General features: G+C 43.3%; 2 protein-coding genes, 2 long non-coding RNA genes and 1 pseudogene across 11 annotated transcripts in view; 4 read left to right on the top strand and 1 right to left on the bottom strand.

Annotated features, from left to right (window-relative positions):
• Positions 1-693, top strand: part of LOC133493625 (gastrula zinc finger protein XlCGF57.1-like) — a 20,802-nt gene extending 20,109 nt beyond the window's left edge. For both annotated transcript variants that reach the window (XM_061807211.1, XM_061807209.1), the window contains exon 5: positions 1-693. This exon is cut by the window's left edge and continues 510 nt beyond it. The gene's annotated coding sequence lies outside the window, so the exon portion shown is untranslated.
• Positions 694-14,328: 13,635 nt separating this feature from the next.
• Positions 14,329-18,951, top strand: LOC133493628 (uncharacterized). The gene is made up of 3 exons (XR_009793065.1): positions 14,329-16,614; positions 17,033-17,141; positions 17,218-18,951. It is a non-coding gene; the product is annotated as an uncharacterized LOC133493628 (long non-coding RNA).
• A 31,248-nt stretch (positions 18,952-50,199) lies between these two features.
• On the top strand, positions 50,200-50,318 carry LOC133494044 (5S ribosomal RNA; annotated as a pseudogene).
• A 28,689-nt stretch (positions 50,319-79,007) lies between these two features.
• LOC133493658 (uncharacterized) lies at positions 79,008-117,010 on the bottom strand. Its single transcript, XR_009793089.1, has 6 exons — positions 116,923-117,010; positions 82,980-83,080; positions 80,302-80,385; positions 79,739-80,001; positions 79,538-79,666; positions 79,008-79,424 (listed from the first exon to the last, which is right to left on the bottom strand). It is a non-coding gene; the product is annotated as an uncharacterized LOC133493658 (long non-coding RNA).
• On the top strand, positions 115,912-140,871 carry LOC133493631 (zinc finger protein 239-like). 7 transcript variants are annotated; one of them, XM_061807225.1, is made up of 4 exons: positions 116,340-116,415; positions 117,354-117,516; positions 127,426-127,652; positions 139,141-140,871. In XM_061807225.1, exons 1-4 carry the CDS (start codon positions 116,412-116,414, stop codon positions 140,172-140,174), a joined length of 1,428 nt encoding a protein of 475 aa, XP_061663209.1. In that variant the 5' UTR covers positions 116,340-116,411; the 3' UTR covers positions 140,175-140,871. The 7 variants fall into 7 exon arrangements, 6 of the variants coding, with proteins under 6 accessions (XP_061663212.1, XP_061663209.1, XP_061663214.1 ...); XM_061807226.1 differs by lacking the exon at positions 116,340-116,415 and adding an exon at positions 121,432-121,618 and having other exon boundaries at positions 117,384-117,516; XM_061807228.1 differs by lacking the exons at positions 116,340-116,415; positions 127,426-127,652 and adding an exon at positions 115,912-116,294 and having other exon boundaries at positions 139,141-140,866.
• Positions 140,872-144,179: the final 3,308 nt, after the last annotated feature.

The following is a 144,179-nucleotide window of genomic DNA, read 5'->3' as shown; positions in this document are numbered from 1 at the left end:
AAAATATTGGGTGAGTCATTAATTTTTTTCCCCAGAGTATTAAGATACCTTGAGTAAAAATATCTGCAAATGTTTTGGTGAAGACTGACACTTTTGGGACATGAAGCTACATTTCTTGGGCAAGCCTTGCAAAGAAGTGCTACCCTGACGTGTTTGTCATTTTTAGGATGATCCCTTTTTCCATCCATAATTTTTTTTTTTTTTTATGCACAATAAATTTGTGAGGGAACATAATTTTGGGGGTACTTGCTATTTTTCAAGCGATGTAACAGTATATGACAATGTAAGATAGACTACCAACTTGAACAAAGCTGTGTTTAAAAACTCAAGCAAGCTGTATATATTTTTTTTAATTTCTCAAAGTTTTAATTTTGAAGGTCAGGATTCCACCTGACAGCTACAATGTAAAAAATATGATGAATTACTACCACTTCGGAGATTATTCCTTTTCCCACACCAGCATTACCAAGGCTTTTTAATGTTGGATTTTGTTGATGAAAAAGGGGCGCTTGAAAGGGAAATAGTTATTTTCCAATAGTTTCAAAATGTTTTTTTTTTTTCATTTTCCTGAGCATACATGCATTTGGCCCATTGTTTTAGTGATGTCAATGTCAAATAAGTGAATCATTGATTGAAGCACTGGAAAGAACGACTTGGTGGTAAAATGTTTTTGTGATCCATAATAAAATACAGTAAGGCTGACTCCCTCTGCTTGTACATTGATTCCATTTTCCGATTAAAGGTCTAATCCAGATGAAATGTATTTTATTTTTCTATCATACAAATGTAGCTAAAATGTCATGAAAAAAAAAATATTTTTTAAATTCTCAACACAACAGAAATAAATTAGCATCAAATTCAGTCTCAATATTTTGTTCGAAATGTCACTTAGATTCAGCCTCCCTGGAATCTGACATCACGTCAAGGCAACATTTAGCCAGAGAGTGAAAAAGCTAGCAAAGATGGTGAGGAAGTGTGTTACATATGGCTGTTCTGCATCAAACGCTGACGGAGTCAGCTTACATGAATGGTCGAAACATGAACAGATAGGCAGGTTATAGACCAGGTTTGTGAAGACAAAGCGGACGCCTTACACTTACAAATCAAAGAGGACAGTAATTTGTTTCAATCATTTCACGGAGGACTGCTTTGAAAACCCGGTACAGCGTTCACTTGGCTTCGGTAGCAAGTAAGTACATACGTGTTCAATGGACCTTTCCGATGGCGATCTTACGCTCCGCCCCCTTAGCCACGTCCAATAAGCTTCCAAAATGGCAATTGAACAGAACATGTTTGAAGTCGATTCTCTCTCGCGTATTCCAGATAATATTAGGGTAAATTTTATGCCAAATGCGTCAGACTTGTCCAAGAGAGTTCTACAAAGAGGTCTCAACCATTTCACCCAAGGATATGTATACGGAATTAAGATTTTGGACGGAGCAGGACGCAATGTTAGCGTTACAACGAAAGGTTGACACCTCACAAAGTTCATATTGAAATCCAACAGGATAGAATTGTAGAATCGTACTGCGTGTGTAACTTAGGGTTAGGACTTTTTACTTGGAAAGATCACAAGGAATATCATTGTAGTCTTTATAAGTATAAGGGTGTATTCATTTGACTTGGCTCGTATTGGAACCCAGTGCTCTGTTTTAAAAGTCTGATCTGATACAAATGGGCAAATAAACATTTCTTTTGCATGACATTGCATGATTTACGTATCCCTAACCCGACTCTTCGGCATAAAACATTACACACTTCATTCACCAGGTCAGTGATACACTAACAAAGTGAAAGTTGTTCTCCTGCTATGTATAAAGCATTGACAATAATTCAATCATACTCAGAGAAGGTACTTGTCCCTCACTTACCTTCGAGCATACAGCCTTGTGGTCAACCGTGTTTTAGGCTTTGGAAAATGAATCAACCGGGCCCCTTGTACCCTAGCCGGATACCTTTCATCAGAATTGCACGTTCCCCAAGCGCATCTGAGGATCATTTTCTTCGTAACATTAACTTTTCCATGCGCACGCTACTAACAACCAGCATTATTTGTGGGACAATAAGGTGAGAGGGTCCTAACCTCTGACAGCGCCATACATCTGGATCAACAGTCAAAGGCCCGTTAAATGGACAAAATCAAGTCAATGGACATTTTCGACCTGTCAATCACTCGTACAATAATGGCCAATCAGATAGCCCCATTGTCTTAACCCCTGGCTCAACACGCCTCTGTCACTATGTTGTCTGACAAGCAATACTGGTTTTCTAAAGCCTAAAACACAGTTGACGAAGTGTCTACGATGGATTAAGACTTGCGGAAGACCGCACCAACTAAATATGGACAAAGGAGAGGAATGACGATTAGCCGAAGTAAAACAGAATATATGTGTGTGAATGAGAGGGGTGGAGGGGGAAGAGTGGGGCTACAAGGAGAAGAGATAGCGCGGGTGGAGGACTACAAATACTTGGGGTCAACAATCCAGAGCAATGGTGAGTGTGGTAAGGAAGTGAAGAAACGGGTCCAAGCAGGTTGGAACAGCTGGCGGAAGGTGTCTGGTGTCTTATGTGACAGAAGAGTCTCTGCTAGGATGAAGGGCAAAGTTTATAAAACAGTGGTGAGGCCGGCCATGATGTACGGATTAGAGACAGTGGCACTGAAGAAACAACAGGAAGCAGAACTGGAGGTAGCAGAAATGAAGATGTTGAGGTTCTCGCCAGAAGTGATAGTATTTTAAATGAGCTCATTAAAGGGACAGCCAAAGATGGATGTTTTGGAGACAAGGTTCGAGAGAGCAGACTTCGTTTGGTTTGGACATGTTTAGAGGCAAAAGAGTGAGTATATTGGTAGAAGGGTGCTGAGGATGGAGCTGCCAGGCAAATGAGCGAGAGAAAGACCAAAGAAAAGGTTGATGGATGTTGTGAGGGAGGACATGAAGACAGTGGGTGTTAGAGAGGAAGAAGCACAAGATAGGCTTAGATGGAAAAAGATGACACGCTGTGGCCACCCCTAACGGGGCAAGCCGAAAGGAAAAGAAGATCAATAAACAAGTGTGTATGTTCGAAGGTAAGTGAGAGAGAAACATCTTCTCTGAGTTTGATTGAATTATTATCAGTGCTGTATACGTTGCAGAATAACAATTTTCACTTTGTTAGTGTTTCACTGACCTGCTGAATGAAATGTGTAATGTTTTATGCCAAAGAGTCGGGTTAGTGATATGTAAATTTTCATGCAAGAGAAATATGTATTTGCTTATTTGTATCACATCAGACTTTTAAGACAGAGTACTTGGTTCCTTTGTGAGCCAAGTCAAATGAATACACCCAGTTATTTCCATAATTTACATGTCTAAAATTATATCGATCATGATCTTTCCAAGAAAAAAGTACTCACCCTCCTTTACATGTGCAGTACGATTCCCATATTTTATCTTGTTGGATTTCAATATGAGGTTTGTTAGGCATTAAACTTTTTTGCGCCGATCGCCGATATTTTGCTGTAAATCTGACATTGCGTCCTGTTCTGTCCAAAATCTTAATTCCATGTACTTATCCTTGTGTGGAATAGATGAGACCTCTCTGTAGAACTCTCTAGAACAAGTCTGATGCATTTGGCAAAACATACTACAATATTATCTGGAATACGCAATAGAGCATAGACTTCAAACCTGTTCTGTTCAGTCGCCATTTTGGAAGCTTGTGGCATCTGTAGCTAAGGGGGCAGAGCTTAAAATCGGCAATGGGAAAGGTCCATAGGGAGCGATCCATACAGACTAACAATAGAGAAGTTTTCTTCTGTTATGAGTGCTGTCAATTTTCCATTGTTCTCATTGCCAATGCAAATATTTTTGCAGTTATGTATCCACTGTCTTGATTTCAGAATGAAGATAGATCCACATGTAATAGTTACAATTTATTTTCAAGCCGCAAACATGTATTGTAATAATGACTTTATTTATGTGCATGCATCAATTGCATCGAAGTGTAATTTTGAAAATGCTAATAAAATCAGAAAAATATTTTTCGTTTGATTTTCAGGTAGGTCATTCTCAAGCAATGAATGAGGTGCCTCTGAAAGTTCGAGTTGTACCAAAACCGTCCATCCATCCATTATCTACCGCTTTTCCAATACCTAATCTAACCCTAACCTGGGAAGGAGCTTCAGAAGGGTTATCTAGACTTCCCTTTCCCCAGCCACTTCTTCCAGCTCTTATGGAGGGGATCCCAAGGCGTTTCCAAGCCAGGCGAGAGACGTAGTCTCTCCAGCGTGTCCTGGCTTGTCCTCGGGCTCTCTTTCCCATGGAACGTGCCTGGAACACCTCACCAGGGAGGTGTCCGGTAGGCATCCAAGTCAGATAACCCCAGCCACCTCATCTGGCTCCTCTCAATGCAGAGGAGCAGCAGCTTGACACTGAGCCCCTCCGGGATGACCAAGTTTCTCACCCTATCTCTAAGGGAGAGCCCTGACACCCTACGGAGGAAACTCATTTCAGCCGCTTGTATCCTGGATCTTATTCTTTCAGTCATGACCCACAGCTCATGCCCATAGGTGAGGGTAGGAATAGGGATCGACTAGTAAATTGAGAGCTTCAATAAGCAAAACTGGATGGTATTATTGTGTCGTCTCACTGTACTTGTAGGGAGGCCTCAGAGAAGTTTGTTCACATGACACAGCAGTTTTGTTTGCCTTTGAAGCTTGTGGCAAACTCAAAAATCGTACCACATGTACACAAACAAGTAGCTTGCTCATGGCGGGATCCACCATCAACCCGAGCAAATATCCAGTAGGAAAATCTTGGAGCAATTGATTTTACCAGACCACATTGGATGATAAAGTCAATGAAAACAAACATTAAGAAAACCTCTTCCTCCAGCACCAACTGAGCAGGAGAGAAAAACATTTTAGGAAGGCCTTAAAGAAAGCAAAAGTGCCTTTATTTCCATAACAGCACCATTCTCTGACACCTACGTGTCAAAATGTGTGTCCCTCTCTGACCCAGTGACCAAGTACTCTTCTTCTGAAAACCTAGAAAAGGACCACAGGGAGCTTTTGAAACTGAGTCTGGAGTTGTCCCGCTCCTGGTGGTTATTTCCTTTCATCAATAATATTGCATCATGTAAATTGTTTCGACTAATGTGGGCCACACATCATGATCATGTGATAAGTATACAGTCACTTATAGATACACCAATGCAATACCGTACAGGTTGTAGATTTTTTAAAATATGTTTATCACTGTCTGATCTTTCCTCTAGGATTACATAAAATGTAAACAAACTCTACTAGCTCAAGAATAGTTGTACTTACTTTCTTTAAAGGGATCACTGCAAACTGGTACTGGAAGGCTGCCAACCCTCCCGTCTTATGGCGGCAATCCACATCTGTTTTTTTTTTTTTGTAGATCCGCGGGAAATCGATGAAAAGACTTTATTGCTTTTTTATCCTGTCTTGCATGATAACCATTAGTGTATTACACAGAAAATTGATCATCTGCGTCTGCCTTCTGAAGCTTGTCTACCAGTTTGGCGTCGTAAACAAAAAGGTGGGTTTTTTTTTACGTCGGTGCGAAACCTCTATAGAGAAAGACCATAGGACACAACCAGTGGTGTAATTAGTGCCTGAAAACCGTAAAGTTGTGTAGTAAATTCCGAAACCAGGGACCTTTTAATCTTCAGTCTAATGTGCTCCCACGTGAGCCATTTTAGCTTAGCTCCTGTGAAAACATCATCTGGTTGCAACTGTTTTAACTAATGTAAAAATGTAAATCGGTTAAAATTTCCAACAATTTCTTCTGGTATTCCACATTGCGCTATTTTTTTCAATATCATTTCCACTTTTTTCAAGTTTTGCTGTAAGAGTGAAGTTGGACTCAAAAGAACATTCACTTAAATCAAAGAAACATCAAACATGGCATCGAGGAAACGCTCCAAAGTATGGGAGTACTTTACAAGAAGTAAAGAATCGAAAGATGAAAGTGAGTGCAATTTATGTAAAAAGCTTTTCAAATGTGCAGGGGGATCGACGTCCTCCATGGCTGCTCGTGTTGATAAGTTACACGGCTTGAAGTTGTGTGATGATAAAGACTCAAAAGTTGCAGGAGTTGAGGGTGCGTGTAATATTGATAAATATCTACTGAAAAAATCAATGACCAAATAAGTCTCAAAGTTAGCAGCTGTGGACGCCTTCTCCTTGAATGCAATTGCTAATTCTGAATTTATTCAGAGAAATCTTTGGGCTCAAAAAGATCATTACGACAAACCTCCCCCTTCATGTGGAAACACTGTTAAGGCGATGCTGTATTCATTCTTTCAAACCAAAAAAAATGAACTCACGAAATATTTCAATAACAAAACACAAAACGGTCATAGGTATTCCAACACGCTGGATGAGTACACCGCAATTCAAAACAAGCGTTTTATGAATATTAACGTTCATTCCAAGGACGAACATTGGTCCTTAGGATTAGTCCAGATAGACTGATCCCTTGACGCTAACAAAGCTGCCCAAACTGTTGGGAAACATTTGTCAGACTTTGGACTCGACGTCCAGAAGGACATCGTGGGCTGCACCACGGACGGTGCAGCTGTCATGGTCAAGTTTGGACGTGAGGTTACCCCCGACCATCAACAACGCATTGCCCATTGTATGCACCTTGCTGTTTGCGATGTTTTGTACAAAGTAAATGAACACGAACCCAGACTTCTACAACCCAATGACCCCGAGTCTGTTAGCCCTGATTCCGAATCTGAGGGGAATGCTGATGAGGAGTTTGAGGGGGAGGGGGATTCAGAAGTTGTAGAGATGTACATGCCGTTGGTATCTCAGTACAGAGCAACCATTGACAAGGTCAGAAAAATATGTCGCATCTTTCGAAAATCGCCATAGAAAAATGATAAGTTACAAGACTTCGTCAGAAAGAATTAAAGCTGTTACTTGACTGTAGAACCCGATAGAATAGCATGTTTTACATGGTGGAAAGATTTGTGCTGTTAAAATCCTACATACCAAATGCTTTGAGGGCTGTTCTCGTCCCAGAATCTGTGTCTCAAGGGGAGTGGGATATTCTGCAAACTATTGTAGACACTCTACGGCCAGTTGAAATGATTTTGAAAGCCATCAGTGCCGATGACATGGACGTTATGTGCTTTCTTAAAGACTACTTTAAGAAATCCAGCAAGCCTTAAATAGCTCATTTTGTTTAACTGTTCTGTGTAGAGTAATCTTTATGATAATTTTCAGAAATTAATGTACCATACATTACAATTTTTCAACTGACTTTGTTTTGTCAAACGTTTAAATTTTTCTACCGTGTATATTTTTCCTGTACGGCACTCCCCCCACCTCATGAGACATGCCGAGGAGAGCAATGGTGATCGGTGAGTGTGTGCTACTGTAACATGCAAAATATTTTGTATTCGCAGTATATAGAAATGTTGGTATACTTCCATGCCCTTTCTGAAAGTCCGAAAGAAGAATGTTAACATTAAAACATTTTTACAAAAAAAGAACAAAAATTTAACTTACATGAGTGCGTTGTTGAAAGCCACATTCAACAAGCTTGTTTGTCAATATTGTATACAAACTACCCCATTACCGCGGAGTAAATTAACGATTGATGGTACCGATTTTAAAACCGGTTAATCGTTTTTTTGCTACAGGTGTTCGGTTAAAACCAATTATGGAAGTAAGCATTTTTTTTCAGCTACTGTGGGTCGAAGACAAAGAAGAGGAGGAAACCGGATCCAGCGTCAGAAGAAAAAGAGGAATGCACAGAGCCTACAACTGAGTGTAGGGACTTTGAATGTTGGGACTATGACAGGAAAAGCACAGGAGTTGGTTGACATGATGATTAGGAGAAAGGTTGATATTCTGTGCATCCAAGAGAGCAGGTGGAAAGGTAGTAAGGCTAGAAGTTTGGGAGCAGGGTTTAAATTATTCTACCACGGAGTAGATGGGAAGAGAAATGGAGTAGGGGTTATTTTAAAGGAAGAGCTGGCTAAGAATGTCTTGGAGGTGAAAAGAGTATCAGATCGAGTGATGAGACTAAAATTTGAAATTGAGGGTGTTATGTATAATGTGGTTAGCGGCTATGCACCACAGGTAGGATGTGACCTAGAGTTGAAAGAGAAATTCTGGAAGGAACTAGATGAAGTAGTTCTGAGCATCCCAGACAGCGAGAGAGTTGTGATTGGTGCAGATTGTAATGGACATATTGGTAAAGGAAACAGGTGCGATGAAGAAGTGATGGGTAAGTACGGCATCCAGGAAAGGAACTTTGAAGGGCAGATGGTGGTGGACTTTGCAAAAAGGATGGAGATGGCTGTAGTGAACACTTATTTCCAGAAGAGGGAGGAACATATAGTGACCTACAAGAGCGGAGGTAGAACCACGCAGGTAGATTATATTTTGTGCAGACGATGTAATCTGAAGGAGGTTACTGACTGTAAAGTAGTGGTAGGGGAGAGTGTAGCTCGACAGCATAGGATGGTAGTATGTAGGATGATTCTGGTGGTGGGTAGGAAGATTAAGAAGACAAAGGTAGAGCAGAGAACCATGTGGTGGAAGCTGAAAAAGGAAGAATGTTGTGCAGCCTTCCGGAAAGAGGTGAGACAGGCTCTCGATGGACAACCGAAGCTCCCGGAAGACTGGACGACGACAGCCAAGGTGATCAGAGAGACAGGCAGGAGAGTACTTGGTGTGTCATCTGGTAGGAAAGGGGAGAAGGAGACTTGGTGGTGGAACCCCAAAATACAGGGAGTCATACAAGGAAAGAGATTAGCGAAGAAGAAGTGGGATACTGAGAGGACTGAGGAGAGGCGAAAGGAGTACATCGAGATGCGACGTAGGGCAAAGGTAGAGGTGGCAAAGGCTAAACAAGAGGCATATGAAGACATGTACACCAGGTTGGACACGAAAGAAGGAGAAAAGGATCTCTACAGGTTGGCCAGACAGAGGGATAGAGATGGGAAGGATGTGCAGCAGGTCAGGGTGATTAAGGATAGAGATGGAAATGTGTTGTCTGGTGCCGGTAGTGTACTAAATAGATGGAAAGAATACTTTGAGAAGTTGATGAATGAAGAAAATGAGAGAGAAGGAAGAGTTGAAGAGGCAAGAGTGAAGGACCAGGAAGTGGAAATGATTACTAAGGGGGAAGTCAGAAAGGCACTACAAAGGATGAAAACTGGAAAGGCAGTTGGTCCTGATGACATACCGGTAGAGGTATGGAAGCAATTTGGAGAGATGGCTGTGGAGTTTTTGACCAACTTATTCAACAGAATACTAGCGGGCGAAAAGATGCCTGAAGAATGGCGGAAAAGTTTTCTAGTTCCCATTTTTAAGAACAAAGGGGATGTTCAGAGCTGTGGGAACTATAGAGGAATAAAGTTGATGAGCCACACAATGAAGTTATGGGAAAGAGTAGTGGAGGCTAGACTCAGGACAGAAGTAAGTATCTGCGAGCAACAGTATGGTTTCATGCCTAGAAAGAGTACCACAGATGCATTATTTGCCTTGAGGATGCTCGTGGAAAAGTACAGAGAAGGTCAGAAGGAGCTACATTGCGTCTTTGTGGATCTAGAGAAAGCCTATGACAGAGTACCAAGAGAGGAACTGTGGTACTGCATGCGTAAGTCTGGTGTGGCAGAGAAGTATGTTAAAACAGTACAGGACATGTATGATGGCAGCAGAACAATGGTGAGGTGTGCCTTAGGTGTGACAGAGGAATTTAAGGTGGAGGTGGGACTGCATCAGGGATCAGCTCTGAGCCCCTTCCTGTTTGCAGTGGTAATGGATAGGCTGACAGATGAGGTTAGACTGGAATCCTTGGACCATGATGTTCGCAGATGATATTGTCATATGCAGTGAAAGCAGGGAGCATGCAGAGGAACAATTGGAAAGATGGAGACATGCACTGGAAAGGAGAGGAATGAAGATTAGCCGAAGTAAAACAGAATATATGTGCGTGAATGAGAAAAGTGGAGGGGGAAGAGTGAGGCTACAGGGAGAAGAGATAGCGAGGGTCGACGACTTCAAATACTTGGGGTCAACAATACAGAGCAATGGAGAGTGTGGTCAGGAAGTGAAGAAACGGGTCCAAGCAGGTTGGAACGGCTGGCGAAAGGTGTCTGGTGTGTTATGTGACAGAAGAGTGTCTGCTAGGATGAAGGGCAAAGTTTACAAAACAGTGGTGAGGCCGGCCATGATGTACGGATTAGAGACAGTGGCACTGAAGAAACAACAGGAAGCTGAACTGGAGGTGGCAGAAATGAAGATGTTGAGGTTCTCGCTCGGAGTGACCAGGTTGGATAGGATTAGAAATGAGCTCATTAGAGGGACAGCCAAAGCTGGATGTTTTGGAGACAAGATTCAAGAGAGCAGACTTCGATGGTTTGGACATGTTCAGAGGCGTGAGAGTGAGTATATTGGTAGAAGGATGCTGAGGATGGAGCTCCCAGGCAAAAGAGCGAGAGGAAGACCAAAGAGAAGGTTTATGGATGTGGTGAGGGAAGACATGAGGGCAGTTGGGGTTAGAGAGGAAGATGCAGGAGATAGGCTAAGATGGCAAAAGATGACACGCTGTGGCGACCCCTAACGGGACAAGCCGAAAGGAAAAGAAGAAGATTACGTGCCAACATTTGAACAATAGAGGATCCTACAAGCTGCGATTGGCTGGCAAACAGTTCAGTGTGTACCCTGCCTTCTGCCTGACGATAGTTGAGAGGCTCCAGCACTCATGTGCCCTTTGTGAGGAGAACAATCTCAGATAATGAATGGATGGATCCTCCGGCGTGGAGGGTGAATGTTTACATCATCTGCCCCACCGGTCTGAGGTATGGGGTTCAAATTCCAGCCCTGCCTGTGTGGCATTTGCATGTTTTCCCCATACCTCTGTGGGATTTCTTTGGGTGCTCCGCTCTCCTCCAACATCCCCAAAACGTGGATGGTTGGTTAATTGAAGACTCTCAATTGCCTGTAGGTGTGGATGTGAGCCTGAGCGATTGTATGTTTCTTTGCCCTGCAATTGGCTTGTCAACAGTTCAGGGTGCACCCCGCCTCCTGCCAGCCCTCCCACAACCTGACTGCGGTTAAGCAGAGCGGAAGATCAATGAATACATGAATTTCCAAACAGAACATAAGAGCATCAACTGCAATTATGCTGACAAAAAAGTCTTCAATATAGCCGGACCGCGATAAATGATCCATGATGTAGTTGACTGTACTTGGTTACTTTCCACGATTGGGATCAAATTTTCAGACTAATGTGATCATGTTTCCTTCACTAGCGAAAGGTCCTCCGTTTGAAACCAAGTGGAAACAGCACGAGTTGTGTCTCTTTCTTGTTAGCAAGCTGTCTGAGATTTGCTGGTCCCATTTCTGTCTCAAGTGATGCAACAGTATGATTTTTCTGAGAAGACGTCTCACTTGTTCCGAATGTCAGTCATTTGGACACGTAGCGGCAGTGCCGAATGGGAGATAGTTGTCCAAAATGTGGAGGAGAAGCGCTGCCATTGTGGAGGACAACACAGGGTGACTTGTGGGTGGGGATGCAAAGTAAGAAAGACGGCGGTGGAAATGAATCAGTCAGGTTCAGGTGGTCAGTAAAATTTGTAATGAATACTGAGAAGATTTTTTAGATTCAACAGCTCAAGTTTAATGGATTATGTACACCACCAAATGAAAAATATTACAAATACAATTGATGAGGCTAGATTAATGCAGTCAATTTTATTGCTGGTTCTAGCTGTGTAAACTTTGATTTTCATGTATTATCTTGTGCTTATTTGGAGTTGTATTTGTTCGCATTGAAGCTGCGGGGCCTAGTCTACCCTAGCTCGGGAACATCAAGTAACGTATGTAATCAAATATTGGCTGAGGTGGTAAACATCAATCATGAGTACTTACACAACCTCCTAAACCTATGGTTCGTCTACAACGAGGACCGTGAGTACTTAGTAGTAAGTTGGGCGAGTGGAAACGTGAATTTAAACTTGCTTATATGCCTAGACCACCTTAGCTTAGCTGGCTAACAACGAGTCGCGTTTGCGATCAAACCGTGCTGTTGAAGAAACATTGAACGTGAGTAACTTCATAACGTATATGACCTAAACGTGTACAACGAGGGACGTGAGGACTTACAGGAAATTTAAAAAGTCGTATGCTAATACCCAAATACGAGCCGCATCGTTCGCGTTGAAGCTGCTCAGCTCAAGTTAGCCTACCCTAGCGCGCTCACAACTTTACCTGGTCCCTTACATCCACATATCCTTGGAATCGTCATATCCATTATTTTTTCACACAGGTAGTATGTGATTTGTGTACCTTATGTGCTGACTGTGTTTATTTGATTGCTTGTTTTGACTATCTGCAGCCTGAAGGGGGGCACAATTCCTGTGCGCCCTGTAGGCCGGTCCCAAGCCCGGATAAATGCAGAGGGTTGCGCCAGGAAGGGCATCCGGCGTAAAATTGTGCCAAACATATATGAGCGTTCATCAAACGACTTCCAGACTTATTGGTCATGACACGAGTTAACTACGCCCGCCCCCGGCACTGTTAATCTGCAATTCGTGGGTAGAAATTCAGATAATGTGGGTAGAAAACAAAAAAGAGAAGGAAAGCGGCTTATTCAGCAGAAGAAGAAGAGCAATGCAAAGACCATACAGCTGTGTATTATGACAGGAAAAGCTCAGGAGTTAGTTGACATGATGATTAGGAGAAAGGTTCTTGTATTGTGCATCCAAGAGAGCAAGTAGAAAGTGAGTAAGGCTCGAATTATAGGTGCAGGTTTTAAATTATTTTATCATGGAGTATATTGGAAGAAAAATAGAGTAGGGGTTATTTTAAAAGAAGACCTGGCTAAGAACGTCTTGGAGGTGAAAAGAGTATCAGATCGAGTGATGAGGCTGAAATTTGAAATTGGGGGTATTGTGTATAATGTGATCAGTGGCTATGCCCCACAAGTGAAATTTTGGAAGGAACTAGACGAAGTAGTCCTGAGCATCCCAGAGAGAGAGTTGTGATTGGTGCAGGTTTCAATGGACATGTTGGCGAAGGAAATAGGGGCGATGAAGAAGTGATGGGTAAGTACAGCATTCAGCAAAGGAAATTTGAGGGTCAGGTGGTGGTGGACTTGGAAATGGCAGTGGTGAACACTTATTTCCAAAAGAGACAGGAACAGAGAGTGACCTAGAAGAGTGGAGGTAGAAGCATGCAAATGGATAATATTTTGTGCAGATGTTGTAATCTGAACGATTTTACTGATTGTAAGGTAGTGGTGCTGCAGTAATGGATAGGCTGATAGATGAGGTTAGACTGGAATCCTCTTGGACTATGATGTCCCTGTTTCCTTTCCCAATATGTCCATTACAATCTGCACCAATCACAACTCTCTCGCTGTCAGGGATGCTCAGAACTCCTTCATCTAGTTCCTTCCAGAATTTCGCTTTCAACTCTAGGTCACATCCTACCTGTGGGGGATAGCTGCTAACCACATTATACATAACACCCTCAATTTCAAATTTTAGTCTCATCACTCGATCTGATACTCTTTTCACCTCCGAGACATTCTTAGCTAGCTCTTCCTTTAAAATAACCCCTACTACATTTCTCTTCCCATCTTCTCCGTGATAGAATAATTTAAACCCTGCTCCTAAACTTCTCGCCTTACTACCTTTCCACCTGCTCTCTTGGATGCACAGAATATCAACCTCTCTCCTAATCGTTATGTCAACCAACTCCTGGCCTTGTCCTATCATAGTCCCAACATTCAAAGTCCCTACACTCAGTTGTAGGATCTGTGCATTCATCTTTTTCTTCTGATGACGCATCCGGTTTCCTCCTCTTCTTTGTCTTCGACCCACAGTAGCTGAATTTCCACCGACGCCCTGCAGGTTAGCAGTGCCGTGGACGGGCGTTGTTAACCCGGGCCACGACCGATCCGGTATGGGAATCTTTAGATGAACGCTCATATTTGTTTGGCACAGTTTTTACGCCGGATGCCCTTCCTGACGAAACCCTCTGGATTTATCCAGGCTTGAGACCGGTGCCTAGAGATTCCACTGGTTTGTGCCCCCATAAGGGCTGCATTAAACGTACATATATGTGCATATCTTTTTATCAACTTTTGTTTTAAAGTTAGGGTTAGGATATAACATATGTTAGCTCCCTCTATGTTGAAGAAGGGGAACTATGAGACTGGGGGATTTCCCAGTAAGCGTCTGCTACGTACCCAGAGTTCCCCTGTTAGTCATGCATGCGCATTAATCACAAGGAGACTTTTCACCACGTGGGAGTGCCCAGACTGTCACATCGACAATATGGTGCTGTGAAAATGGTGACATCATGTGTATGAGCTCTATGGGTTGTTTTCACTGACGTCACATTTTTTGATGAATAACCCACACACCACTGCAGGCCGCCATTTAACCTCTCTACCTAACGCGTACCAGTGTTGTAGCCTGCGGAATGCTCTGTTTGTGTTTTTGTGTTTCATGGGCGTCTTGGGACTCAACTACACAAAAGATGACTTGCTAAACATCAGAGAGCCGCCTTCTGACTTTTTTTTTTTGACAACTCTCACCAATTCGCTGAAGCTTTTTCCAGAGTTGCTAGTTGGTGCGCTCTTCAAAGCCTCACGATGAAGAGGCTCGCGATCCGGGTTACACGTCCGACTTCGACAGCGGGAACATCGGCGTTCAAGGCATCACAAAGGGTGACTTTACGTGAAAACAACCCATATATCCAGTAACAGTATATCCACTTCTCTAAAGAAAGATAGACAAATGGGTGTCGATTGTGCTCCATTATGCCAGCTCTCTCTCCGGATAAATGCAGAGGAGTTGCGTCAGGAAGGGCATCCGGCGTAAAAACTGCCATACAAATATGAGTCTTCATCCATTGGCTGGCAACGAGTTCAGGGTGTACCCTGCCCCCTGCCCGTTAACAGCTGGGATAGGCTCCAGCACTTCTCCGACCCTTGTGAGGAAAGGCAGTTAAGAAAATGGATGGATTTTTGTGACATGATGGTGTTATTAAGAAATGCATTCGATTATTGTAGCGCTAGATCCCAAATTCAAAGCTAGCCACTTGGATTTCGTCAAGAAACGGGACATGCCAAAAGGAAAAGAAGAAAAAGAACCACGACTTTGTGCCAACCACCACCTTGTCAGATTGAACGCTTGTGTCCCACTTCCAGGTTACCATTTGTCTCAAAGGGGGAATCACCTTCCTTTTTTAGATGGATTACATTAAGGAAAAACCTTTTATTAATCAGTGTCAAAAAATCCAAAGGTTGGTCTTAATAGTGAGTTTTTGGTTCAGTTCAGAGAAAGCCACGCTCCAACTGATGCTTTACTTGTTGTGATGTGATTCGATATTATATTGAAAAGGGACAGCAGGCTTGACTTGAGTCGACTGGAGTGGTTTCCAGGTCATTGGGGGTGCCGCTTTAAACATTACTGGTGCAGGGGATATTGGGCAAATCTCGTTGTTTTTCTTCATCTTCTTGGCCTGTGGTAGGAGATTCGTTCGGCTTGAGTAAATCTTGTACAGAATGCTGTGAAACCTCGAGTCCCCTGATCACTCTTTAATGTACTAAAACATAATTAGTGCAATCTTCGTGTCCGGTTGGCGTCGTCTCGTCCACGGTCTATTTTAGCTTATCTTATCTTGCTAAAAAAAGAGAGAGACGTTTGTAATCAAGAATTCGCTAAACAGAGGTTAAGATTGAGGTAGTCTTCTTTCCGCCACAGACTAGTAAGGAATGACAAAAGTGACACATAAGTGTGCTTAAAAACACACTATCAACTAAAATCTGTCGGCTTTTTCCGGGAGTAGATAATATTCTCCATTGTGACGTCACGCGCATGAGTTCAATGAAGAACTACTTATGTCTGGCATAAAACGGAGAGACATATGTTCTCCATATTGGAGGATGAATGCTCGTTACAAAAAAAAAAAAAATAAATAAAATCGATATCAATAATCCTAGGCGTCACTTCCACACCGGTAATTCCTGCCGTGACCCAGATTTGAACGACGGTTGCTGAGGAAACAACGCGGGGTTCAGACCACGATGCGACCACATTTTGGTGGAAACTGCCACGAAAGTTGGCTGTCGGAAACTTGTGACTGCAGCAAGAACAGATTGTGATCAGTCAGCATTAGTCCGTGGTGGTCTGGTTGTTAGGGTTCCTGTTCCGATCAGGCTGTGTACATTTTTGAGCCTGTTTGGTCTGTGCTGCTCAACATTGAAACGCTGTACATTGACTCAACGTTGTTCCGCTCTTAAAGCAGCCCGATTGAGGAGCCTGTCCCTTTAAATTGTTTTGCCGTAAAGGATCATGGGTAATACATCTCCTTCTACTCTCTTTGTGGAAAGAGAGACGATCACCCTTCTGCAAATCTTCCTGAATTTAGACCGAATGTGAATCGTCGACAACGGACACCGCCTTTAACGGCTTTAGTGGACTAAAACCTCATTCGTGCTGTATTCGTAACCGGTTTGAGTCGTCTCGTCCACGTTGAAGCTCCTCGGGGTGTCTTATCATAGCTGATCTTGCTAACAAAGAGCGAGCCCTTTGTGATCAACACTTCGCTACGCAAAGCTCAAGATTGAGGTAAAGGCTGCTTCTTTCCACCACAAAACTAGAAATAATGTCGAATAAAATCCAGCAACGTGCTTCGTCAAAAAAAAAAAGGAATAAAAATCGAAACACCAAGCACTACATTCTATCGGCGTAATTTGTCTGAAGTTCTTTTGCGTATGAACCCCTCAATTATTTTCTGAATCTTTATGTATGTAAGTGCGAATGCTTGGTTTCAATGTGCCTTCCCATTGGCTGGCATCGAGTTCGGGGTGTGCCCCTTGTGTGGATACACAGCTCATAAAATGGTTATGACTAATTTAGATTTTGTATCATTTTTTTTAATAAGATTGTGTATCATGTTTCAGTCTTCGTCTTTAATTGTTTAAAATGTTGGGTTTGCATTTGATTTTCTCATTCCTCCAAACTGAAAGTGTGAAAATGTGTGCAGGAAGAGTACGAGGAGGAATTTAGGGGCTCAAAAGAAGAGGAGGAGCCACTACGTAACCCCTTGGACGTTGTGTTCAATGTGCAGCCTCAAATTGTGCTACGAAGAGCAAGTTGGTTCACTTCTTTTTCACTCATTGCATGCAATATGAATGTAAGGATATTCCTGTGTTTATTTTTGTATTTCAGATTATTTGATGATACGTGGGTGGTGGCATGGTGTATTAGCTGGAACGTGTTGGCCTCACAGTTCTGAGGATCTGGGTTCAATCCCAGGCCTCCCTGTAACGGACTTTACATAGTCTCCCCTTACCTGTGTGGGTTTTCTCTAGGGCACTCCAATTTCCTCTCACATCCCAAAAACATGCAACGTTAATTAAAATGATTAATTAATTCATCTAAATTGCCCTGAGGTGCAATTGTGAGTGGGGCTGTTGGTCTCGATGTCCCATGCGATTGACTGGCAACCAGTCAGGGTGTAACTCCCCTTCTCCCTGTTGAAAGCTGGGATAGGCTCCAGCACTCTCGTGACCCTTGTGAGGATAAGCGGCGAAGAAAATAGATGGATGGATTATAAAATGCAATATATTGGATTACACTCATTTCCTCACCCAGTGAAATTTTATTGTACCTCACTTTCTTTTAACCTAATAAATACTTAAAATGCGGGTGACATCCCTATAAACATTCTAAAATAGATATTGTCATGAAAAATACATATAACAGTATTCACTTCAATGCCTATACGTAAAAAAAAAAAAGTGAGCGGAGAGCGCGTCATCCATGCACAAAGTTGCGCAGTTGAGTGTCCCACGACATCCAAGTGTTCGCCATATTAGTCGCGTCATCTGTCCTTGACGTCATCGTCACTTCCGCCGTTGAAAACGCGCAGTGCCTGCTACTATGGAAGCCGAACAACAGAGATATTCGGATTTTTCCAACGCCCCTTCTGACACGGAAGCTATTTTCGAAAAGGACAACACCACACAACCCAGTGAAGTTACCGGGGCAATAATACACTATTGTTTCGACCCCTCAGGGCAATATTGTTTCGAGCCATATTCAGATGATATGCCATTAAGGCCAAAGCGCATCCCGTCCGATCCACTTCCGCGGCGGAGATGAACCATCGCGGCTCATCGCAGGCCGGCCGGTGTGGCTTATGACGGAGCCGAGCGATGCCCCTTTGTGTTCAAGATCGAGCCTGTGCGGTTCATGGTCGCACGTAACTAAGTAACGCATTCTCGGCTGGGTTCTTCAGAGCCGCCCCCGTCGCAAAGCCCGACACGCAGCCTTCGCGGAAGATGTGACTACCGAACGCGGCGCCTCAGCCGGTGTGGCTGAGTTTCGGCCCGCCGTGCTATATAAGGAGGGGGTGGAGCCAAGCTATGTTGCAGGCTGAGTGAGACATTGTTGGCTGGGCGACGCGAACATCGACATATTTCATACGCGGATCTTTTGTTACGTTATGAGAGAGACCGATTACGTGGTCCGCTCCAAACTATAATTTTTTTTTAGGAGCTGTATGCGCACATCAACACATTTCATACGCGGATCTTTTGCTATGTTATGAGAGAGACCGATTACGTGGTCCGCCCCAAACAATTTTTTTTTTTTAGTAGCTGTATACACGCCTACCTGTTATTTGGAACCCACGAAGCTGTCGTCCTTTGCACCCGTGCAATCCATTTTTCACAACGAACAGGGTCTCTTTCAAACTTATGAAGGTTAATTCCATTCTCCCCAGTGTTCAAGCAATGTCCAGCAATGCAATGAGCCGGCATTTTGGCTTACATGAAGGAACAACGAGCTACCTTCGCAGAGGTCAAACTAATGGAAACAAACGAGTCTATGTGGGGCCGCCACTGTCCTTTACGTCACTTCCTGCTTTTTCTTGACAACAAATTCCTGAGAGGATTTTCATGGCGGGAGTTACAAAAAGCTGTATACGTCAAAATCATGTTTTGTGGTGAAAAAACACATGGGACCATATTGGCTGTGGGTTTTTCATTTATAATATACCAAAAATCATCCGTTTGACGACACTTGAACTTTAAAGGTCCACTGTCATGAAATGAATGAATTTTAGTATGTTATTAATGAAAAAAATAGCAGGTCGTATGGACCCATCCGTTTTTTCACCACAAAACATGATTTTGACGTATATGGCTTTTTGTAACTCCTGCCATGAAAATGCTCTCGAGGGATTTGAGAAGAAACAAGAAATGACATACAGGGCAGTAGCCCACTCAAGCTTTGTTCCTTAGTGTTAGCCAAAATGCCGGCTCGCTGTATTGGTGGATATAGCTTGAACACTCGGGAGGATCGAATCGCTTTTCATACTTTTCCCAAAAGACCCGGTTCATCGTGAAAAATTGATTTCACAGATACAAAGGACGAGAACTTTGTGGGTTCCAAATGACAGGTAGGTGTGTATACAGCAACTAAAAATAAGTAATAGTTGGTGGGGACTTAATCTGTATATCATGGGTGCTAAATGTGTCTGTGCCACCCTGGCCGAAGCCCTGATCGGTGGACGCGTGCTGCCGGGGTTGCTCGTCACGGTGCCGGGCTCCAGTGGCTCATCTCCGCCGCGGAAGTGGATCGGGCGGGGAGGCGGTTTGGCTGCAGCAATGTCGTCGTTGCCTGTGAGCGGCGTTGTTTATCACCGCCGCGGAAGTGGATCGGACGAGGAGGTGGTTTGGCCGCGGTGTCGTCGCTCGCGGGCGGCAGCATTTTCATCACCGCCATGGAGGTGGATCGGGCGGGGAGTTGGTTTGGCCGCGCACATTTATGCCCTAATCCGCATATCATCTAAATATGGCTCAAAACGATAGGGTTATATCGCCCCAGTCACTTCACTCGGTTGTGAGATGTTCTCTTCTTAGGAAAGAGCTTCCAATGCAGAAGGGGCATCGGAAAAATCCAAATATCTCTGTTGTTTGTCTCCCAGAGTAGGTGGCACAGTGTGTTTTCAATGGCGACTGTCTCAGTGTGACATCACTGACAGAAGATGTGGTGACCACTTGAATGTCAAATGAGACTTCCGCAACTTTGCGCATGGATGACACGCTCTCCGGCAATGTTCCTTCCAATTTTTTACGTGTCTGAGCAAACAGACTCAGTCCGTGAGCACTCCCTTTGACCACTGAGCATCATCAGACGTATGCACTGTGGTCAATCAGTGTCATCCATTGAAGTTACATGGCTCAGTCAAAGTTTCAGATGACATTCCTATCAGAACATTTTTCAGAACAATTTTGTGTTTTTGTAAACTTGCACTGAAAATGTCAACAAACAAAAAAATACATTGCAATACAAATACATACCAAGCCAACTATTAACTATAAATTTGAAAGGTTGCTTCCGACTTTGTTTCATTTTTTTTTTAACCCACAATGATATCCCCGTCTGTTTTTCTTGGTGTAAAACTGAATTATTACTTGCAGAATATCTTTCGCAATGCACGTTGAAAGCTGAATGATGCTCCCAAACAGTTTTAGGGTTAATGTTATGTTGCCTACTATATTTAAAATAAAGAATTTGCTTTTTGGGCAATGTATCATCTGTGCTTTCCTCCTGAATCAGGCTGTACCAAGGTAGAATTTTAACATTATACACTATCTCATCCTGTACTTTCTACTTTGGCTTCAGACCAGACCTTTTTTTACTCAAAAAAAGAAAATGTCCATTTTCAACACTTTTTTTTTTTTCAATTGTTCACATACGCGGATGATTGTAATTATGGGTGTACCCCTTTAAAGTCTATAGAGTTAGTCATTTAAACAGTGGTGAGGGCAGCCGTGATGTACGAATTAGAAACGGTGGTACTGAAGAGACAACAGGAAGCAGAACTGGAGGTGGCAGAAATGAAGATGTAGAGGTTCTCGCTCAGAGTGATGAAGTTGGATAGGATTAGAAAGGAGCTCATTAGCGGGACAGCCAAAGTTGGATGCTTTGGAGACAAGGTTAGAGAGAGCAGACTTTGATGGTTTGGACATGTTCAGAGGCGGGAGTGAGTATGTTGGTAGAAGAGTGCTGAGGATGGAGCTGCCAGGCAAAAGAGTGTGAGTAAGAAAAAAGAAAAGATTGATGAATGTGGTGAGGGAGGACATGAGGACAGTGGGTGTTAGAGAGGAAGATGCACCAGATAAGCTTAGGTGGAAAAAGATTACACGCTGTGGCGACCCCTAATTGGGATAAGCCGAAAGGAAAAGAAGAAGTGTAGATCTTTAAAATGGAGAGGGGGCGGTGTGGCCGAGCAGCAGCTCTTTATGAGAGGCAGTGTGCTGCCGTGTGTAAAAAAAAAAAAAAAAAAAAAAAGACGTCAATCTGTAGTTCTCTGCGCTGGATCAGTTTTCCGCAGTTGCGCAGCTTAGAGGGAACATTGCTCTCCGCTTGTATTTATTTTTTCGTATGTACATTGAAGTGAATAATGTTATGTATTTTTCATTATCTATTTTAGAATGGTTACAGGCACGACACTTGACCTTTAATATATTAATAAATGAGAAATTGTGGGAGAAACAGTTTTTTATCCACCCATCCTTTTTCTGACCTGCTTATCCTCACAAGGGTCGCAGGAGTGCTGGAGCCTATGCCAGCTATCTTTGGGTGAGAGCCGGGTTACACCCTGAAATGGTTGCCAGCCGATCACAGGGCACAAATAAACAACCATTCACACTCACATTGACATGACTGGCAATGTACAGTCTTGAATCAACCCACCATTTGTGTTTTTGGGATGTGGGAGGAATCTAGAGTGCCTGGAAAAACCCACCGAGGCACACACAGAACATGCAAACTCCACACAGGCTGGGCTGGGATTTGTCCTCAGAACTGCAAGGCAGATGTGCTCACCTTTTGCTGCCCACTGCAGGTCTACTCCATTCCAAATTGGGAAGGCTGCATTAAAGGCTCGGCAATTCATCACTACCATAATACAACATCATTCATCAAATTTTATCCGTTCCACACAATAAGAGACATTTGGTCAGAGAATTATTGCGTCCAATAACAGAAAATCGCAGCACGGCGTCTATATTTTATAACAACTGTTAGTACCCATTGTTTTTGGTTACCCGCATGACAAATGATGAGGTAAGAGAAACTTTTAATTGTTTTGGTGGGTGTTTGCAATTAAATGTTTGATTATATCATGTATGTTTTCAAATCTGTCTGATGTTATGATGAGTATATATTACACACACACACACACGTACTGAAAAAAATGCTGAAAAGATACGAGCTGTCCTCCTCAGTTGAGAAGGAGAGTGGGTTGGGCAACATGTTTTGTAAAATTTTAAGTCCTGTCCATGACAACTCAAGAAATGTTCTGATGCTCTGATGATGGAAGTGGGTTAACAGTCCTCTCCTCTGATTAGGAAGTGAAAGCATTTGCTCTTAAACTTTAACATGTATTTACCAAAAGCTCACTGATTCAAATTGCAGCTATGACTGTGCATGTCGAAGTTTCCTTGGGCAAGACGCTGAACCTCAATATGCTCAAATTGGGGCTGGTGTCTTGCATGGGAGGAGTCATTCATTGGTGTGTGCGTGTGCGTGGTTGTATTGCTATCCTTGTGTGGACCAACCCTTGACAAAACACCTTTGCTGTGAGGATATTTTTCTTTGTGAGGACATTTCTGCTGGTCCTCACAAAAATAATGCTTAGATAAGCTCCATTAGTCCTAATAAAAAAGTTTCAGAAAATGTCCTCAGAGAGCTAGAAACCTCAGAACGCATGAGTACACACATGTCCCATGTGGCACTTGTGGGTACTACAGGCGTAATTCAATCCAATTTTCTGATTGGTCAAGTCCAGAGAATTTTCTGATTGGCTGTTTCAGTCATGCGCCCTCAAAGCTGCATAGAATTGAGACTGCACAATGAGGAAATGAGGCAGAGACCACATTTCAGCTCAATAAAAGCTGCAAAATAAAGCATTTGTCAAGTAATAGTAAGTTTCTTTCAGCTTGTCCCTTTCGGGGTCACCACAGCGTGTCATCTCAGATGAACGCACATATGTTTGGCACAATTTTTATTAAAATTAAAATGAGTCATATTATTTATTATTACTTAATATCTTCTTTTTCTTTCAGCTTGTCCCGTTTGGGGGCGCCACAGCGTGTCATGTTTTTCCATTTAAGCCTATCTCGTGCATCCTCCTCTCTAACACCCACTGTCCTCATGTCCTCCCTTGCAAGTGTGAGTCATTGAATACTATTCCATCTATCCATCCATCCATCCATCCATCCATCCATCCATCCATCCATCCATCCATCCATCCATCCATCTAAATACTAACGCGAAGGAACAACAAGCTATCTTCCCGGAGGTAAAACTGGAAACAAACGAGTCTAATAGGAGGCGCCTCTGTCCCGTATGTCACTTCCTGCTTCTTCTGGAAAAAAAATACCTCGAGAGGATTTTCATGGCGGGAGTTACAAAAAGCTGTATATGTCAAATTCATGTTTTGTGGTGAAAAAACACATGGGACCATATTGGCTGTGGGTTTCTCATTAATAATATACCAAAAATCATCCGTTTGACGACACTTGACCTTTAATGTTATACTGTTTCCTCTTGTTGACAGTAATCACGTGTACCACTTCACTGCTTTGCCAATTTAACCATCGTACTGTTTCACAGACAACATTCAAATATTAATCTCAATCCAATGATTTCACATCTGACTTTCACTTTGTTTTGTCTTCTTTCCAAGCTAGCACGTGAAGTCTTGATCGTCGTGTGAAAATGTATACAAGAAGCACAGCAGAGTACGAGGAAGAACTTTGTGAACTTAAAGACGAGAAGGAGCTACCATTACCTGATGCTGTGTTCACTCTGCAGCCTCAAATTGTGCAATTCAAAGCAGGTTAGTTCACGTCTCACATGTTTAGGAAATGCATTCTAATTTTAATAGTGTTACCTCTACTTCTGAAAGTCCCTAGTATTGAAAAATTCAGGTGACGAAACACCTCCTCGGAAAAATATTGTCTGAAGTTACAAAGGATAATTCTGGATCTAAAAGGGAAAAAATAGGCGATGGATTTGCAGCCCCAAAATTCCACCCAATGTAAACATCCTGTATCTTAGTTTGAGTGGCGCGAGAGAGCAGCTCAACCATTGGCTACCGCCGTAGCATCTTTCTGGCATCCCATTGGCTAGGAGGGACGTCAGTCTTCATCCATGATGCTTTTCGTGTCCCTTGGCCATTGGACTGTCACCGAATCACACTATCGCTTTCTCACGCTAGCGGACAATTGGTAAAGTAAAACATTTTTACGAGTTTTCTGTTTGTGTTTTTTGCAAGTTCATTCATTATGAGCTAGCTCTGGAACATCAAGTAACGTATATAATCAAATATTTGCGGAGGAGGTAAACATCAATACCTCAGTATTGATGGTCAGTACTGACACGACCTGCAAAACCTACGTTTCGTATACGAGGACCGTGAGTACTTAGTTCTTACTTATACCAATTTTAAGTTGCTTATAGGCCCAGACCACCTTAGCTTAGCTGGCTAACAATGATTAGCGTTTGCGATCAAACTGTGTTGTTGAAGAAACATCGAACGTGTGTAACTTCATAACGTGTACGACCTAAACAACGGGTACAACGAGGGACGTGGTGAGTTACAGGACATTTAACAAGTCTTATGTTAGTATCCAAATACTAGCCGCTTAGAAGTGAGTTTACATGATGAAAGGTTGATGTATTGTGCATCCAAGAGAGCAAGTGGAAAGGGAAGTAAGGCTAGAACCTTAGGAGCAGGGTTTAAATTCTTTTACCATGGAGTAGATGCGAAGAGAAATGGATTAGGGGTTATTTTAAAGGAAGAGCTGGCGAAGAATGTCTTGGAGGTGCAAAGAGTATCAGAACGAGTGATGAGGCTGAAATTTGAAATTGAGGGTATTGTGTATAATGTGATGAGCGGCTATGCCCCACAAGTAGGATGTGACGTTAAGTTGAAAGAGAAATTTTGGAAGGAACTAGGTAAAGTAGTCCTGAGCATCCCGGAGAGAGAGAGCATTGTGATTGGTGCAGGTTTCAATGGATTTGTTGGCGAAGGAAACCAGGGCGATGAAGAAGTGATGGTTAAGTATGGCTTTTAGCAAAGGAACTTTGAGGGTCAGATGGTGGTGGACTTCGCAAAAAGGATGGAATTGGCGAGTGGTGAACACTTACTTACAGAAGAGAGCAACATAGACCTACAAGTGCAAAGGTAGGAGCACCCTGGTGGATTATATTTTGTCCAGACGATGTAATTTGAAGGAGGTTACTGATTGTAAGGTAGTGGTGGGGGAGAGTTTAGATCAACAGCATAGGATGTTGTTGTGTAGGATGACTCTGGTAGCGGGTAGGAAGATTAGGAAGACAAAGGTAGAGCAGAGAATTAGGTGGTGGAAGTTGAGGAAGGAAGAATGTTGTGTGGCCTTTCGGAAAGAGGTGAGACAGGCTCTAGATGGACATGAAGAGCTCCCGGAAGACTGGAATACTACTGCCAAGGTACTCAGAGAGGCAGGCAGGAGAGTACTTGGGGTGCCTTCTGGTAGGAAAGGGGAGAAGGAGACTGTGTGGTGGAACCCCAAAATACAGGAAGTCATCCAAGGAAAGAGATTAACGAAGAAGAAGTAGGACATGGAGAGGACAGAGGAGAGGGGGAAGTAATACGTTGAGATGTGACGTAGGGTAAGGTAGAGGTAGAGAAGGCTAAAAAAGAGGCATTTGATGACATGTACACCAGGTTGAATGCAAAAGAAGGAAAAGAGGATCTCTACAGGTTGGCCAGACAGAGGGACAGAGATGGGAAGGATATCCAGCAAGTAAAGGTGATTAAAGATAGCGATGGAAATCAATTGACTGGTGCCAGTAGTGTGCTAAGTAGATGGAAAAAGTACTTTGAGAAGTTAATGAATGAAGAAAATGGGAGAGAAGTTAGAGTAGAAGAGGCAAGAGTGAATGACCAAGAAGTGGCAATGATTAGTCAGGGGGAAGTTAGAAAGGCACTGAACAGAATGAAAAATGGAAAGACAGTTGTTCCTGATGACATACCAGTGCAAGTATGGAAGCAATTTGGAGAGGTGGCTGTGGAGTTTTTGATCAACTTATTCAACAGAATACTAGCAGGAGAGAAGATGCCAGAAGAATGGCAGAAAAGTATACTAGTCCCCATTTTTAAGATCACAGGCTATGTTCAGAGCTGTGAAGCACAATTATTGAAACACAATGAAGTTATGGGAAAGAGTAGTGGAGGTTAGACTCAGGACAGAAGTATGTATGTGCGAGCAACAGTATGGTTTCATGCCTAGAAAGGTTACCACAGATGCATTATTTGCGTTGAGGATGCTCATGGAAAAGTATAGAGAAGGTGAGAAGGAGCTACATTGTATCTTTGTAGACCTAGAGAAAGCCTATGACAGAGTACCAAGAGAGGAACTGTGGGACTGCATGGACAAGTCTGGTGTGGCGAAAAATATGTTAGAATAGTACAGGACATGTATGAGGGCAGCAGAACAGAGGTGTGGTGTGCCGTTGGTGTGTCAGAAGAATTTAAGGTGGAGGTGGGACTGCATCGGGGATTCGGCTTGAGCCCCTTCCTGTTTGCAGTCGTAATGGATAGGGTGACAGATGAGGTTGGACTGCAATCCACTTGGACTATGGTGTTCGCAAATGATATTGTGATCTGTAGTGAAAGAAGGGAGCAGGCAGAGGAACAATTAGAAAGATGGAAGCACGCACTAGATAGGAGAGGAATGAAGATTAGCTAAATTAAAACGGGATATATGTGCATGAATGTGAGATGCGGAGGAGGAGGAGTGAAGCTCCAGGGAGAAGAGAAAGCAAGGGTGGATGACTTCACATACTTGGGGTCAACAATACAGAGCAATGGAGAGTGTGGTAAAGAAGTGAGGAAACAGGTCTAAGCGGGGTGGAACAGTTGGCGAAAGGAGTCTGGTGTTCTATGTGACAGAAGAGTCTCTGGTAGGATGAAGGGCAAAGTTTATAAAACAGTGGTGAGGGCGGCCATGATGTATGGATTAGACATGGTGGCACTGAAGAAACAAACAGGAAGCAGAACTGGAGGTGGCAGAAATGAAGATGCTGAGGTTCTCGCTCGGAGTGAGCAGGTTGGATAGGATCAGAAATGAGCTCATTAGACGGACAGCCAAAGTTGGATGTTTTGGAGACAAGATTTGAGAGAGCAGACTTTGACGGTTTGGAAATGTTCAGAGGAGAGAGAGTGAGTATATTGGTAGAAGGGTCCTGAGGATGGAGCTCCCAGGCAAAAGAGCGAGAGGAAGACCAAAGAGAAGGTTTATGGATGTGGTGAGGGAAGACATGAGGGCAGTTGGGGTTAGAGAGGAAGATGCAGAAGATAGGCTAAGATGGCAAAAGATGACACGCTGTGGCGACCCCTAACGGGACAAGCCAAAAGGAAAAGAAGGAGAAGATATATGTACGTTTGCTGTGTTCCTCTTTCTGAGACATCCATAGCAAACATGAACAGTCGGCGACAATTTGTTGAATGGCACATGTTGAAGCGGGAGTGAACAGGTTTGTTTGGATTTGAAACGAACTCTTTAGAGGGACAGCCAAAGTTGGATGTTTTAGAGACAAGGTTCGAGAAAGCAGACTTCGATGGTTTGGACATTTTCAGAGATGTGAGAGTGAGTATATTGGTATAAGGATGCTGATGATGGAGCTTCCAGGCAAAAGAACAAGAGGAAGACCAAAGAAAAGGTTGATGGATGTTGTGAGGGAGGACATGAGGACAGTGGGTGTTAGAAAAGAAAATGCACAAGCTAGGCTTCGATGGAACAAGATGACACGCTGTGGCGACTCCTAACGGGACAAGCCGAAAGGAAAAGAAGAAGAAAAAGGTCTTGGAACGGATTAGGCTATTTACATGTGTAAAAATGCTTCTACTTAAATGATTTCCGGAACGGATAAATTTTGTAGGTAGAGGCACCACTATATCTGTTTATGGGCACTGTTTGATGCTACAAATAATTTGATGATCATCGTGTCATGTTGCTCTGATAGTGTCCCCTCATGATAATTGGGAGTCATGGACAGTGCCTTTGGATTAGCAGACTCTGGTGATGGTCCCCCTTTTTAATAAATTGGACCCAAGAGTATGTTCCAACTACAGGGAAATCACACTCCTCAGCCCCCCCGGTAAGTACTATTCAGGGGTGCTAGAGTGGAGGGTCCGTTGGGAAGTCTAATCTTAGATTCAAGAGGAGCAATATGGTTTTAGTCCTGGCTGTGAACTTAGACCAGCTCTACACCCTTAGCAGGGGTCTTGAGGGTCCCTGGGAGTTTGCCCAGCCAATCTACATGCGTTTTGAGGACTTGGAGAAGGCTTTTGACTGTGTCCCTCAGCCAGTCCTGTCCGGGGGGGTCCTTCGGGAGTATGGGGTCCTGAACCCTTCTGATATGTGCTGTTCGCTCCCTGTACGACCAGTGTCAGAGTTTGGTCTGCATTGCCGGTAGTTAGTCGAACTCATTTCCGGTGAGAGTTGGACTCCACCTTGACTGCCCTTTGTCACCAATTCTGCCCATAAATTTTATGGACAGAATTTCTAGGTGCAGCCAAGGCATTGGGTGTGTCCGGTTTTGGTGGCCTCAGCATTGCATCTCTGCTCTGTGCAGATTATGTGGTTCTGTTGGCTTCATCAAGCCATGATCTCCAACTCTCACTGGAGTAGTTTGCAGCCGAGTGTGAAGCAGCTGGGATGAGAATCAGCACCTCAAAATCTGAGACCATGGTCCTCAGTAGGAAAAGGGTGGTGAGCCCTCTCTGAGTCAGAGATGGGATCCTACCCCAAGTGGAGGAATTAAAGTATCTTGGGGTGTTTCAGCTATGTCCCATCATAAAGAGACCCTGGGGTGACCCAGGACATGCTGGAGAGTCTCTTGGCTGGCCTGGGAATGCCTCAGGATCCCTCCGGAAGACCTGGATGAAGTGGCTGGTGAAAGGGAAGTCTGGGTATCCCTGCTAAAGCTACTGCCTCCTTGATCTGACATGGAAAAGGGATAAAAGATGGACAGATGGATAGTTTCAGTTAGTCCTTACTTTTGCGCATTTGTACTGACTTCCAGATGGTAGGATCTCAAACAGTTGATTACTGTATGTAGCGTCATTAGTAATGTTCAGATCTCTGTTGAGGCACTGAGAGGTAAATGTCTGCCACAAAGGGGACAGTGCAGGCAACAATCTTGTGTGCTGCTTTGAAAATTATTTCGCCCAACCGTCCATATTTTCACTGTCTGCATAACCTTCGTTGTTTTTCCGGTTCATTACGTCAACACAACGTATCAACTCTGTAGCAAACCTCAAATTTACATTTTAAATACCACAGAATACAACATACTCATCATCCACAGCATAGATACAATAAATAATTTGTGAATAATGAATACGACATAATTAAAACCTTGCTGAAATTATTGCACTGCAACTAGACACTAAATTATTCAAACTGAAAATATTTGAAGGACAGAAATTATATTCAGGCTCTTACACGCAGGAACCCGAATGTGTGGACTCTCTCCACACACTCGCTATGGATAAAACGGGGACCACTTTCCACACACTCGCTGCGCATGAAGCGGGGAGCTGTTTTGTTCATCCTTAAGCCCATAATGATCTCCTTTGTGTCATAGTGTTCAGTTTCACATTGTTGTCTGTGCACCAGGTTTTGAGCATCTGGACCTCCTCTGTGTAGGATGCCTCATCTCCCTTTAATATTAGCCAGACCATTCTCATCATCAAATTTGACAGTATTTTGCGTAGACTAGAGACAGTACAGGAAGGTGCTCAGCACACAGCCCTGTGGTGAGCTGGTGCTCAGTGTGCATGTGGAGGAAAGGTGTGGGAGCTGAGTCACACAGGATGGGGTCTGTTTGACAAAAAGTATTTGATCCAAGTGCATGTAAAAGTTCAGTAATCAGAACGTGTGGCATGATTGTGTTGAAGGTCGAGCTATAATCTACAGGGCATCCTAGCGTAGCTCTGCGGTTGTTTGAGGTGGCTTAACGCAACATGCAGAGCTGTGCTGATGGCAACCTCTTAATCTATTTGCCCAGTATGTGAGTTGGTGGGAGTCAAAGTTGGGGGGAGACAGTCTTTGTTTTGCTCGAGGACCAGCCTCTCATTGCATTTAATGATGACAGTTGTGAAGCTAACAGAAAGGTAGACTTATTGAGGCTAGTCAAGGATCTATTTAAAACTGAAATCCATTTAATAAATTTTTATATTCTTTGAATTTGCCTCAATGAAAATACCACTAAATAATTTTCTGCCCTATGTGAATTTAAGAATGTAGTAAAAAATTTTTTCAAGTTTATCCATTTTTCATTTTTAAAATTTTTTTCCCCTGTGTATTCATAATTGGTATTGATGAACTTTGAACTAAGCAAAAATGTATCTGAATACCCGATTACTGAATTGCACACGATTAGGATTATGCCTATAAATGCTGGTGAAAATCGGCTGTCATCTTTTGACATAAAGTGACAACACGTCATTGTCAAAGGTGTGGTCATGCCACTGCCTCGCATGCGTCCCGATGTTAATGAACCTTTCCGACTAGCGATCTTCAGCTCCGCCCCCCTTAGGTACTCTTGCCATCTCCTGCAATCTTCCAAAATGGCGACTGAACAGAACAAGTTTGAAGTGGATTCTCTATCGCGTATTCCCGGTAACATTGCGGAATGTTTTTTTGCCAAATGCACCAGACTTGTCCAAGAGGGTTCCACAGAGAGGTCTTAACTATTTAACACAAGGATATGTACACGGAATTAAGATTTTGGACGGAGCAGGACGCAATGTCAGAGTTATAGCGAAACGTTGGTGATCGACTTCATCAACTGTGTTTTCGGCTTTGGAAAATGAATCACCTGCGCCCCTTGTCACCTAGCAGGATATCTTTCATCAGAATTGCACGTTCCCCAAGGGCATCTGAGGTCCATATTGTTCGTAACATTAACTTTTCAAAGTGCACGCGACTGATAACCAGCTTGCTTGTGGGATATGACGACAAGAGGAGCGTGTCAATTCAGGGATTAAGACAATGCGGCTATCTGATTGGCTATTATTGTACGAGTGATTGACAGGTCGGAAAGGTCCAATGTTTCATGCATTTTAGCCTTGTGTGTTCTCATGCTAGTTCGTTGCAAGAGTATACAGAGAGCATGGCATATTTTATTGTAATGATTTTATCATTTGGTACGAATGAACCAAACACTTGAATGATCAGACTTTTTTTTTTTAAACTGTTATTACTGTCATGAGAAACGGTGCCAGTGCTTCAGTCAGTTTTCTGAAAGTTCCTATGGCTTCAGTTGTCCAGCAGATTTCACCATCATTGAGGTCTTGAAGCTTTGAATCTTTTTTTGCACAATTGACCCCTCCGTGGATGTTGTGCAATCGCGGTATAGCTTCTGTTGGCGTTTTATCGCGTATTTGGGTTCTTTAACAATAGATATGGTTAAGAGGCGTAGTCACGGACTTTATAATAGTGACGACAGGTATCCTGAAAGGCTAGTTGGTGGAGTTCAATTTGAAAAATGTCTTTGATGGATCAAACTTTGTGTAAGACTGCATCATCAACTGAATCCATCTAAAATCAACCGGAACAGAAGACCGAGTACAAAAAATGTCTTTGATGGATAAAACTTTGAGGAAGACCGCATGATCAACTGAATCTATCAACCGGAACAGATATGTTTGCACGAAGGTAAACCCTAAATTTGATTTTCAATACATGTCTCATATAAATGAATTAGCAGTTCTTCGCTTGCATAACATAGCTAAGTGTGAATGATTGACACACTTGATCTGTGTTGAGCGATATTTTGCGATGATCTGACTGCACAAACGTGTCTCTGTTCGGCGCTCCCGAGCGAAGCTAAACCGGACTTTGTTTGTTAGCACGAAGGTATGCTCTTTATTTGATTTTCAATACATGTCTCATATAAATTAATTACCAGTTCTTCGCTTCCATAATATAGCTACGTGTGAATGTTTGTCACACTTGATCTGTGTTGAGCGATATTTTGCGATGATCTGACTGCACAAACGTGTCCCATTGTTCGCGGCTAATTAGCTAAGCTAAACCGGACTAGCAGTCCTAAAAGCTTTCGACGTGCACCGAGACACCAAGACTGAAGGAAGGATGTTTGAGGACACTAAAGTAGTGATTGTCGTACTCGGTCGGGACTTGCGTAGGTTCGGCACTAATTCAAGAATAATTATCGAGGGGGAGCGCGTGACGTTACATAAAGAAAACGAGAGAAACAACTCGTAAATCAAGCCTCGCCTTCTTTTCCTTCATACGGTGGTTCACAAACGGCTATACAGATACATATACAGATTCTGCACACACGTGTGATATGTAACACGAAAATGGGAAACTGTCAATGACGAATTCATCTTTGGGTTATAATATATTATATTATGTGGCTTCTCGGTCTTCCTCTGACTCCGGAAAGATCTCGCGCTAATATCAATGGTTTCTCCGTTGATATACATGTAAATACCATTGAAACACCCCTCGCTGAAATACTTGAACCCTGCTGTCTGCTTTTCAACGATATTTCACTGTTGGCTAAGAATGTGAGTGAGAAATCAGCCGGTAAATCGGACAGTTTCGCTGTATTCCTTTCTTGCTGCGCCGATATTTTTCCTAATTGTTTGTCTGACGTCAGCGCACGTGGCGTGACGTAACTTCAGGAGGCGTGGTTAAGTGCCCTATACGGAGGGGTCAATTGTTCAGGAAATCCTCAGTGCTGGTGTGCTTCACATGCACACCACGACAACAACCCTTCCAATATATTTCACAATCACTACACCATCACCAATACTACCACCATTATCACAGGCACGACAACTCCTATCACCATCATCGTGATGATGACTAGTACTTCAATTGTTACTCTCATTACTGCTGTTACTTGTAGTACTGGTACAACTACTGCCACAATTCCATTGAAGTTGGGACATTGTGTTAAACGAAAATGACAATTATTCGTTCAACCTATATTTAATTGGATATACTACAAAGACAAGATAATCACTGTTCTCATTTGTTAATGCTAATCATCACATTAACATTTTGTCTTCTGGTTAAAAAAAAAAGATGGGGCAGGTGGCAAAAAGTGTTTGACAATGTTATTAGTAGTTTTAGTAGACTATAGATTTCATCATCTACAGTCCGTAATATGATCAAAAGGTTCAGAGAATATGAAGAAATCCACTGCATGTAAGCAGCACAACTGTAAACCCAAAACTGGATGCTCGTGACCTTCAATCCACCAGGTGGCACTGCATCAAAAATTGATTTAGGAACACGTCAGAAAACCAAAGTCACTGAATACAGTTTGGCGCTAGAGCCGTAAATGCAACTTACAATGCTGCAATGTAAAGCATAAACCTGTTATAAACAACACACAGAAATGCCACTACCTTCGAAAAATGGTCTGACTAGTCCACATTTCAAATTATTTTTGGCAATTGTGGATGACGTGTTCGACAGGCTAAAGAGAAAAAGAACTGTCCAGACTGTCATGGACAGAAAGTCACCATCAGTAAAAGTTAGGGGCTGTGTGCGTGTCATTGGCATGGCTAACTTACACATCTGTGAAAGCACCATTTCAGTAATACCTAATTTTTCACAGTTAATGGAGACAAGACCCCCCTGCAAAATGTGAAAAACCACGAAGTAGGACCTCGGCCACACACACACAACCACTCCTCACCCCTGTATATCTGGGTACCCGAATGATTAAAATATGTAAATAGTATTTATACTTTACATATTTAAGACAAAGATTATAAATTCTTCTTTTCTTTCAGCTTGTCCCATTAGTGGTCGCCACAGCGCGTCATCTTTTTCCATCCAAGCCTATCACCTGCATCTTCCTGCCTAACACCAACTGGCCTCATGTCTTCCCTCACAACATCCATCCTCTCGCTCTTTTGTCTGGCAGCTCCATCCTCAACACCCTTATCCCAATGTGGTCACTCTCTCTTCTCTGGACATGTCCAAACCATCCAAGTCTGCTCTCTCAAACCTTGTCTCCAAAACATCCAACTACTGGCTGTCCCTCTAACGAGCTAATTTCTAATCCTATTGAACCCGCTCACTCCTAGCGATAACCTCAACATTTAATTTCTGCCACCTCCATCTCTGCTTCCTGTTGTCTTTTCAGTGCCACTGTCTCTAATCCGTACATCATGGCCAGCCTCACCACTTTTTTATAAACATTACATAAACTGTTTTATAAACTTTGCCCTTTATCCTAGCAGCAACTCTTCTGTCACATAACACACTAGATACCTTCAACCAACCTTCTTGGACCCGTTACTTCACTTCCCTACCACACTCACCTTTGCTCTAGATTGTTGACCCCATGTATTTGAAGTCATGTTAAAAAAAAAATGAATGAACGTCAGGGAGTAATCTCCAACTGACATGCAAGCATGTTACGGCCAACCTCTCACCAACAGACTTTTTTTTTTCTCTCAGTATGCATTGTTCTCAAATGAGTCTAATGCGTATTTAAAAAAAGAAAATAAACCGTCGGTCACACAGAAGTTTACGTAGGTTAACGTGTGGCGGCAACACGCTTCTTGTATTAAGGAGCCGACACCGTCTTGTTTTTTTTTTACGCATTATTCTCAAATGAGCCAACTTGGCATTATAAGTACTTCTTGGGAAACCCTATGGAGGAGCCAACTCGCTTGTCCTCTTTTTTTTTTTTTTTTTTTTTTAAATCATAGTTAATGAATGCGAGTTTGTGTAAAACCAGGGGTTATTGATTTAAATATTATTTGTATTGAATACTATCTGAAAAGATTGATGGCTTTCGGCAAAGGTTAACATGTAGCCGAACACACTTCCGCTTTCACGAGCTGTGTCTCCGTTGAGAACAGATCCAGCAATGAAGTATTTGTATGCATCCAGATTTTTTTTACACTTTCAAACTCTTCCGTGTAAATCTTGACGACTTACTCACCAGATACATCTGTAGATCCAGTTGTCCAAGACAAGCGCAAGCGTGGTAAAAGTCCAATTTCTTATCGCCGAAAACATCGACTTCGGCATTAAATATGGGTCCTCTATGCCAAGTGTTTCTCATTTTTCCACGTACTTTCATTTATTATCACCTTCTAACTGTTTAACAGTATCGGACAAAACTATGGCCGTCGTCCTATGGGACATATTTTCGTGCCGTCGCCAGTCGACTGAGCATTGTAGAATGCTTTACTTTACCGACACTTCCGGCCAGTGATGTGATTTGATGACGTAGGTGCACGAGCTCAATAAGCAGGACTATACACTCGCAATTCAGAGGCTTAAAGTAACCACACGCTTTCTTTGTTTGTGGGTAACAGATTGCGGCTGTGGACAGCATGGGTGGAGTTCAGAAAATGAGGCTCACCGATTGGTCAAAAGGGAGCTGTCAATCATTCTCACTAATCCATCCATTAAAAGTTCACTTTCATATCGGCGCAAGCCTCGACTTCTATATTAAATATGGGTCCTCTATGCCAAGTTTCTCTCAATTTTCCACATACCTTCGTTTATTATCACCTTCTAAATGTTGAATGGTATCGGACAAAACTCTGTCGTGTCGTGCTGTAAGACATTTTTTTTTTCATCTCAACGTAATTAACTTACAACAATGCTTTGACTGTCAATATGGCGAGTCACGTGATTTTATGACGTAGGTGCACGAACTCTATACATAATCCCCTGCATTTCAAGTTTCAGCCTCATCACTTGATCTGATACTCTTTTCACCTCCAAGACATTCTGAGCCAGCTCTTCCTAAAATAGATGTTTAAAATAACCCCTAATTTGTTTATCTTCCCATGTACTCCATGGTAAAATAATTTAAACCCTGCTGCTAAACTTCTAGCCTTACTACCCTTCCACCTGGTCTCTTGGATGCACAATATATCAACTGTTCTCCTAATTATCTTGTCAAACAACTCCTGAGCATTTCCCGTCATCATCTAAACATTCAAAGTCCGTACACTCAGTTGTAGGCTCTGTGCATTCTTCGTCTTCTTCAGGCGATGAATCTGCTTTCCTCCTCGTCTTTGTCTTCGGCCCACAGTAGCTGAATATCCACCGATGCCTTGCAGGTTAACGGTGCCGGGGGTGGGCGTTGTTAACCCAGGCCATGACCAATTCGGTATGGTATTCTTTAGATGAACCCTCATATTAGTTTGGCACGGTTTTGCGACAGATGCCCTTCTTGACACAACCCTCTGCATTTATCTGGGCTTTGGACCAGCCTACAGATTACACTGGCTTGTGCCCCCATCGGGCTGCTTTGAGACAAAGACTACAACAATACACGTATTTACTTAAATCTTTAATTATAAAACCTTTGGTAATCTTTCCCGCAACAGTCAGACCATGGTTGTGGGAACAATAATGGTATGAAGCACCGGTGTGCTGCTCCGAAGCCTTAATTAGATCCTTTAACCACTCAGCATCAATGTGTCCTCTCAAACACAACTCCTCGCCTGTCACCCTCACTAAACTTGTAAACTGTACACATTAGGAACTCTACAGAGTCCAATCTCTCTGTCTCGCTCTCGCTCTCGCTCTCTCTCATGCATGAGTTGGGAACACAACATTAAAGAGCTACTCACATGTAAAGCATGATTATTAGTATATTTTTAATTTAAAAAAAAAAAGGCAACAGGAATGGACCCATCCGTTTTTTTTCAGCCACACGTCATGATGTTGTCGTATATGGATTTTTGCATCTCCCGCCATGCAAATCCTCTTGAGGCAATTGACCCCTCCGTACAGGGCACTTAACCACGCCTCCTGAAGTGACGTCACGGCACGTGCGCTGACGTCAGACAAACAATTAGCAAAAATATCGGCGCAGCAAGAAAGGAATAGATCGAAACTGTCCGATTTACCGGCTGATTTCTCGGAGAAACCATTGATATTAGCGCGAGATCTTTCCAGAGTCAGAGGAAGACCGAGAAGCCACATAATATAATATATTATAACCCAAAGACGAATTCGTCATTGACAGTTTCCTATTTTCGTGTTACATATCACACTTGTGTGCAGAATCTGTACATGTATCTGTATAGCTGTTTGTGAACCACCGTATGAAGGAAAAGAAGGCGAGGCTTGATTTACGAGTTGTTTCTCTCGTTTTCTTTGTGTAACGTCACGCGCTCCCCTCAATAATTATTCTTGAATTAGTGCCGAACCTACGCAAGTCCCGACCGAGTACGACAATCACTACTTTAGTGTCCTTAAACATCCTTCCTTCAGTCTTGGTGTCTCGATGCACGTCGAAGGCTTTTAGGACTGCTAGTCCGGCTTAGCTTAGCTAATTAGCCGCGAACAATGGGACACGTTTGTGCAGTCAGATCATCGCAAAATATCGCTCAACACAGATCAAGTGTGACAATCATTCACACGTAGCTATATTATCCAAGCGAAGAACTGCTAATTCATTTATATGAGACATGTATTGAAAATCAAATATAGGACTTACCTTCGTGCAAACATATCTGTTCCGGTTGATGGATTCAGTTGATCATGCGGTCTTCCTCAAAGTTTTATCCATCAAAGACATTTTTCGTACTCGGTCTTCTGTTCCGGTTGATTTCAGATGGATTCAGTTGATGATGCGGTTTAACACAAAGTTTAATCCATCAAAGACATTTTTCGAATTGAACTCCACCAACTAGCCTTTCAGGATACCTGTCATCACTATTATAAAGTCCGTGACTACACCTCTTAACCCTATCTATTGTTAAAGAACCCAAATACGCGATAAAACGCCAACAGAAGCTATACTGGACCATCCAGCCAGCGTTGTCTGAGATTATGCAGATCTCTGGCCTCTGATTGGTCAGTGACGGGGATTGCGCAACATCCACGGAGGGGTCAATTGTATTGGAGAAGAACCAGTAAATGAGTTTTTTTTGAAAGTAGTGGGGAAGAGTGTTTATATTGATATATACCTATTGTACCTGGAAAATATTTTTTTTTTACTGTGTCAGCCAAAAGGCCAGGTCATCATATTGTTGGATTTTGCTCGAACACTTGGGAGGATGGATTCGCTCTTCACACCTTTCCAAAACACCCGGTTCATCATGAAAAATGGATTGCACAGGTGTAAAGGACGAGAGCTTTGTGTGTTCTAAATGACAGGTAGAAGTGTATAGAGCTATTCAAAAATAATAGTTGTAGGTGACTAATTTGTCTCACAGTTTATAGCATATGTTATGTGATAATTTAGAATAAATCACCTTAGTCAAACCAGGAAAATATAACAAAGCACTTATACTATACAACACAAAACAAAGACGGTTTAGTAGCGTGTAACACGAGCTAACTAGCTAACTAGACTTATAGTCACCAAACTCAAACAAGTTCTCCGAAAGCAGCAATAATAAAAAGGTCCTTCCGTGTCCGACGACGTAATCCTTCTCTCAGAATGTAACAAAAGATCCGCTTCATATCGGTAGTATCCGTGAACTTGTCTGATAGCAGCAGGATGAATAAAAAGATCCGTCCCCATCCGACGATGTAATCCTTCTCTCAGACGTGACAAAAGATTCGTGTTATATCGCCGGTCGCCACAGTTAGCCACCGTTTCACCCGATGAGGAGGTGGGTCAGGACGGGAGGCTGGCTGGCCCATGCTGTCACACCGTTGGCGGGGAGGAGAAAAGAGCTCTTCTCCCCCACCGGCCACCGGTGTCTGGGAACCCTTGAAGTAGTTACTCAGCCCGCCATGGGTCCTCCTGAGTACGCGACATACACAAGTCATTTTGAATATTTGATTGGGTTCCTCGTCATCCTCGTCCGTCTGTCGGGGAGTCTGTTGTCAGTTAGAAGTGATCCGCATATCATCTAATATGGCTCAAAACGATAAAGGTGATATGGTCCCAGTCACTTCACTTGCTTCTGAGGTGTTCTCTTCTTCAAAAAGAGCTTGGTCTCAGAAGGGGTGTCAGGAAAAATCTGAAAATCTCTCTTGTTCTTCTGCCATAGCAGGTAGCACAGCGTTTTCTCAATGGCGACTGTCCCAGTGTGGCATCTGCAAATGATGTTGCAGGCAATATGGCTGCCACTGGGATGTCGAGTGAGACTTCCGCAACTTTGCGCATGAATAACACGCTCTCTGCTCATTTTTTTTCGTATAGACATTGAAATGAATAATATATGTAATTTTCATAACAATATCAATTTTAAAATGTATATAGGGATGTCGGTAGACCTTTAAGTTACATTGTTGTGTCATAGAGCTCGTGCACATGATGTCACTATTTTCACGGCGCCATATTGCCGGTCAAACAGAGCTGCTCAACATTGTGGGAGACATTGAACTGGAAGAGAATATTTACAATGCCCGAGACCTGTTGTGCTGTTGGATGTTACAATAGACGAGACAGATATTCAAAGAGATTCTATAGTATACTAGCTGAAAAGACCAGAAAAGATCGATGGATTTCAGCAATTAAACGGGATGGATGGTGCCCAACCAAATACACACACGTGTAGCGATCACTTCATTTCAGTTAGGAATTATTCTTCTCAATCTCAAATTACCAAGAAGTATTTATAATGCCAAATTGACAACATTTGAGAACAATGCGTATCCAAAATAAGAAAATAAACAGTCTGTCGCAGAGAAGTTTACGGAGATGAACGTGTGGCCGCAATACGCTTCCATGTATGGAGACGACAACTCCCTGTCCTTTTTTTTTTCCCGAATCATAGTTAATGTATAGAAGTTTGCGTAAAACCAGTGGTCATTTATTTAAATATTGGTATATGTATTGAAAAAATATGAGTGGGTCGATCACTATGTGGGATTTATTCCTGATATAGAACAGATCCAGCAACGAAGTAGTTATATGCGTACAGAGTGTTCTACGCTTTCAAACTTTTCCTTGTAAATCTCGAAGACTTACTCACCAGATAAATGTGTATACCCAGTTGTCGAAGACAAGCGGAAGCGAATTAACAGTCCAATTTCTTATTGGAGAAAACATCGACTTTGGCATTAAATATGGGTCCTCTATGCCAAGTGTCTATTTTTTTCTACGTACCTTCATTTATTATCACTTTCTAAATATTTAACGGAATCAGACAAAACTGTGGATGTCATGGTATAAGACCTATTTTCATTTCGTCTCCATGTTATGGTCCTGTCGGTCCAGCCCTGGCTGTGCGGGTTCCCGGACGGCCGCGCTGATTGGGAGGTGCACACCTGCGCCTCATGCTGGCTGATTGGCCCCGGTGTATATCGGACCATGGGGACGACTGGTCTGGCGCCAGATCGTTACAACTCATGCCCTGCTCCAGCACTTCCGTATCTCTGATTGTATTCCCGTGTGTACCGATCTCCGCCTGTTCTCCGACCGACCCGGTGAGCCTGACTCCTTTGATACTCCTGCCTGCTTTGATCGATCTCCCGTGTACCGACTCCTGCCTGCCAGTTGACCTGCTCTCTACGCCTGATGTCCTGACTACCGCTGCTGCACCTGACTGCCTGTCCGAACCCCGACCTTGGAACAATAAATGTTTTTCCCGAATTACCGTTTCCCGACTCCTGCATTTGGGTCCAACCTCCGTATCGATGGGTTGTGACACTCCATAGAATTAACAGTCAACAGTGCTTTGTTTGACAGGCAATATGGCGAGCCAGAGTTTTGTCCAATACCGTTAAACATTTAGAAGGTGCTGTTTTCGCCGATAAGAAATTGGACTGTTAACCCGCTTCTGCTTGTATTGGACAACTGGATCTACACATGTATCTGATGAGTAACTCGTCGAGATTTACACAGAAAAGTGTGAAAGCATAGAAAAGTCTGCATACATACAAATACTTCGTTGCTGGATCTGTTCTCAATCAAGAATAAATCCCACATAGTGATGGAGCCACTCAGATTTTTTCAATACAAATACCAATATCTAAATAAAACCTCTGTTTTACACAAACTCGCATTCATTAACTATGATTGGGGGAAAAAAAGACAGTGCGTCCACTCCTCGTACATGGAAACGTGTTGCAGCCACACGTTGAACTTAGGTAAACCTCTCAGTGACAGACTTTTTTTTTTTTTTATATCTATTGTCCTCAAATGAGTCCAATGTGTATTTAAAAAAAAAAAAGAAAATAAACCGCTGGGATAGGCTTCAGTCCCTGTACACGGAAGCGTGTTGCGGCCAGACGTTAACCTACTAAAACCTCTGTGTAACCAACGGTTTATTTTCTTTTTTTTTTTTTTTTAAACGAGGCCCTGTAGCTCAGTGGTTTAGAGCACTGGTTTGGTAAACCAGGGGTTGTGGGTTCGTATCCCACGGGGGCCTCCACTCCCAGAGAAGGGTTGTGTCAGGAAGGGCATCCGGCGTAAAAATTGTGCCAAACATATATATATGCGTTCATCTGAGATGACACGCTGTGGCGACCCCGAAAGGGACAAGCCGAAAGAAACTTGCTTTATTTTCTTTTTTTAAATATGCATTTGACTCATTTGAGAACAATGCATATAAAAAAAAACAACACATCTGTCGGGGAGAGGTTTACCAAAGATTAACGTGTGGCCGCATCATGCTTCGTGTACGTTGGAGATGACTCCCTCTCATTTTTTTTGTTTTGTTTTTTTTGTTCTCACACAAGCCAACTTGGCATTAAAAATACTTCTTGGGAATTTGAGCTTAAGCAGAATAATTCCTACCTGAAATGAAGTGATCATTACACAGGTGTGTGTGTATTTTGGTTGATGACCTCTTTATATATCTGTCTTGTCTGTTGTAACAACTAACTCCATAACAAGTCTTTGGCATTGTGAATATCCCGCTCCGGTTCAATGTCCCCACACTGTCAAGCAGCTCTTTTTGACTGGCAATATGGCGCCGTGAAAATGGTGATGTCACATACACGAGCTCTATAAACGATCTTTATTGTGGTCTGGAGGTAAGGAATTGGAATATCAAGGGAACTGAGTTTCTTCCTTTGGTAATGTTGGAATCTGTCCATCCATCCATTTTATACCGCCTTTCCAGGTCGGGTCGTGGGTTGCTTCAGCAGTGATACCCAGACTTCTCTTTCCCAAGCCTCTTGTTCCAGCTCTTATGGAGGAATCCCGAGGCGTTCCCAAACCAGCTGAGAGACATAATCTCACCAGCGTGTCCTGGGTGGTCCCCGGGGTCTCTTTCCGGTGGCATGCCTGGAACAAATCACAAGGAAGAAGTCTGGGAGGCATCTGAATCAGATGCCCCAGCCACCTCATCTGGCTCCTCTCAATGCGGAGGAGCAGCGGCTTAACATTGAGCCCCCCCCAGAACCTGGGTTCAACGCTGTCCCCGCCTATATGGAGTTTGCATGTTCTCCCCATACCTGTGTGGGTTTTTTTTCTGGGGTCTCCGGTTTCCTCACGCATCCATAAAAACATGCAACATTAATTGTACATGCTAAATTACCCATAAGTGAGATTGTGAGTGTAACTGTTATCTGTCTCCATGTGCACTGCGATTGGTTGACAACCAGTTCAGAGAGTACATTGCCTTCTACCCGTTGACAGCTAGGATAGGCTCCAGCACTCCAGCGACCCTTGTGAGGATAACCAGCTAAGAAAATGGATGGATGGATCATATTTTCCTTGACTTGGAAAACTACTCAACTCACATGCTTAAAATATCACTGAACCTATTTCTTCTAATGTGTGGTCAGAAGTAACACTACATTATTGTTAGAACAGTGATTATATTGTCAGGACACGATCTTGATTAAGTCAGACATCAAGACTGAAATAAAAAGTAACAAGGTATCAATATCACTTGAAAAATTATTTCAAGAGGCTGAATAAAAGTAAATGCAAATAAAAACTAAACAAGGTGTTATAGACTGTTTTCGACTGATGTCACACACCTTCCCATTTAGAACATGGGCCCCATCTTGGTTTGGTGAATTCACGTAAACACCCATAATTAACCAGGAATCATTTCAGAAAGGCGTATGAATGGGGGTGCACTGCTATGTTACCAGTTGCTCAAACAGGTGTGAAGCGTCTTTCTTACAACTGCCATCTGTGATCAAGAACCAATGTGAGAAAACGGAGCAGTTATCAACCAAAGAGCGACAACTGTGTCTGTCTTGTATTAGCACAGCTGATCTAGCAGCCAAGCACAATACTCTTGTGTGAATGCAATGCATCTCTCCAAAATCTGAATTTTGTGTTTCATTATAATAAGTTTGCAAAAACGAGTTACCGCACTGGTAGCTGTTTTGTGAGTTGAGTTAAAAATGTAGCTGTGGAAGTGGAGAAAAAGGCGCGGGCTCCACTTGGTACTCGTCCCGGTCGAACAAAAATGAAAATAATAATCTACACCTCTTTTGTTGGTATAATCAACATAATTTAACACAACCCTGACTATAATGACGCGGTGGATATTTAAATTGCATTGTGCGGTAAACTAACCTTTGCAGTTTGGGGAGACAGGTTGCTTACAATGGATACCGCTGCATGACGAACCCAGCCATTGATAACTTGGTTGTAGGCCTCCAGACGTTTATAATTGTTTAGTTGGTCCATGGTATAAGCGCTTGTCGAAGAGATAGTGGACGATGTCTGGATAGGTTACAGACGCCCACAGTTGTGTGCTCCACTTGTGTTTCTCCAAGGCATATGCAGGGATGAGAATTTTCTGCCGATCGGCAGATTTACGACTTTTTCAGACCAAAATGACCATTCTCGAGATAAGCGCAAATCCGTTGAGAAAATTTAAGGGGGGCGGGGGGGGGGGGGGTATCGTGCGCCTGCCTCTTGGTGGTGGGCTACGAGCTGCAAGTTCAGCTTAGTGCTAGCACAAGCACGACTATCATTTGCCGTTCTAACTGGCACGGTCGTGTAAATATTTGCATTTTGCGACATAAACATTAAAACTTGTTTGCGGCAGATTACTCGATTGGACAACAGAGTTATACAGTATAACAATCCATTGTTAGTGGCTAATCGAGTTTCACCATTGCCATGTACATGTGTTCTCGGTTCTCAGAAATCGCCAGTGTAACTTGTTAGTTAGCCAACTAATGGCGCGTGGGACTTAGCGCGAACTGAGCGACGGTGTGTTCAAAGTTTTACGATGGCGAAAGTGTTAGAAAAAAAGGATAAAGATCGAGGGAGGGCAATTGACAAGGATGCTGGAATCAAAAACTGTTTCAGACGGCATGGCTTGAAAAAAGTGTAACCGTGCAGATAGGACCGAAAACGGTATCAACATGTCTAACCGAACACATACAAAAAGTGGACATTCCTGGCAAAGTGCTGTGCACTCTGTGTTCTGATAGGAGCAAAAAATATCCAGGAGGAAACTCAACACCCCCCCATCCACAGAAATTTTCAGTTTTTCCAAATTGGTCATTCTCATCCCTGCATATGGGTCTATATTGTCGGTCAAAGCACAGTTCTTGTCGTAACGGTTTCTTGAAACAACATCTAATGAGCACCGATAACTTTCCAAAGTCTTTTTAGCCATTATGTGTCACTTTTAACAGTCATTCAAACATTTGTGTAACTCCAAAAGCATTCGAGTGAATGGCGTGTCAGTAGAGTGAACCCATCCAACATGGGTAGGTGCCCCAGATGTAGGCACCTTGTCAAAAACAGTCTATAGTTGCACATTTACAATCAGGGCACATTGAATAAAGGTTCATATCCTAAAAACAGATGCAGCAATCATTCACAACATCTCTCTCAAACTTTGTAAATGACTGTTTTATGATGAATAGAGTGAGGCTTTGTTTCCACTATTTTTACATTTACTTTATTGCTGCTGAAATTATTTTTTAAAGAGGCCTGTTACACAAAAAAAAAATACAGAAAGGTTTGTAAATGTCAACTGGGAGTATGCAGGCTCCACTGTGTTGTTCTTAAAGGTCTACTGTAATGAAATGGAGGATTTTTAGAATGTTATTAATGAAAAAATGTCAGCCAATGTGGGCCAATGTGTTTTTTCACCACAAAACATAATTTTGACATATACAGGTTTTGTAACTCCCGCCATGAAAATCCTCTCGAGGGATTTGTGTTCGAGAAGAAGCAGGAAGTGACGTAAAGGACAGCGGCGCCCCCAAGTAGACTAGTTTGTTGCCATTAGTTTTACCTCCGGGAAGGTAGGTCGTTGTTCCTTCGTGTTAGCCAAAATGCCGGCTCATTGCATTGGTGGACATTGCTTGAACACTTGGGAGAATGGATTTACCCTTCATAAGTTTGCAAGAGACCCGGTTCGTTGTGAAAAATGGATTGCACGGGTGCAGAGGACGAGAGCTTCGTGGGTTCCGAATGACAGGTAGGTGTGTATACAGCTGCTAAAAAAAAATAATAGTTTAGGGCGGACCACGTAATCGGTCTCTCATAACCTAACAAAAGATCTGCATACGAAATATGTCGATGTGCGCGTCGGACAGCGTTGGGCTGCTCCGCGGACAGCGGCGAATCTGAAGAACCCAGCCAAGAATTCCTCACTCAGCCACGTGCGCGCAGTGATGCGCCCTGGCTCGACGGTGTTCATCGAGTACTCCGGCGGCTATGAACATCCCCCTAAAAGCAGCTCCATTATATGCCACCACGGCGCCGAAAATCAGCCACACTGGCTGAGGCGCTGGGTTCGGTGGTCACGGCTTCTGCGAAGGTTGGGCGTCGGGCTTTGCGGACGGGGGCGGCTCTGAGGAACCTAGCCGAGAATGCCCCAGCTCGACTGTGTTGCTCATCGCATACTGCGGCGTCTGTGAACAACCCCCTCAAGCAGCATGGATCGGCTCCATCATAAGCCACACCGGCCGGCTGCGATGAACTTGCGATGGCTCATCTCCTCCACGGAAGTGGATCGGACGGGGATGCGGTTTGACCGTGATTGCATATCTTCTGAATATAGCTCGAAACAATAGTGTAATATTGCCCCGGTAACTTCACTCGGTTGTGTGGTGTTCTCCTTTTGGAAAAAAGTTTCCTTGTCAGAAGGGGCGCGTTTGTCTCCCATAGTTAGGGTGCTCCGCGTGTTTTCATTGGCGAACGTCCGGGTGACATCACGGATGGAGGATGCAGCCAATATGGCGACCCCTTGGATATCGTAGAATGACAGTTCTGCAAATTTGCGCATGGATGACGCACTCTCCGCTAACATTTATTTTTTCATATAGACATTGGAGTGAATAATGTTATGTATTTTTCATTACAATATTTATTTTAGAATGTTTATAGGAATGACACTTGGGCTTTAATTAAACTTTTATGAATGTTATTTTACATTTTCATATTTGTTTTTGATGTTGGGTTGCTCAAGTTTATCATTTTCAATATCTCAATCTCCTCTGACTTTCACATTAACTTTCAACATGAATCTAAACTAATACACGTCAAACTCACTTGAAAAAATATTTACCAAAACATGCGTGGTTCTTTCTTTGTCTTGCAGATTTCACTGGTGATCTAAATACTAAGTGGCAGCAGTCTGAGCCCCTTCATATTAAAGAGGAAATGGACGACGAGGAGATTTATCACATTAAAAAGGAAGAGGAGCTGATGTTGTGGAGGAGGAAAGAGGAGGAAGAAGCACAACTCCATATCAAAAAAGAAGAGGAGGAGGATATCACCAAGTTTCCATTGACTGGTGTCCCTTTGAAGAGTGAAGATGAAGGTCAACGTGAGGGGAGCAGAAGGGCGGAGCCATCAAGCTGCAGCTCAAGTCACATGACAACAGAAAGTGATGGAGACCACAATGCAAGATCACACTCAGGGAAACTCTTAGCACCACAATTAGATTGGGATGACATGACATCAGACTCTCCTGACACTGATGATGATCGAGGTTGTGAAAGTGATATGACATGTCTCACTAAAAACAAACAATGGAAGTGTTCTCAGTGTGGGAAAACATTTGCTTCTCAGGGCAGTATGAAACAACACATAGAAACACACACAAGACAGACAGATTTTGCCTGCTCAGTTTGTGGTCGAAGATTCACTCACAAGGAAAACTTAAAAATACACACAAGAATCCACACTGGTGAGAAACCTTATTCCTGTACATTTTGTGGTAAAACATTCACTCAAAAGACAAATTTAAAAGGACACACAAGAACACACACTGGTGAGAAACCTTTTTCCTGCTTAGTATGCGGTCAAAGCTTCTCACAGAAGCACCACTTAAAAGTACACACAAGAACACACTTTGGTGACAAACCTTTTTCCTGCTCAATTTGTGGTCAAAGATTTTCTCGGGAGGGAGCCTTGAAAGTACACAAAAGAACGCACACTGATGAGAAGCCTTTTTCCTGCTCAGTATGCGGTCAAAGATTTTCTCGGAAGGGAACCCTAAAAATACACACAAGAACGCACACTGGTGAGAAACCTTTTTCCTGTTCAGTTTGTGGTCAAAGATTCTCTCATAAGGAAAGATTAAAAATACATACAAGAACGCACACTGGTGAGAAACCTTTTCCCTGCTCAGTTTGCGGTCAAAGATTCACTCAGAAGGGAAACTTAAAAATGCACACAAGAACGCACACAGGAGAGAAGCCTTTTTACTGCTCAGTTTGTGGTCAAAGATTCACTCGGAAGGGATATTTAAAAATACACACAAGAACACACACTGGTGAGAAACCTTTTTCCTGTTTAGTTTGTGATCAAAGATTCTCTCATAGGGAAAGCTTAAAAATACACACAGTAAAGCACACTGGTGAGAAACCTCTTTCCTGCTCAGTTTGCGGTCAAAGATTCACTCTGAAAGGAGATTTGAAAAAACACACAATAACACACACTGGTGAGAAACCTTTTTCTTGTTCAGTTTGTGGTCAAAGATTCACTCGGAAGGAACACTTAAAAATACACATAAGAACGCACACTGGTGAGAAACCTAAAAGATTCTCTCATTAGGGAAGCTTCTAGTGCCACTGATACCTAAACATAAAATTTGGTATGTTGTTAACTCCCCCAAAAATATCAGCTGGAATGGAATCATCTGTTGGTTCATGGCACGTCAGGATGTTGCCGTATATTGACACCCCCCACCCCCATCTCCCACCATGAAAAGTCACTAGGATTTTGTGTTGATAGAACCAGGAAGTGACGTTTTTTTGCAGTAGTGGCCGAATGTTTATACCTATAGAGCTCGTGCACGTAACGTCATCATTTTCACGGCGCCATATTGCCGGTTAAAAAGCTGTTCGACATTGTGGGAAAGATTGAATCGGAGGAGAATATTTACAATACCTGAGACCTGTTGTGCTGTTGGTTGTCACAACAGACGCGACATATATTCAAATAAATCATTCTATGGAATACCAGCTGAAAAGACCAGAAAATATTGATGGATTTCAGCAATTTAGCACGATGGATGGTGCCCAACCAAAATACACACGCCTGTGTAGGGTTAGCGATTACTTCATTTCAGGTACGAATTATTCTTCTCATTCTCAGATTACCAAAAAGTATTTATAATGCCAAATTGTCTCATTTGAGAACAGTGCGTGTAAAAAAAAAAAAAAACTGGCGCAGGTTTACGGAGGTTAACTGACCGCAATTGCTTCCATGTACGTTCCATGGAGATGACTGTCCTCTTTTTTTTTTCCTTCAATCATAGTTAATGAATGCCAGTTTGAGCAAAACCAGGGATCATTTATTTAAATATTGGTATTTGTATTGAATACTAGCTGAAAAGATCAATGGATTCCGACAAAGGCTCACGTGTCGCCGAGTACACTTCCACGTTCATGAGCTGTCAACCTTCGACTTTTTTCCAATCATAGTTCATGAATGCGAGTTTGGGTAAAACCAGGGGTCATGTATTTAAATATTGGTATTTGTATTGAATACAAGCTGAAAAGATCGATGGATTCCGGCAAACTTCAACGTAGGGCCGGACCATTAAAATTATACCATACTCTGCTATAAATAACCAAAATATCATGTCTTTCCTTTGTTTTGGTGTAAAGAAGCACAAGAACATTTGGAAAATGTTGAAATTGAATGAACACTCCTTTTACAAATCATTTAATGAAACACCTTGGACTTTCTTTGACAAATGTGCAATTTACTTTTATCATTCACTTATATGCATTGCAACTGATCCCAAAAAGGCACAAAACTTTAACAAGTATCTGGTATTGGAAAATATAGGAATGCACTTTAAGATTAAGCGAGATTTATAAAGAAAGGAATTTTTAAACTATTTACACATGCAAAAAATATATATAAATTTAATCACTGCCTACACCTTACAAACTTAAGGAAAGTGCTATGAAATGTGTAAAGAAGAAAGTATTCACGTCCTGTCAATGTGTAAACTTCATACATGAAACACACGTACACAAACAATTCATACTGAAAATTCACTGAGTTGCATGAACAGTAGAATTCCACCATACGTTTTTGTAGTGAAGTTGCTAACAATAAATTGCACATTTTTTTAATCATCACAGTAAGGATTCATCTTCACACAGCTGTATTTTTTCCATGCCAACAGCATTTTAAAGGCGTTAGTCTACTCTGGACTTGTTTTTGTTCATGATACTTGGCATCTTTTGGCCTGGATAAGTGCATCAATACCAGTTGCCATGTCCTGACAAACTGTCACTTTCAGAATGTCATTTTAGTGCTTGTGAGCCTTGAACGCATTTTGGTTTTATTATTCATTATTGAGAAAATTTGTTCACAAAGGTATGTTGTCCCAAACATGCGTAAAATTTTAGCAGCCAAGGCTGTTAACTTGGGGTACTCTCGAAGTAGATACTGATCAAATTTCTCCAGACCTACGGAGGCAAATTTGCCCTTCAAATCTGCATCACATTGCAAATCAATTATTTCTATCTGGATTTCGACCGGCAGATCAGAAACTTTAACTGTGAAAGGTTAGCGAAAAACTGAAAATTCTGTCTCAAGTTCACCAAATACCTGATAACATTTCTCAAACTCCCAGAGTAATCCTGCAATATTGTCTTTGTACCGTTTCACGTCTGCATCAGGTGTGATCACACACACATCTCTCAGACAGGGGAAATGAGCAGGGCCAAGCACACTTCATGAGCCGTCAACCATCTTTTTTCCAATCATAATGAATGCGAGTTTGTGGAAAACCAAGGGTCATTTATTTATTTTTTTAACGGCCATGCTACCCTGAGACTGCCTGATCTCGTCAGATCTCGGAAGCTAAGCGGGTTTGGCCCTGGTTGGTACATGGATGGGAGACTGCCTGGGAATACCAGGTGCTGTAAGCTTCTCTCCCCGGATCCAGAAGGGTTGCGTCAGGAAGGGCATCCGGCGTAAAACTGTGCCAAACAAATATGCGTTCATCTAAGATGACACGCTGTGGCGACCCCTAACGGGACAAGCCGAAAGGAAAAGAAGATTTGTTTAAATATTAGCATTTGTATTGAATAGTAGCTGAAAAGATCGATAGATTTCGGCAAAGGTCAGCGTGTCGCCGAAGACACCTGAGCGTTAACAAGCCGTCAAAACCGTCACTATGTGGGATTTATACCTGATGAGAACAGATCTCGCAACAAAGTATTCGTATGGGTCCAGACTTTTATACGCTTTTAAACTTTTCCGTGTGAATCTCTAAGACTGACCCACCGGGTCCATGTGTATATCCAGTTGTCCAAGACAAGCAGAAGCAAATTGACAGTCCAATTTCTTATTGGCGAAAACATCAATTTCGGCATTAAATACCGGTCCTCTATGACAAGTTCATGTAATTTTTCCATGTTACCGTCGTTTATTTTCACCTTCTAAATGTCTGACGGTATTGGACAAGACTCTGGGCGTCGTGCTCCAAGACATATTTCCGTGTCGTCTCCAAGCGACTTAGCATTGAGCAATGCTTAGCTTGACCAGCAATATGACAAGGTAAACAAAGGTTTTATGACATACGGTGTACGAGCTCTATAGTTCCAGTGAGAAATTACTTGTTTTTTCTGCGTGTGAGCCAAGATTCCGGCTCGTTTTATTGCTGGATTTTGCTTGAACACTCGGAAGGATGGATTCACTCTTCACACATTCTTCCAAAAAACCTAGTTCTTTGTGAATAAAGGATTGCACAGGTCGAAAGGACAAGATCTTTGTCTGTTCCAAATGACAGGAGGGGATTAATTTGTCTCACAGTTTATTGCATATGTTACGTGTGAATTTAGAATAAATCCCCTTGGTCAAACCAGCAAACTATAACATAGCACTTGTATTGCGTTTAAAACAATTTAATCACACACGATACAATACATGATACAGGATAGTCACCAAACTCAAACAAATGTTATTTCAAGCAAATGTTCCAGAAAGTCAGTGTGGTGTCAGTCTACTTGTCTGAAAACAGTAGTTTAAAAAAAAAAAGCTCCGGCCACGTCCAACAATGTAATTCTTCTCACAGAACGTAAAAAAGATCCGCATCATAATGTTAAATATGTTATCAGGACCAACGGCCCTTGCATTTTTTCATCCTTTGTAGTGCCTTTATAACTTCCCCCTTACTAATCAAAGCCACTTGCCAGTAATTCACGCTTGCCTCTTCTACTTGACCTTCTCTCCCATTTTCTTCATTCATTAACTTCTCAAAGTACACTTTCCATCTACTTAGCACACTACAGGTACCAGTCAACATATTTCCATCTCTATCCTTAATCACCCTTAACTTCTGCTCATCCTTCCCATCTCTATCCCTCTTTCTACCCAATCTGTAGAGATCCTTTTCTCCTTCTTTCGTGTCCAACCTGGTATACATGTCGTCATATGCCTCATGTTTGGCCTTCGCCACCTCTACCTTTGCCCTACGTCGCATCTCAATGTTTTCCTTTTGCCTCTCCTCAGTCCTCTCAGTGTCCCACTTCTTCTTACATTCTCTCCTTGTATTTTGGGGTTCCACCACCAAGTCTCCTTCTACCCTTTCCTACCAGAAGACACCCCAAGTATTTTCCTGCCTGCCTCTCTGAGTACCTTGACAGTAGTATTCCAGTCTTCTGGAAGCGCTTCCTGTCCATCGAGCCTGTCTCACCTCTTTCCGGAAGGCCGCACAACATTTTTCCTTTCTCACCTTCCACCAAATGGTTCTCTGGTCTACCTTTGTCTTCTTAATCTTCCTGAGAGTCATCCTACATAACACCATTTTATGCTGTCGAGCTACACTCTCCCCTACCACTACCTTACAGTGAGTAACCTTCAGATTATATCGTCTGCACAAAATATAATCTACCTGGGCGCTTCTACCTCCGCTCTTGTAGGTCACGCTTTGGTCCTGCCTCTTCTGTGAAAAAAGTTCCTTTGCTGAATTCCGTAGTTACTCATCACTTCTTCATCGCCCCCGTTTCCTTCGCCAACATCCATTGAAATCTGCACCAATTGCAACTATTTCTCTGTCGGGGGTGGTCAGAACTACTTCATCTAGTTCCTTCCAGAATTAGTAAATCACATTATACCTGCGGGGCATAGCCGCTTATCACATTACCCATAACACCCTCAATTTCAAATTTCAGCCACCTCACTCGATCTGATACTCTTTTCACCTCTAAGACATTCTTGGCAAGCTCTTCCTTTATAATAACCCCTATTCCATTTCTCATCCCATCGACTCCATGGTAAAATAATTTAAACCCTGCTCCTAGACTTCTGGCCTTACTACCTTTCCACCTGCTGTGTTGGATGCACCATATAACAACCTTTCTCCTAATCATCATGTCAAACAACTCCTTTTCCTATCCTTCGACCCATAGTAGCTGAATTTTCCCCGACGCCCTGCAGATTAACGGTACTGGGAGTGGGCTTTGTTAACCCGGGCCACAAAAGATCCATTATGATATTCTTTAGATGAACGCTCATACTAGTTTGGCACAGTTTTATGCCGGATCCCCTTCCTGACACAGCCCTCTGCATTTATCCAGGCTTGGGACCGACCTACAGATTGCACTGGCTTTTGCCCCCATAGGGTGCATTCATAAACTATTTAGGTCAGGGGTGCTAAGTGTGCCGATGCGCACGGACCGGCATTAGCCGGCGCGGAAGTGGGTCGGTGGCATCCGGGGAGGAAAAAGGAGGTCTCCCCCCTCACCGGCCACTAGTACCTGGGCACCCCTGACGTACTTACTTTGCCCAGCATGGGTCCTCCTCAGTAGACATACATACATGAGACCTGTAAAAGGGTTGGGAAATTGAACCATTATGGGACAGTCATTTTTAATATTTGATCGGGTCCCTCGTCCTCCTCATCTGTCCGTCGGGGAGTCTATTGTCAGAAGTAATCCGCATGTCGTCTAATATCACCTAAAACGATAGGGTAAAGTGGACCCGGTCGCTTCACTTGCTTCTGAGATGTTCTCTAATACAGTGATTTCCAATCTTTATAGACCCAAGGCACATATTTTACAATTGAAAAATCCCACGGCACACCAACAAAAGTAAACGTCATCAAAAATGGATCGATTAATTACTGTATGTACTTTCTGCCATCGAATAGAAGAGGATTTTTTTTGTTCTGACTGTTATTGTGTCTCACTGGCATAAATAGATGAATAAAGATACATTATTTCTTGGAATAAATGCTTTTTTTTTAGCAATTACATAAAATTGGATAACTTTCCACGGCACATCTGAAGAGCGCTCACGGCACACTAATGTACCCTGGCACAGTGTTTGGGTATCACTGCTCTAATGGAAGTCAATATGTGCCACCAGGATTTGAATTAAATATGCCACTGAAAATTTTATGTTGTAAAATTCACATTATGTCAAAGTGATCACATTTCCAATCGCTGTATTTCAGTTTACCTTTTCAATGTTAACGAATTCGCCATATAAAAAAATTCAACCTAAATTCAAACACAATATTTTCAGCCTTCTGAGATTCAACTGCCGACAATTCGCCGTCTGAAATTCAATTGGCTACAATTCTCTGTCTGAAATTAACCATCTAACAACCAGCCAATCCAGTTATGGTTTCTTAATATGTGACGTAACGTGACTATGAAAATGTAACTGGAGTGGTGGGCTGTTAGTTGGTGAATTTCAGACAGCGAATTTTAGCCAGTTGAATCTCAGGAGACTGAAAATATTGCGCTTCAATTTTGAAGGTTGAAGTTTTTTATATGGCGAATTTGTTAACATGGAAAAGTTAAACTGAAATACAGCGATTGGAAATGTTTTCACTTTGAAATAACAATGTGAATTTTTCAACATGAAATTTTCAGTGGCATTTTTAATTCAAATCCAGGTGGTAAATATTTACTTCCATATTCTCTTCGTCAAAAAGAGCTTCAGTCTCAGAAGAGGCGTCAGAAAAACCTCTTGTTCATCTGCCATCGCAGGTGGCACAACGTGTTTTCTATGGCGTGTGTCCCAGTGTGACATCTGTAAATGATGTCGAAGGCAGTATGGCCACCACTGGAATGTTGAGTGAGACTTTCGCAACTTTGAGCTTTATTGAAACGCTCTTAGCTCACTTTTTTGGACTTTTGTATTATCATCAAAGTGATTAATATTATATGTCATTTTAATAATAATACCTATTTTAAACTGTATATTTTGGTGTCAGTTGCTCTTTAAAAAAAAGAACACACATTGATGACAAACGTATTTCCTGCACAGTTTTTGGTCGAAGATTCGCTCATCAGGAAAGCTTAAAAATACACACAAGAACGCGCACTGGTGAGAAACCCTTTTCCTGCCCAGTTTGTGGTCAAAGATTTACTTGGAAAGAACACTTAAAGGTACACACAAGAACACACACTGGGGAGAAACTTTTTTTCCTTCTCAGTTTGTGGTCAAGGATTCTCTTATAAATATCAGGCTCAGAGCTGTGCTGATGGGAATAGCAGTGACCAAGAAGGTTTTAATGTATATGTGAAGATTTAGAAAAGTAATTGCTATGTAACTGACTTAGAAATATCAACATTCTTCTGTGTACAAGCTCATTTTTTTAATTCCTTGAAAAGTATCCATTTCGAAGATGAGGGGATTACACTTGACAGCTACAAAATATAAAATATGACTTATCACTAACACTTTATAGGATAGTACATACATTTACCCATTCGAATATATTCCATAAGAATTTGTGAAATATGAGCCATAAAAATCTATACTTCCGTCAAGCAATGTATGGATTTTGTTCAGTGTTTTAGTGATGTTGGTATCAAATAATTAAAGATTGTCAAGAAACATGGACCTTTGGTTAAAATTGAGTTGTATTTGGATCCTGAATTGAATACACCTCTTAAAACAATGAGGTTGACTTGATTTATTTGTGTATCAAATCGATTCTTTAAAAATAATTGAAATGTCATTTATCCATTGAAAAACCTCTAAAAAGAAATTCAAATCATGGCCCAAGTGACAAGGCCAATGTGGGAAAACTGCAAAGCTGGGGCACTGTGGAGGATCACAAGCAGAAGGCCCCTAAGCTCAACAATCAGATCGTGATGCTTACTTGCAAAAGTAAATGGCACATGAGAAGACACTGGAGAGAAAGCTTTTACCTGCTCGTTTTTTGTCAGAGTCTCTATCAACAAGCTGTCATTAAAAGTTTAAATGTTTAATAACAAAAATAATGAGTTGTACAGATTTAGAAGAAAATTAAGTCTGTGTATTTTACCTACCCTGTTTATCTTCATGTTGTATTTGTCTTTTCTAAAAACCTCATGTGGACAAATGCTAAGTAATGCATGAGTTGTTTCTCAATCATCTAGTTATGTCCTTATCAAATACATGAGTGATTCATTGAAGTTCTTTGTCAAGAAGTATTGACATTTCATGGTAACCTTGAAGTTCTACTGACATGAAAAGCATGATTTGTAGTATGTTTTTAATAATAATAATAATAAAAAAGGCAGCCAGAATGGATCCATTTTTTCACCACACAACATGATTTTGACGTACAGTAATTTCTCCCGTATAATGCGTCTTGAAGTATAATGCGCACCCCCAAAGTTGACCTAAAAAATCAGGAAAACCCTTCTCCCAATGTATAATGCACACTACTAATTTGCGGCTATTCGTATGATCAAAATATTGGGAATTATCTATTTCTATTTTGCTAGGTTTGTATTTGTTGTACTTGTATTGTTTTACAGAAAGTCATCATTCCTAATAATCTTTGTGCATGTACTGATGCAGCGGTAATATGTATCTCGGGACAGGCCACAGGACACGCTTGGCCTGGTCCCTCCAATTGTCAGAACAGAATCCCTAAACCAACTAAAATAAATGATTAAGGATGGCATGACATTTTATTAATATTGTTGATAACACATATTACAGTCTTAAATAAATAAACTACAGTATTTTACAAACATTTTTTGCATTAAATATTTGTGCATAAAATGTTTGTGCATAGTGCAGTTTATCCACGACAATACACATCCTTGCCCAAGACTTCAAAAGAAGCATCCGACTCATTTCCAATCTAAAAAATATCCATCGAAGCTATCTTTGCTATCACTGTCAAACTCATCATTGATGACTTGGTCCAGTTCTGGTGCCTCCTGCATTCATGAACAGTGATCCCATCTTGCTTCCACAGCATCCTCTGTGCCATCCATGGCGTTTGTGAGGAAACATTTTTTGAATCCTAAGAGTCATGGTTCCTTTTATTCATTATTCATTTTTGTCAGCACTTTGAGGGAAAGATCCACCATGCTACCAGTCCAGCCTCTTGCCCCCGTTCGGCTATAATCTTTCGCAGCTCTTCATCGCGTCAGGTCACAATCTAAACGATGACTTTTGGTTCCGGTTTGGCCGTGTCATCTGGCCGTTGAAACAAACTCACGGGTTGTCGTTTCTGATTTTTGGTGCAGTAGCAACAAATATGTGAAGTCCCGCCATGAAAATCCTGTCGAAGAATTTGTTTTGGAGAAGAAGCAGGAAGTGACGTTATCAGCAGGAGTGCACTCAGGCGGCCTCATGTGTTTGTACCAGTTTCACACAATTTGCGGGAAGGTAGCTCTTTGTTTCTTCATGTTAGCCAAAATGCCGGCTCATTGTATTGCTGGATATTGCTTGAACACTCAGGAGAATGGATTCACTCTTCATACTTTTCTAAAAGACCCGGTTTGTCATGAAAAATTGATTGTACAGGTGCAAAGGACAAGAGTTTCGTGGGTTCCAAATGACAGGTAGGTGAATATAGAGCTATGAAAAAAAATAATAGTTGGGGGGGGGGGGGTAATCCTTCTTTCAGCAAGGGACCGGCGACCAGCCCCAATCAAGCTCCGGCGGCGAGTGACCGCTCATATTTACTTTTTTGTATAGACATTGAAGTGAATAAAGTTATATGTATTTTTCATTACAATATCTATTTTACAATGTTTATAGGGATGACAGGGGTCCTTTAAGTGTATACATGTTCCATCGTAAAATATGCTTCTTCAAACTTTGAGATCAACTCACTTTACTTGAATATTAAATCCATTTTCCCCATTGAAGATAATTGAAATGGATTTAAAGTGGCACTAAGCAGGGCCCAAAAATTGGATGTAAATCCAACACACCGCAGAGAAGTGTCAAGTTAACAAGCTTGCCACATTTGAATGAATAAAACCAATCACAGGTTTCAAAACTTGAATTAGGTGTCAGACTCTGTGGGCATGTCAAACGGATGCCCCAAAAAGAATTTAAGTAATTAAACTAATGGAGTGGTAATATATATATATATATATATATATATATATATATATAGAAAATCATGTTAGGGGGCTCAATTTCTAAAATTAACTTCGCAAAAAGGATGGAAATGGCAGTGGTGAGCACTTATTCCAGAAGAGACAGGAAGCCAGAGTGACCTACAAGAGCGGTGGTCGAGGCACGCAGATGGATTTTATTTTGTCCAGACAATGTAATTTGAAGGAGGTTACTGACTGTAATGGCCCAGTCACACCATGATGTTCTGGTCAGCGTCCTATAGCGTTTTCAAGAAACGTTGGTAGTTGCCCATGGTCACCGGGATAGCTCCAGAGTAGTGTTGTTTTCACGGCAGTGAACGTCAGTGATCGCTGGGAATCGGCGGCGTTCATCAACGTTTAATTTTAAACGCTGCAAAACGTTCAAGAACATCCGTGGAACGTTTTGCTAAGGTTCACCGAGCGTTGCATGCGTTTGGCTATCGTTAGTCAGTCGTAACTCTAGCTTTACTTGGTTGTTACTTAATCGTTTGCTTTGCAGTGAACGTGGCAACCTGTCAACGCCCAATGAACAATCCCCTAGCGCACACAGCGTGTAACCAAAGCGTTTCCCGAACTTCCATGCATATGGGTATATGAACCGATGCTTTGTAAAAGCAAGGTCCATTTAATATTAAGCTACAGTAGAGAGCACCTACTATGAAAGATCCAGAAAGCAGCAGTTCGTTTTCGTGGAAAAACTCCATCAGACTATCCTCAACAGCCCGGTCCAGGATCTTGCAATCCTTTCTCTGCTTCTTTTGTCTCTTTGTCGGACCGTCCTCACTGGGGTTTGCAAGGTGTTTAGGGTCCCCAGGGGGTGTCACATGGTGCGTGACTTCGTGGACGTGCTCTTCCTTCTGCTGTTGTTTTTCCTCCAAACACATTTCTCGTGATGAAAGAGGCTTAGCTTTCTTACTAGCAGCGCTAGTTGCTGAAGTCCGCGCCCTAACTTTTTTTCTTCTCAGCGGTTCTAACTCACGGCAACAACTTAACTTTCCAACGTTGTAACCCCCCGCGCGTCCGCGGACGGCTCGCCCCCGGCGGGTCGCCTCGGCCGGCGCCTGGCAGCTGGCTTAGAACTGGTGCGGACTGTAAAAATTACACGCCAGCAAAACGCTTTTCTGTCGTTATTCACCCATTGGTCACACGCTCAACACACTCATCTTACGTTGACAAATCGCTCATCGCGCCCCAATGAGGTGTTTGCACACGCTAATGGTTTTTAGGGGTATCTTATTTGGTCACTGTTACATGCTTTTCGTGCGTTAGACACGCTTTTCGTGCATTAGACACACGTTAAGTCATGCGTTAGACACACGTTAATCACACGCCACATGTGTCATCCGCGTTTGAGAGCGCTGAAAAATAGAGCGATTGAAATGTTAAGAGGACGTTGACCAGAACGTCATGGTGTGACGGAGCCTTAAGGTAGTGGTGGGGGAGAGTGTAGCTCGACAGCATAGGATAGTGGTGTGTAAGATCACTCTGGTAGCGGTTAGGACGATTAAGAAGACAAAGGTAGAGCAGAGAACCATGTGGTGGAAGCTGAGAAAGGAAGAATGTTGTGTGGCTTTTTGGAAAGAGGTGAGACAGACTCTAGACGGACAGGAAAAACTCCCAGAAGACTGGAATACGACTGCCAAGGTTGTCAGAGAGGCAGGCAGGACAGTGCTTGGGGTGTCTTCTGGTATGAAAGGGGAGAAGGAAACTTGGTAGTGGAACCCCAAAATACAGGAAGTCATTCAAGGAAAGAGATTAGTGAAGAAGAAGTGGGACATGGAGAGGACTGAGGAGAGGCGAAAGGAGTATATTGAGATGCGACATAGGGCAAAGGTAGAAGTCGTGAAGGCTAAACAAGAGGCATGTGATGACGTACACCAGGTTGGATACGAAAGAAGGAGAAAAGGATCTCTAGAGGTTGGACAGACAGAGGAACAGAGATGGGATGGATGTGCAGTGAGTAAAGGTGATTAAGGATAGTGATGGAAATATGTTGACTAGTGCCAGTAGTGTGCTAAGTAGATGGAAAGAGTACTTTGAGAAGTTAATGAATGAAGAGAATGGGAGAGAAGGTAGAGTTGAAGAGGCAAGCATGAATGACCAGGAAGTGGCAATGATTAGTAAGGGGGGAAGTTTGAAAGGCACTGAACAGGAAAGGGAAAGACAGTTGGTTCTGATCACATACGAGTGGAGTTATGGAAGGTATGATATGGAGAGATGGCTGTGGAGTTTTTGATCAACTTATTCAATAGAATACTAGCGGGAGAGAAGATGCCAGAAGAATGAAGGAAAAGTATACAAGTTCCCATTTTTAAGAACAAAGGCGATGTTCAGAACTGTGGAAACTACAGGGGAATAAATATGATGAGCCACACAATGAAGTTATGGGAAAGAGGAGTGGAGCCTAGATTCAGGTCAGAAGTAAGTATATGCGAGCAACAGTATGGTTTCATGCATGGAGTACCACAGATGCATTATTTGTCTTGAGGATGTTCGTGGAAAAGTACAGAGAAGCTGAGAAGGAGTTACGTTGTGTCTTTGTAGACCTACAGAAATCCTATGACAGAGTACCAAGAGAAGAACCATGGTACTGCATGCGCAAGTCTGGTGTGGCAGAGAAATATGTTAGAATAGTACAGGACATGTATGAGGGCAGCAGAACAGAGGTGAGATGTGCCGTAGGTGTGTCAGAAGAATTTAAGGTGGAGGTGTGACTGCATCAGGGATCCGCCCTGAGCCCCTTCCAGTTTGCGGTAGTAATGGATAGGCTGACAGCTGAGGTTAGACCGGATTCCCCTTAGACCATGATGTTCACAGATGAGATTGTGATCTGCAGTAAAAGCAGGTAGCAGGTGGAGGAACAATTAGAAAGATGGAGGCACGCACTGGAAAGGAGAGGAATGAATATTAGCTGAAGTAAAGCAGAATATATTTGCATGAATGAGAGGGGCGTTGGGGGAAGAATGAAGCTCCAGGGAGAAGAGATAGCGCGGGTGGAGGACTTCAAATACTTGGGGTCAACAATCCAGAGCAATGGTGAGTGTGGTAAGGAAGTGAAGAAACGGGTCCAAGCAGGTTGGAACAGCTGGCGGAAGGTGTCTGGTGTTCTATGTGACAGAAAAGTCTCTGCTGGGATGAAGGGGAAAGTCAATAAAACAGTGGTGAGGCCGTCCATGTACGGATTAGAGACGGTGGCCCTGAAGAAACAACAGGGAGTAGAACTGGAGATAGCAGAAATGAATATACTGAGGTTCTCGCTCGGAGTGAACAGGTTGGATAGGATTAGAAATTAGCTCATTAGAGGGACAGCCAAAGTGTGATGTTTTGGAGACAAGGTTAGAGAGAGCAGACTTCGATAGTTTGGACATATTCAGAGGTGAGAGAGTGAGTGTAGTGGTAGAAGGGTGCTGAGGATGGAGCTACCAAGCAGAAGAGTGAGAGGAAGACCAAAGAAAAGATTGATGAATGTGGAGACTTGCGGGTGTTCGTGAGGAAGATGCACGAGATAGGCTTAGATGGAAAAAGATGATGCGCTGTGGCGACCCCTAATCAAGACAAGCTGAAAGGAAAAGAAGAATGCTTATTGTGAACTATAACTGTCAATGCTACTGGCTTCTTGTGTGTGCATGAGAGATCACACAAGTGTCTGTAGCAACGAACGTTTATTTGAGACCGAGGACATGTAACACCGTGAGAGGGTATCATGGACTGCCCAGGTAAAAACATAGAACATCAATAGATAACAGATAAGGGATAAGCCCATAAGACGTAGGAGAGGTGAGACAACCAATAATCTACATCCCCTTCCTTTAGCTTGCATCCCCGAACATAAATAAAAGGACCAGGTAAGTTGAGCATTTTAAACGTTCCTTTTCGAACTAACACTTCATCAGTAACTCTCGCTGTAACCTCTGAAATGAAAATAAAACCTCATACATGAAGACAGACAAACATATCTTCAGGATAATGCAGTCAGGATGAATTTTAAGAAAATTAACATCGATGATCTGAGGAATCAATTACCACTACTTAAACAAACAAATACTCTTTTTAACCATTCATAAACACAATACACAGAGATTTTTTTTTTTTTCATGTGTATTTAGGATTCGCTCTGCAGATGCGACCTGAGTGTGCTATGTAGTGTGCACTGCTGCTGTTCTTTTTGGGCGAGTGTGTAATGCATGCTGACTGGGGGGCGAGTGTCTGTTGTGGTTCCATGGAGGTTAGATTGGACGTGGGTGGTGTGAATGTGGGGCTGTTGACAGTCTGGTGACTGGTGTGTAAGTTCTGATCGTCTGTCTGGAGCTGTGGTGGTTGCTCCGCCACAGGAAAAATGTGTCGGCGGTTCCTCCTGTAAGTTGTCCCATTTGACTGGATGATGTCGGAGTGGGGCTCGTGCTTTTCTCCTTGACAACCCCCAGCTGATCGAATCCCTTGGGTGTTTGCATGCGAACCACATGTCCTTCTGTTAAAGGCTGCAGTGGATGACTTGACTTGTCAAGCTGGTGTTTCAAAGTGAGCCTTTTGTTGAGGAGCTGGGCACTGACCTGCTGGCTGCATTTGGGTGTTGGTTCTAGCAGTTTGGTGTAGACACTGCGTGTTTAATGCGACATGAGGCGTTCTGCAGGTGAACCCAATGTTGGATCTCGAGGGACGTTCCTGAGATTCAAGATGCTGAGGAAGACACCTGATCCGTCTCTGTGAGACTTTTCCATCACGGCTTTGGCACTGTGTACTGCTCTCTCTGTGAGATCGTTGGATTGTCGGAATTCTGGACTTCTGGTAGTGTGGATGAAATCCCATTGTTTGGCGAAATCTTTGAAGCGCTGACTGGTGTACTGGCTGGCATTATCGGAGATGAGGACGGAACCATGGACAGAAAAGTGTCTCTTAAGTTTGGTTATCACGACTGATAATGTTTGCTGGTGGAGAAGGTCGATTTCAAACCAGCTAGAGTATGAATCCACTAGTACCTGATAGAGTTCATCATCAAAAACATCCTTGTATTGTCTGAGACTCTGTGTGAAATCCACGTTGCTGTCCATAGTGACTTGGTGAACATTGGGGCTCATCCTGACGATTCTCATCTCCACACACGCATGATATCCGAGAAGTGGCTGCACACCCGCGACCACTATGAAAAAGGCTAATATGTGATGTTTCTCCTTCAGGCAGCATGGCAGCATAGTGAGGCCCATTGCTTCAATCCTGGTGCCTCCGTAGGCGAAGACGTTTGCATCAGTCATTTGTAGTGTGATTTCCTGTCTTGTAGACACCTGCATGAAAGTCTTTTGTTGAGGCACATTACATTACGCTCCCGTGTCTATTTTAAGTTCCACAGATTTTCAATTCAATTGTACAATAACAAATCCTTCATCCTGAGCATTAACACTGTTGATTTGGAAGGCAACGTCAACACCATCCTAAGAGAACGTGGCATTTTCCTGTGCTGATCTCTGTTCCGCTGACACTTCATGCACTGGCTGTTTAAGGCCTTTCCTGTGCCGTTAGCCCTGGCCCACGGCTTGGATTTGCAACAGCTTTTGTCATGGTTTATTTTGTTGCACTTGTGGCATTGCTGTTGTGATTTGCGAGTTTGGACCCTATGCGTGTTCATGAATCGAGGAAGATATAACCAATGATTAGAAAAAGTTAACAGTAAATGGATTTATTACAAAGGAATGTGCAATGCAGACGTCCGGGTCTTATCTCTGTATCTGCCGCACACGAGACATGTGTCTTCTGGCAGGATAGCCAAAGAAGAAGACAAGAGCTCCCCAGTAACACAAGGTTTTTATCTGTATGAGTCCATGGTAAAAGTGGCTCCCCCCCACAGTCTGGTCCTGGGCCGGGATGGTAACTTTCTGCTCCTTATCTGGTGTTGTTCGTCTCCTTGGCAACGCCTGGGAGAGGAGGATGCCATCAGCCGGTTTTCTGCGTACAAAGATTAAGGACAGCCACCGCGGTCCACAACACATCCTTGTCTGATTAGCAAATGGACAACACTTTATCTGTTGATTAAATATATAAGGTCATATTTAAGCAAATAATCAAAGTGCAATAAAAGTAAAATAGTCTTAATTCCCTCTCTTGATCGATCAAAAAGATCACAAAAACAAACACGAAAATCCCAAAAGTAACACTTAAAGAAATATGGAAAACATGAAACCCTCTCGAGTCGTCCAAGCATACCTTTTAACAAGTGCATAGTCTCATGATTCAAAACACTCGTAAGCCTGCAGGACTGTACTAGACATCTCAAAAACAGCAAAACATTTCTAAAAAAGTAATATCACGCAAATAGTATCAGTAGAACAGAAGGGCAAGGGCAATGCAATCACGGGGCATGTTGACACTATGATAATCAGGAAGCGGTGGAAGTTTAGTATCACTTTCCGGGGGAGCGATAGGAACAGTCAAATCACCTTGAGGAGTGTGTCGGGGCGGGCGTCTAATGAGGACATAATTACCGCGGGGCACCAGTCGCCTTCACAATCAGACGGGTTAAAAGAGAATGAATACAAGGAATGCAACAGCATCCACAGAGGGTGAGAATAGAGGTGAAGAGAGTCGGAGAGATGAAGATTGATGAAACGACACCCTTGCATTTACAAAACACATTCATCTAGTTATCCCACATAGACGTGTCAACATCAGAGTTTTCCTTCATTTTCTTAGTAAAGGTTCTAGGTCCAATGACGGCCTTAGTGAGGCGCCTGCCAGGTTGGGTATTATTTGGCAAACACCTCCTTTCTCGGCCAACAGTGCATCTAATGCGATTCTATTTTGGAAACCCATAATAGATGTAGCCCTAAATTGGTTATGTACAGCTTCAAGTCCTTCAAGTGTGAAATTGCCCAAACGTTGCACATAATGTATGTAATTGATACGGTCGACATTTTCGTTAGGGGTAATGGGGAAAAGAGTGGAAATTACAGGTATATTTTCAAAACCGGCAGCTACCTGATCAGCCAGTTTATACTCATCTGGGAAACCATGGGGGACGCCAATAGCGTCAATGTAGGTGAAGTCGTCAGCACCGAGCAAGGTAGGTTTGGACCTACGTGAACGGTGTAATAGACCAAGGGCATCCTTGAAATGTTCAGGAGCAACCGCCAGATTATCTCGGGTGACAGGAACAATGGAAATGGGTAAAAGTAAAGTTACTAATGCACATCTACCCATACTGTTGCGTGGGAGGTGGTCAAAGAGACTGTTCCTTCCGCACCACCACCACACATCAGTACGGCTGACAGGTTGGAAGAAAGGTGCTTCCTGGGTCTCTGCACACTGATCATCAGAGATAGTCAATTGGGGCAGCATTACCTTTAAGGAAAATACAGATGAAGTTTTGGCACGCCACAGCATGATTAAACGCAGGTTTGTTCTTTTGGGCTGGTGTTATCGGGTGGGCAGTGTCCCAAATTTTGTATTCAGTTTAAGTCGGCACATAATTTTTCATAAGATCTAGAACACAGGTAGAGTTGACAGAAGAAGAAACACCACCTAACAAAGGTCTAGGTCCCATACATACAACATAGTCACTCAGGGTTTTATTAGCTCCTCTTTTTGCCATTAGTAACCAATTATTGCGTACTGCGCTAACGCCTGTCAAAACGCTAAACCACTTATCAACAGAAAAGGCTTTGTTTATAATACGACTCTTCTCCGTGATAAATATTTTCCGGGTGGGTTGTGCTAACAGCTGGCACTGATGTAGGTGTGGGTATGGGGTATTTTTGAGCGATTTCGCAGATCAAAATAACCAAGAACAACAATAACATCAATAATAATAATAATACTCTCCCTCTCTTGGTCCGAAAAGCAATCGGACCATCTGTAGGAGTCATGGTTAACAATAAAACAACAACAAACAATAAAATAAAAGTGCAATTAAGAGTCTGTAGCAGGGCAAAGCATAGAATAATAAAACCACTTAATTCGTTTTCCCTCCAAGCGGACGGCTTTGGAGGCACGAGCAGTCACCTGGTGTGGGCCAGACCATTGGGGTTCTGACCGCTTAAGAGAGAGTTGTTTAAGGTTGACAAATGACCACTCAGGAAGATCAAGTACAGGAGGTGGTGATGAAAGAGTCCTGGGTCTGTAAGAAGAAATTGTACCTTGACTGGCAGGGTGATAAACACAACCAAACTTGTGCGTTAACCCTAACCACTTCTCTACAGTAGCTCGGTGTGTGGATGTGAAATGTGTACCGTTGTTCGAGCGGATGAGAGCGGGGAAACCGTGCGTTGGAATCCAGTGGTTCACCAAAGCTTTCATTACCGACATGGCGTATTCACGAGCGCAGGGGTAGGCTTCAGGCCATCCGGAAAAGGTGTCAACAAAAACAAGAAGGTTGCGTTTATCTTTATCTGTTGATTAAATGTATAAGGTCACATTTAAGCAAAATAATCTAAGTGCAATAAAAGTAAAATAGTCTCATTGTCCATAAGCAGGACAAAACTCTTTTTTTTAGCAGTGTGGCTGCCCCCGCAATTGTTGCATTTGGTTATGGTCCGACTGGGTGTCTGGGGCCTAGACTGCTAGTTTCTGAGGTAAGATGGCTTTACTGCATCTACGTGGGTGACCTGGGTGGCAAGTGTTTGACTGTTTTCCTCAGTCATTTTATGGATGCGACAGACTGAGATGACTTTGGCCAGGGTCAGTTCACCATCTCTCAGCAGAGATGTTCTCAAAGAGTCATTGATAATGTCACACACAATGCGTTCACATATAGGTTCGTCAGTCAAATCTCCAAAGTGGCAAGTTTTAGCTTTAATTTTCAAGTCACTTATGTAGGATTCAATGCTCTCATCTTGTCTTAGATTCCGTGAATGAAATCTGTGCCTATCCATAGTCCTAGTGCTTTGAGGAATGCATATTTCCCTGAATTTACTCTTCAAGCACTCTAGATCCTCTCTGGACTCCGCAGGGGTGATAATCGCTCCATTATTCCCAGGCTCACACACGTCAGCCACATACACGAATGAACATTCGTGGTCGATGGCTTCAGAAGCGGCCAGGTTAAGGAGAATGTACGCCTGTAAGCTTCTCCGGGTGTACTGCAGAAATAAAAATGTCGTACTCCCGCCAGCTTTCGGCAACATTTTCGTCAAAAACGATGGGGTCCGGCCTGCGAAAACCCTCCGCCATGACTAGGCAAAAAACAAATGATGTCCTCGGCTCGGCTAGCCAGTTATCATGGCATTGGGTCTGCCGAAAAATGAAAACAAGCGGCCCAGAAAAAGAAGTTACTCACAGGCGATAGTTCGAATCTGTTGTCTTCTGGCACCATGTAATTGCTACTGGCTTCATGTTTGTGCATAAGAGCTCACGCAGGTTGCTGAAGCAATGAATGTTTATTTGAGTACAAGGACATGTAACACAGTGAGAGGGTATCATGGACTGCCCAGGTAAAAACATAAAACAACCTCAATAGATAAGATAGATAAGGGATCAACCCATAACACCTAGGAGAGGTGAGACAACTAATAATCGACAATAACCATAAAAATGGGTGTTCAAATATTAATTTTCTTCACTCTACATAGATGACATCCAACATACCTGAAATAGCATTCCTTGCAGACATGGGGTGGTACAATAGACTGAACAGTTAAAATTAAATGAATAAAATAGAAGTAAACTTCATCCATCCATTTTCTTAGCCACTTATCCTCACAAGGGTCGCAGGAGTGCTGGAGCCTATCCCACCTGTCATCAGACAGAAGGCAGTGTACACCTGAACTGGTAGCCGGTCAATCATATTTGTATCATCTTTTATGTTTCTTAATAGTTTCTTTTATATTTTTGTTTCTAGAGGTGGTGCATTAGGAGTTGTCATTTGCTGTAAGATATAATCATCAAAATTATATAGGTTGGATAGGATTATAAATGAGCTCATTAGAGGGACAACCAAAGTTGGATGTTTTGGAGACAAGGTTAGAGAGAGCAGACTTCGATGGTTTGGACATGTCCAGAGGGGAGAGGGTGGCTGTGTTTGTAGAAGGGTGCTGAGAATGGAGCTGCCAGGCAAAAGAGCAAGAGGAAGACCAAAGAAAAGGTTGATGGATGTTGTGAGAGAGGACATGGGGACAGTGGGTGTTAGAGAGGAGGATGCACAAGATATTTAAGCCAAAAGAAAAATAAGTCATACTTTTCCTCCCTGTTGCTGAAAAAAGGTGACAGCAGCAGTGAGGATGTTTCAGTTTGCTTGATTCATCATTTTAAAATCCATTCACTGCAAGTTAAAATGGATATTTGACTTGTAAAGCTGTCAATGTGTAAGATAAGCTTACACATTTCACAGAGGCCTGTGAAATGTATCACCTCATGTGTCATAAATCTCTTTTAATAACTCTGTTACTGTGCAAAGATGCGTGTGTGTACTGTTTGTCTATGGGAAGTTTAAGAGCTCAAAGTGACTGCAAATTTATGATAGCTGCATTCTTGTGCGTTTTTGTAACAGGAAGAACTGTGTCTAATCAGAGGACACCCGGCCTTGAGAAGATTAACTGTCTCTGCAAAACAACTTTACTTGTCTTGTGAAACCTGCTCTCCCCCACCCTATGTGTGAAGCTCAATAAAATGTGTGGTTTTGGAAAAGCTCGGAGAGAGTCTTACGTGCGGGCGTGAAGAATATGTTCTTCTCTCCCCGAACTCTCCCTAAACTGCAGTTTGGTAAAAAAAAAAACAACTCTGCCTCTGTCTCATCATTTTATCCTGGTGCCGGAGCCTCTGGGTCCACATTGAGCGAGAAGTCCATGCTTTGGACCTAACATTTCTCTGGTGCCGAAACCCGGGAACCCAATAGCTTGACGCCTGGAACGACGCGGGATCAACGAGACCAAGAATCTTGTACCAGTGTCCTCCATTGAAGGATCGGTCGCATCGCTGATCCAGCGCCGGACCGGACCGTCGGGTGACGGGTCCCAACGGACCAGGGCCACGGCACTGAGGTAGGATAAAACTTATTTGGTCTCATAGGATGGTTATATGGTATAACTTAACATCTAAAAATAAAATAGAGCGGAAACAAACCCAGATTTAACAAGTAGTAAAATTACGTTAAAATAGGAGACTAAAAGTGGTGTGTGAGGACCGCTCCGATACTTCCTGCCTTTTAAAACTTGTCTCTAGGTGAGACACAGACAGAATAGGTTTCTGTAAAGAGTAAAATACGTGTAAGTCTCGAGGTGAGACCAAGCAGAATAGGTTTCTGCATACGCGAAGTTTCTAGGTGAAACTAAAATAGAGTAAACGCTGCAGGACGCTGCACAAGTGAGCAGAGGAGGAGGAGGTTCGTGAGCCCCAACCACACCCGTCAAAATTCAGAATTTTCTAAACTAAATCTCGCTTTAGGAGCAACAAAGGACAAAAAAATGGGACAAGCAGAGACAAAAGAGGTGGCTGAACCTCCTGATGTGAAATTTATGCAGAGACATCATCCGGGTAGTTGTGAGTATTTGAGAAAATGGGTCAATAAATATGATTTCCGACCCGATCTTAAAGATCCGGAGGAAATTAAGAGGTTAAAAGCATGCATGAAAACTCGATGGGAAGAGAAGGTGAGAAAGGGAAAGAAGACAGGGAAAGTTGAGATTGAATTAAGTAAGTTGAAAATTTGGGAAGACCAGTGTGTTAAAAGGCAGAGAGATATAAAAGAAAAAGAACAGAAAAAAAGAGAGACGAGAAAGACAAACAGGGGGGTTGATTGCTGTCCTTGGCATCAAGCCAGATGAAGAAACAACCGCGCCACAGAGAAGATCAGCAACAGGAAACGCACACCAGCAAGCTGCAAGCGCAAGAGGAAGTGAAACCACCCGAGCAGTGGGCCAGAGCCCACCAGAAGGCGGGGCTGAAGAGGAAAAAGAAGGTTGGAGAGAAGCAACAGATCCTGCAGCCCCTGCATTCTCGCCGATCACCACCAGAGGGGGACGCCGGAGGGCTGATGAGACAAAAGTGAAGATCTACCCCAGCTTATCTGATTGGCAGGAGCAGACCCTAGCAAGGACACAACGCCACCCAGCGGGGCCAAGTGGAACTACAAGTGGAGCTGCAGAGATGTACCCACTGTATGCTGTTGCCAATCCTCATTATGGGATGGATGGAGATAACGAACCCGCCATCCTAGTGCCAAGGCCATGGACAGCAACTGAATGTTCTGAACCCTGTACAGGCCTGGGGGATCCAGAGACAGACCCAGTTTCTTGGTGTTCTAATTTTAGAGAACTAAAAAGCTCTTTTCACCTTAATGGGACTGAAGTGGAGACAGCATTCAAGACAGCACTGGAACATCGTTGGGGAAGAGTGAGAGGAAATTTTAACCCCCGTGGAGGAAACAATGGACCAATCCTTCGCCCAGAAGACCCCCTCCTGACTACCAGGATGAATGAAGTACTGGAGCGAGTAATGACAGCTTACCAGAAGCCACCAGATTACAGCAAAATCAGACAGTGCCATTAGAAACCAGAAGAATCAGTCCATGATTTCAAGATCAGACTGGAAGGAATATTCAAAACCAACAGTGGGCTGCCTGAAGATGCTAACGACAATGGTCCCTACCACAGCCAGCTAAGACAATGCCTTATGGACGGTTTCCAACCACACATCAGCGGGTTCATCCAAAAACACTGTGTGACTCACAGAACTTTGAACACCAACCAATTGATGGACTGGGCCAGTCATGCAGAGGAGAACCATAGAAGAAAGAAGGGAAAATCATAGTGATAGGAGCTGGAGGCCTAGCACAACGCAAACTATGGTCTCACCCGGTGTTGGTAGAGGATGAAGATGGCCAACAAATTGAAACCAAGTTTGTTATGAGCAACACCTGCCCTGTGAATCTAATGGGCAGAGACCTATTGACAGCACTGAGAATAAACCTGATTGCCACGGAAGATGGGATCAAACCAATCAAAACTATGGAACAGATGGACGCCTGTGTCAGCCAAGGAAACGGACCACCGGATGAATTTTATTCACTGGACCTTGACAACGTTGGTCCAACCTCAGTTATCCGTGACCTAGAAAGAACTGCAACACAGATGCTCACGTCAAAACTGGGAATTCCACAAGTGAAATGGCCACTCCATGTTACTCTCAAGTATTTCAAGAAAAAAAAAAACAAGTGCAGAGTGGGTCAAGAGGTTCAACCAACTTGGACCCACCAAGATCACCATAAATCACATAGTAGCCACGGATGAAGGACAAGCATGGGCAGTAGTCTCAATTCCTCCAAAAGCTGAAAGCCTGAATCCCAGAAAGTTGTACCATGTCTCCCTATCTCGGAGTCTAGGAATGAGCTGGAAAAGCATGGCGGGACTGGCCCACACGTTCCAATACCCAGGCCTTCAGAATTGGAAGGATCATGGAGGAGGGTATTTCACTTGCACGATTTATCCCATGGGAGAAGTGAGACTAAGAAAGCTCTACTGGCAAACCACGGCCACTCCAACCAAACATCTCAATGCATGACAGGAGGCAGTGATGGCTAATTATGCCGCAACGGACTTCCCAGGAGTGCCATCCCAATTGTGGGCCTCATCCAAAACTGATGTTGGCTTGATCACAACTGCCATACCAGCAAAGATAGAACCAAAAACGACCTACAGACCACGGGTGAGACAAAATCCATTGAAACCAGATGCTAAAGAAGGAATCAGACCAGTCATTCAGAATATGTTGACAGCAGGGATCTTGATTGAAGACGATACAGCAGAGTGTAACACACCAATATTCCCTGTGAAAAAGGCTGACTAACAAACATGGAGACTGGTCCAAGATCTAAGACAAGTGAATGCGGCTGTCAAGTCAAGGGCTCCTTGTGTGCCAGATCCACACAGCCTGTTAAACGAACTAAAGCCAAATCAAGAGTTCTTCACAGTTATTGATCTCAGCAATGCATTCTTCTCAATCCCACTGCATCCATCTGCTAGAGGCTGGTTTGGCTTCACTTTCGATGGGGTGAAGTACACTTACACCAGGTTGCCACAAGGATTTTGTGACAGCCCCACGATCTTCTCCACCGAAATCACCAGATGTGTCAATTTGCATCCACACGCACCAACTACTCAAATCCTTATCTATGTGGATGACATCCTCATTGCTAGTCCCACAGCGGAAGAGAACCAGCAGCAATCACTGGCATTGTTCAAACATTTAGCAACTACTGGAAACAAAGCATCACTCCCAAAACTCCAATTCTGTCTCAAGGAAGTCACATTCCTGGGACACAGACTTTCTAAACATGGCAAGAGACTCACAGATGACAGATGAAGAACAGTTCAAGAGGCTCCAAAACCAACCACAAAGAGACAAATGATGATGTTCCTCGGTTTGACCAATTGCTGTTGAAGTTGGATTCCAAACTATGCATCAATGACTCAACCGCTTCAAGACCTCATCTATGCTCACGAGATGGAACTCAAAGCTCCAATAACGTGGACACCACAAGCAGAAGAAGCTTTCAGTGAACTCAAACAGCACATCACCAGTTCCGGGGTGTTAGCCCTCCCGAACTATAACAAACCATTTATCCAAACCGCAGACTGCAGAGAAGGATTCATGACCTCCGTGCTGCTACAAGATCATGGTGGGAAAGCACGCCCTGTGGGATTCTATTCCAAGAGACTAGACCCCGTCGCTTCTGCACTGCCACCATGTGTTCAAGCAGTTTGTGCAGCAGCAATGGCAGTACAAGCTTCAGTGGAAACAGTCCTGTTTCATTCACTCACTTTGAAAGTCAGCCACGCGGTGGACATCCTGCTCACTCAGTCCAAGATGTCATTTCTGTCACCAGCTAGACACCTCAGCATTACTGCTACATTACTCTCACAATCACATCTGACCATACAGCGATGCAACACTCTCAACCCTGCAACCCTGTTGCCAACTCCAGAAGATGGAGACCCGCACAGCTGCACAGATAAAACTGAAGTCTGCTGCAAGCCACGCCCAGATCTCAGAGACACTCCATTGGGAGTAGGTCACGTCGTCTATGTTGATGGGTTCTCATCCAGGACACCTGATGGAAAGAACAATACAGGCTATGCAGTGGTAACAGAAGAGGCAATACTCAAAGCGGGAAAGCTCCCTGGCAACTGGTCAGCGCAGGCAGCAGAAAACGTGGCACTCACAGAAGCATGCAAACTCTTCCAAGGTCAAGAGGTCACGATATATACGGACAGCCAATATGCCTATTCAACGCTCCACGTCTTTGCTGCACAATGGGCCAGGAGAGGCATGCAAACATCAAGTGGAAAACCAGTCCAGCATGCTGAGCTGCTCAAAGCCTTACTCCAAGCAGTTCTACTCCCAAGGAGAATTGCTGTCTATAAGTGCAAAGCCCACACGAAAGCCACAGATCCAGTCTCCCAAGGGAATGCTAAAGCTGACCAAGCAGCAAAACCAGCAGCGATGGGAACCAGCCACACCCATGTTCAAGAAGAAGCAGACAGCACAGATGAAGATAAGTGTGAACGAATGACACATCCTTCGCAGAAGCAAGACATCATCCCTCTCCAAGTTCTGAAGGACATGCAGGACAATGCCCCGCCGAATGAAAAGCAACAGTGGACTGCAGCAGGAGCAAAAATGGACGGCCTGGGCATTTACAGAGTTTTGGACAAACCCTGCCTCCCTCGGAGTCTTTTTCAAGCAGTGGCTAAATTGATTCATGGGCCAAGCCATGTCTCAACAGGGGGGATGGTGGGGATAGTAGAAAATAACTTCTACTGTACCAAAGGCCTCATTACCTATTTTAAAAAATTTTGCAGATCGTGCCTCACATGCTGCAAACACAATGCTCAGGGAAATGTCAGACCTACAAGAGGGAAGTGCCCACAAGGGTCTTACCCATTTGAAATCATCCACATGGATTTCATAGAACTGAACAGATCCGGTCCACACAAATACTGCTTAGTAATAGTGGACTCATTCTCAAAATGGGTAGAAATCTTCCCAGCAAAAAAGCCAGATGCACTGACAGTAGCAAAAGCTATATGTAAAAACATCATCCCAGATCACGGTATTCCAAGAGTTATTTGGAGTGACAATGGGTCACATTTTGTGAACCAAATTATTGGAGAAATGGCCCAACATCTAGGGATCAGCCTAAAACATCACTGTGCTTATCATCCACAGACAGGACTAGTGGAGAGAACTAATGGCACTATCAAACTTAGACTCAAAAAGACCATGGAAGAAACAGGGAAACCATGGCCAGAGTGTTTGCCCTTAGTCAAAACATACATGAGAATAGTTCCAACAGTAACAGGCATCACACCTTTTGAAGCAGTAAAAGGAAGACCTTTTCATCTTCCATTATGGGAAGCGTCAGGAGTACAGGAGGAAAAAGGGGAACTTGACCCCATGACAGACTGGCTGCTTAGACTTTTCCAAAATGACAATGTGAAAAGAGCAAATGATCTGCCAGGTCCTTCTCTCCCTTCCACACAGGAATCGCTGACTCCAGGAGACCAGGTGCTGATAAAGGTCATCAAGAGGAAGTGCTGGTCCAGCCCGAGGTGGGAAGGCCCATTCACAGTGCTCCTGACCACACCCACAGCTGTCAAAATCGCAGAGAGAGAGACGTGGATTCACCAGTCCCACACCAAAAAGGTCCATCCTGTCACTTAAAGCAGCTACTATGGGTTCCAGTGTGAGAGTTACAGTTGCAGCTGTAGCAACCGTCCTCCTGATCAGTGTAGGGACACTGATCTGGTTTAGTGGGGAAGGCCCCAAAGCATCGCATGACGAGACTACCATGGCCCTGACGGCCCTGGAGAGGAGGGCTCTCCACGAACCTGACGACCCAACTCACATGTTCCAACAGAACTCATGGTGGAGGTACAGTAACTTCACAGCACATGAGAAGAACATGACTAACTGCTATGTGTGTGCGCATATGCCAGTGTCAACCACACACCATGGAGGCCGAGCCCACGCCCTCCACATCAATCTCACTCGCTGCCTTTTGTCAATGTCCACCCACCCAGGAACGGGTACAAAGATGTTAGATGCCAACTTCACCATCTCCTCTAACAGGTCAGGATCCCCTCTCGTGGGGTCTAACTGTAGCCAAGTGCGTGATGTTTTACCTTGGCCCCAGGTCAAAGAACCATTGGTGATAAAGGATGTTGCACACCCCCACAACTTCTCTTACTGTTTCATGGGTAATGGTTCCACGAAAGTAGGACAATTGGATTGTCATTCTTGCTTACAGAGTCGTACCTTTTGCAGATACAAAAATGAAACTGCCTTTTTGGCCTGCTCCGCTAATACAACCTGCCAACAAAATTCCACTCTCTTCTCTGCAGCCAGGACAAAACATTTAGAGGATGAAACCTGGTGTAACACAACGCATAGCTGCAAATGTTCTGGTATAGCTCCCACTAAATTGGGCACACGAGTTTTGGCTAACTATTATTTCCTGTGTGGAGATAACATCTATGCCAACCTTCCTCCCAACTGGGGCGGTTTATGTACGGTAGTTGCCTATACCAAGCCAATCATGATTATTCCTGAATCTGCCCTAAATCACCATCCAGTGACCAAATTGTATAGACAGCGTCGTGATGTCCTCTCTGATAGAGGTGTGCCACACAATCAAAGAATTTGGGGTAAAGGCACCACGATTGCTTATGCCTTATTCCCCAGCATGGGCCTCGGTGATATTATGAGAGAAATAACGTACAATCGATTTGCATTCCTTAAATTTTCAAATGCTTCCATTGATATCCAGAACGCCACAAATGAGGAAGTTACTGCCCTTAGACTCACAGTCGTGCAACATAGAATGGTATTGGACATGTCCCTGGCCGCCCAAGGAGGTGTTTGTGCTATAATTGGTGAAGCCTGTTGTACGTACGTTCCAAACAATTCTGGTTCCGGTGGTATCATTGTTCAGAAATTGGGCGAATTGTCAAAATTACGTGATGAGGTCCAGCACTCCATGGCCCAAGAGAACTGGGACTGGTGGTCATGGTTGTCCTCCGGATCATGGACCTCTGTGTTGCTCAAAGCTCTGCTCCCAATACTTGTCATACTGATCACGTTCTGCTGTTTCTGTATGTGCGTCGTACCACTGGCTCGTCGGTGTGTGGAACGAGCGGTGATAGGCGTGGTCCAGGTTCAGTATCATCAGCTGCAGCAGAGGGATGACGTGCACTTTCCTGATCTTTTCCCTGACCCGGACTATGGTGACGACCCGGTATAAATACTGACTGATTTCCTACTGTCTATGGGTGCGGTACTGAGAACCAAACCCCACCGGTGAGGACATGTGCTAGTAACCTCTGTCCTCCGCTTTCTTTCCCTCTTTATTTAGGTTTACTGTGTTCTCTGCCATATTTTATTTGATTCCCTTCTCAGCCAGGCCATGAGGCTGTCGCTCCAAGCGGAGGGCAGGGGAGGAATTTTTCCCTATTAAGAGGGTTTTCGCCTCCCCCTGACTGGGTACCTATGTTGTGCATTATTATGATGTTGTGCTCTAAAACCTGTTATAGGACTGAGCTCAATTGATGTTCCAAAAATCCACAACAAGGGGGAAATGTAAGATAAGCTTACACATTTCACAGAGGCCTGTGAAATGTATCACCTCATGTGTCATAAATCTCTTTTAATAACTCTTGTTACTGTGCAAAGATGCGTGTGTGTACTGTTTGTCTATGGGAAGTTGAAGAGCTCAAAGTGACTGCAAATTTATGATAGCTGCATTCTTGTGGGTTTTTGTAACAGGAAGAACTGTGTCTAATCAGAGGACACCCGGCCTTGAGAAGATTAACTGTCTCTGCAAAACAACTTTACTTTTCTTGTGAAACCTGCTCTCCCCCACCCTATGTGTGAAGCTCAATAAAATGTTTGGTTTTGGAAAAGCTCGGAGAGAGTCTTACGTGCGGGCGTGAAGAATATTTTCTTCTCTCCCCGAACTCTCCCTAAACTGCAGTTTGGTAAAAAAAACAACTCTGCCTCTGTCTCATCATTTTATCCTGGTGCCGGAGGCTCTGGGTCCACATTGAGCGAGAAGTCCGTGCTTTGGACCTAACACAATGGAACTTATTCATGTACACATTTGGAAACATTTACCCTACTGAAAGACACAAAATGACCTATCGTTCATGTCCAATAACTCCAGAACATATTTTGCTGCCAAGGTCAGAAGGTGTTCCCTTTCAACTCAAGAATAAAGATACGAATTCCAGGATTTTTAACCGATCTTGATTCCTGGATAATCCTCTCTGGTGGGAGGATTCTGTCAGTCAGACTTAGGAGCTGCTGGTCAAAGTTAAGCCCCCACTTCATCAACTCTCTCTGGACTTCAATGTCCCTGCCAAGTCAAGTGAAAAGTGCCATGAGGACTTTGTCTGTAAATATCACATCACGGTTTATCATGACTAAAAGTATGAGGAATGGATTTATTCAAGAAATGGAAACAGAAAAAAAAAGGATACCGTTGTATTCATTTCCCTCATATTAATGAAATTGTGTTTGTTACCTGATTTCCTCATTGTAAATATTTCACACTGCACTTTGAGCTGACAATATTTACAAAGCTTGAATTGAATTCGCCCGCAAGTTTTCTCAACGAATCTACATGTTTCACAACAATGACATTTTCAACTGAAAAAACTCGGAATTCCGCGAATCTGTGGAAAATTCTCATTCGTGAAAGTTAGACCTGTGCTGCAGGATGCTGAGTGGATCTTTGGCATCATAATAATTGACCCCTCTGTAGAAATTAAGTCATCCGTGTCGCTGACCAATCAGAGGCCAGAGATCTGCATAAACCACGCCCCTTTTTGGACCCGCAGTTTTCTCAGACAACGTTGTATGGTCCAGTATAGCTTTTGGTAGCGTTTTATCGGGTTCTTGGGTTCTTTAACAATAGATATGGTTAAGAGGTGTAGTCACGGACTTTGTAAGTGACGACAGGTATCCTAGCTGGTGGAGTTCAATTCGTACCCTTTCATAAACCGAAGACCCAGTACGAAACATGTCTTTGGTGGATAAAACTTTGCGGAAGACCGCATGATCAACTGAATCCATCAACCAGAACAGATATGTTTGCACGAAGGTAAGCCCTATATTTGATTTTCAATACATGTCTCATACAAATGAATTAGCAGTTTTTCGCTTGCATAACATAGCTACGTGTGAATGATTGACACAATTGATCTGTGTCGAGCGATATTTTGCGATGATCTGACTGCACAAACGTGTCTCTGTTGGGTGGCTCCCAAGCAAAGCTAAACCGGACTTTGTTAGCACGAAGCTATGGCCTATATTTGATTTTCAATACATTTCTCATATAAATGAATTAGCAGTTTTTCGCTTCCATAATATAGCTACGTGTGAATGATTGTCACACTTGATCTATGTTGAGCGATATTTTGCGATGATCTGACTGCACAAATGTGAGCTAAGCTAAACCGGACTAGCAGTCCTCAAAGCCTTCGACGTGCGCCGAGACACCAAGACTGAAGGAAGGATGTTTGAGGATACTGAAGTAGTGATTGTCGTACTTAGTTGCGACTTACGTAGGGTCGGCACTAATTTAAGAATAATTATTGAGGGGAGCGCGTGACGTTACACAAAGAAAACAAGAGAAACAACTCGGAAATCAAGTCTCGCCTTCTTTTCCTTCATACGGCGGTTCACAAACGACTATACAGATTCTGCACACAAGTGTGTTATGTAACACGAAAATAGGAAACTGTCAATGACGAATTCGTCTTTGGGTTATAATATACTATATTATGTGGCTTCTCGGTCTTCCTCTGGCTCTGGAAAGATCTCGCGCTAATATCAATGGTTTCTCCGTCGATATGCATGTAAATACCATTGAAATACCCCTCGCTGAAATACTTGAAGCCCTACTTTCTGCTTTTCAACGATATTTCACTGTTAGCTAAGAATGCGAGTGAGAAATCAGCCAGTAAATCGGACAGTTTCGCTCTATTCTTTTCTTGCTACGCCACCCTTTTTGCTAATTGTTTGTCTGACGTAGGCGCACGTGGCGTGACGTCACTTCAGGAGGCGTGGTTAAGTGCCCTGTACGGAGGGGTCAATTGTGTCCAATCTGTTGCATGCCAAGGAGTCGCAAAATGCTCCAGAAGCCATCAAAAACAATGTCAGAATTGGACAAATGCATCTAACAAACTGTAAATCCACATTTTGGGACAAACACAAGAAAAAGAGTAAGGTGAAAAGATTTTCAATAATAGCGAACCACACAGCACATGGGAACTCCAATGCTGACCTTCTGAATATAATGTTGTACAACTGCAGGCAAACTGGTGATGTAGGAGGCAGTTCATTCGTCAGGGTCATACTGATCTCCACTTTCTCACCATTACTTGTCATACTTTGCAGTACAGTCACCTTAATGTTCCATGTATCACCGTGCCGAGATTGCTTTATTTGTACTATATTTGATGTATGGTGTCAATGTGGAGACGGGCGGCACCTTGTTAGGAAGTCTTTGCGGCAGAAAGCGTATTCCTCCATGGAATCAGTGAACATTGCCCAGAGTTTGCTCGTGCTGGAATAGGAGGGCCGATCGAAGGCGACGGAACTCCATTGGTGGCTTGAAGTCCATGTGGTATTGGTACAGGACCGAAAGAGTGCGGGACAGGATACAAAAGAAGTTGACAGACAACTGAATAGGAGAGCCACTTGTTCCTGAAAAATTATCAGCAGCAGATTAATTTTTGACCTAACCATTAGTTGCAGCCATCATATCTATTTTTTTTTAATGAAGACTGGAACAAATGACATACTGATGAATGACATACCTCGTTCAGAATAAGCTACTGGGGCAGTTTTCTGCCGCCCTCGGCCAACCAACCTGGTCTTTGTGTCACGCAACACGAGGGTGGACCCAAATGTACGACTCCAGAGACAGCAGACAGTACAGAGGAAACCTTTATTCGGTCCAAGGTCTGAGATTAGGCAGACAGTCCAAACAATCAGAAGTAATAGTACGGCAGGCTTACGAGGGTGGTCAGTGGACAGGCATGGGTCGGTGCACGGAGAGCAGAAGTCAGGCAAACAGGTGTGCGGGAACGAGGCATCAAGGACGACGATCTAGCGAAGGACAAGTCGTCCCCCACGTCCTATCTATACTGGGCATCATCAACTGTAACACGGAGCAGGTGTGCTCTGACTGATTGGCTGGCCACGCCAGCCTGGGCAGGAAGCCAGGAGCATGACACTTTGCTTGTTCTGAAACCTTTGGTGCTGGCTCTCGAACCTGAATCTTGCAAGAGCAATGAGGATTACAAGTTGAACGTTAGCATGTCCCCCGATACATGTGATGGTTGTCTCATTTTAACTATTTTCAAATATTTTCATTCAGCAGACTGAGAAGTATCAAGCCGATTTGTTGGCCTTCTCTCGCTCTTCCAAATTCGTCCATTTGGCTCTGCTACATTTGAACTTAAGACGATTCCACATTTGAAATGACAATTCAGCATCTGGACTCTGGCTGGTTCACATTTGAGGTTTTAGCTATTGAACCTGTAGAACTTTGATAATAGCACAATTCAAGTTCGCTTACCCCAGGTGCAGCAATCTCCTGGCCATGTGCTCTGCCTCGAGATCTCGCACGTGCTCGGCTTGCCATTTTCCCTCGATGTTCTTTCTTTTCAGTGTATAAATATGCAAAGTAAACACACCAGAATTGAGTGTATGAAAATTACAATTACGCCAAAATTGACCCCTCCGTGGATATTGCGCAATCCGCGTCACTGACCAATCAGAGGCCAGAGATCTGCATAAACCAAAGCCCGTTTTTGCTCTAGGGTTAGGGTTAGGGCATTTTCTCAGACAACATTGCATGGTCCAGTATAGGTTTTGTTAGCGTTTTATCGCGTATTTGGGTTATTTAACAAAAAATATATGGTTAAGAGGTGTAGTCACGGACTTTGTAATAGTGACGACAGGTATCCTGAAAGGCTAGTTGGTGGAATTTGATTCGTACCCTTTCCAAAACCGAAGACCCTGTACAAAAAATGCCTTCGATGGATCAAACTTTGTGGAAGACCGCATCATCAACTAAATCCATCTAATATCAACCGGAACAGATATGTTTGCACGAAGGTATGCCCAATATTTGATTTTCAATACATGTCTCGTATAAATGAATTCGAAGTTCTTCGCTAGCATAACACTGCTGCGTGTGAACTATTGACACACTTATTCTTTGTTGAGCGATAATTTAGTGATGATCGGACTGCACAAACATGTCGTTTTCTTGCTGGCTTGCGGCCGAAGCTTAACCAGACTGTGTTTGCACGAAGATATGCCCTAAATTTGATTTTTAATACACGTCTCGTATAAATGAATGAGACGTTCTCCGCTAGCATAACACCGCTACGTGTGAACGATTGACACACTTATTCTTTGTTGAGCGATATTTAGCGATGATCGGACTGCACAAACATGTCGCTTTCTTGCTGGCTCGCGGCCGAAGCTTAACCAGACTGTGTTTGACTAAATTTGATTTTTAATACACGTCTCGTATAAATGAATGAGACGTTCTTCGCTAGCATAACACCGCTACGTGTGAACGATTGACACACTTATTCTTTGTTGAGCGATTATTTAGCGATGATCGGACTGGTACGTGTGAATGATTGAATGAAATCAGAAGCATGGCGTCTCTCTCAGTTCAGAATGTATTGTATTTAGAATCTATAATATATCGTTGATTTGAATGAAATCAGAAGCATGGCGTCTGTCTCAGTTAACAATGTATTGTATGTATTGTATTTGCCATTTTTTATGAATTGTTTGTCTTACCTCAGCGCACGTGCCGTGACGTCACTTCGGGAGGCATGGTTCAGTGCTCTGTACGGAGGGGTCAATTGTTCGATGCATCTGTCTTGCCTTAGGCCGTACTTGCGCATTTTACGTTCAAACTTGACACCTGTGTCCTATGCTAGGTTGCGAGCCTGAATTTACAAAACCAGGCCGCATTTTGCCCTATTTGCATTAACTGACAATGAGTCCTATTACTTTTGGAAGCCGACATCCTGTTTCCAACTATAGCAGCAGATAACAAATATTATGTGCTTATACTCGAAGTTATGTTACAATACAAACATTTTAATTCGTCTGCTCAAAAGCTTGCCCTTTCCTAAGTGGCTTTGTCACCAACAAAATCATTCCACGTTCAAACAAAACAGTACACCACAGTTGAAATACAGCATAACACACAAAAGACTGCAGTTTTACAAATTACAAATGAAATGAAGTAAAAATGCTTTCATTCTGAATTTAACAAACTCCGATGTTTATTTGAAATCCTACAACTTTATTAGCAAATTATTGGGAACTATTTTTTTTGTCGCGCATTAACCTGCCTAACTAAGGGCGCAAATTTTAAACCTGCAGTTTGAATTATAGCCGTTTGGTGGCAGCAAAGCCCAACTGTCAACAGCCTAGTCCCGGTGAACTCCATTTTTGACACATTTTTTTCCCATGGAGAAACATTTTTGAGAATACATCCATCAGTCCATCCATTTTCTTCACCGCTTACCCCCACAAGGGTCACGGGGAGTGCCGGACCCTATCCATGCTGTCAACGGGCAGGAGACAGGGTACACCCTGAACTGGTTGCCAGCCAATCGCAGGGCACATTGAGACAAACAGCCGCACTCACAATCACACCTAGGGGCAACTTAGAGTCTCCAGTTAATGTTGTATGTTTTTGGACTGTGGGAGGAAATCGGAGTGCCCGGAGGAAATCCACGCAGGCACAGGGAGAACATACAAACTCCACACAGGCTGGCCCAGGATTGAACCCGGGACCTCAGAACTGTGAGCCAAACGCTTTAACATGATCCACCGTGGCGCATGAGAATACCCTATAAGCAAAATATTACAGAAGTAGAAAAATAAGGATTTTCAAAATTCTTAAAAAAAAAATAAAATAAATAAAAATAAACACCGATAAACAATATTACTTGCAGTTTTGTGACTGAAATCTAATTTATAATGTCAGGATGAGTCAAATGTTTTTATTTCAACGCATTACTGAAAAATAGATTTTTGTTTCATGAAGAAATTAGGTATTGCATTAATTATGTGATCATATTGTGAGTCGCAAAATTGTGCTTTTGTAGTCATTTATAAATAGCTACATACTGTACAGTATAAAGCTTTTCTATCAATATTTTATTTGAAATTGAAATTGGTTTTTTTTGTTGACTATAAATTTTAAAAACTACTCACCCAAAATAAATTCTTGAGTCATGAAGTGCAGCATGGTGCGGGCTTCACATCCCGGCCTCGCTTGTGTGGCCTTTGCAGGTTTTCAGCTCTCCACCCACACCCTAAAAAACATGCAGATTACATGAATTGAAGACTTCAAATTAATTAATAAAAATGAATAAATAATCCTTAGAGTACATGATGCATTTTGTTCAAATAGTAATGCAAGCACATGCAAAGCATTTTCTTGAACAAATAGCCACAGAATTCTCAACACTGTTGACCTCTTGGGATTCTCGACTGCTTGATGGCACGATAGAGCAAATTGGCATGAAGATTTGAACCATGTGGAAAATAATTGGCTGAAAAATTTCATTTGGCTATCACTAGGAGTTGGACATGTTATCCATTGCACTATTAGCCTCATGATGGCTTCAAGCCCTACTCAAGCCCATCTTGAGGACTGTCACTGTTCCATGCAAATTTCAAAAGGACGAAGAAAATTATCTTCAGGGATTTGACCGGGAATTGAACCAGGGTTGCTGCAGCCACAGCGCAGAGTACTAACCACTATTTGATCACAGCTTCACCAGCCTGGCAAGGTTATCTCTGAATCTGTCGACGTGGGTGAAAATCTGGTGTATGCTGAGCCAGCACCAGTGAAATAATGTGAAAGGCTTTATAGATATTAAAGTGTCAATCAAGTGAATTGTCTCAACATCCATCCATCCATCCATCCATCCATCCATCCATTATCTACCGCTTTTCCGGGTCGGGTCGTTGGGGAAGTAGCTTCAGCAGGGATATCCAGACTTCCCTGCCACATCTTCCAGCTCTTCTGGAGGGATCCCGAGGCGTTCCCAAGCCAGCCGAGAGACATAGTCTCTCCAGCGTGTCCTGGGTCGTCCTCTGGGCCTCTTTCCAGTGGGACATGTCCGGAACACCTCACCAGGGAGGCGTCCAGGAGGCATCCGAATCAGATGCCCCACCTCATCTGGCTCCTCTCAATGCGGAGGAGTAGCAGCTCGACACTGAGCCCCTCCCTCTTTACCACAACGGACCGATACAAAGTCCGCATCACTGCAGACGCTGCACCGAAACGTCTGTCGATCTCCTGCTCCAATCTTCCCTCACTCGTGAACAAGACCCCAAGATACTTGAACTCCTCCACTTGGGGAAGGATCTCATCCCCGACTTGGAGAGGGCATGCCACCTTTTTCCAACTGATGACCATAGTCTCGGATTTGGAGGTGCTGATTCTCATGCCAGCCGCTTCACACTCGGCTGCGAATCGCTCCAGTGAGAGCTGGAGATCACGGCTTAATGAAGCTAACAGAACCACATCATCCGCAAAGAGCAGAGATGCGATGCTGAGGCCACCTAACTGGACACCCTCTACACCTCGGCTGGGCCTAGAAATTCTGTCCATAAAAGTTATGAACAAAATCATGACAAAGGGCAGTCTTGGCACAGTCCAACTCTTAGTGGAAACGAGTCCGACTTATTGCCGGCAATGCAGACCAAACTCTGACAGCGGTCATACAGGGACCGAACAACTCGTATCAGGGGATTCGGTTCCCCATACTCCCGGAGAACCCCCCCACAGGACTCCCCGAGGGACACGGTCGAATGCCTTCTCCAAGTCCACAAAACACATGTAGACTGGTTGGGGGAACTCCCATGCACCCTCAAGGATCCTGCTGAAAACCACATTGCTCCTCCTAAATCCAATCCAGACTTGACTTCCCAACGGACCCTACTCTCCAGTACCCCTGAGTAGACCTTACCAGGGAGGCTGAGGAGTGTGATCCCTCTATAGTTGGAACACATCCTCTGGTCACTCTCCTTGAAAAGGTGGACCACCACCCCAGTCTGTCAATCTAGAGCCACTGTCACCGATGTCCACGCAATGTTGCAGAGCTGTGTCAACCAGGACAGCCCCACAACATCCAGAGCCTTTAGGATCTCTGGGCGAATCTCATCCACTCCCGGGGCCCTGCCACCAAGGAGCTTTTAAACCACCTCGGTGACCTCAACCCCAGAGATAAAAGAGCCCACCTCAGAGCATCCAGACTCAGCTTCCTCGTGGGAAGGTGTGTTGGTGGAATTGAGGAGGTCTTCGAAGTATTCTCCCTACTGAGTCATAACATCCCGAGTTGAGGTCAGCAGCGCCCCGTCCCCAATATACACAGTGTTGACGGTGGACTGCTTCCCCCTCCTGAGACACCAGATGGTGGACCAGAATTTCCTCGAATCCCAGCAGACCCTCACAATACGTTTGGCCCTGCCACGTCCACCAGCAGGTGATGATCAGTTGACAGCTCCGCCCCTCTCTTCACCCGTGTGTCCAAGACATGTGGTCGCAAGTCCGATGACACGGCCACAGAGTCGAACTGCGACCTAGGGTGTCCTGGTGCTAAGTGGACATGTGAACACCCCTATGCTTGCTTATTGTTTGTTATGGACAATCCGTGATGAGCACAGAAGTCAATTAACAGAACACCACTCGAGTTCTAATCAGGGGGGCTGTTCTTACCAATCACACCCTTCCAGGTCTCACTGTCATTGCCCACGTGGGCATTGAAGTCCCCCAGCAGAATGATGGAGTTGCCAGAAGGGGCGCTCTCCAGCACTCCCTCTCAGGACTCCAAAAAGGGTGGGTTCTCTGCACTGCTGTTTGGTGCATAAGCACAAACAACAGTCAGGACCCATCCCCCTACCTGCAGGTGGAGGGATACTACCCTCTCATCAATAAATATACCCTCTGTTCCACTCTGGAGTTGCCCATGGGGAGGGCAACTCCAGAGTGGAACAGAGTCCAACTCCTCTCAAGAAGCGTGGTGTCAGAGCCCAAGTGGTGCGTAGAGGCGAGTCCGACTATATCTAGTCGGAACTTCTCGACCTCACGCACCAACTCGGGCTCCTTCCCTGCCAAAGAGGTGACATTCCATGTCCCTAGAGCTAGTTTCTGTCGTCGGGGATCGAATCACCTTTGGCAACTACACAGCTCACATTGCACCTGACCTGCACCTATGGCCCCTCTCACAGGTGGTGAGCCCATGGGAAGGGGGACCCATGTTACCCTTTCGGGCTGTGCCCGGCCGAGCCCCATGGGTGCAGGCCCGGGCACCAGGCGCTCTTCTTCAAGCCCCACCTCCAGGCCTTTCTCCAAAGGGGTGCCCTGGTGACCCGCGTCCGGGCAAGGGATACCAAGATCCAATTTCTCTAGCCATCATAGGGGGTTTTGGAGTCATACTTTGTCTGTTCCCTCACCTAGAACCTGTTTTGCCATGGGTCACCCTACAAGGGGCATGAAGCCCTAGACAACTTAGCTCTTTGGATAATGGGGACACACAAACCCCTCCACCATGATAAGGTGACGGCTTGAGGAGGGGTCATCTCAACATTTTACTTCATTTTAAAAATAATATATGATTTGATACAGATTACCATTCCAACTGATTTTATGTTCAAATTTTGTTTGGTGATGAAAAGCGACATTCATGTCCCTCTCCATATTATTATTTTGTTTCATAAAATATCCATCGATTTTCTTAGCCGTTTATCCTCATTAGGGTCACTGGAGCCAATCCCAGCTGTCAACAGGCAGGAGGTGGCGGACACCCTTAACTAGTTTCCAGCCAATTGCTAGGCACATGGAGACAGACAAAAGTCACCCTCACAATAACACCTACGGGCAATTTAGATTCTCCAATGAATGCATGTTTTGGGGATGTGGGAAGAAACCTGAGTGCCTGGAAAAACCCACGCAGGCAAGGGGAGAACATGTAAACTCCACACAGGTGGCGCAGGGATTGAACCCTGGCCCTCAGAACTATGAGGTAAACTCTTTACAGCTGCGCCAAAGTGTGCTTAATATTCAAGCCATAATTTATGAATCAGAATAGACTTGACCAACAAGCCATGGGTTACTTTGTGCTGGCACAGGTTATTACATAATTTCCAAATTCCCCTCCAACCACTACCATTTCTGAACAGCACTGTGCTTTGGCGGACCGGGTCATCTCCTCTGTCACCCACCAAACAGTGCCTATCACACGCCTCATCTCCGGCAATCACCATGAAACCATATTCCTCTTTGTCACACCTTCCGATGAAATAACTGCGGTTCCTGTTACTCTCTGGCTTCAAATTGAAAGACCACAGTAGATTGACTCATTGAACCATCACTTGATTGAGTTCTTATTGTCATCCCCCAATGCCTGATTTCTGATGTTAGAGCCTACAAAGACGCTCCACAAAAACAAGAGGCAAAGTAAAAACAAAAAACAGAAGCGAGGTCTCATAACTACGAGGCACAACTTGAATCATATATAAGGATTGACGAGGTGGCACAGAAACACTAGCTAGGAAAATATTATTATATTATAATGTTATAATATATATAACAAGAAGCTTCCATACACAATTCTGCAGTATCATCCAAAACAAACTAGCAACACAAAATGACAAACACACTACGTTCTCCAATAACACAACAGCAAGATCATAACTTGGTGTCTGAGTGACAGGTTGCTTTCCATCACCAATTTTATATGTCGTTTGAAATTCCTGATAGAAGCAAAAGTTTTCCTACACTGAGAACATTTCCACCATTCGTTGGCACTGTGACATGTCAAATCCCCTTCCAACTGTTCATCATCATTATCATGACCGTCTGTTTGTAATCTTCCTCTGTTGCACTCTCCATTACTTGAGTAGTTCCTGCTTGGAAGCTCTGCCCCTCGTCTCTTCTAGCTTTGACCTTCATTTTCACTTCGGTCGAGGTGGCTCATAGCAGCGCCGAGCCGGGCTGCTTTACGGCGTTGTCATCACTTGTGGCTGAGTGCGCCATTGTCGCCGCCGCCATTGGCGGTGTTGTTCATTGCAGATGGTGGCGGCTATGAACAATGCCGCGGACGGCGGCTATGAACAATGCTGCCAGCAATGGGGCACTCGGCTGCGTACAATGACAATGCCGTAAAGTGGCCCAGTTCAGTGCTGTGATAAGCCACCTCGGCGCCGAAAATGAACCACCCCCGGACGCAGCGCTGAAGTTGGTGAAGGCTGCCGCGTTGTGGCTCGCGGACGAACACGGCTTCGGGCAGGCTGGCTCATAACAGACATAAAGCCATGCTCGTCCGCAAGGCACGGTGCGGCAGCCTCCACCGGTGAGCCGGACACGGAAGCCGTCCGACGCGTACATCAAGACATTGAGCACCTCTGTCATACGTATGCGGAGCTTTTGTTACATTATGAGAGATGGATTACGTGGTCCGCCCCAAACTATTATGTTTTTTAGCGGCTGTTTAGGGGCGTCAGAATAACTCCTGAAAGGACCCACTTGTGTGTTTTTTTTCCCTTCATTCGTCTATCTCTCATTGTGTGGAAATTATTGGTAATTTGTATGGTCTCCCAAACAGTGTTTTGAATGGAATGAGACCCTTACGTGCTTGTAATGTATGTATAGTTAGACTAAATCTATCATTGTTTCCAAATTGCCCCTACGTGTGATTGTGAGTGCGGCTGTTTGTCTCCATGTGACCTGCAATTGGCTGGCAACCAGGTCAGGGTGTACCTTGCCTCCTGCCCGTTGACAGCTGGGATAGGCTCCAGCCCTCCCCGCGACCCTTGTGAGGATAAGCGACTAAGAAAATGGATGGAGGGATGAATGGATGTGTAGTTTGAGGAAACTGACCACGTTTTGGATGCACATTCCTTTGTGGATTATGTCGCACACAGATCAAACAAGCCCTACATAAAAAGTTTTTTGCATGCAAGTTAAATCTATGGATCATGTAATGCCTTTGTACCAGGGCTACCATTCCCTTCCAATGATTTTTTTGTATTTGATGTGTGTACTGCACATTTACATATGGCTATTTCTTTTGGTAATTGAACTCCTATGAGCAAATTTTGTAGTAGCTCTGCATGTGTCACTGTGTTCCCTGTAGTTGTCGCTATTCCTCTATTTTTCCAGTATTGTCTGTGTAGATTGTGATACCACCGTGAATACAGCAGCATCTGGTCTCAGATTGTTTAAGACTGTCCAATAAGATATTGTCTGTACAGTTCAGTCGTCCCAATCCAAATCTGGTTCTTTTTCAGTCCAATCAGGAACATTTCGTACTACCAGAACAAATTGTCCCAAACTCTTCCACTCCCGTTGTCATGACGTGTGAGGTGGTATCCATTCCTTGTGTAGTGCATTTAGTTTGTCAGTCAGTCTTGTTCCTGTCACCACAACTGATATACCATCTGAGTACGGATAATCATGATTTTGTCTGGTGTGGGCTGTTATAAGTTTATCTTATACTACATTGTCACATGCAATGAGTCACTTCCTACGTCATTTTGTGGTTGTTCAATCACGTCTTGAGCTGTTTGCAGCAAGAAATCTCCTGTTCTTGCGGGAGGTTTGTTTGGAAAATGTAAGGTGTAATAACAGAGCGCTGGATTCCCATTTTGTAAGATATTTAACTGTCCTCCCAGTAATTCCTTTTTTTGTTTCTTTTTACTTCTATTTTTCCTGTAAGAGAGGGAATTAAATGCAGTCCTAGTTTCAGCAAGCCATCAAAAAACGTATGGGACAAATTAAAAAGTTGCATTTTGGGAGCATTAGTTGTGACATTTTTGATGGGGAGATGGCTGCTCTCTTCCTCATCTGTGGCCACAATTATTAAATGTTTCGCATAAAGCTCCATAAATTTCTCCTTCCTCTGTCAGAAAGATGACTTTCTTTTTGTTATTTTGTAGCACTATTTCTACGTGTAGTGCTTGGTTAACGTAATATTACAGGTTGCCAGTCGGTTTGTCAACCCAATGTTTTTCAATCCATTATTTTATAGGATTATTTGAATTCACATGAATAGCATTTGTTTAATTGCCTTTGATACACACTCCCTGGAGTATGATCTTCAGGAATGCCACTGTTTGCTTTAAAACATGCAGTCATTCCAATTCTATATTCTTCAAAGTGTTCATTGTTATTTTATTTTGCTCTTCCAATGGCAGAACAATATGATTTTTTTCTAAATCTAGCAGAGGTGCGCGATATTAGCCCTTGAACTCCCTGCTGCTGTGAGAAAGTACTTTGCTGTCATCCAAATTTGTTGTACTTCCACATAATTTAAGTGGTAAGATTTTCTCAAGTCTTCCGTTCCCTGAACGACTTATGTTACATCAACTTTATGAGATGTGATACCTTTTATGGCCGTTTTCACATCATCTTGACTCCAGCCTCTTTTTTTTTTTTTGTTGTTGTTGTTGTTTTTTTTGTTTTTTGTGTGTGTGTTTCTCTTATTTTATCCTGCAGGATAACTATATATATTTTTTGTGTCATATATTTTGAGCTGGCAAGCAAAGTCATATTGTGTTATCCACAAATTTAGATGTTTTGTTTTCGTAGGACATTTGCTTTCTACAAACCTCTAGTCCTTACACATCATGATGATTATTTTTTTTCCAGATGTTGTGTTTCAACTATTTTGCTATTTATCAACTATTTTGCTATTTGTTTTTCCCCTGTTGGAGTCAGTGGTTCACCTCGGGTGACTATACTGACTTCCCCCTGAACAGCATGACAATTACATTCCATTTGAGGTAATTCTCAAGCTTCTACCACAAGTGGCGGAGAATTCTTACCTCTGCATCCTCAAACAGTTGTCACTCAATTTCCTGTTCAAATGAGGTAGCGAACCTCCACTCACACTTTTACACATGCACACGTTTCACGGAGCTCACGTACAGGACACATCTTGCCCTTTTCTCAGCTTTATAGACTAATTAGTCTGCTCGATAGTGACTAGTATTCTCGAGGTTTGGTTCTGCCACAGTCACCCAGACGCGCATTTACTCATTCCTCATGAGTGTGGGAGTTTCCTACTCACCAGAGATGTCTTCACTTCCTTCGGCTTCTCGTCAACCCTCAGCCTCCAGGCGCAAAAGGGAAAGGCTCTCAAGTGCCGTGGCCACGGTCTTTGCCTGGACGTCGACTCGGCCCCTGGAAACCTCAGGTATCTTGAGATCCGGCTTAAAGGACCAAGTAAATGTCAGGTTCACCAATCAGACATTCATTAAACAGGACAAAAAAGGAAGCAAAGACACCACCAGTTCAAGTCTCACGAGGAAAGAGGAGAGGAACTGTCTCATACAATTCACTGCACTCTCTGATTATCCTCTCCTCAGCACCTCTATTTATTTAGTTTTGAGACGCCCCTTATTTACATGAATGTTACAATAAGGAAATGACAAGCAAAACAATTTGAAACAAGGTGTACATGTTTGTTCATGTGCGTGTGCATGTGTGGAAGATAGCTGAATACATGTGTGGTCATCATTTCTTTAACAGGCAGCAGTTTTAACAGTTCTGATGATTAGATGTTTTTGTTCTTGCTATCTCCTGCTAGGAGGCTGCCACATTATCTAGGGCAGAGCAAAGCATTTCTTTATTGGAAGCAAATGTATGATAATTATGATCACAATTACCCCTACACATGTTCTCACCATGCCTGCATGGGATTTCTCTGGGCACTCCGGTTTCTTCCCACATCCCAAAAACATGCAACATTAATTGGAAACTCTAAATTGCCCCTAGGTGTGATTATGAGTGTGGTTGTTTGTCTCGATGTGCCCTGTGATTGGCTGGCAACCAGTTCAGGGTGTACCCTGTCTCCTGCCCCTTGAAAGCTGGGATAGTAGTTCTGAGGACAAAAATCTCTCACTAAAGGGGAAACACAGAAACAAAATGTCTGTCGTAAAATGCCCAATTCAAAAGTTATTTTTTCTTTTCTTGGCTGGTTCAGTTAAATCATGGTTGAGCAATTGATTTTTGCAAGGGGCCACATGAGAAACCAGAATTGTGTGAGAGGGCTGCACCATAACCACATAAGTCTCAACTTGCTCCCATTGTAAAATGTATTAAATTCTATATTTTGAATAGCTTGCACTGGTAATTGGAATAAAAGTACTCTGTCAATATTTATAGAAATAGGTCAAACAAGTCTTGTGTGAGATGTCAAATGAGAAAATACTCCAATAGAAGTAATACACAGACGCTGCGCGGATAGACTCCGGCACTCATGCAACCCTTGTGATCTCAAAATTGGATGGATAAATTCTGAATCCATCAATTTATTTGGAATCAAAGTATTCTGTCAATACAGTGCTACATCTAATTACAAAATTAATCCGTTCCGGAAGTCGTTTCGTAACCTGAATTTTTCGCAAGTAGAAGCGCATTTTACATGAAAATAGCGTAATCCGTTCCTAGCCCCCCGACCCTCTCCTTCAAAAATAAGTATTCAAAGTACCTAATGTCAACAATAATTAACAGATTATGTTCATTTACCTTTGCCACTGGGTGAATATGGGGTGAGAAGGGTGAGTGACAAGCAAAAGGCATCATGAGTGATGGAGGAGGAGCCGAGAGAAAACATGTATTAACGTATGCACGAAGACAACCTAATTCCATGAAAGTTTCTTGCGGCCTATAGTGAAGAAAGATTAATAAACTTGCAAAAAACACAAATGAAAACGTTTTCAATGTGCGTTAGCTTGTGATAGTGTCGTTAGCTTGTGATAGTGTGTGACAGTGTAAGCCTGATTCGGTGATAGTCGAGTGTCCAAGAGAGCAGCTCTGTTGTGCCACATATACCAAGATATAGGAAGTGCATCATGGGTAAAGAGTGACATCCCTCCTAGCAAATGGGATGCCAGGAAGATGCTACGTGATTACCAATAGGAGAGCAGCTTTATCACACCGCACAAACCAAGATACAGGATGTTTATGTTCGATGAAATTTGGGGAATCGGCACCTATTTTTTCCCTTCATATCCTGAATTTTCTTCGTATTTTGAGAATATTTTTCAGAGGAGGCGTTTTGAAACCTGAATTTTTCATTATCGAGACCTTCATCATTCCACTGTGTTTAAAGGAGAAATCCAGTGCTTTGCATGAACAGTGTATCCAATAGGTGAAGTAATATGTACCCTATTTTGACAATGTGATGCTGAATCCCCTCTCATTTAATAGTGTTTTGAGATTTTTGCGGACAATTATGAATTTTCATGGCCGCTGCCATTTTCGCGAGTCACATGATGTACATGGGTGTATGTGATGTGTACCGTGCCGTTCGAAGCGCTCGATTACATGGGACACCATTAAGCCCAGTTCTGATTTCTCTGATTCATCCTCATCTGATGAAGAAATAGCAGTATCGGTTGATCGGGAAAACGGAGGAATACTTTCATAGAGATTTGAACCTGTGGCTGTAATTAACATTGACTATTCGGATTGTTTTTCGGGCGGAATGACATGGAGTCTGACTCGGAGGCCTATGCGCGGCATAAGTGCGTAAACAAAGGTTCCCGGGAGCTCCGTGCCGGCAGCCGGGGATGGTTCTTCGGACGGGAATGACGAGTGAGGTCCAGTGCCTGGCCACGAGCCAAGGTTTGAGGCGGCGGGTGGCGGGCCGCGAGCCGAGCTTTGAGGCGGCGGGCCGGAATCCGAGGTTTGAGGTGGCAGAGGCCTTTAGCCGAGCTTCGGTGGTGGCGGAGGGCTTTAGCTTAGCTTCGGCGTCCAGGGCTAACGGCCTCCGCCGTCTGGAACCTCGGCATTTGCAACAGCACGGTACACCTCACATACGCCCACGTAGAACATGTGACTCGTGAAAATGGCAGCGCCCCTGAAAATCCGTAATTGTCATAAAAATCTTCTCAAAACACTATTAAATGAGAGAGGATTTAACATCACATTGTCAAAATAGGGTACATATTACATGACCTATTGGATACACCGTTCATGCAAAGCACTGGATTTCCCCTTTAAATATATAGGTCAAATATGTTATAATATGCCAAATATTAACAATCGTCACATCAGTGCAATTTATTTTGAATTTGTTAATCTCCATGAACACTGAAATACGTAACTTGTTTTTGTTTCATTTTACCTCTTCAGTGAGAATCATGAAGTCTGTCTTGGTCTTGAACAAGGGCGTTGAAATCTGGCTAAATGTTTGAGGTGGTTTTGCGAAGGACAGCTGAGACGTGGTCGTTTGTGATAGAGAATCTGTTTGGATTTATTGAACTTCATCACTGAGAATATCTTTTCACTTACTGTATGTAAATTAGGCTTTACAGCGTTGGAATTTTTGGAGCCGATTACCGATCAGCAAATAAAAAAAAAAAACAATAATCTGATCACAATGAGTCTATTGAAAGAACCTGTTCATTTGCTGTATAATGTTGATAGCTAAAAATAGATATTTATATTTACAATAAATAATGTATGTATTTCTTTCGGCTTATCGCGTGAGGGGTCGCCTCAGCGTGTCGTCTCAGATGACACTCATTAATGTTTGGCACAGTTTTTACACAGGGTGGCCTTCCTGACGCAACCCCTCTGCATTTATCATGGTGAGAGAGCTGGAGCCAATCCCAGCTAACTTCGGGCGAAGGCAGACTACACCCCAAACTGGTCACCAGCCAGTCGCAAGGCAGATATCGACACCATCACTGAGTGGGAATCAATCCCACACCGCCTGCACTAACGCCAGGCGTGTGTACCAGATTTCATGGTCTAGCAGATGGCAGTAAATACATACAGCAATTAATGTATCTACTTTTTGTGACATCTTTATTTCTTTCACAAGGGTCGCAGGAGTGCTGGAGCCTATCCCAGCTGTTATCGGTCGAGAGGCAGGGTACACCTTGAACTGGTTCCCAGCCAATGGTAAGGCATATGGAGATAGCCAACAGTCACACTCACAGTCACACCTTGGGACAATTAGAATCTCCAATTAATGCATTTTTGGGGGTTTGTGGGAGGACACCAGAGTACCCAGAGAAAACCCATGCAGGCACGGGGAGAACATGCAAACTCCACACAGAGGGAGGCCGGGTTTTGAAACCTGGTCCTCAGAACTGTGTGGCCAACGCTCTACAGCTGCCCCACCGTGCTCCCCGAGTGCTAACTTATTATTATTTTATTGGAATAAAATTACTAAATCAACAACGAAACTCTAGAGGATGATTTGACAGAATGACAGCATGTTTACTCACAACCATTAACGGTAGCTTGCTAGGCTACATAATGTTTCGTTGCCTGCTTGCTAGGCGTATTAAAAGTACATGAACATACCTCAAGCAAGCCTTACCCACACGTATCCCTCATTACACGGCGTACCCCTCATTTTGCTCCGGTGGTGATCCCGATACTCATGGCCGCTGATCGCAGCAAAAACAAAAAAGTTTTTTTTTCCCCAATTCGTTTTAAGGTTCTTAAACTCCTAACTTTACACTTTGTCAGCTTTTCTCAGACAAGCACTAAGATTGAATGTAAACGCTTTCAAGGGACCAAACAGGTGAATGTTTGAAGGGGTAACGTCTGGGCTCTAAGGGTGATGAGGGAGCAGTTCCCAGCCCCCCTCTTTGATGGTCTACCACGTTTGGTCTTGCGCTGTCATGATCCAAGATGACTCCTTCTGACTGATGACCTGTGGGTTTGTTCTGGTCTTTCTTTACCTGCCTTAGCAGTTCACAGTAGTTGACACTGTTCACAGTGCTTCCTTTCTCAGGGAATGAAATAGTGATCATGCCTTGAATATTTAAAAAAAAAAAAAATGTGAGCATCACTTTCCTCGTAAACTGCTGGCACTTGAACTTGAACTCACTGGAGAGCCTGCATGCTTCCGCTCCATGGACTGCCGTTTGGACTCTGGCTCTTAGTGCTAAACCCATGTCTCATCACATGTGACTTCCTTCTTCAGAAACTTATCACAATCTTTCTCATGGTGGGAGACACTGCTGGGAAAACTCGACCCTCTGCTGTTTGTGCTCTGCAGTTGGCATCTTTGGCACCCACCGGGAACTGACCTTTGAGTCGCCATGGTCATCATGGACACGTTTGTGTGCTGTCCCAACAGATAAGCCCAAAGTCATTGCAATGTAATCCACTATCCCCCTTCTATCAGACTGAATGAGGTCATTGACTGATTCGATCACCTCAGGAGACCTCACTTCTGTAGGCCTCCCAGGCCTGTCTTCACCGTCAACATTGCTCAATCCTTCTTGAAACAATTTAGCCCACATTTTTTCAGCTGATACACGTGGCACCATAAACAGTTGACATTCTCCTTTGAATTTCTACTGGTTTGCACCCTTCAGCAACCAAAAACTTGATAGCTCGATCATGAAGTATGCTTCTTGGTCAGCCATCTTTCTTTAATCGCAAAATTTTCAAAGTGTTTTTTAATATGTAAAAGCAATTAAATCCATGTGGAAAAGATTCAAGAGAACTTTTTAAAAAAAGTAAGCTTCTATCTGTATTAGAAGTCCTTACCATGAAAAATTTACCTCATTTATTGAACGACCCTTGTAGTTACAGCATCAACAACATGGCTAATGTTTTAGGACTTATTTACACAAAACATCCTGAGGAAGAATAAAATAGTTTCTGCACAAGGTTCATTTCTGTCACCTTATCCTATATTATCTTCAAAATTCCACAATTTTTCACAATCAGATTTAGACAACCATCCATTGTCACACCTGCCAGCTTGTCGCCTTTCAGTCCAAACTTGTCGAAACATGCAGTTAGTTTTGGAAACGAGTAACTCCCAGTGGTGTGTTCCCTTTCATGGGATTGCATGGCTGCTACCTGCTCCGTTCTTTGAAAGTCTCCACTTATCCATGTAAGAAGATGAGCAGCTTGGCAGTGTCATATACATTGCAGCTCTCATCCATCTGCTGAGAAAAATAATCAGTCGGCCGCTCTGTTCATCAGTGGAAGCTTCAAGTTTCCAGCGATGTCCTCAACCGTCTCGTTACAGTGCATCGGGAGAGTGGTGTGTTCTCAAATGCTTTCTTTTTCTCTGGGCATGTCAGAGCAACAGGTTCCACTAACAATTCCTGAATTAACTGTCAGAAAATGCTCTATATTTTGGGGGACTTTGTGCATTTTTGGGCTTGCAAGGTTTGGTGAAAAAAAATAATCCTTGTTTGTCTTGCAGTTTGCAGTCTTCATCACAGATTTCTGTATTTATCATCATACTTCTAATTGTGGTCTTAACAGCAAACCAATTCTAGCTGCTGTAGTTGCTGTATACCACAAATTAAGCACAAAGCTTGGCAGTCCAAGTCTGATTGAAAACACTATCAACTTTTTGTGTGTGTCCTGTTCAGATGTTAGATTAAACAGAATGGGAATCAGCATTCTGTATATACCGGAACAATTTTACTGTGTCACAGTGGAGTTTTTGAGCATCCTGTGTGATTTCTTCCTATTTTAATTGATTGTTTTATTCAGGATCAGTGTCGACCAGAATTTCCAGCAGAGTGAGAGGAAAAATTGAAAACTGCTATCTGTAAACAGAATGAGAATAGTACATCATTTCATATATGCAATAAAGACACATTCAATATGGATGTTGCATGAGACTGAAGTGCTCCACCCTGTGAAGAAAGAACAGGACAAAACAGGACAGTAAAAGAAGGATGCAAGACGAGGACCGTGAACCGAATGTGGTGGGACTGATTTCAGAAAATTAAAAAAAAAACAAGTCTACAGAGCTCGTGCACTTCTTTTTTCCTTTCGGCTTGTCCCGTAAGGGGTGGCCACAGTGTGTCATCTTTTTCCATCCAAGCCTATCTCGTGCATTGTCCTCTCTAACACCCACTGTCCTCATGTCCTCCCTCACAACATCCATTAATCTTTTCTTTGGTCTTCCTCTTGCTCTTTTGCCTGGTAGCTCCATCCTCAGCACCCTTCTACCAATATACTCACTCTCTCATCGCTGAACGTGTCCAAACCATCTAACCTTGTCTCCAAAACATCCAACTTTGGCTGTTCCTCTAATTAGCTCATTTCTAATCCTATCAAACCTGCTTACTCCAAGCGAGAACCTCATCATCTTTATTTCTGCTACCTCCAGTTCTGCTTCCTGTTGTTTCTTTAGTGGCACTGTTTCTAATCCATACATCATGGACGGCCTCAGCACTGTTTTATGAACTTTGCTCTTCATCCTACCAGAGACTCTTCTGTCACATAGAACACCAGACACCTTCCGCCAACTGTTCCACCCCGCTTCAACCCGTTTCTTCACTTCTTTACCACACTCTCCATTGCTCTGTATTGTTGACCCCAAGTATTAGATGTCATCCACCCTCGCTATCTCTTCTCCTCTCCTCCTCCGCCCATCACATTCATGCACATATATTCTGTTTTACTTCGGCTAATCTTCATTCCTCTCCTTTCCAGTATGTGCCTCCATCTTTCTATTTGTTCCTCAGCCTGCTCCCTGCTTTCACTGCAGATCACAATATCATCTGCGAACATCATAGTCCAAGGGGATTCCAGTCTAACCTCATCTGTCATCATATCCATAACTACCGCAAATAGGAAGGGGCTCAGGGCAGATCCCTAATGCAGTCCCACCACCACCTTAAATTCTTCTGACACACCAACGGCACACCCACCGCTGTTCTGCTGCCCTCATACATGTCCTGTACTAGCGTAACATATTTTTACGCCACACCAGACTTACGCATGCAGTATCACACTTCCTCTCTTGGTACTCTACGTCATAAAATCATGTGACATCGCCATATTGCTGGTCTAATGAAGCATTGTTGACAATTCCATTGAGACAAAAGAAAATGTCTTATAGCACGACATCCAGAGTTTTGTCCGATACCGTTAAACATTTACAAGGTGATAATAAATTAAGGTACGTGGAAAAATTAGATACACTTGGCATACAGGAGCCATATTTAATGCCGAAGTCGATGTTTTCACAAATAAGAAATTTGACTGTTAATTCGCTTCCCTGTCTTGGACAACTGGATATACATATGTATCTGGTGAATAAGTCATCGAGATTTACACAGAAGAGTGTAAAAGCATACAAAAGTCTGGACGCGTACAAATACTTTGTTGATGAATGTGTTCTCAATCAGGGATAAATTCCACATATTGATGGACCCACTCGGATTTTTTCAATGCAAATACCAATATTTAAAGGGCTACTGTCAGGAAGCTCGTTGTTCCTTCGTGTTAGCCAAAATGCCGCCTCAATGCATTGCTGGACATTGCTTGAACACTCGGGAGAATGGATTTACCCTTCATAAGTTTGCAAAAGACCCGGTTCGTCGTGAAAAATGGATTGCACGGGTGCAGAGGACGAGAGATTCGTGGGTTCCAAATGACGAATGGTGTTTATACAGCTACTAAAAAAAATAATAGTTTGGGGCGGACCACGTAATCGGTCTCTCATAACGTAACAAAAGATCTGCGTACAAAATATGTCAATGTGCGTGTCGAACAGCGTCGGGCTGCTGCATCGCTTCGGCAGCGAAGGGCGTGATCGCATATCATCTGAATATGGCTCGAAACAATAGTGTGATATTGCCCCGTGGGCTTGAAACAACAGTGTTATATTGCCCCGGTAACTTCATTCGGTTGTATGGTGTTCTCCTTTAAAAAAAGAGCTTTCGTGTCAGAAGGGGCGTTTCGTCTCCCATAGTGGGGTGCACCGCGTGTTTTCATTGGCGAATGTCCGGGTGACGTCACGGACGGAGGATGCAGCCAATATGGTGACCACTTGGATATCGTACAATGGCACTAATGTTATATGTATTTTTCATTACAATATCTATTTTAGAATGTTTATAGGGATGACACTTGGGCTTTAAATAAATGACCCCTGGTTTTACACAAACTCACATTAATTAACTTTGATTGGGGAAAAAATTTAGGAAAGGGCGTCGTCTCCTCCGTACACAGAAGGATATTGTTACGTTAACCTCCATAAACCTCTGTGACAGACGTTTTTTTTATGCGCATTGTTCTCAAATGAGTCAACTTGGCATTATAAATACTTCTTGATAATTTGAGGTTGAGAAGAAAAATTCGTACCAGAAATGATCGCAATACAGGCGTGTGTATTTCGTTGGGCACCATCCATCACGTGCACGATCTCTATACACTTCTCATTTTTTTCAATAAAAATACCAATATTTAAATAAATGACTCGTGGATTCACACAAACTCGCATTCATTAACTAGGATTGGGAAAAACATTTAGGACAGGGCGTTGTCTCCTCCGTACACGGAAGCGCACTGCGGCGCAGTGAAAAACGTCACATGCACGAGTTCTATTGAACGAAAATATAAGTGAGGTGATAAATAAGCTCCTCATCTATATATGAGTTGTCTGCTTCAATAACTGAGTAGTCCCACACCCAATAAAAGAATCCCAGGGGTGTGAGCCTCTGGACGCACGTAAGTTAATTTATACCAATGTGCCTGCAAAAAGAAATGTCCTATGACGGCTGTGATTGCAACAGCATTAAAACCACCACCTTATCAATCGAGGACAGGGCCGGGGACCAGGGGTCCACTTGAGAGAAATCCTGTGGGCAGGACACATCACATGCCGAGGGACTCTGGGTGGATACCCGGTTCCCCCAAGATTCCCCGACAACTGGGCACAACAGCTGTATTAGATGCACGGCATGAATGCATGTTTTTGTGATGTAGGAGAAAACTGTAGTACCAGGAGAAAACCCACACAGGCAAGGGGAGAACATACCAACTGAACAGAGGTGGGGCCAGGATTGAACCTCAGTTCTCAGAACTGTGAGGCCAATGCAATACAGCTGCACCACTGTGCTGTTGCACGGCATACACATATTTTTTTAATCTAATTTATGATCGCCCTTTCTCAGGCTGGGCAGGGTCATCCATCGGGTCGAATGTTGCCCATGGCCCGGATAATACCCAGGTCTAAGTGAAACTACTCTCATTGGCCACTCATGTACCTGAGGAGCGTCTGCAACATTTGCACAATTTTACATTGTCCCAAATTATCCCACAACTGGTCACTTTAAACTGCATCCATTTCTTGATGTCTTCGTGCACTTTGCACAGTGGTCATTGGAAAGGATGACTTTTCGATCAGTCATTTCAAACTCCTGTCATTGCTGGAGGACTGCATCTTTTTGTACAATTGTCAAAAAAATTCAAGAGGAATTACCACATTACTGGAAAACTTTTATTGGTCAGTGGCTATTATTTTATTTTTAGGTTTTATTTTTTTTCTCACTGTCTCAAAAGTACTCTCGTCAGTTTACTGCCTGTTGTTGCAATTGAGTGGCTCCAACTACCAGACAAATTCCTTGTGTGTTCTTGACATAGCTGGCAAATAAACACGATTCTGAGTCAAGTTGTGTAGAAAAGAACACTAAATAATTAGGAGGGAGAGTAGGGAAGGAAGTCATTTGTTATGATTTTCATGGATGTTTTGAGTGGTTTGATTTTGAAGGTGTGATGCCCAGATGGGTTTTACTTCCCATGACAGAACAGGAAGTTGTTTTCTTGGGTAATGCTGAAGTTGTAAAGAGCTAAAATAGAGATATGCATCGAAAAATGTTAAAGATAAAGCAAACAAAGAACTTTTATTAAATGATTAAAGGTCAAGTGTCATCCCAATAAAAATTCTAAAATAGATATTGTAATGAAAAATATATAACATTATTCACTTCAATATCTATTTGAAAAAATAAATATGACCAGAGAGCACATCATACATGCTCAGAGTTGCAGAAGTGTCATTATATGACATCCAAGTGGTCGTCATATTGGCTGCAACTCCTGTCCGTCACGTCACCCCAAACATCACACAACCAAGTGATGTTACCGGGGCAATATTACTCTATTGTTTCAAGCCATATTCAGATGATATGCGAAATCGGCCAAACCGCCTCCCCGTCTGATCCATTTCCCCGGTGGAGATGAGCCATCGCGGTCTGAACAACGCTGCCGATAATGCCGCACTTAGCCGCGTGCGACAATATCGAAAAGCGCCCTATCTCGGCGGTGTTGTTCATCGCGGACGGTGGCGGCGAAGAACAACATTGTAAAGCGCCCCGGCTTGGCGGTGTTGTTCATTGCGGACAGCAGTGGCTATGAACAATGTCGGAAAGCGGCCCGGCCCGGCGCCATGATAAGCCACCTCACCGATGAAAATGAGCCAGGGTGCTTTAAGGCGTTGTCGTCGCACGCGGCAGAGTGCAGCATTGTCGGCAGCATTCTTCAGAGCCGCTGCCGCCTGCGAGCCCGACGCTCAGCCTTCGCTGGCGAGGCGATGCAGCAGCCTTCGCCGGCTAGCCCGATGCCGTCCGACGCGCACATCGACACATTTAGCACGCCTGTCATACGTACGCGGATCTTTTGTCACGTTATGACGTCCCCCCCAAACTATTTTTTACATGATATGCGGATCACTTCTAACTAACAACAGACTCCCGACAGTGTGTATTACACTATGTAGCATACTCAGGAGGATGGAGAGCTCCTTTCTCCTCCCTCACGCGGCCAAACCACTTCCCCGCCCAATCCACCTTCGCGGCGGCAATGAACAACGTCGACAGATGAACAACACCCACGGCGTCGTCCCCCCGAACTATTGGGTTTTTTTTAGTAGTTGTATACACACCTACCTGTCATTTAGAACCCACGAAGCTCTCGTTCTCTGCACCTGTGCAATCCATTTTTCACAACGAACCGGGTCTCTTGCAAACTTATGAAGGGTAAATCCATCCTCCCAAGTGTTCAAGCAGTGTCCAGCAGTCCAACGTGCCGGAATTTTGGCTAACACGAAGGAACAACGAACTACCTTCCCGGAGGTAAAACTATTAGAAGCGGACTCGTTTGTTTCTATTAGTTTTACCTGTGGGAAGATAGCTCGTTGTTCTTTCATGTTAGCCAAAATGCCGGCACGTTGCATTGCTGGATATTGCGCGAACACTCGGGAGAATGGACTTTTCCTTCATAAGTTTCCAAGAGAGCCGGTTCGTTGTGAAAAATGGATTGCACGGGTGCAAAGAATGAGAGCTTCATGGGTTCCATATGAGAGGTAGGTGTGTATTGTAGGAATAATTGTGATCATAATTATCATACATTTGTTCCAATAAAGAAATGCTTTGCTCTGCCCTAGATAACGTGGCAGCCTCCTAGCAGGAGATAGCAAGAACAAAAACATCTAATCATCAGAACTGTTAGAACCGCTGCCTGTTAAAGAAATGATGACCACACATGTATTCAGCAATCTTCCACACATGCACACGCACACAAACAAAAATGTACACCTTGTTTCAAACTGCTTTGCTTGTCGTCTCCTTTTTGTAACATCCATGTAAATAAGGGGTGTCTCAAAACTAAATAAATAGAGGTGCTGAGGAGAGGATAATCAGAGAGTGCAGTGAATTGTATGAGACAGTTCCTCTCCTCTTTCCTCGCGAGACTTGAACTGGTGGTGTCTTTGCTTCCTTTTTTGTCCTGTTTAATGAATGTCTGATTGGTGAACCTGACATTTACTTGGTCCTTCAAGCCGGATCTCAAAATACCTGAGGTTTCCAGGGGCTGAGTTGACGTCCAGGCAAAGACCGTGGCCACGGTACTTGAGACCCTTTCCGGGACTGGGCCTCGACTTTGCGTCTCGAAGCTGAGGGTTGACGAGAAGCCGAAGGAAGTGAAGACATCTCTGGTGAGTAGAAAACTCCCACACTCATGAGGAATGAGTGAATGCGCGTCTGGGTGACTGCGGCAGAACCAAACCTCGAGAATACTAGTCACTATCGAGCAGACTAATTAGTCTATAAAACTGAGAAAAGGGCAAGGTGTGTCCTGTACGTGAGCTCCATGAAACGTGTGCATGTGTAAAAGTGTGAGTGGAGGTTAGCTACCTCATTTGAACAGGAAATTGAGTGACAACTGTTTGAGGATGCATAGGTAAGAATTCTCCGCCACTTGTGGTAGAAGCTTGAGAATTACCTCAAACAGAACGTAATTGTCACCCTTTTCAGGGGGAAGTCAGTGTAGTTACCCTAGGTGAACCACTGACTCCAACAGGGAAAAAAAAACAAATAGCAAATAATTGATAAATAGCAAAATAGTTGAAACACAACATCTGAAAAAAATAATAATAATAATGATGTGTAAGGACTAGAAGTTTGTAGAAAGCAAATGTCCTACTAAAACAAAACATCTAAATCTGTGGATAACACAATATGACTTTGCTGGCCAGCTCAACATACACACAAAAAATATATATAGTTAACCTGCAGCATAAAATAAGAGAAACACACACACACAAAAACAAAACAACAACAACAACAAAAAACAAAAAAAAAGATGGACTCAAGATGATGTGAAAACGGTCATAAAAGGTATCACATCTCATAAAGTTGATGTAACATAATTCGTCCAGGGAACGCAAGACTTGAGAAAATCTTACCACTTAAATGGTGTGGAAGTACAATAAATTTATATGACAGCAAAGTACTTTCTCACAGCAGCAGGGAGTTCAAGGGCTAATATCGCGCACCTCTGCTAGACTTAGAAAAAAATCATATTGTTCTGCCATTGGAAGAGCAAAATAAAATAACAATGAACACTTTGAAGAATATAGAATTGGAATGACTGCATGTTTTAAAGCAAACAGTGGCATTCCTGAAGATCATACTCCAGGGAGTGTGTATCAAGGGTAATTAAAAAATGCTCTTCATGCAAATTCAAATAATCCTACAAAACAATGGATTGAAAAACATTGGGTTGACAAACCGACTGGCAGCCTGTAACATTACGTTAACCAAGCAATACACGCAGAAAGAGTGCTACAAAAAAAGAAAAAGAAAGTCATCTTTCCGACAGAGGAAGGAGAAATTTATGGAGCTTTATGCGAAACATTTAATAATTGTGGCCACAGATGAGGAAGAGAGCAGCCATCTCCCCATCAAAAATGTCACAACTAATGCTCCCAAAATGCAACTTTTTAATTTGTCCCATACGTTTTTTGGGAAGAGATGGCTTGCTGAAACTAGGACTGCACTTAATTCCCTCTCTTACAGGAAAAATAGAAGTAAAAAGAAAAAAAAAAGGAATTACTGGGAGGACAGTTAAATATCTTACAAAATGGGAATCCAGCGCTCTATTATTACACCTTACATTTTCCAAACAAACCTCCCGCAAGAACAGGAGATTTCTTGCTGCAAACAGCTCAAGACGTGATTGAACAACCACAAAATGACGTAGGAAGTGACTCATTGCATGTGACAATGTAGTATAAGATAAACTTATAACAGCCCACACCAGACAAAATCATGATTATCCGTACTCAGATGGTATATCAGTTGTGGTGACAGGAACAAGACTGACTGACAAACTAAATGCACTACACAAGGAATGGATACCACCTCACACGTCATGACAACGGGAGTGGAAGAGTTTGGGACAATTTGTTCTGGTAGTACGAAATGTTCCTGATTGGACTGAAAAAGAACCAGATTTGGATTGGGACGACTGAACTGTACAGCCAATATCTTATTGGACAGTCTTAAACAATCTGAGACCAGATGCTGCTGTATTCACGGTGGTATCACAATCTACACAGACAATACTGGAAAAATAGAGGAATAGCGACAACTACAGGGAACACAGTGACACATGCAGAGCTACTACAAAATTTGCTCATAGGAGTTCAATTACCAAAAGAAATAGCCATATGTAAATGTGCAGTACACACATAAAATACAAAGAATCATTAGGAAATGGATTTACAGATAAAATAGCAAAAGAAGCAGCAGCCAAAACCTTTATGGGATTAGCTGACCATGTAACAAATGAAGACATACTTTGAGATGTGTTAAACAAAATGCAACAACAAAGCTTCCCAGTTAGAACTAAAAATGTGGAAAAAATAAGGTACTACATTACAAAATGGGAATTATGAAAGCACAGATACAAAAAAAAAAAAAATAAAATCTACCCAAAAATATTTTTTAAGTGGGCGGCAATCTTGAGCCATGGGAAGTCTCAGGTCTCAACAGGGGGAATGGTAGCCCTGGTACAAAGGCATTACATGATCCGTGGATTTAACTTGTATGCAAAAAACTTTTTATGTAGGGCTTGTTTGATCTGTGTGCGACATAATCCACAAGGGAATGTGCATCCAAAACGTGGTCAGTTTCCTCAAGCTACACATCGATTCATCCCTCCATCCATTTTCTTAGCCGTTTATCCTCACAAGGGTCGCGGCGAGGGCTGGAGCCTATCCCAGCTGTCAACGGGCAGGAGGCAAGGTACACCCTGACCTGGTTGCCAGCAAATTGCAGGTCACATGGAGACAAACAGCCGCACTCACAATCACACGCAGGGGCAATTTGGACACAATGATACATTTAGTCTAACTATACATACATTACAAGCACGTAACGGTCTCATTCCATTCAAAACACTGTTTGGGAGACCATCCAAATTACCAATATTTTCCACACAATGAGACATAGACGAATGATGAAGGAGAAAAAAAAAACACACACAAGTTGGTCCCTTTCAGGAGTTATTAACAACCCCAAACAGCTTCAAAAATTGCAAAAAGGGGTACTTGAGTTCATTTGTTCATTGTAGGAAAGTTTTTGCTCTTGAAACCATTGTTAACAAACAAAACTAATTTGTTTTTATTGGCCACTTGTAAGATAGCTGTTCTCATTCCCACTGCCAAGGTCGCTGTAGTCCGGTTACACATGGGAGTGAGACTGCTGTCATAATGGCAACGCAACAGTTAAATTTTACTGTTGGGTGTTGGATTAAAACGCTACCCGTTATTTTCATTTTTGTGTTCGAGTGGTACCAGTGGGAACCACTTAAGGTCCCAACTCCCCCCCCCCCAAAAAAAAATAGATAAAATAAAAACAAAACAAATTGGATAACTACATACAAAAAACGTGTCCAAAAGATTGTGTTGTTTGCACAGATCCAGAGATAATACCAATGCTATTTATTGATAACAAATGCAGAAAAAAATAAAAATAAAAAGTTGGGCGATTCTGTGTGTCCATTGACTTCTCTTGAAAAACAAAAAAACTTTTCTAATGGCGTGTCACTAGGAAATTTCAACTGCATCAATTTTATAGGACTAGAAACAAATTGGGAATTTTATCAGCATTGATGTGTAAAGCCATTTTTGTGCCATTGTCATGGTGGTGCGGCAGTAACTGTCTTTTTGATTTTTTTACGCCGTATGCCTTTTCTGATGCAACCCTTCTGCATTTATTCGGAGAGAGAGCTGGAGCCAATCCCAGCTAACTTCGGGCAGCGGCAGACTACACCCCGAACTGGTCGCCAACCAGTCGCAGTGCAGATGTCGACACCATCACTGAGCGGGAATCGATCCCATGCTGCCTTCACTCGAAATGTCCCTCTGAGGCAAACCTGAACTACAACGTGGCCCGCAAGAGAAATGAGTTTGACATCCCTGCACTACACAATCAAAAAAAAAAAAAAGTAACAAGTTACTGTGCTTTAATAACCTTATTACTGCCATTTGTCTATTCATCTTATGTCTGTTTAGGAATTAACATCTAGTGTACATGCAGTTTTATCCGAACACCGGCATAGACTGAGCAAGAGCTGAATGACATGGACAAAATAGCAGAAAGAAACACGTGGATACACCTTACACACTGTAAAAGGTCATCTCAGCTGAATCACCCAAGGGTAAAGCTGAGCAAAGACCAGCATACGGTGGGTGGAGATTTACAGTATCTGAAAATACCTGAAGGCTGGTGAAGATTTAAGATACTTGACTCATTTAGGGGTGACTTGGTCGACATGACTTCAAAATGGCTAAATAATATGATAGCATGTTAGGCTGTAACATTGACAGCCGTAATGATATTTTTGTTCATATGCTACTTTTGGACACCTGTAAAGCTGACAAAAATACATAATTATACTCAGTCAACTATGCCTACCACACATAAGATAAAGAGGCGCAACCTCATTTCAAATAACATTGGTAAACAACTATGCGGGAGTCACCGAGGCATGAGAGGACGACTCCATGTGTGCCTCCCAGTGAATCAGTTCAGCACTTATTCAATTCCTTGGCAGAGTCTAATTGCTGGGGATTCCATCTTTGGGCTTATGCTAAATGAAACCCCCACTTTCTTCTCACCATTTGCCAATTTAATGCTACCTTAGACCCGAATGCCATACAAAAGAGTACGTATATTATGGAGGGAGTATATTAACCGAAAAACCTGAGGAACATTTTTTCATTATTATGATTATCTTATTTACAAATACGAAACAAAACTGGTTGTTATTAATGTAGAATGTACCTAACAAGGTAAACTATAGTTACATCACATGCATGGGCCCTGGGCCACTAATGTGTGTCATTCCAACAGAAATCCCAACACAATGTACCCTGGAGGTAATGACTAAAACAACTCCTAACACCACTTGTCAGAAAGGGAAAAGTGTTTATCCAACAACTAAGGCAGTAAATGGTAAACTGATATTATCTACTAATGTTGCATTGGCTGATTTCTCCGGTGTTAGCTTTACAGGGACAGATTTTAAGGTGGGAAGTCTCAACAAAACATGGTGTCGTGATATCCATCTGCAAACTGCCCCACTGCTCCCATGCAGCAATTTGTTGTGGTGGTGTGTTGGTCAAAAGTTGTATGACACACTGATAAATGCAGCAGGAACGTGTACACTGGTATCACTGCTCTTATCTGTGACTGTGTTTCCATCCAAACCAGAGGATATACAATTGGCCGCATCTATCTTTGGACCTCCCCTTGAGTTCTACCGAAGGCAAAGGTCCTCTTGGAAAGATGGAGATCGGACATACATTGATGCAAATGGCATCCCAACTGCATACCAGATGAGTATAAATTGGTTAATGAGATTGCTGCAGGATGGGAATCCATCTTATGGATAACTCTGAATAAAAACGTTGACAGAATCAACTACATACATTACAATGCACAGAAACTAGGTAATTATACGGAAGCAGGCTTTATTGCCATAAGGGAACAACCAGCTGCAACCTCACTCATGACGTTCCAGAACCGCATAGCGGTCGACATGCTACCGGCCGAGAAGGGTGGCGACTGCTCAATGTTCGGTGACCAGTGTTGTTTATTCCAAATATCACAGCACCTGCTGGGTCACGCACAAGGGCCATTCAAGACCTCCTCACCCTCAACCACAAGATGAAGCAGCACCCTGGTGTAAACACATCAGCCAGGTCTGAGTGGTGGGGGGAAAAAAAAGTTTGGCAAATCTAAAAATTTGGTGTTCTCTGTCCTAGTTTCTATTGCTGTTTGCAGCTATTCTTGCATTGTGTGGCTGTTGTTGTATTCCCTGCATAAAGGCATCACTTAACCAACTTATAACCACTGCCATTGCCCCGACAAATTCAAACTTGCCAGAAATATATCCACTATTGGCACAACAGAGTAATGACAGTGATATTCTTGACCACGATGATGACGTTATGACTTCTCTTCCAGACCTGTTCTCTGATCCAGAAGATTACAAGTAATTAGTGCTATATTTTCTTCCGAGTGTAAGATGAAAGGGTGATCAATTAGATGATTTAAGGATTTGAGCAAATGTAGGTTAAACAGGAGGTTAATGTAGAAATAATTCTAAATAGTATTAAGTAACTGCTTCTGACTGCAATGAAGAAACACTTTGCTCTGCTCCAATTCAGTTACTGCTCTGCCTGCAATTAAGAAATGCCTTGCTCTGCTCCAATTCAGTTACTGTTTCTGCCTGCAATGAAGAATGCTTTGCTCTCCTCTAGAAAACGTGGTAGCAAATGTAGGATAAACAGGGGGGAAATGTAGGAATAATTGTGATCATACTTATCATACATTTGCTTCCAATAAAGAAATGCTTTGCTCTGCCCTAGATAACATGGCAGCTTCCTAGCAGGAGATAGCAAGAACAAAAACATCTAATCATCAGAACTGTTAGAACTGCTGCCTGTTAAAGAAATGATGACCACACATGTATTCGGCAATCTTCCACACATGCACACGCACATTAACAAACACGTACACCTTGTTTCAAACTGTTTTGTTTGTCGTCTCCTTATTGTAACATCCATGTAAATAAGGGGCGTCTCAAAACTAAATAAATAGAGGTGCTGAGGAGAGGATAATCAGAGAGTGCAGTGGTGAATTGTACGAGACATTTCCTCTCCTCTCCTCTCTCCTTGCGAGACTTGAACTGGTGTCTTTGCTTCCTTTTTTTCCCCCTGTTTAATGAATGTCTGATTGGTGAACCTGACAACATGCAAACTCTACACAGTCGTGGCTGTATTGAACCCAGCACCTTAGAACTGTGAGGCCAATGCTTTCCAGCTGAGACACACACAGAGGATGAGGCTGCATGATTGCAAACATAAAATGAACTTAAAAGTCTTACACTTTCTTAAAAATGGACAGCATGCCTTATGTGGACGATTGTGTGAATTGTCCAATGAAGTCCACTTGAACACACTGGTTACACTGTTACCAGGTATGCTAGCACATGTTTTTGTGAGTATGTAAGCTCCCATGAAATGGCGCTCACAAGGCAGAGGGGAAGAATTGCTTTTTGCATTTGTAAGCAGTAGTTTACATGCGCACTCAGCATGCTTTGCGCAACTAAGAACCTCCTCAATGCCTCAAAGCATGCTGGGAGGATGAAAACAGGATTTAAAGTGCATGTTGCATTGCATGTTTTGTGTCAATTATTTCTTGAGTCAGTCGGCCAATTTCAATGAGAAATTTAAAAGTGAATTCTATCTTCTCGAACATTTTTTTTTTTTAAAAAAAGGTTAAACACATTAAGATAAACTAGGAGGAAGCACAGTGGTGATATTGGCTAGACCCTTGGCCTCACAGTTCTGAGGTCCCGGGTTCAATCCCAGACCCACTTGTGTGTAGTTTGCATGTTCTCCCTTTGCCTTTGTGGTTTTTCCTCCGGGCACTGTTTTCATCCTAAATCCCTCTAAACATGCATTAATTAGGAACTCTAAATTCACCTTCGGTATGATTGTGAAAAATTATATATATATATGCGGTGGTCTACATAATTCACCTTCGACTTAGGTTACGAGGTTCCGCATGGACGTTATTGGTGGTTACTCTTCCGGTGTTAGTGTGTTAGAGAGTTCCCGCTGAAATGGGTTCACTCCGTTGATGTCTGCATTAAAAGAGGTTTGGTCCTGTGTTCAACACTTCACCTCCGACTCCTTTTATTCGGCGCTACACTGGTGACCCCGTCGTCAATCTTGGCGTTTACGAGACTATACCGAACATGGCAACCGCCATCCTGAAATTGCTGGAGTTTTGGGAGACGTCCGCGGCAGCGTGGTTCGCGCAGACAGAGGCTCGATTCATTCTCCACGGGCTCTCGGATGATACCGCACGCTATTACCACGTTGTCTCAGCCCACTGCAGCTCAACGGTGGCCAAAGCAGTGAGTTTCATCACATCTCCCCCGGCCCAAGATAAATATGCTGGGCTCAAGGCTCACCTCCTCAAGGTTTGCGAGCTTTCACAGCCAGAGCAAGCCTGACATATTTTGGCTATTAATGGACTGGGGGACAGCAAACCTTCCGAACATATGGAAATGATGCGAAACCTGCTGGACACGGAGGAGCCCAACTTCCTTTTCATGAAACTGTTTCTCAGATACATGCCATTGCATGTTCAGACAGCACTCGCTAACACTTGTATCACTGAGCCCCGTGCCCTGGCTGTTTCTACCTGGCCGTCCAGCGCTTCTCCCCTGAGGTGCTGGCCCCAGCACGCAGTTACTAGCCCCCGGGCGCGGGGGTTCCCTCCAGCATGAGCCCCATCGCCACCGAAGTCCACGCTGGCACAGGCTTGTGCTACTCCTACATCCGTTTTGGCGCGAAAGCGAAGATGTGCCGTGCCCCTTGACACTACGACCCGACGGGGAAACGCCAAAGCCCACGCTCCGTAGCGGCCGTGAGGGGGAAGAACCGGGTGCTCTTCGTCATGGACACCCTTTCAGGGCGCAAATTCCTTTGCGACACTGGCGCCCAGAGGAGCGTCCTGACCACCACTGCAGATGACGCTGCTGGTGGGACTCAGGGGCCACCCCTACTGTCTGCTAACGGCTCCCCTATCCGCACGTATGGCATAAAGACTGTGGACTTGTGTTTCGGGTGTCGGCGCTTTACATGGGACTTTGTCACTGCCGACGTCATTTTCTCTCTCCTCGGCGCTGATTTTTTTTTTTGTGCCCACGAGCTGCTGGTGGACGCTAAGAACGGCCGTCTGGTGGATGCACTGACTTTCTGCTCGGATGCCTGTGTCCGCAACGAGGTGACTTATGGTGGTCTCTCCAGTTCACTCTCAGATGACACCATGTATCAGCTCCTCCTTGGTGAGTTCCCTGGCTTGACACGGAACAGGTCCCCGTGCACCCCTCAGATGTTCCCAAGACGGCTGTAGTCACGCTGTTTGGCCTGAGGATGCAGTTTGGACTCAAAAAACGGCCGAGTCTTTCCAATGGTTAATGGATTCGGTGCTCAGACACTCGCCCTTTGTGTTCATTTTTTTGGACGACATCTTCGTCGCCAGCTCCTCGAAGCACCTCAGGGACCTCTTTGCGAGACTCGAGCGGCATGGCCTGATCACCAACCCCGCGAAGTGTGTTTTCGGGGTGCCCTCCATCCAGTTCCTTGGGCACCTCATCGACAAAAACAGTGCCGCCCCCCTTCCATCAAAGGTGGAGGCCGTCTCCGCTTTTCCCCAACCTCGCTCGGCTTGGGGGCTCCGGGAGTTTCTGAGGTGACTTTCTATCACCGGTTCATCCGCTGGGCGGCCCACACCAATGCGCCTTCTGTATGAGGCTCTTAAGGGCAAGGCCCCCAACCAGGACATTGAATGGACGGCCGAGAGGGTGGAAGCCTTCGGGGCCACGAAGGCCGCACTGAGCCAGGCCGCTATGCTGGCCCACCCTTCCCCTGCAGCCCCCATCGGTCTCACTACCGACGCGTTGGACTACGCTGTCGGGGCCATATTCGAACAGTGGGTCAGCGGTGCCTGGTAACCGCTTGCCTTTTTCAGCCGTCAGCTGGTCCACAGGGAACGCAGACATAGCACATTTGATAGGGAGATCCTCGGCCTCTGGCTGGCCATCCGCCACTTCCGTTCACTACTGTAAGGCTGTGGGTTTACGGCATATGTGGACCCCGAACGTTTGCCATGTCCAAGGTGGCCGAGCCGTGGTCTGTCCGCCAGGAATGCCAACTGTTGTTCATCTGAGTACACTACAGACATCCAACACATCGCCGGCAATCTAATGTGGTCGCAGACCGCCTCTCCAGGGCAGTGTGCACCGTGCATCTGGGTCTTGACTACTCCCGTATGAGCGCGGACCAGCCCTCGGACCACGGGGTGCAGACCGGGTTCGACTTCTGCGTGGCCTGTCAGCGTGCTATGGTGCATCGCCATGCAAAAGCCTCCCTGGAGTCCTTCGCTGTCCCCGAGAGGAGGTTCGACCGCGTCAACGTCGACTTGATGGGTCCGCTTCCTCCCTCACACGGTTTCACCTACTTGCTCATCATGGTGGACAGGATGACTCACTGGGCCAAAGCCGTTCCCCTCTCCTCGGCGACATTGTCGGACGTGGCCCGGGCGTTCATCGGCACGTGGGTTGTGCGCTTCGGGACCCCGTCCGACCTCTCCTCCGACTGTGGCCTTCAGTTTGCCTCCAAACTCTGGAACGCAGTTGCTGAGAGTTTGGGGGTCAAGCTGCACCGCACTACCGCCTATCACCCCCAGACAAACGGTCTCTGCGAGCGATTCCACCGCTCCATGAAAGCAGCCCTTACGCCAGCTTGACGGACAGCAACTGTTTGGATAATCTTCCATGGGTTATGCTCGGCCTCAGGTGCGCCCCCAAGGAAGGACTGATGTCCTCGTCCTTCGGTATTGGACGTCCCCCCGCGCCCGGGGGTGGCCCCCTTTGCCCCGCCTCCCTGAACCTGCCGGGGTGCCCTCGACCCTGTCAGGGCCCTGGCTACTTGATTCAATGGACTGTGTGCCCCCCCGATCGAAACTCCTACCTCAGGGGGGAAGATGAAGAAAAAGAAAGAGATATTACCCAGGATCCCCTGCGCCAGTAATATTTAAAGTGAAAGACCACCCATTCCAGTCTACTGAAGTCAAGCCAGCTGCCCCTTTTCAAAATAAGATGCAATCTTCGGTATCATAACAAAAAAAGCATCAGTTGGGGTGTGGCTTTCTCTGAGCCGAACGAAAAACCTTCACCATTTAAAGTGCAGCAACCTTCCAATTTTTGAGACTGATTACCGTGAGGTTTTTCCTTTGTTTTTCCTTAATGTAACCCATCTTAAAAAAAGAACGTGGTGCCCCTTTTTCGAGACAAATGCTAACCAGGAAGTGGGACACAAGCGTTCAATCTGACAAGGTGACAGGTGGTTGGCACAAAATCGTGGTTATCTTGACAAACTCCAAGTGGCTGGCTGTGAATTTGGGATCTTGCTCAACAATAACATTTCTTAATAACACCGTCATGTCACAAAAATCCATCTATCCATTTTCTTAGCTGCTTATCCTCAAAAGGGTCGCAGGAGTGCTGGAGCCTATCCAAGCTGTCATAGGGCAGGAGGCAGGTTACACCCTGAACTGGTTGCCAGCCAATCACAGAGCACATAGAGACAGACAACAGTCGCAGACCTATGGGAAATGTAGAGTGTCTAATTAATTTTGCGTGTTTTTAGAATGTGAAAGGAAACCGGACTACCCTGAGAAAAACCACAACAGCCACAAGGAGAACATCCAAATTCCACGCAGGTGAATCTTCCACCTCAGAACTACGAGGTCAACGCTTTACATCTGCTCCACAGCGCCACTCCATCACAAAAGGAATATAGAAAAATGCTATATATAGAACTACGTATGTCTGGCATTAAAAGGAGAGACAGGTGTTCTCCATATTGGAGAATGAATCTGGCCGTGACAAAATTAGTTTGACACCACTGTCATAAATTATTGTGATCTTGTTTAATCATGCGACAACACTCAAGGACCAGGACAGATCAGAACACACTACGGCAAATAAACAGGATGTTCGGTTTGTGTGACGTCACGGAAAAATGGGGAAAAAAAGAAAAAGAGATGTCAGGCACGGGATGCAAAAAGCTGAATGCATATTCTGCATCATATTTCATGATTTAATTGACGCATATCTGGTGTATAATCACGCTGAAATGGCAGATGTGGTTTGTAAAGGAGTTCTCGAGTTATCAAGAAGCTCCAGGGAAAAGAGATAGTGTGGGTGGATAAATTGAAATACTTGGGGTCAACAATACAGAGCAATGGAGACTGTGATAAAGAAGTGAAACAACGGGTCCAAGCAGGCCGGAACACTTGGGGGACGGTGTCTGGTGTTCTTTGTGACAGAAGAGGTGGTGAGGCTGGCCATCATGTACGAATTAGAGACAGTGGCACTGAAGAAACAACAAGAAGCAGAACTTGAGGTAGAAGAAATGAAGATGTTGAGATTCTCGCTCGGAGTGAGGAGGTTGGATAGGATTAGAAATGAGCTCATTAGAGGGACAGCCAAAGTTGGATGTTTTGGAGACAAGGTTAGAGAGAGCAGACTTCAATGGTTTGAACATGTTGAGAGGTGAGAGAGTGAGTATGTTTGTAGAAGAGTGCTGAGGATGAAGCTGCCAGGCAAAAGAGTGAGAGGAAGACCAAAGAAAAGGTTGATGGACGTTGTGAAGGACACGAGATAGGCTTAGATGGAAAAAGATGACACGCTATGGCAACCCCTAACACAGTGGTTCCCAACTCGTGTGCTGTGGCACACAAATGTTCCATGAGACCTCAAATGGTTTGCCGTGGGAAAAGATCAAATTTCCCTTAATTGGTCAAAATATTATTTATTTAGAATAACAAAAAAATTCTTTCGTTATCTATCTATGGCAGCAGCGTATAAAGATAGACAGAACAAATAGATGCTTTTCTATGAGATGGAAGAATGTGTATAATTAACTTGTGTATCCACATTTTGTGATATTATTGTTTGTTGGTGTGGCGTGACTTTTTTTTAAATTTAAGTTATTTGCCTTAGCTCAATAAAGGTTGGGATTCACTGGCCTAACGGGTCAAGCCGAAAGGAAAAGAAGATACCTAAAACATCATTCTGAATGGGCTTTGATACCACATGCGAAAACCATACCCGAGCTAGCCAGGAGTTGAACGTAGAATCTTTGGGTCTATAGTGAGACGTTTTATCCATTGCTCCACAGGCCCTACAAAAAAATCGGAACCTTCTGCAAACCCATGTGTATAATTTTCACTGTCCCACTACGTCAAATAGAAACATCGAAAAAGGCGACTGGTGGGGTTAATTCCTGCCCTGCTGTGATGAAGAGGTGACCCGTTTAGGGAGTAACTTGTCAAGTCCCTGGTGGTCCAGTGGTAAGGATTCGATGTTTTTATTGGCACAGCCCGAGCTCGTGTCCCTGTCGCGGAATAAGAATTCTGAACCTTGTTTTGGGGACCTTGTCGCTTTAATTAAGTCTGCCGTAAAGGATAATGGGTAATCCATTTCCCTTGACTTCTCGCCATGTGGGAGAAGACAATTGTTCTTTTGCAAATCTTCCGGTATTTGGACAAAATGTTATGAATCTTCGACGCAGAATCCCCCCCCCCACCCGGTCGCTATTTTTGTGGCTTATATCATCCGTGCTGTCTTCGTGTCGGGTTGGAGTCGTCTCGTTCACGTTGATTTTTTTTTTCGGCCGAGCTCAATTTAGCTTGCGAACAAATAGACGCGTTTGTGAACTTGCTTCGCTAAAAGAGATTAAACGTGAGGTAAAGTCTTCTTCCCGCCACCAACTAGAAAGAATGTCTCATAAAATACTGAAGTGTTTCGGAAAAACTGGATTTAAAGAAAAAAAAACCACAAAGAATCATTGTTTTGCGACGTGTTGGAGGACGCTTTTTTTTCCTCCCCGCGTGTTCGTTTAGTTTCGGGTAGTGAGAATGTTGGTTATCCAAATACAGGCTGGAGATGATTAACAGTTTCTTCGAAGCTTTTACTTACAGAATATTCTGGGCACAAATGAGTGACAGATCAGAAGTGCAAAGCCACAGAGGAGCTACAGCATTCCCCCAATATTCAGCAGGGTCTGCATCACAAAACGCATAAAAGGAAAATAAAGAGCATCACAAAGAGAACCGCATCATAAAATAAGAGCGCCACAAACTATCCTCATCATAATGACCAATCTGGTAATAACGGGCACATTCCCATGCCCCGGTCTCTCCAGTAAGGTTAACTGATGATTTGGCATGTGTAAGCAATGTGAGCAAAAGATACGCATCAACAAAGAGATACACATCGATAATACTCTTCAGACGTTATTGACTTAATCAGGATTCTGAATGTTTTGTTAGAATAGCGTCTATATTTTAAACTATTATGAATCCGTCTAAGTTTTTATTTAATTGTTTCACATGTTCGGTTTGCATTAGCTTTTCTCATCGCCTCAAAGTGGTCTTGGTGTGAAAATGTGTGCAAAAAGCACAGCAGATTACGTGGAAGAACTTTGGGGCCCAAAAGAGGAAAAGAAGCCACAACTTCAACTACTGGACACAGTCTTCGATTTGCACCCTCAAAAAGTGCTGCGCAGGGCAGGTGTGTATACTTGTTGCATGAATGTATATGTTAGTGTCATTCCTGTGTTTATTTACAAACCCTGTTTAATGATGCATATAATGTAACATTGTTAACATCCGATGTGAACTATGTGGGTCTGCTCGGGGCTACGTGGTGGCTACGACCACCCAATTAACAACCCTGTGGTTACCAGAACGTTTAAAATATCAAAACAGTATTTGTACCTTGCATATTTGGGACAAAATTATGCATTTAGTTAAATCTTTAATTATAAAACCTCATAAATGTACAGAATTATAAATGTATAAAATAAATTATAAAAAACTATTATATTTTACTATAACTACCATTCATCACTCAGAGACTCCTGGTGGAGGCCCTGGCGATGTAGCTTTGAGATGAGGAGGGTTTTGTGTGCGTGTGTGTGTGTGCGTGTGTGTGTGTGTACCAGAATATTTAATATACTGTCAACAGTACAGTGTTTGTACTTTGCATAGTGGATACAAAAATTACAACAGTACAAGTGTCTAGTTAAACATTTATAAAACAAAATTTTTATTGCAGTACGAAATAAACATCCCTCACTCCAAAAATCCTCAGCTGTAGGCGCTGGCGGTGTAAATAGCTGAGTTTTTTACGTTTGCAATGAGGAGGTTTTATTTTTTATGTGGGTAAAATGTTTAAACTGTGACAACAGTACGTATTTGCACTTGCATATTTGAGACGAACATTTAACAGTACAAGTGTCTAGTTAAATGTTTTTTAAACCTTGTGCAACCTTGTGTAACATTTTTATTGCAGTACAATACAGCCTCGGTATTGACCACAAGCCGTTAATAATGGCAGTTCAAGAAGTGATTTGTTCGAAAACCGAATCGATATTTCCCTTTACAATGAATGGGGGAAAAAAATAATGCATTCCAAGCTGAAATTTTTTTGGGCTTTTTAAAGCATTTTTTTTTTTAGCTTTTCCTGATAATGAACTTCATAGTAGGAATACATGTATAGTTTAAATACTTTATATAATAAAATGATTTAAGATATATATTTATTTTTTGGTTAAATGTAGTGGCGTAGGCTAGGCTGGGAGTGCATTGCCGTATTTGCAGCGACTCTGCCCCCAGCCTTGTAAACTTTTTTTTTTTTATTAACAAAAGTGCAGAATAACTTTAAACAAGCAATAATGAGGGGCAAAAAAATAAAATAAAAATTATTTATTTTTACAAAAAGTAACACCCAAAAACATTACCTCATAAATTGAGTTAACGAAATCTTTGAAACAAAACTGAAATGCTAATGGAACAGAGCATTATTAAAGTTCAGAGAGAAATGCAAAACTATCAACTGACTCGCCACCTTTTCACAAAGAATGAATCTAGTGTCACTTGTTTCTGCTGTCTTTTTAGCACTTTTCTGAAGTGGCTCATCACAACATTAAAATTTTGCAATGCTCTGCTACATTCGGCTTTATCTGGGTGATGAAGTTCTACAAAATTATGGATTTCGTTCTATTTGGCACAGATTACTGGGTCTGAAATTTTCATTGTAGGTGCGTGTCCACTGTGAGAGAGAAGAAAAATCCAGAAATGTATGATTTTTTTTTTTTTAACTATTTGTGTGATACAGCTGTGAATAAGTATTTGAACACCTGTCTATCAGCTAGAATTCTGACCCTCCAAGACCTGTTAGTCCGCCATTAAAAGTGCACCTCCACTCCATGTATTGTCCTGAATCAGATGTTCTGTGTGAGGTCGTTAGCACACCTGTCCACCCCATACTATCAGTAAGACTCAAACTTGTAACATGGGCAAGACCAATGAGCTGTCCAAAGACACCAGAGATAAAATTGTACAACTCCACACGGATGGAAAGTGCTACGGAGAAATTGCCAAGCAGCTTGGTGAAAAAAGGTCCACTGTTGGAACAATCATTAGAAAATGGAAGAAGCTAAATCGTCAATCTCATTCGGAATGGAGCCCCGTGGAAGATATCACCTCGTGGGGTCTCAATGATCATTAGAAAGGTGAGGAATCACCCCAGGATTACACAACAGGACTTGGTCAATGACCTGAAAAGAGCTGTGACCACCATTTCCAAGGTAATTCGAATAGTGGTATGGTTGGTAATACACTAAGACGTTATGGTTTGAAATCATGCATGGCACGGAAAGGTTCCCCTGCTTAAACTGGCACATGTTTGCCATTGACCATTTTGATGATACAGATGAGTCATGAAAGTTTTGTGGTCAGATTAGCAGTCACTCACATTTGAAAAATATACGGGTGTGGTCAGTCATGCTCGCAGATAAAGTTGCGGGAGTTATTAGGGATGGAATCTCAAGACCTTAAAATAACGTACTGGATTAATATAACATAACTGTAAATTAAAAATAAATAAGATATATAACTAAAATAAACAAATTCAAACTCAGAAATGATCGTTTTCCATTTTAACTGACATTAGTAGAACATGATATAAAACAGCATTTAAAATTTTTCAAATTCTTGATCTGACAACTTTATCTGAAGAAAAGTTAGATGCACTGGCCTGTCAAGTAATAAACATGAACGGTCTATACCCGGAATAAAACCGAAAATGGTGAAAGTTTAGTTCAACATAATCGGCGTTCGTGGCAACAAGCTAGCGATACATTGGAAGAAACATTCCTGTCGGCAATTGTGATGTGTTGTGGGGGGGGGGGGGCACGCATCGCCGCGATTGCCGTAAATAGGAGGCTGGCATGCTAGAACGCGCCTTTATGTGCATGCGCTCGAAGTATTGGCCACACCTGAATCAAGCGAGGAGGTGGGTAATCGTCTGTCTTTTTTTTTTTTTTTTTTTTTTTTTAAACGCTGTCTCACTGCCTCGGAATCGACGCGATGAGCACCCCTGGTGTAACTGAATTTCCTTTGACATGGCTCATGATGTTGATGACTTTTGACGTAAATGCGCTCGCAGTACGTGAATTAAAAAGAGCTAGTATCGCAGAGATGGCTGGAGAGAATGGTTTGATAGACTCATATTTTATCTTCACTCAGTTGGAAGTCCTACTTTTTTGGTGCCATATCTTTTTAACCAACTTTCTGTCCTTTATAATACAGGGATGAAAAATGCCGGATCTCCATAGGCGTCTGAGTTATTCTCAAAAAGACCCAGTAAATACCAGTCAGATTTAAAGATAGTCTTCATGGGTGGAGAAGGGGCCTTTCGCTTTTTAGTGGACGATAGTTTCAGGCGAGGGTTGGTGGGAGAAAGATCTCTGCATGTGTCAAGTTGTCTTTGACTCCCTCAGTTCTTTGCCCCAACTTGAAAAGGGCCTTGGCCTTCAAACACATGAACAACTCAACTCTTCCTCTTTTCACAGTTTATTGATGGTTAAGGTGGTTGGGGGTTGATTAGAGATTGATTAGGTTGAAAACCTTGAACAAAGAAGAACATTGAACACATTGCGTTATTTTTAGTTTCAATAAATAGGTCATGAAAGCATTACTTTAACCTTACCAATCACATTTTAAGTAAATTAATGACATACATTTAGGTATTCAAAAGTAATTTAGTAAAAAGTAAATAAGCACCATAATTGAATGAATTAACCAAACAAACCACCCACTTTGTCTCCATGAATACTTTACTTCAGAAGTTAGACAAACACAAAGAAGTTGTGAGCTTGGAGCTGAAATGAAACAAATTAACCAATTAGCACCCAAGTCCTTTCCCTACCAGTTGCGTCTCTGACCGTAAACTGAGGAGTGTCTTTGGGTTCTTAGTTGCTTCTTCGTTGCTTCAGTTGTTTGTTAGTGATTTATTCCTTTTGCTGGTATGCTTTCTTTGTTCTACACAAGCTCACTTGCTGTCTGTGAGCAATATGGCTGGCCCTAGCCTCTGACAGGAAGTTTAAAGAGTTGTGTGATGAGGTTTCTCTGCCCCCTGCAGGTCTGGAGGAGGACAGGTGCTCTTCCTGTTAGTTGACCTGACAGCGTGATTATGGGCTGGACTCCGTCGTTGACAACAGTCTTCATCATATCCATCAGACCCAACATTGCATTCAGGCTGGGAGAGGGGGAGCTAACATCTACTGTGGATTGCGAATGGTTGTTCTAGTCAGAGGGGAGATTCTGAGGTATGGATGGCTCCAATGGGGCAGGAAGAGGTGTGGGAGATTTAAAGTGCCGGCACATTCCATTTGTCATTTGCTCATCAGATTGTTTGGATGACGCAAATGAATCTGTGTGCACCTTGTCTCTGCTTATCTCTTGTTCCTCCGATTGTTTGGGAACAACTGGATCCTTTTGTCTTTGGTTTTTGTGAACATTTTCTTTACAGGGTGGTGAATGACACACACAGTAGAAAATGTTGCCAGCTAAAAACTTAACCCTTTGTCTATCTAGACAGAAACCGTCTGCTTTGTAAACATTTTTATGCTCCCAAAAAAGGCAGAAATTGTCAATGAAACTCACGGATAGTGCAGTGCACACCTTGCCTAACCACCTATTCAATTGACGGAGCCTCGAGAAACGTTCATCTCCAGATCGTACAAGTGGGAGAGGTCCGCTTATGAAAACCTCAGCATCCATCCCTTCCACTTTTGTTAGGAGAGCTATGAAATCTCGCTTCAGTACCCCTGATTGCTGCTTGAGAACATCCAGGGCCTCTTCGTTTATAATGACAGATATCACAGTTGAGTGCTGATCAGTGACCTCTTAAGATTTTTTGAGAGATAACAGACACCGTGTCATTAAGAAAACACAGTACTTTGGTGTTCTTCTCACTGCAAAAGCGTTTCACATCCTTGATGGCTCCATCACCAACTATTGATGTTTGGGGTCCCAAATTTTTCTTGGATGATTTAATTTCATACCTTTCAGTGGTGTTGGAGGATGAGCATTCTTGGCCTGGGTCTTGTAAGAGTGCCTCAAATCTATTTGTAAGTCTGACATCAATATTTTGCACTGTAAATCCCACGAATAACAGGGGAACACTGTACCACAGACAAATTTCTTGCTGCAACGACTGTCCATGGCCGCTCACTTGGTGTTGAGGCGGCCCGCAGCGCAGGCCAGCCAGATTCTTCGGTAATCTCCTGGTGCTGTTGTGTCTTCTTTTGTAAATGTCCCATATGTTTGGGCTTTGCTCCCAGTAAATTCCAGGGAAAACTGCTGGGATGCCCGTTATCCTTTCCACAGTTCACTTCAGTCCTCGATGTTGAGGTAGGTGACTGTCTGTTAGCACACCTCTGCTCACCATTTTGAGACATCTGTAGAATGGTTTCATTTCCCGACTGTCCATTTACATCCACATAGACTTTAAGACAGCAGATTTTGGATTCCAGAATTGACACTGTCTGCAGTAGTCCATGATAGTCCTCAGTAGAGAAGGGAGGCAACTTGACGGCTGGTCTTGTTGCTCACACCAGGCTTGTGCTAATTAGCAGACCACTCTCACATAATGATGAAACAACTGATTATTCACAAAAAAGAAAAATACAATGCCATAGATTTAAAAGTATCCAGGAGTCGCTGTTTCTAAAAAAATATTTTAGAAGAAAACAAGCTTATCAGCACGAAAAAAAAAGTGTCAACAGAGGCAAAGCAAGCAGAGTAAGAGCAGAGGAAAAAACGTCTACTCTGTATGAGAAGCAAGAGAGAATGAGACCAAAAGTGAACTTTTTTTGTCATAAATCCACTAACCATGTTTGGAGAAAGACGAATGATGAGTTCCATCCCAAGAACACCATCGCTACTGTGAAGCATGGGGGTGGTAGCATCATGCTTTGGGGGTGTTTTTCTGCACATGGGACAGGATGACTACACTCTATTAAGGAGAGGATGACCGCGGCCATGTATTGTGAGAATTTGGGGAACAACCGCTTTCCCTTAGTCAGAGCATTCTAGATGTGTTGTGGCTGGGTCTTTCAACATGACAATGACCTGAAGCACACAGCCAGGAAAACCAAGGAGTGGCTCTGTAAGAAGCATATCAAGTTTCTGGCATGGCCTACCCAGTCTCCAGACCTAAACCCAATAGAAAATTTTTGTTTCTCAGTGACATGCCACAAACCTGTCTGATCGAGAGAAGATCTGGGTGGAGGGGTGGCCCAAAATCCCTCCTGCAGTGTGTGCAAACATGGTGAACAACTACAGGAAACGTTTGACCTCTGTAGTTGCAAACAAAGGCTACTGTATGAAATATTAACATTGGTTTTCTCAGGTGTTCAAATACTTATTTGCAGCTGTATCACATAAATAAATCGTTACAAAATCATACATTGTGATTTCTGGATTTTCTTTTTAGATTATCTCTTTCACAGTGGACATATACCTACGATGAAAATTCCAGACCCCTCCATGATATATTCTTCACTGTATATGCCTGGCCTAATTAGTGTCAATACAGTGCAGGTGTGGAGCTGCTGCCCGAGGCAGCTGCGCCCAGGGCAGTGGCCTGGTCATGCCCCTGACAGAGCCCTCTCCTAAAGCGCGGATCCCAGACATGACAAAACAAAAACCCCACCAGGGGTGGGCAGTAGGGCAGCCCGGAGGAGGCACAAACCGCCACCCCAGTCTGTCTGATGGTGACTCAGACGGACGTCCACGAGGGGGGTCCTATTAGCAAAGCAGGAACCAAACAGGAGCAGGTGACAGCTGAGGACGAACATGAAAGCTGTCAAGTTTTAAAAAAAATCACTGTGCTCTTATTTCTGCTGTGCAGGAACGAGATACAGTGATCCCAGTGTGCGGGCTCGCACTCGGCAAGTTCACAACAGTTTGGTGCAATGTAAACCATCCTGCACTCCCAAACAGACTTTGAGATCTTTCATGGTTGGCTGCCCATGACGTCCTCCCAGTCAGGCCATTATGCACCCCCGAGGGATGTCAGCACACTCAACATGTAGGTTGTGGCGCCCCTTAGTCGGTGAGCCATATTTTCTGAGAGTGCAGTGGTACTGTAGACCTGTGGCTGTGTCGGAGATGTTCCTAGAAAAACAGCTAAGACAAGCCTGAGGACTGTAGAGAGTGAACTCAAACCAACCAAGATTGTCTTTTCGTTCACGGAACAGACGGAGGACACACTGTGAGAGTGCACTACCTCAGACGACTGCCAAAGTGGTAGTCCCTGTCTGCTCTTTTTTATTGCATTCTCAGGCCAAAGGGTTACATGGTTACACAGGTAAAATGCTGACACAGATGGCTACACCAACAACACACAAACACTAAGGTACATGTTTCTTCAAGGCTGCAAGAGTGTCCTGATAAACCCACAAGGCCTAGTTTAAAGACATGTTTATGGCGTTTGGGGGTATCCTCCTGCGATAGAAGGGGTTATCTCCTCCCGGTGTTGAGGAGTATCTTCTTGAGATCAGAAGGGAAACATGCTGAGGCCAGGATGGAGACATCGCTTCCCAGTGTTCAGGGGCATCAGCTTGAGGTCGCCAGGGGGGCATCGCCTTTCAGGTGTCACTGGGTCACACTTCAAAACACGCAGACAGCTCACAAAGAGAACAATTCAGACGAAGACTAACAGAAACAAATGCATGATAAAACAATCCCAACAGCAACTATAGTAGTAATGATATACTTTTATCATGATAACTAACATAGTAATACATTCCTTATCATTTCCCCCCAGTTTATCACAATGAAAATAAAATGCATCATCAAACATTATCAAAAGCTGTTGCTTGAGTGGGAAGAAAACTACTCAAAACAACCCACCAGGGAAAAAAGGGTAGAAACCCTTTCCCAAGCAAGAGCGAAAGTTGAGGCAAAAGACTAAAGTTGTATTTGACTAACTATACGTATATACAAGGTAAACCTGGAAACATCAAACATTCACAACTGCATTGCTTTTCTGTGAAGTCGTCAAAAAAAGTTTACATAACAGTAGAATCATCATCATCATTATCAGAGTCCATGCACACTAGTTGATATTCAGACATAGCTACAGTAATTTGAGCAGCTATTTTCATCTCAACAATATCCATGACTTTCGCAGTACTGACTTTGCAAAAGGGAATACCACAAACGATACAAAAACAAGACAATAATAAAATACAAATGATAATTGCGGCTATACCAACAGCTATGCTTTCCCAATTTCCAAACGTATTCTGTAGCCATTGCAAAAAGGCGTCTGGTTCGACACCTTCCACACTCTTGAGTTTTCTCCCTATAAGCCCTGAGTAGTGTAAGGGTTTCAGTTAATGAACCACTAGACAATGTGTGTAGAGGGATAAAGGTACAACACTCACCAGATTCAATCATACGACAAACCCCTCCTTTTTCCGCCTATATCATGTCTCGTGCCTGCCTATTCTGCAAAGCCACAATTTAAATGGCATGCAATTGTGAAGCTGTATGTGTGACAATGCTTCTGTGAAATTTGTTAACGTGTTAACTTTATGATTCAGATAATTCATTAGTTCAGTGTGCTTATATGTGCTTATAGGAAAAAGATAACTTGTGAAAGACAGCTGTGTGAATGCTGCTTTCGTTTCATCCAACAATTTATCTTTGTCAGGAATGTTCCGAGGTTGGCCAATTGCATCAAAATAAACTGGGGTGTTCTGTGTAATTGGAGGCTTTAAATTAGCATTACTCAAATCTCTTTTCGTCCTGAGTGTACTGTTAAGTGTTAACACATCATCGTTCACAACAAAAGAAGTTGTTTGCTGGACTCCAGTAACATACACACAAGTTCCTGACCAATATGAAGACAATTTAGTTCCTCCTCCACAATACCACCACAACTGAGACCGCCGAACAAACAAACCTGGTGAGATTTTTTTGGAAAAGTCTCGATGGTGCCGCACATAGTGAACTTGATGTTACCATGATCAGTACACTTAGTCTGTCCACACTTATCGCGTTTAAAGCACGTGAAGTTCTCAGAGGTTGGAGGTTGAAACAACATCGGTCTGGTCTCTCCTTGCACAATAGGAAAATGAGTCGAGTATGCTAAACAAAAAGAGGTGCCTGGCAGACCCCGGGGTCATATTCAGAACACACTCAGATGGAACTGCAATCTGCAAAGCGGCACGTGGTTTCATACACACAACACAATCTTCCTTTAACGACTTAGCTACTGCCACTACTTTTTCGAGGAAGAGGTTACCATTGATCCCAACACCTGTGTCTTCTCTTAACAGAGTTTCAATGTCTTCTCCTTTAAAGTGAGTTTTAACACCACGTGCATTTTCTCTTATTTTTTCTCGCAGCGAGGTGATAACAGTGTTTAGATGTTCTTGCTGTGACTGGCCACTATGGATGGGTGGCTGCCAATTATAGCACAATTTAATTGGGACACGCGGATGGCCGCCTCCTCCGTACCATGCCCATAGCGTGAGCATTGTACAGTTCTCTCTGTCTTTATTTGGTAGGGACAACGTTGGCTGTAATACAAATGATATGGTGGGTACATTAGACCTTGTCACTTTGATAGATATTTTGCCGTGCCAATTTGACGCTCCCTCATTCCTATGTAGATTTGACCAATATTCACCATCAACAGAAGTGATATAATTTAACCAGGACACTTCATTTTTTATCATTTGCATCATGGGCACTCATTAGATAAAACCAATAATCTTGCCACTGAATCATTTTAGTTACTTCAGTGTATTGCTCTTCTAAATCTGCACCCGAATAGTCAGGAACCGCTGAGATCTTGCTGAACCTTGTCTGGCGGGACTGCAATTGGTCCAGCGGGATGGTGATGGAAAGTTTTTGAGAAAGGGAACATTAATTATATTACATTAATCATCGTCCCTGTTCTGTCCATCAGCAGCCGTAGGTTTCACAGGATGGACGTAGACAAAAGTCTACGGCTGGGCAACTGTTCCGTGATGGTGCTTTCCTTGCTGCGAAGTTGTGCACCACCTGCCATCAGGCACAGCCCTGCAAGAAAGTAAACAGCATTTTTGGTTGACAGGACTGCGGTCAGCCTCTGGCCGGTGGTCTTCTCCATCTTCCAGAGAGGGGTGTGTTTGCCACGGAAAACCCTCTCTCCAACTGTGGTCTTTCGTCGGTACACTGGTGTGTACGTCGTGGAGATCCTCCCCCGAGGGACTGGCGTCGCTCGGCCCGTCAGCAGGGAATCGGAGGAGCTTGGACTACGACTGGTGGATACAGCCGTCACGTCCCTGGACCTTTATAGCCGTAGGTGTCACTGCTATCACCTGGTGGGGGCCGTCCCAGCGTTCACTGTCCCAGCGAGGTCGTCTCAGCACTTTGAGGAAGACTTGATCTCCCACGCGGACGTGATTTGTCTGTGGAGCAGAACACACTGGCAACTGTTTATGCATCTCTTTCCGGTCAAACATGTTTTTTATGTGGACTGGGCTCGATGTGCCCGTTGCTGGTTATTCTGACGAGTCGAGGTCTGGAAGTCTGGAAGTCTGTAGGGGCGGGCATATAGAATTTCAAATGGGGATAATGTTTTTCCTTCAGCTGGCACTATCCTTATTGCCATTGCAACGATTGAAACACAGTCAGGCCATTGTCTTTTTGTTTCCTTTATTGTCTTTATGAGTCTAGCTTTGACAGTTCAGTCCAGCAGTTTTTGGATGATACACGCAATGACGCTTTCAGTCGATTTTCAGCAGCTGTCCAACTTTTGTCACAGCATCATTCACAAAATGTGTGCCATTGTCACTTCGAATCAGACTTGGAATGCCAAACGTTGGAATAATATGATTACACAGTGCTTTTACAACCGTCTTTGCATCAGCATGCACTGTTGGAAACAACTCAACCCATTTGGAGAACACATCAATTATCACCAAACAATATTGCATCCCTAATGCTTTGTTGAACTCAATGTAATCCATATGGATTGTGTGAAATGGGTCTGGAGGGAGAGGAAATGTTCCTCTTCGTGGTCTTAAATACCCTTGTGCATTATTTTTTAAACAGATAACACATTGTTTGCATTGTTTTGAGAAGTGTAAAAACCCATGTGTGTGATAATACTGTTGTGTCAATGCCACCATCCCCCCTGTTGACACATGACTCAATCCATGTGTCAATCTTGCTGCCCATCCAAACAATGATTTTGGCAGCCAGGGTTTTTCATCGGCCAATTTGCTAACCCCATCCTTGTCAATTTTCACACCTTTGTTCTCCCAATGTGTGCGTCAGTGAGTGGTGCTTTTTTCTGACGTGAAATCAAAATGTCATGTTGATTTACTGCGTGTGTTTTTGTTACCTCTTTCACCAGTGCTATGTCAACCATGGGGAATCCCTGGGCTGCAGCCTTGGCTGCTTGATCAATTAGTCTGTTACCAATTGTAATTGGGTCACTTCCTGCTAATTGAGCTTCACATTTACAAATGGCTACTTTGTCCGGCGGTTGTACTGCGTCCAGTAACTGCTGGTGAAGTGCCTTCTGAGCAACCTCTTTACCTATTGTGGTAATAAGCCCCGATTTGACCGTTGTCGACAAAACACATGAACTGAACCCCAGCCATATTGGAGTGGCTCGTGCTACGGAATCCAATTGTTGCGAATAGTATGCAACTGGTCTCATTTTCCCTCTGTGTTTCTGCAGCAACACTGAGGTCATGAACCCGTTTTTTGCAGTCACTGTCTGCTCAAAAGACCTGTCATAATTTAGTAGTGCGAGCACAGCTGAGTCAATGAGTTCTCTTTTGACAAGATCAAAAGCTTTGTCAGCTTCTGGCGTCCATGCAATTTTGTCTTGTAATGTCATTGGCTTATCACAAATTATGTTCAGCAATGGTCACGTGATTTCTGAGTAATTTGCAATCCAGGCGCGATAATAATTGCAAAGACCCAAAAATGACGTGCTTTTTTGTTACAGGTTTTGGAGCCTTGGCGACGGCTTGTTTATGTTTGTCACCGACAATGCGTCCTCGTTCAGTCAAAATGTGTCCTAGATACGTTACTTCTTGTTTCCATAATTGCATTGTGTCTTTTGAAACTTTGTTTCCCGTGTCATACAAATATTGCAGTAACGCTAATGTAATAATCGATTTTGCATTGCTCTTGTGTGTTTGAGGCCACTAAAATGTCATCCACATATGCCAAAATTTGGCTTTTGTGTGTGCCATTAAATGAGGCCAAACACCTTGTGATTGCTTCTGAGAAAATTGTTGGGGAGTCACAAAATCCCTGGGATAACCTTGTGAACGTTAATTTCTCACCTTTGAACGTAAACGTGAACCAGTATTGGCTGTCAGGGTGGACAGGGATACTCCAAAAGGCATTACACAGGTCCACCACCGAAAACCACCTAGTTCCCGGTTGTAATGAGTTCAAAAGAGTGTGTGGATTAGGAACATATGGCGCACGCGATTGTACTCCTTGGTTTACTGCACGTAAATCTTGAATTAATCTCCATTTGTTGCTGTGTTCTTTTCGGACTGGAAATATAGGCCTATTACAAGGCGAGTCTGGGCACGCGCGTAAAATTCCTGCCTTTTTTTAATTCGGTAACTTTCGGGGTTGGATGCCTTTTTTCAGCGGGTATTGTCGAATTATCGGACGATGTTCCGTTTTTCCCTGTATAATTACTGGTGGTGTGTTTGTCATGAGTCCAACATCACCGGGTCCAGTGCTCCACAGCCCGGATGGGAGATGACAAATGGCTTCTTCCTCAACAGGGGTGAGCACATAAACTTCGGCTAATCAGCTGTAGTGGACTCGTGCAAATGTATCAAAATTCCATCGAACGCGCAATCTGAACCATCCTGATTCTGTTTCTTCAACGTCGTCGAAGTTTTGTGATGGGACCCAAATTTCGTGTGGAATTGTTCTGGCAAAATTGTTTGTGTCCCTCCAGTCACATTGTTTTGGCTTCACAAGTGAAATGTGTGGATGCTGCCCGGGAGGGAGCAGCGCTTTCACTTCCGCGGTGAGTCTTGATAGTCACAAAACACCACCTTCCTTTCCAATAAATGTAATTGACCTGCACTTCTTGTTCAGCCAATTCCAAAAACAATTTGGTGTAGTCTGGATCAGGGCCCGAGGATTCTTTGTACCTAATGGTGACATGTAAATTATTTCAGTACTGCATGTCGCCTCACGGTTGGACCTTCCCGTGAGCTACTTTCAGTAAATTTTCAACGCCACATTCCTCTTCAGGCAAATCCAGCGACCAATAATAATGTGCCCCATTTTCTTGAATTTGGATGTTTGCTTGCATTCGCCCCTGTTTATTAATTGCGATGATAATCTCTAATTGTGTCAATGCCGCGCGACCTAATAAATTGAGTGGGCACCGTGGCTGTAGAACTCCTTCCACATTCACCTTTTTATTTGGGTCATCGGGACTCTGCAACTCGATAGGATGGGACAAAACTAAGGGTTGAACTAAACCATGAGCTCCGCGCATGTAAACCTTTTTTCGGCTCGGTTTAACTGTCGCGGGATCCCATTTTCCTAAAACGGTCACATCAGCGTCCGTATCAACTAGGAAAACAGTTGTTTTTCCCTGAACTAGTAAAGTTAATTCTGGTTTCATCATGGGCTCAGTCTGATGACGCACTGAATAATTTTCGAGGACGAACATGTGTTTGTCTTGCTCAACATTTTCATCATTGTCGCTATCGGAGGAGTTCAGAGGGTGGGTCACCAATCTGCCGTCCGCAGCCCCTCTGGAGTCCTGGCCTAGTCATTCATCATCAGATGAATCGTCAACACGGCGTCGACAAGGCTCGGCCTTGGCTTTACAATAGTGAGCACGATGACGGTCTTTGCCGTTAAGACACTTGCCTTCTCTAAACCACGTTTGCTTTTTGGGTGATAATTTGGAGACGTCAAATGGAGGTTTTTTGTTACTCCCGTCATGTGGTCCCCCTTTTGTGTCATGAAGCTTTCCTGTATAGTTAATGTTTACTACAGGATGCTCTGCTTTTTTCTTTTTTTGCTCGACACGTTCATAATTTCTTGCATAATTTAGGATTTCCTCCATTGGGCAAGTCGGCCAATTCAAATTATGCTTCTTCACGTAATTACAAATTTCTGATCGAACTTGATTTAGAAAGTGTTGTTTTAAATGGGAGTTAAATAATTCCCTTTGATCTTCTGGAATTCCGCTGTACACTTTGAAAATGGTGCGGAGTCTGTGAAAGAAATCATCTACAGACTCCTCTTGTTTCTGGGTGCATTTCACAATTTCCTTTGGATCAGCACTTTTTTGAACGCATTAGCACATGTTTCCATGATTCGGCGTAAATGTCCGCCATCCTGACGAGCCAGTTCTTCATAAGGAATGAACTGTCCGTCATTTCGTCTTGGATTAAACTGTTGGACTATAGCGCCATATTTTGACCCTCTTGTTAATGCCAGTGGTTTAAAAAATTCCCCCGCATTCAGGCGGTGGCTGTGAACCATGTCTGTCATTTCATTAACGAATGCATCCGAGTCGTCATTTGGATTTGGGAGTGATCTCGCAATGTCTCTGTATTCGGTTGGGGTCCATGGTCTGTACACAAAGATAGAATCATCACCCTGGACAGGCATTTCTACCATAGGGTAGGCCTGAACTTGATCATTTAAGTGGGGGTGATGACTCTAGTCTGGGACTAGTGGGGCATTCAAATTAAGGGAATGTCTACACTGGCCCACTGATCCCTTAGTTCGTGTTTGATAAGGGGTAATGTTACAATTTGTCTCACATGGTTTATTCTGTTCTACTTGCTTGTCAGTCAGTTTACCTGTCACCTGAGAATATGATGGCAAAGACTGATATAATTTTTGCTTGGGTGTCTTTGATATCATATTGCCAGATTGTGCGGTTATGGTTGAGTCGTCGTCCATTTTCTTTTTTTTTTTTTTTTTTTTCAGTTTTACGACTTTGAATTTCTCTGGCCCTATCAAGGAGGGCCCTACAATAAGACCACTATTTACCCTGGGTATTGTCTTTTCTCTTCTGCCTGTCTTTATTAAATAATTTACTGAGAAGTTTGTCCAATTCTTCAGTTGTCTACATTTCCAGAAAATCCATACTTTTTCTGAATTTTGTTGTTCCCTTATAATCAATTTCAGCTAAACAACATTTTTCCTTTACTTCAACGTCGGAAAGTGGACAGTTGGAATTTTTGGTCGACATTAACGCCATTTCTGACGGTCTTATTTCTTATAAGCGTCTAGATATGGTTCCTCAGTGTTGAGAAAAATTCAAAGTGCCTGACTTCGGGTTGAATACCAAGCTTCAAGTCCCAATTCGGAGCGGGTAACACCTGGGTGTTTTTACTCACGACCCTCAGTCAGTTTTAGATTTCTCAAACTTTGGACATTCACTCTGTACACATTCACTCTCACAGGCTGATCAATTTCTGTGTCCTGAAACTAAAAGTGTTCTACTTTTCCAAGTGTCAAACACTGACCTTTGAAAAATAGGAAATATACTAGTCTTTCGACTAGATATTCGGAACTATTCTTCCCAAGTGTTATAAAAACACTGACCTGTGAAAAATAGGAAATATACTAGTCTTTCGACTAGATATTCTGCACTACTTTTCCAAGTGTTATAAAAACACTGACCTTTGAAAAATAGGAAATATACTAGTCTTTTGACTAGATATTCGGAACTATTCTTCCCAAGTGTTATAAAAACACTGACCTGTGAAAAATAGGAAATATACTAGTCTTTCGACTAGATATTCTGCACTACTTTTCCAAGTGTTATAAAAACACTGACCTTTGAAAAATAGGAAATATACTAGTCTTTCGACTAGATATTCTGTACTACTTTTCCAAGTGTTATGCAAACACTGACCCGTGAAAAATAGGAAATATACTAGTCTTTCGACTATATATTCAGTGCTATTTTTCCAAGTGTAATGCAAACACTGACCTGTGACAATCTCCGTTGGTTGAGACACATGCAATTCATAGGATGACGTTTGTGTTCTCCCGGCGGAGGATGTCCGAGGGCTGGCCTCGTGGAAAGGAGGACTTTCCACGTCTCCTGGAGACTTGGACAGTGCACCAATTTCAGTCGTCGTCGATGACCCGCCGAAAAGAAAACGTTGTCATCCGGCTCAAAGGACCAAGTTTTAGAATGTCAGAGATGTTCTTAGAAAAACAGCTAAGACAAGCCTGAGGACTGTAGAGAGCTAACTCAAACCATCCAAGATTGTCTTTCTCGCGATGGACAGATGGAGGACACACTGTGTGAGTGTGCTTCCTCAGACTGCCAAAGTGGTAGTCCCTGTCTGCTCTTTTTTATTGCTTTCTCAGGTCAAAGGGTTACATGGTTACACAGTGAAAATGCTGACAACAGATGGCTACACCAACAGCACGTGAACACTAAGGTACATGTTTCTTCAAGGCTGCAAGAGTGTCCTGATAAACCCACAAGAGAAAAAGCATGGCATTGTTTAAAGACATGTTTATGCCATTTGGGGGTATCCTCTTGCGGTAGAAGGGCGTTATCTCCTCCCAGTGTTGAGGAGTATCTGCTTAAGATCATAAGGGAAAAATGCTGAGGTTGGGATGGAGACATCGCTTTCCAGTGTTCAGGAGTATCAGCTTGAGGACGGCAGGGGGCATCGCCTCCCAGTTGTCACTGGGTCACACTTCAAGACACGCACGCAGCTCACAAAGAGGACAATTCTGACTAAGACTAACAGAAACAAACGCATGATAAAACAATCCTAACAGCAACTATAGTAGTAATGATGATACTTTTATCATGATAACTAACATAGTAATACATTCCTTATCAGGGTGACAGCTGGCCACTTGCAATTCCCGGACTTACCAGCAAGGGGGGGTCCTAAACAAGGAATTTATCCTCTACGGGCTGAGCCAGTCAGGTTTATAGAGGAGGAGTTCGAGATGCACTGACTCACCATTGCCGCCATCAAAGACGCCATCTGGACCTCCAAAAACTTGCTGGTAAGGAGGTACAGACAGACCCCGCCCCGTGGCTGTGCTTCAGATGGCTGCAACCTCTATCAAGGCTGCACGCGGCAAGCCACAACACAGCCATAAAGAGTTATCTGGGCCTCACCCGGAGATGGTCTCGGCAGCGGTGGCCTGACAATACGGGAGAGGAAAGAGCAAAGAAGAGAACATCTGCGACTGTCGCTGGCCAACCTGGCAGGATCCTGGATCGTGCTGTTTGGAAGTGTGGGATGAGTTTCACTTAGTAAGTGATCGTTACGTTCCTGCACAGTAGAAATTTAGTTTAGTACTGTATTTATTCCCTTAGTTAAATAAAATTAAACAAGTGGAATGTGAGGCCCCATAGCGCAGTGTTTAGAGCATTGGTTTGGTAAACCAGGGGGCATTGGTTTGTATTCCACTGGAGTCTCCACTCATCTGAGAGGGGTTTCTTCAGGAAGGACATCCGGTGTAAAAACTGTGCCAAACAAATATGATGTCACACTGTGGTGATCCCTAACCAGACAAGCCGAAAGAAACTTACTATAAAAGAATGGAATGTAAAAAGTGTTTTATTTTTAAAATGTTTTTCATGTAAAGTCTGGTTAAGAGACAATAAAATTGTACAAAAAAAAAAAAAGAATCCTAACTGCCTCATTAGCGCAATCATATTGTAGCTTACATACACGCTAAAACAAGTTGGCATGCATGCATGTAACCAGTGTATATTATTAATACTGCACCCATTATTCACGGTTGTGTAAGAAATGTAAATCCCACGAATAACAGGGGAACACTGTACTACAGACAAATTTCTCATGTGCTCTTGAGATACCTAACAAATAAACATGATTCTGATTCAAGTTGTGTACAAAAAAACACAAGATAATTTGTCGTGATTGTACCTGAATGGTGTTCTGTTACTGGACTTGTGTGCTCATCATGAATTGTCCATAATGAACACTGTGTTCAGGCATAATTGTGTCCACATTTGCACCTGGCACCAGGACACCCAAGGTCACAGTTCGATGATCGACTTTGTGGTCGTGTCATTGGACTTGCGACCGCATGTCTTGGACACTCGGGTGAAGAGACGGGCAGAGCTGTCAACTGATCACCTGGTGGTGAGTTGGCTCCGATGGTGGGCGAAGATGCCAGTCCAACGTGGCAGGTCCAAACATTTTGTGAGGGTCTGCTGGGATTGGCTGGCAGAGTCCCCTGTCAGAAAGAATTTCAACTCCCACCTCGGAAAGAACTTTGCTCATGTGCCTGGGGAGGTGGGGGACATTGAGTCTGAGTGGATGATGTTCAGCACCTCCATTGCTGAGGCAGCTGACTGGAGCTGTGGCCATAAGGTGGTCGGTGCCTGTTGTGGCAGAAACCCCCGAACACGTTGGTGGACAACAACAGTGAAGGATGCTGCCAAACTGAAGAAGGAGTCCTATTGGGCATTTTTAGCCTGTGGGACTTCTGAGGGAGCTGATAGGTCCTGGCTGGGCAAGCGGAATGCAGCTTCAGTGGTCAGTCAGGCAAAAACCTGGCGCGTGGGAGCAGTTCGTCGAGGCCATGGATAATGATGGGATGTTGTGAGCCGGCGGGGAGAATAGTTTAAAGACCTCCTCAAAATCTGAGTCTGTGTTCTCTGAGGCAGGCTCTTCTATCTCTGGGGTTGAGGTCACCAAGGTGGTTAAAAAGCTCTTTGGTGGCAGGGCCCCAGGGGTGGATGAGATTTGTCTGGAGTTTATAAAGGATCTGGATGTTATGGGGCTGTCCTGGTTGACACGCCTCCGCAACATCGCATGGACATCGGGGACAGTGCCTCTGGATTGGCAGACTGGGGTGGTGGTCCCCCTGTTTAAGAAGGGTGATCGGAGGGTGTGTTCCAACTCGTCAGCCTCCCTGGTAAGGTCTACTCAGGGGTACTGGAGAGGAGAGTCCGTTGGGAAGTCAAATCTCAGAATCAGAACGAGCAATGTGGTTTTCGTCCTGGCCGTGGAACAGTGGACCAGCTCTACACCATCAGCAGCTCCTCGAGAGTGCATGGCAGTTCGCCCAACCAGTCTACATGTGTTTTGTGGACTTGGAGAAGGCATTTGACCGTGTCACACGGGGAGTCCTGTGGGGGGTTTCGGGAGTATGGGGTACCGTATCCCCTGATACTCTTCGGTTCCTGTACAACTGGCGTCAGAGTTTTGTTTGCATTGCCGGCAATAAGTCAGACTCGTTTCCGGTGAGCGTTGGACTCCTCCAAGGTTGCCCTTTGTCACCGATAGTCTTGAGTTTTTTGGGGCAGAATATATAGCCACAGTCGAGGTGTAGAGTGTGTCCGGTTTGGTGGCCTCAGCATCGCATCTCTGCTGTTTGCAGATGATTTGGTTCTTTTGGCGTCATCAAGCCGTGCTCTCCTATGCTCACTGGAGTGGTTCGCAGCTGAGTGGGGAGCGGCTGGGATGAGAATCAGCACCTCCAAATCTGAAACCCATAGTCCTCAATTGGAAAAGGATGGCGTGCCCTTTCCGGGTCGGGGATGAGATCCTGCCCCAAGTTGAGACGTTCAAGTATCTTGGAGTCTTGTTCACAAGTGAGGGAAGAATCGAGCAGGAGATTGACAGACTGATCGGTGCAGCGTCTGCAGTAATGTGAAGATTGTATCAGTCCGTTGTAGTCAAGAGGGAGCTAAGTAGAAAGGCGACGCTCTCAATTTACCATTCGATCTACGTTCCTACCAACACCCATGGGCACGATCTGTGGGTTGTGACTGAAAGGATAAGATCCCAAGTACAAGCGGCCGAAATGAGTCTCCTCCGCTGGATGTCCGGCTCTCCCTTAGAGATAGGGTGAGAAGCTTGATCATCCGGGAGGGGCTCAGCGTCGAGCCGGTGCTCCTCCTCATTGAAAGATGTTTTTATTTCCATTTCCACTGCCTGCTACTTTTGACTTTCATTGATCTGTAGCGCTTTCCCGACAGAAGGAGCTGGAAGAGCTGGTGGCCAGGATGTGGAGGGTCCGAGAGGATTCTGCCTGTTCTGGATCTAGTTCGTGTTCTGTGCAAGTCCTTGATAGTGGGTAGCCTGGTGCCGACAGTCCATTCAGTGGTTTGGGTTGTCCGTTGCAGTCTGACTTTGTCATTTTTTGTGGCGGCCCCAAACCAGATTGTGATGGAGGTACACAGTACTGACTGGATAACCACTGGGTAAAATTGCCTCAGGAACTCTTGTGACAGGCCGTGCTTCCTCAAAAGCCACAAGAAGTGCATCCTTTGCTGGGCTTTTTTGAGAATGGAGTTGATGTTCATCCCCCACTTCAGGTCCTCCGAGACTGTAATTCCCAAGAACTTGAAGGTTTCGATGGTTGACACGAGACAGTTGGACAGCTTCAGGGACAGCTGTGGTGAAAGATGCCTCCTGAAGTCCACGATCATCTCCACAGTCTTTAGTGTTCAACGCCAGGTTGTGTTGACCACACCAAAGCTCCAGTCTCGCCACTTCCTGTCGATACGCAGACTCGTCGCCGGCTTTGATCAGGCCGATGACCGTGGTGTCATCTGCAAACTTCAGGAGTTTGACAGTCACATGGCACGAGGTGCAGTTGTTCGTGTAGAGAGAGAAGAGCAGAGGGGAGAGGACCACAACCTTGGGGTGCCCCGATGCTGATAGTGGAGTCTCCCAGTCTCACCTGCTGTGTCCTTCCAGTCAGGAAGTTGTAGATCCACCGGGAGATGGCAGGCGAGACGCTGAGCTGGAGAAGTTTGGAGGAGAGGAGTTCAGTGATGATGATGTTAAACCAGTGGCTCCCAAAGTCAACCTGGGCCCGGACCCCGAGTGAGTCGTTCATAAAGCTCCCAGACCCCCAACCTCAGCTTTCGCAAATAATGTAATGTAAGCTATCGGCACTGTATTACTGGGGCGTGGCGCTGCCTGAATCACTCATCTGGGCTGGGCTCAAAATAGGATAGATAGGATGTGAGACATAGCGAGACAGAATTTTTTTTTATTATTACTATGTCTCAGACATCGTGTCGTTTTTCGTGGGGGTCCGTAGACCCCACTTTGGGAACCACTGTGTTAAACGCAGAGCTGAACTCCACAAACAGGATCCTTGTATAGGTAACCTCGCTGTCAAGATGTTCAAGGATGAAGTGCAGACACATGTTGACAAGGACCTGTGTCTCTCTTGAGGTGATGCAGCACAAGGCGTTCAAAAGATTTCATGACTACAGATGTCAAGGCAACAGGCGTGTAGTCATTAAGACCTGAGACTGCTGATTTTTTGGGGGACCAGGCTGATACTTCACACAGTTCTAGAGACCTGTTGAAGATTTTTGTGAAGACAAGAGCAAGTTGGTCTGTGCAGACTTGAGGCAGGATGGAGACACAAGGTCTGGGCCCGGCGGTTTGTGTGATCTTTTGTTGTTTGAAGATCTGTCTAACGTCCCTTTTATGGATGTTAAACGGTGGAGAGGAAGGTGGAATGGAAGTTGCGTAGTGTGGAAGCATCTATTTAAAATCTGCAGTAAAAGGTATTTAGGTCGTCTGCTAGCCCGCTATTGTTTTCTACCGGGGGTGAACGTCGCTTGCAGTTAGTGAGTGATTGTAGATTGTGCCAAACTGATTTGGAGTCATTAGCACCAAGATGTTTTTCCAGCTAAACTGCATTGTCTCTTTTTGCGATGTTAATTTCTTTAGTCAGCTGATTTCGAGTGTGAATGTAGAGGGCCCTGTCCCCACTGCGATTTGCACGCTAATGCAAACACATTAGGTCTGACTCCTTTGTTTTGTCATTTGTCTTGCAGAAATCAGTGAAAATCTTAAAGTGTGGGAGCAGTCAGTGTCCTGTCACATCAAAGAGGAAGAGGAGGATGAAGAGGTTCAACACATCAAAGAGGAAGAGTTTTTACACTTGAAAGAGGAAGAGCAGGAGGAAATCATCCATGGTCCATCCACTGGTATCCATTTGAAGACTGAAGATGGTCAAGGTGAGGAGAGACGAGGGGCGGAGGCTCCAAGAAGAAATAACTCCAGTGATGGAGAGTGCAACAGTAGAAGATTACAAACAGACAGTCATGTTGATAGTTATGAAGAGTTGGAAGGTGATATGACATGTCGCACTTCCAAGAAATGCTGGAAATGTTCTCAGTGTAGGAAAGCTTTTGCTTCTATGAGCAGTTTGAAACGACACGTGAAAATACACACAGGTGAGAAGCCTTTTTCCTGCTCAGATTGTGGTCAAAGATTCACTCAGAAGAGATATTTAAAAATACACACCAGAACCCACACTGGTGAAAAACCTTTTTCCTGCTCAATTTGTGGTCAAAGATTCACTCAGAAAGGATATTTAAAAATACACAGAAGAATCCACACTGGTGAAAAACCTTTTTCCTGCTCGGTTTGTGGTCAAAGTTTCACTCAGAAGGGATATTTAAAAATACACACAAGAACCCACACTGGTGAAAAACCTTTTTCCTGCTTAGTTTGTGGTCAAAGATTCTCTCTGAAAGGAACCTTAAAAAGACATACAAGAACCCACACTGGTGAGAAACCAGTTTCCTGTTCAATTTGTGGTCAAAGATTCACTCAGAATAGATGTTTAAAAATACACACAAGAACCCACACTGGAGAGAAACCTTTTTCGTGCTCAATTTGTAGCCGAACATTCTCAATCAAGAGCAGCTTACAAAGACACATGAGAACCCACACCGGAGAGAAGCCTTTTTCCTGTTCAGTTTGTGTTCAAAGATTCAGTTATGAATATCGGGCACAGACACACAAGTGTGGTGGTGAGAATAGCAGTGACCTAGGAGGTTCTAATTCATATGTGAAAATTTAATAAAGTAGTTACTATGTTACTGACTTATAAAAATCCACATGCTTCTGTGTACGAGCTTGCTTTGTATCTTTTTTTTTATTTTCTGAAAAGTTTTAATTTTGAAGGTGAGGGGATTACACTTGACAACTACAACTACTACATTTCGGTTGGTTTGATGACGGTACAGATGTGACTGTACACACATAGCAAGTATAGTAACTGTCTTATCACCCTTCAAGGCTTCTTTATCCAGTGAAATACAGTGAAATTTGAAACAAATGTTTCATTCGAACATTTTCATTGCTCAGGGACTAACATTCTCTGTGCATGCTATCAAGCTCATTCATATTCATGTCACTTTGTGTGGTAGATTCACAACTACATGTGTCAAATGAAGGACTATCAGTAAGTTCACTCTCTGTTTCATTTTGTTCTTCTGTGTTCCCTGTGGACGAAGATTATAGAATCAAAAATGTCGCAGCTGCTTCTGTAATCTGATACATAAAACTGTCAATATTTTAGTCTTGTTATGCATATTCTAATAATTCTGTGCATTATGTGCGATATATGATTATGTGGTTTATATGTTTACAAATAAACAAAATTTGATGGGCTACTGGTTTTGGCCAAATTTGTGAAAAAGCAAACTTTGTTTATGTTTTAACCTAACTATGTTTATGTTTATAACAACCCCGTTATGTTGTTCTCACCTAATCGTTTTTCTAAGAAAGCTCTCGCCTGTGAGACTTTTGGAGCACTTGCTTGGACTTTCTTTTCTGGGGTGAGCTGACATGTTTGAACGGCGTTGGAATATAATGTGTCGTCAATTTTTTTCTGCAACTTCAAAGAACACAATATACGCCATGTTTAAAACTATTGGTTAAGATCTGATCACGTTTAGTAGGGGCTACTTGAAATATGGAGAAACCTATATAGATCTATATCTGAAAATTATTATTAAAAATACTGGTTGAGCTACTGTGTGCTACACAGTAGGCCACACATTATGATCATGTGATAAGCATGCAGTCATTTACACCAATACAGATCTACCGTACAGGATGTAGATTTATTTTAATAAATTTATGATCACTGTCTTATCTTTCCTTTACTAGATCTTGTCTCGATGTACTTTCTATCAAGTAATCACTGCAAACATGGTGGTCCTGGAAGGCTGCCAACCATCCCGTCTTATGGCAGCAATCCACATCTATTTTTTGTGGGTCCGTAGGAAATCATTGTAACTTTTCTGTTCTTTTATCCTGTCTATTATGACGCCCACTTCCATTATTATTATAACCATTATTATATTACAGTCTGTATTACACTGAGAAACCAGATCATTTTGAAAACTTCTTCACTGTGATAAGACAACAAGCATCTGTCTTCCAAAGCTTGCCTACCAATATGACGTTGCAAACAAAAAGTCATGTGGTTTTGTGACGCAGCTGCAAAACCTCCATAAAGACCGTAGGACACAACCAGTGGTTTAATTAGTGCCTGAAAACCGTACAGCTGTGTAGTCCATCCTGAAACCAGCGACCTTTTAATCTTCAGTCTAACGCTCTCCCAAGTGAGCCATTTCAGCTTCGTTCCCGAGAAAACATTGCCTGGTTGCAATTCTTTTAACTGACCTAAAAAGCCATGCTGAAACCAGGGACCTTTAGATCTTCAGTCTAATACTCTCCCAACTTAGCTTTTCCAGCTTTCTGTCTTAGGCACCATTGCCTGGTTGCAACTCATTCAAAGGGCCTCAAAAGCCAAATCATTGGACACGACGAGAGAGTAAATAACAACAAAAGGAAACTTTTCAAAAATTTTCCATCACAGGGCAGCGTATTAGGTGGAATCATAACAACAGGAGCAGATTTGCCATAAGTCAGGACCCTCAGATATTCTGTCTCAAATTTGACTGGTTGCAACTCATTAAAAGCGCATATAGAGAAACACCATAGGACATGGGCTGTTCTGTAATAAGTGCCAGAAAAACGTACAGCTTTGTAGTATGCTCTGGAACCAGGGATCTTTTAATCTTCAGTCTAACGCTCTCCCAACTGACCCATTTCAGCTTGGTTCCTTAGAAAACATTGCCTGGTTGCAACTCATTTATATATGAGGGGCAAGAATAACAACACAAGGAGATCTGCCGTCACTCCTCACAGTTGCCTGGTTGCAACTCTTTGGAAAAACCTATACATAAACAGGACACAACCAGAAGTTTAATAATTGCCAGAAAAGCACACAGCTCTGTATTACGTGCTGAAACCAGGGACCTTTAGATCTTTAGTCTTATGCTCTTCCAACTGAGCTATTTGAGCTATTATCTGAGCTTTGGGTCTTGTGAACCACTGCCTGGTTGCAAATCATTCAAAGGCCTAAAAATCCAAAGATCACTGAACATGACCAGAGATAAAATAACAACAACAACAAAAACATTTGCCAAAACCTATCATCAGTACGACGTGAGGTGCAATCACAACAACGCGAGCAGAACTGCCATAACTCAGTACCCTCAGATCTTGAGTTTTAATTTTGACTGGTTGCAATTTATTTAAAGAGCCGACACAGAAACACTGTAGGACATGACCAGTGGTGTAATAAGTGCCAGAAAAACTCACAGTTGTTCATTACCCAAGCTGTAATTCACTGGCAAACAGTTCAGCATGTACCCTGCCTGACACTATCTGAGAGAGGCTCTGGCACTCATGCGTGCCCTTTTGCTCAGAGTGCTATGCAGTCAAAAAGTAAATATGACAATTATCAAAGTTTATTTTTAGTTTTTGACATCTGTTGCTTATTCGCCAATATGGAACAATGTAACTCTAATCTTGGTGTGTCTCATGTTCATAAAAAAGATGATTCTTCTATTTCCAAGTGTCCTCATGAAGACTTGATGGCTTCGTTCTCCTGGATGCCTTTTGTCCTTGTTTAACATTTTTAGTGATTGTTTTTTTTGGGGGTTGGGGGCGGGTTATTCTTTCTCCTATGACGTATGGTGACAAACAGACATACATCCTTTCCATCCACTTTCCAAGCTGCTTATCCACACAAGGGTAACAGGAGGGCTGGAGCCTATCCCAGGCAACTTTGGGCAAAGAGTGGACAACACCCTTGTCAGCAAGTTGTCTTGATTTTTGGCGGTCCTGTTGTATGTCTCAAGGGACGCAACAGTAGGATTTTTCCGATATGACCATTCAGTCATTCCAAATGTTAGCCATATGGACACAACAGCAGTGTGGAAAGGGAGACAGTTGTCCAAAATCTGGAGGAGATTTGATGACATTGTGGAAGACAACACAGGGTGACATTTGGGTTTGGATGAAAAGTAAAAAAGACGCTGATGGAAATAAATCAGTCAGGTTCAGGCGGTCAGTAAAATCAGTGATGCCTTCCACAATCATAAATCAGTTTTCAGAATCAGATTTAATGGCAACACACAAGGAATTTGTCTCTGCCAGTCAGTGCCACCCGGTACGACATTCATGTTGAGTACTGAGAAGAACAAACAAGAGTAGGGAGTCAAATTTACAAGCTTGAAGAAAAAAAAGTCTCAATTTTAATGCTATCTGTAACTTAGGTCCCCCTCCTTTGAGTTTAGTATGGATACTGTTGGAGAACCGATGTAAAATATTCATTTCAGTCTCAAGTTTCAAATTGGACACCAAACTTCAACCCAGCCACTTTAAAGAATTAAAATAGATTGGTACTCAAATTCAAAAAGGCACAACCCAACACGTAAGGGAAAGCAAGGTACTTTCGTTTTAATTAAAAATAGTTTACAAGCAATATCATCATAACGGACAAATGTGGTGGATCGCATGACTCAGGTTGTTCAGTCGTGCTTTGCACACACAAGTTTCTGGACTTTAGTGAACAACGGTCGGCATACAGGTTCTGGCGCACATCAGTCGGGTAGGGGCCTGGATTCTGTGGAGAACAAGTTGAACAACGAGACGCTCTGTGTTTAAGTAAAAGTAGCACATTGGCAGACTTACTTTTGGGGGATAGAATTCACACTCAAGGTTT

Source organism: Syngnathoides biaculeatus, chromosome 20 (genome assembly GCF_019802595.1).
Source record: "Syngnathoides biaculeatus isolate LvHL_M chromosome 20, ASM1980259v1, whole genome shotgun sequence".
Classification (NCBI taxonomy): Eukaryota; Metazoa; Chordata; class Actinopteri; order Syngnathiformes; family Syngnathidae; genus Syngnathoides; species Syngnathoides biaculeatus.
Note: the sequence above shows the minus strand (reverse complement) of the source record. Positions and strands in the feature narration are given on the sequence as shown.

What these genes read in the sequence shown, in the direction of transcription:
- LOC133493631 (XM_061807225.1), top strand. An exon ending in AAAAGTGCTGCGCAGGGCAG is followed by an intron (nt 117,517 to 127,425) that starts GTGTGTATACTT and finishes TTTGGTTGACAG; the next exon opens with GACTGCGGTCAGCCTCTGGC. An exon ending in GTCCCTGGACCTTTATAGCC is followed by an intron (nt 127,653 to 139,140) that starts GTAGGTGTCACT and finishes TTTGTCTTGCAG; the next exon opens with AAATCAGTGAAAATCTTAAA.